Source organism: Arachis hypogaea, chromosome 19, assembly GCF_003086295.3.
Source record: "Arachis hypogaea cultivar Tifrunner chromosome 19, arahy.Tifrunner.gnm2.J5K5, whole genome shotgun sequence".
NCBI lineage: Eukaryota > Viridiplantae > Streptophyta > Magnoliopsida > Fabales > Fabaceae > Arachis > Arachis hypogaea.
Window position 1 is genome coordinate 152,156,253 of NC_092054.1, and position 143,161 is coordinate 152,299,413.

At 36.0% G+C, this 143,161-nt stretch overlaps 9 protein-coding genes and 1 pseudogene across 16 annotated transcripts; 3 read left to right on the forward strand and 7 right to left on the reverse strand.

Moving 5' to 3' along the window:
- Positions 1-14,336: 14,336 nt before the first annotated feature.
- LOC112779102 (inositol transporter 1-like) lies at positions 14,337-15,424 on the reverse strand (annotated as a pseudogene).
- A 2,416-nt stretch (positions 15,425-17,840) lies between these two features.
- On the forward strand, positions 17,841-20,944 carry LOC112780094 (inositol transporter 1). The gene is made up of 4 exons (XM_025824433.3): positions 17,841-18,957; positions 19,124-19,638; positions 19,711-19,896; positions 20,111-20,944. The coding sequence occupies exons 1-4, from the start codon at positions 18,816-18,818 to the stop codon at positions 20,744-20,746; spliced, it is 1,479 nt and encodes a 492-aa protein (XP_025680218.1). The 5' UTR covers positions 17,841-18,815; the 3' UTR covers positions 20,747-20,944.
- Positions 20,945-22,007: 1,063 nt separating this feature from the next.
- LOC112776855 (inositol transporter 1) lies at positions 22,008-24,760 on the forward strand. Its single transcript, XM_025821123.3, has 4 exons — positions 22,008-22,891; positions 22,971-23,078; positions 23,172-23,360; positions 23,832-24,760. Exons 1-4 carry the CDS (start codon positions 22,334-22,336, stop codon positions 24,462-24,464), a joined length of 1,488 nt encoding a protein of 495 aa, XP_025676908.1. The 5' UTR covers positions 22,008-22,333; the 3' UTR covers positions 24,465-24,760.
- Positions 24,761-46,961: 22,201 nt separating this feature from the next.
- LOC112775837 (uncharacterized) lies at positions 46,962-48,462 on the forward strand. 5 transcript variants are annotated; one of them, XR_003189717.3, is made up of 4 exons: positions 47,072-47,582; positions 47,672-47,976; positions 48,117-48,183; positions 48,277-48,462. XR_003189717.3 is itself a non-coding variant. In XM_025819732.3 (2 exons), exons 1-2 carry the CDS (start codon positions 47,180-47,182, stop codon positions 47,749-47,751), a joined length of 483 nt encoding a protein of 160 aa, XP_025675517.1. In that variant the 5' UTR covers positions 46,962-47,179; the 3' UTR covers positions 47,752-48,462. The 5 variants fall into 5 exon arrangements, 1 of the variants encoding a protein (XP_025675517.1); XR_003189715.3 differs by having other exon boundaries at positions 48,123-48,183; XR_003189714.3 differs by having other exon boundaries at positions 46,962-47,582; positions 47,672-48,183.
- A 2,080-nt stretch (positions 48,463-50,542) lies between these two features.
- On the reverse strand, positions 50,543-57,651 carry LOC112776064 (CMP-sialic acid transporter 3). 2 transcript variants are annotated; one of them, XM_025820031.3, is made up of 16 exons: positions 57,164-57,651; positions 56,687-56,893; positions 56,167-56,283; positions 55,871-55,927; positions 55,440-55,517; positions 54,188-54,232; positions 53,965-54,024; positions 53,687-53,809; positions 53,150-53,227; positions 52,586-52,655; positions 52,112-52,219; positions 51,883-52,016; positions 51,675-51,751; positions 51,423-51,468; positions 51,274-51,336; positions 50,543-51,031 (listed from the first exon to the last, which is right to left on the reverse strand). In XM_025820031.3, exons 2-15 carry the CDS (start codon positions 56,852-56,854, stop codon positions 51,286-51,288), a joined length of 1,212 nt encoding a protein of 403 aa, XP_025675816.1. In that variant the 5' UTR covers positions 56,855-56,893; positions 57,164-57,651; the 3' UTR covers positions 50,543-51,031; positions 51,274-51,285. The 2 variants fall into 2 exon arrangements, with proteins under 2 accessions (XP_025675816.1, XP_025675817.1); XM_025820032.3 differs by having other exon boundaries at positions 50,543-50,914; positions 57,164-57,554.
- A 1,042-nt stretch (positions 57,652-58,693) lies between these two features.
- On the reverse strand, positions 58,694-62,535 carry LOC112775295 (uncharacterized). The gene is made up of 7 exons (XM_025818846.3): positions 61,295-62,535; positions 60,828-60,883; positions 60,406-60,515; positions 60,130-60,289; positions 59,676-59,768; positions 59,395-59,526; positions 58,694-59,048 (listed from the first exon to the last, which is right to left on the reverse strand). The coding sequence occupies exons 1-7, from the start codon at positions 62,070-62,072 to the stop codon at positions 59,001-59,003; spliced, it is 1,377 nt and encodes a 458-aa protein (XP_025674631.1). The 5' UTR covers positions 62,073-62,535; the 3' UTR covers positions 58,694-59,000.
- Positions 62,536-62,804: 269 nt separating this feature from the next.
- Positions 62,805-66,790, reverse strand: LOC112775294 (uncharacterized). 2 transcript variants are annotated; one of them, XM_025818844.3, is made up of 4 exons: positions 65,847-66,790; positions 64,262-64,487; positions 63,731-63,908; positions 62,805-63,567 (listed from the first exon to the last, which is right to left on the reverse strand). In XM_025818844.3, the coding sequence occupies exons 1-4, from the start codon at positions 66,613-66,615 to the stop codon at positions 63,001-63,003; spliced, it is 1,740 nt and encodes a 579-aa protein (XP_025674629.1). In that variant the 5' UTR covers positions 66,616-66,790; the 3' UTR covers positions 62,805-63,000. The 2 variants fall into 2 exon arrangements, with proteins under 2 accessions (XP_025674629.1, XP_025674630.1); XM_025818845.3 differs by having other exon boundaries at positions 62,805-63,526; positions 65,847-66,750.
- Positions 66,791-72,876: 6,086 nt separating this feature from the next.
- On the reverse strand, positions 72,877-77,470 carry LOC112775865 (PTI1-like tyrosine-protein kinase 3). Of its 2 annotated transcripts, XM_025819764.3 has the most exons (9): positions 77,223-77,470; positions 76,924-76,957; positions 76,071-76,254; positions 75,374-75,627; positions 75,144-75,270; positions 74,793-75,066; positions 73,649-73,781; positions 73,452-73,538; positions 72,877-73,356 (listed from the first exon to the last, which is right to left on the reverse strand). In XM_025819764.3, exons 3-9 carry the CDS (start codon positions 76,162-76,164, stop codon positions 73,234-73,236), a joined length of 1,092 nt encoding a protein of 363 aa, XP_025675549.1. In that variant the 5' UTR covers positions 76,165-76,254; positions 76,924-76,957; positions 77,223-77,470; the 3' UTR covers positions 72,877-73,233. The 2 variants fall into 2 exon arrangements, with proteins under 2 accessions (XP_025675549.1, XP_072083532.1); XM_072227431.1 differs by lacking the exon at positions 76,924-76,957 and having other exon boundaries at positions 77,223-77,465.
- A 2,551-nt stretch (positions 77,471-80,021) lies between these two features.
- Positions 80,022-84,773, reverse strand: LOC112775864 (uncharacterized). Its single transcript, XM_025819763.3, has 10 exons — positions 84,084-84,773; positions 83,905-83,983; positions 83,668-83,762; positions 83,252-83,356; positions 83,060-83,139; positions 81,948-82,038; positions 81,748-81,855; positions 81,386-81,472; positions 80,782-80,850; positions 80,022-80,632 (listed from the first exon to the last, which is right to left on the reverse strand). The coding sequence occupies exons 1-10, from the start codon at positions 84,330-84,332 to the stop codon at positions 80,501-80,503; spliced, it is 1,095 nt and encodes a 364-aa protein (XP_025675548.1). The 5' UTR covers positions 84,333-84,773; the 3' UTR covers positions 80,022-80,500.
- A 975-nt stretch (positions 84,774-85,748) lies between these two features.
- Positions 85,749-93,736, reverse strand: LOC112775296 (2-isopropylmalate synthase 2, chloroplastic). Its single transcript, XM_025818848.3, has 13 exons — positions 92,800-93,736; positions 92,340-92,553; positions 92,175-92,255; positions 91,912-92,001; positions 91,727-91,813; positions 90,973-91,073; positions 90,069-90,102; positions 89,911-89,985; positions 89,546-89,629; positions 87,903-88,037; positions 87,362-87,507; positions 87,004-87,127; positions 85,749-86,428 (listed from the first exon to the last, which is right to left on the reverse strand). The coding sequence occupies exons 1-13, from the start codon at positions 93,480-93,482 to the stop codon at positions 86,411-86,413; spliced, it is 1,872 nt and encodes a 623-aa protein (XP_025674633.1). The 5' UTR covers positions 93,483-93,736; the 3' UTR covers positions 85,749-86,410.
- Between the last annotated feature and the right edge of the window lie 49,425 nt (positions 93,737-143,161).

Here is a 143,161-nt window from a genome sequence, read left to right on the forward strand (position 1 = left end):
AGTTGTGTGTTTTTCTGTAATTTCAGGTATTTTTCTGGCTGAAATTGAAGGAGTTGAGCAAAAATCTGATTCAGGCTGAAAAAGGACTGCTGATGCTGTTGGATTCTGACCTCCCTGCACTCAAAGTGGATTTTCTGGAGCTACAAAACTCGAAATGGCATGATTCCAATTGCGTTGGAAAGTAGACATCCAGGACTTTCCAGCAATATATAATAGTCCATACTTTGCACAAGGATAGACGACGTAAACTGGTGTTCAACGCCAGTTCTCTGCCCAATTCTGGCGTCCAGCGCCAGAAAAGGATCAAAAGCTGGAGTTGAACGCCCAAACTGGCATAAAAACTGACGTTCAACTCCACAAATGGCCTCTGCACGTGAATTGCTTAAGTCTCAGCCCAGCACACACCAAGTGGGCCCCAGAAGTGGATCTCTGCATCATCCATCATAGTCTACTCATATTTTGTAACCCTAGGCTACTAGTTTAGTATTTAAACAACTTTTAGAGACTTATTTTGGACCTCATGACATTTTAGATCTAAACTTTGTATTCTCTGACGGCATGAGTCTCTAAACCCCATTGTTGGGGGTGAGGAGCTCTGCTGTGTCTCGATGAATTAATGCAAGTATTTCTGTTTTCCATTCAAACACATTTGTTCCTATCTAAGATGTTCATTCGCGCTTAATTGTGATGGAGGTGATGATCTGTGACACTCATCACCTTCCTCAAATCATGAACGAGTGCCTGACAACCACCTCCGTTCTATATACGATTGAATGAGTATCTCTTAGATTCTTTAATCAGAATCTCCGTGGTATAAGCTAGAACTGATGGCGGCATTCATGAGAATCTGGAAAGTCTAAACCTTGTCTGTGGTATTCCGAGTAGGATTCGAGGATTGAATGACTGTGACGAGCTTCAAACTCCTGAAGGCTAGGCGTTAGTGACTGTAGAACCTATGCACAATTACTCAAGAGGGGGGTGAATTGAGTATTGCAACAACAATGAATCTTTTTGCAAAAGTTAAAGACAATATACAAAAGTGTTATTGTACTAGTATTTTTCCAAGAGCTTAACTCAATTGCTAAGCATTTATAAGGAGCTTTTACTTTTCAATAGACACCAACTCAAATAAATTGATCAAGCTTTTCACCAATCGGACTTAAGCTATTCCTTAAGTACTTACGAAGCTACTTTTCGATCACAATTTATTTGCTCAAAGGTAAAAGACAATAATATTGAAGAGATGAGTTTGGAGAGATGCAAACGCTGTTTAGAGTGGTTCGGCACAATCCTTGTCCTACGTCCACTTTCTTTCTCAATCGCTATTGAGAAGTTCCACTATTGCCAAGCTTCAAGGTGCTTGCGCAAAACCTTTTACAATCCGAGTCCTTAGTTTCTAACACCTCACGGTATATGATCACCACTCGTAGACTAACCCACTCCACTTAGAGATACCTTCTCTAAGATTTGCCTTGAGTACTTAGTATACTTCTTTGGTATCCTCACCGACTATAGTGTTTATAACTCTTGACTCAACCTTGGAGATCACACTCCAATTTACAAAGTGTTACAAGAAAACAATTCTCAAAGAATTGTTGAGATGAAATGAGTACTCTCTAGAAGAGTGTATGATTACAAGTTTAGCACTATTGAACCAATTGATATTGCTCTCTCAAATTGTGTATTATAACACCTTAAAAATGTGTAGAATGAAAGAATATGAACAAGATAGTTTGCAAATACTCACATGTATGAAATAAGGCTTCAATCCATCTATTTATAGATTCCCCAAACCTTAGAAACGTTGGGGAGTTAATGGGATGGAGCCGTTTTGTCAAAACTAGCCGTTTTTTATGTTTTTGAATCATTTGCATCGATGCATAACACTTTGCATCGATGCAAATGTGTCTTTGAAGCTGAAATTTGAATTTTCAGCTAGGTTGCATCGATGCAAACATCTTTGCATCGATGCAACAAGTCGTCGCATGCTTTGCATCGATGCAAGATGAGTGTGCATCGATGCAAACCTTAAAGAATGGCTTAAAATCACTTCAAAATGCTTAGGATTGATCTCAAACTTGTTGGAGTCAATTCCTATGCTTTTGTACCTTTGAAAACAAGTTTTAAACCATTTGGCTAGCATCGAATTGCAAGATGTGCATCAAAACATTTTGTGAGTGTGTGTTGAGAGATTTAGCAATTGGTTCTTAACAAGAAGTTACCTAAGTCCTAAGACACTATACTTGTCTTCAAATGTTGTGGACTTGAGTTTCTTGTTGTTGTTGTGTTGCTTTCAACTCTTCATTCCTCAACGTTGAATGTTGGTTGATCTTTCAACATGCTTGTTCATTCAAGTTGTTTGTTGGTTTGTCTTTCATGTCGTTTGTTGGTTTGTCATTCATCAAAACCTACGAATACAAACTTCGCATACAAGCAACATGATTTACAGTGACAGACGCAAAAGGATAGTAAATCCTATTCCAACCGGATCGAGAACCAACCGGTGATTGGCCGTGCTGTGACAGAGCGCGTGAGCGTAGTTTTCACTGGAAGGATGGAAGGTAGCCATTGACAACGGTGATCCACCAACATACAGCTTGCCATAGGAGGACGTGCGTGCGTGAACAAGAAGACAGAGGAAAGCAGAGATTCAGAAGACAAAGCATCTCCAAAACTCCAACATATTCTCCATTACTGCATAACAAGTAACCTTTAATCCATGCTCTATTGTTTATTTGAAATTCAACTGATAAACATAATTGACTTCCTGACTAAGATTTACAAGATAACCATAGATTGCTTCAAACCAATAATCTCCGTGGGATTCGACCCTTACTCACGTGAGGTATTACTTGGACGACCCAGTGCACTTGCTGGTTAGTTGTACGAGTCGTGAAAAGTGTGATTCACAATTTGTGCACCAAGTTTTTGGCGCCATTGCCGGGGATTGTTCGTGTTTGGACAACTAACGGTTTATTTTGTTGCTTAGATTAGGAAAAATTTCTCTTTTTTTTTTGGTTTAGAGTCTTTTATTATTCATCCCTTGTTAAAACACTTTAAATTTATAGCTCAGTTAGTTAGAACGTGGTGTTTATGTTCATGGTAATTGGCTATCATATTTTTTAAAACCTTTTTCAAAAATAATTTTTCTATTAAATCCTCTGCCAAACTTTAAGTTTGGTGTTTTCTTGTTGATTTTTCTTTGGTTTTCGAAAATTTCCATAACTCATTTGGCTAGAGCGTTAATCTGTGTTCTTGGTAATTGGGTTAGAGTCTTTTATATTCTTTTCAAAACCTTCTTTTTCATAAATAATATTTTCTCTATAAAATTTTGTGCCAAACTTTAAGTTTGGTGTTTTCTTGTTGATTTCCCTTTGGTTTTCGAAAATTTTGGTGGTTTTCTAAAAATTTTAAGTTTGGACACCTTGGTGTTTTCCCTCCAAAATTTTCAAAAACAAGGAGCATTAGATCTAAAAATTTTAAATCTTGTGCTATCTTATTGTTTTTCTCTTTCCTCACTAAATTCAAAATTATCTTTTCTCTCTATTTTTAAAACAAATTTTCGAAAATTATAAAAAAAAAATTCAGATTTTTTTTTTAAAAAAAAAATTTTAAAATCTTTTCCAAATCATATCTTTTTCAAAATCTCCTAACCACTTTTTCGAAAATCTTTTACTCATTTTTATTTATTTTATTTTGATTTATTTTATTTTCGAAATAAATTAATAAATAAATAAATAAATAATATTTTTTTTATTTTACATCATCTCCCTTTCTCCATCATGGACCTAAGCGGAAATGAACAGTCCAGGAGGACTCTGGGGTCATATTCTAACCCCTCTACTACTTCATATGGGAGTAGTATCTGCATACCCTCCATTGGAGTCAGTAGCTTTGAGTTGAATCCTCAGCTCATTATCATGGTGCAGCAAAGTTGCCAGTATTCCGGTCTTCCACAGGAAGAACCTACAGAGTTTCTGGCACAGTTTCTACAGATTGCTGATACAGTACATGATAAAGAAATAGATCAGGATGTCTACAGACTATTGCTGTTTCCATTTGCTGTAAAAGATCAAGCTAAGAGGTGGTTGAATAACCAACCTAAGGCCAGCATAAGGACATGGAAACAGCTGACAGAAAAATTCCTGAATCAATATTTCCCTCCAAAAAGGATGACACAGCTAAGGTTGGACATCCAAGGCTTTAAACAGGGAGATAATGAATCCCTTTATGATGCCTGGGAGAGATACAGAGAGATGCTACGAAAATGCCCCTCTGAAATGTTTTCAGAGTGGGTTCAGTTAGACATCTTCTACTATGGGCTTGCAGAAGGAGCTCAGATGTCTCTAGATTACTCAGCTGGTGGATCTATCCACATGAGAAAGACAATTGAAGAGGCTCAAGAGCTCATTGATACAGTTGCCAGGAATCAGCATCTGTATCTAAGCAGCAACCCTTCCATGAATGAAGAGGTTAAAACAGCAACTGCTGAACTCAGTCCTGTAGAACAAGCTGCTGAATTCAATCAGCAATTGGACTTCCTAACAAGGCAGTTAGCCGAATTCAAAGATAGATTACAAGAGACAAGGATGGCTAATATACATATGGAAGAACAGTTTAAGCAAACAAAGCAGCAGCTGTCAAGGCAAATAACAGAAGAATGCCAAGCAGTTCAATTAAGAAGTGGGAAAAAATTTAATACCCCACCTCAAGGCATCAAAAAGTCAAGAAATGAGCAACCCACCAAAGATTCACCTGAGGACAGTAAGAGCCCAGGGAAAAATAAGTCTGGCGCTAAAATGACAGAGAATTGGTGGAAGGCTGGCGCTGAACGCCCAGACCATGCCCAAAACTGGCGTTCAACGCCAGAAACAAAGCAGGATTGGCGTTCAACGCCAGAAATGGGCAAGAATCTGGCGTTGAATGCCCAAATAGGGCAGAATCCAGCGTTGAACGCCCAAAATGGGCACAGTTCTGGAGTTCAGACGCCAGAAGCAGACAAGGAGCTGGCGTCCAGTTTCACTCCAGCTTCTGACTCTGGCACTCAATTGTCAGTGAGGGATCAGACACACACAAGTGCTGATAACAACCCCTCTAAAAAGGCTTCTTTAACCACTAAGGTTGAAGAATATAAAGCCAAGATACCTTATCCTCAAAAACTCCGGAAAGAGGAGCAGGATAAGCAATTTGCTCGCTTTGCAGATTACCTCAGGAATCTTGAAATAAAGATTCCATTTGCAGAGGCATTTGAGCAAATACCTTCTTATGCCAAGTTCATGAAAGAGATCTTGAGTCATAAAAAGGATTGGAGAGAAATAGAAAGAGTTCTCCTCACTGAAGAATGCAGTGCAGTCATTCTAGAGAGCTTTCCTGAAAAGCTTAAAGACCCTGGGAGTTTTCTGATACCATGCATATTAGAAGGTAATTGCACCAAGACAGCTTTATGCGATCTTGGGGCAAGCATCAACCTAATACCTGCATCCACTATTAGGAAGCTTGGCTTAACTGAAGAAGTTAAACCAACCCGGATATGTCTCCAACTTGCTGATGGTTCCACTAAATACCCATCAGGCGTGATTGAGGACATGATTGTCAGAGTTGGGCCATTCGCCTTTCCCACTGACTTTGTTGTGCTGGAGATGGAGGAGCACAAGAGTGCTACTCTCATTCTAGGAAGACCCTTCCTAGCAACTGGACGATCCCTCATTGACGTCCAACAGGGGGAAATAACCCTGAGAGTCAACGATGATGAGTTCAAGTTGAACGCTGTCAAAGCCATGCAGCATCCAGACACATCAACAGACTGCATGAAAGTTGATCTCATTGACTCTTTGGTAGAAGAGATCAACATGGCTGAGAGTCTCGAATCAGAGTTGGAAGACATCTTTAAAGATGTTCAGCCTGATTTGGAGGATTCAGGGGACATGAAAGAGCCTCTGAACTTTCTTCTGAAAGAGGAAAAACCCCCTAAACCCGAGCTCAAGCCACTACCACCATCCTTGAAATATGCATTTCTGGGAGAAGGTGACACTTTTCCAGTGATCATAAGCTCTGCTTTAAATTCACAGGAAGAGGAAGCACTTATTCAAGTGCTAAGGACACACAAGACAGCTCTTGGGTGGTCCATAGGTGACCTTAAGGGCATAAGCCCAGCTAGATGCATGCACAAAATCCTATTGGAGGACAATGCCAAACCAGTGGTTCAACCACAGAGGCGGCTAAATCTAGCCATGAAGGAAGTGGTGCAGAAAGAGGTCACCAAGTTACTAGAGGCTGGGATTATTTATCCTATTTCTGATAGCCCCTGGGTGAGCCCTGTTCAAGTCGTCCCAAAAAAGGGAGGCATGACAGTGATTCATAATGAAAAAAATGAACTGGTTCCTACAAGAACAGTTACAGGGTGGCGCATGTGTATTGACTACAGAAGGCTCAATACAGCCACCAGAAAGGATCATTTTCCTTTACCATTCATAGACCAGATGCTAGAAAGACTAGCAGGTCATGATTATTACTGCTTTCTGGATGGCTACTCAGGCTACAACCAGATTGCAGTGGATCCCCAGGATCAAGAGAAAACAGCATTCACATGTCCATCTGGAGTGTTTGCTTATAGAAGGATGCCATTTGGGCTATGTAATGCGCCTGCAACCTTCCAGAGATGCATGCTCTCTATTTTCTCTGACATGGTGGAAAAATTTCTGGAAGTCTTCATGGATGACTTCTCAGTATATGGAGACTCATTCAGCTCCTGTCTTGATCACCTGAAACTTGTTCTGAAAAGATGCCAAGAGACCAACCTAGTTTTAAACTGGGAAAAGTGTCACTTCATGGTGACTGAAGGAATTGTTCTTGGGCATAAAATCTCAAACAAGGGAATAGAGGTGGATCAAGCAAAAATAGAGGTAATTGAAAAATTACCACCACCTGCCAATGTTAAGGCAATCAGAAGCTTTCTGGGGCATGCAGGATTCTATAGGAGGTTTATAAAGGATTTTTCAAAAATCGCAAAACCTCTAAGCAATCTGCTAGCTGCTGACACGCCATTTGTGTTTGACACAAAGTGCCTGCAGGCGTTTGAAACGCTGAAAGCCAAGCTGGTCACAGCACCAGTCATTTCTGCACCAGACTGGACATTACCATTTGAGCTAATGTGTGATGCCAGTGATCATGCCATTGGTGCAGTATTGGGACAGAGGCATGACAAGCTTCTGCATGTCATTTATTATGCCAGTCGCGTTCTAAATGATGCCCAGAAAAATTACACAACCACATAAAAAGAACTACTTGCAGTGGTTTACGCCATTGACAAGTTCAGATCATACTTAGTAGGATCAAAAGTGATTGTGTATACTGACCATGCTGCTCTTAAATATCTACTCACAAAGCAGGATTCAAAACCCAGGCTCATCAGATGGGTATTGCTTCTGCAAGAGTTTGATATAGAAATAAGAGACAGAAAAGGGACAGAGAACCAAGTGGCTGATCATCTGTCCTGGATAGAGCCAGTGGAAGGGACGCCCCTCCCTTCTCTTGAGATCTCTGAAACGTTTCCTAATGAGCATTTATTCGCCATTCAGGAAGCACCATGGTTTGCCGATATTGCAAACTATAAAGCTGCAAGGTTCATACCCAAGGAGTACAACAGGACACAAAAGAAGAAATTAATTACTGATGCAAAGTACTACTTGTGGGATGAACCTTATCTCTTTAAGAGATGTGCAGACGGAATTATCCGTAGGTGTGTGCCTAGAGAAGAAGCACAGAGGATCCTGTGGCATTGCCACGGATCTCAATATGGAGGCCATTTCAGAGGTGAGCGAACAGCCACCAAGGTCCTCCAATGTGGCTTCTATTGGCCCACACTCTATAAAGATTCCCGAGAGTTTGTACGTAATTGTGACAGTTGCCAAAGAGCTGGTAATCTGCCTCATGGTTACGCCATGCCTCAACAAGGAATCTTGGAAATTGAGTTGTTTGACGTATGGGGAATTGACTTCATGGGACCTTTCCCACCATCATACTCAAACACTTATATTCTGGTGGCAGTTGACTATGTATCAAAATGGGTTGAGGCTATTGCCACACCCACCAATGATACTAAAACAGTGCTGAAGTTCCTTCAGAAACATATTTTTAGCAGGTTTGGTGTCCCTAGAGTACTAATCAGTGATGGGGGCACTCACTTCTGCAATAAACAGCTTTACTCTGCCATGGTTCGGTATGGAATTCGCCACAAGGTGGCCACTCCATATCATCCACAAACCAATGGGCAGGCTGAAGTCTCTAACAGAGAATTAAAGAGAATCCTGGAACGGACAGTAAATACCCGTAGAAAGGATTGGGCAAGGAGCTTGGATGATGCTCTGTGGGCTTACAGAACAGCATTCAAGACCCCCTATAGGGACCTCTCCATACCAACTGGTGTATGGTAAGGCATGTCACCTGCCCGTGGAACTGGAACATAAGGCCTACTGGGCAACCAGATTCCTAAACTTTGATGCCAAATTAGCAGGAGAAAAAAGATTGCTCTAGCTAAATGAGCTAGAGGAGTTCAGATTCACAGCTTTCGAAAATGCCAAGCTATATAAAGAAAAATAAAAAAAGTGGCATGACAGAAAGCTGTCATCTAGAATCTTTGAACCAGGACAGAAGGTTCTGTTGTTTAACTCTAGACTCAGGCTATTCCCCGGGAAACTGAAATCCCGGTGGAGGGGACCATACGTGATTACAAGTGTATCACCATATGGTTATGTGGAGCTTCAAGATATTGATTCTGATAAGAAGTTCATTGTCAATGGACAGAGAATCAAGCATTATCTAGAAGGCAACATTGAGCAAGAATGCTCAAGGCTGAAGCTAGATTAAAAGCTCAGCAAGGTCCAGCTAAGGACATTAAAGAAGCGCTTGTTGGGAGGCAACCCAATTTTTATTTGCTTTCATGGTTTTTCATGTTTTATTAGGTTCATGATCATGTGGAGTCACAAAATAAAATATTAAAAATTGAAAACGGAATCAAAAACAGCAGAAGAAAAATCACACCCTGGAGGAAGCACCTGTCTGGCGTTCAACGCCAAAACAGAGCATGGTTCTGGCGCTGAACGCCCAAAATGGGCAACATCCTGGCGCTGAATGCCCAGAACAAGCATGGTTCTGGCGTTCAACGCCAGAAATGGCTAGTAAATGGGCGTTGAACGCCCAAAATGGGCACCAACCTGGCGCTGAACGCCCAGAGTTGTGTGCAAGGCCATTTTGCATGCCCAAATTGGTGCAGGGATGTAAATGCCTTGACACCTCAAGATCTGTGGACCTCACAGGATCATTTCAAGATCTGTGGACCCCACAGGATCCCCACCTTCCCTCCTCATAATCCTAGTTTTTTCTTTCCACATCTTCTTCTTCATCCATTCCCTCTTCTTTGCTCGAGGGCGAGCAACATTCTAAGTTTGGTGTGGTAAAACAATTATGTGAAGGATCTATAGCTCAGTGGTAGAACATGTGGCTGCAAATCAAGAGATACCTCAGGGGATGCACTTCCCTCCACATAATTATTGGAAGCAACTGAGGATAGAAATACCAAAAATCACTAGGAATCAAGCCACAAAGGCAAGGAAGAGACATAAAAGAGCTCAAGAACATCATTGGTGCCTCAAGAAGGAAATGCCATCATCACTAAGGTGGACTCGTTCCTTGTTCTTACTTTCTCTGTTTTTCGTTTTCTCTATGTTAAGTGCTTATCTATGTTTGTGTCTTCATTACATGATCATTAGTAGTAATAAGTGTCTAGTTTGATTTTATCCCCAATTAAGTTATAGTCTATTTTTCCCATCATCAGCAAACATGAATAAAATAGTAGATCTTTTGAATAAGAGGCAATAAAATTTCGAGTTTTTAATAAGAAAAATTCTAATTAGTAACATGTGGTGGCAACGCTTTCTGTCTTCTGAATGAATGCTTGAACAGTGCATATGCCTTTTGAATTTGTTGTTTAAGACTGTTAAATATGTTGGCTCTTGAAAGAATGATGAACATGAGACATGTTATTGATAATCTGAAAAATCATAAAAATGATTCTTGAAGCAAGAAAAAGCAGCAAAGAACAAAGCTTGCAGAAAAAAAAAATAGAAAGAAAAAGAAAAAGCAAGCAGAAAAAGCCAAAAGCTCTTAAAACCAAGAGGCAAGAGCAAACAGCCAATAACCCTTAAAACCAAAAGGCAAGGGCAAATAAAAAGGATCCCAAGGCTTTGAGCATCAGTGGATAGGAGGGCCTAAAGGAATAAAATCCTGGTCTAAGCGGCTAAACCAAGCTGTCCCTAACCATGTGCTTGTGGCGTGAAGGTGTCAAGTGAAAACTTGAGACTGAGCGGTTAAAGTCAAGGTCCAAAGCAAAAAGAAGAGTGTGCTTAAGAACTCTGGACACCTCTAATTGGGGACTTTAGCAAAGCTGAGTCACAATCTGAAAAGGTTCACCAGTTATGTGTTTGTGGCATTTATGTATCCGGTGGTAATACTGGAAAACAAAGTGCTTAGGGCCACAGCCAAGACTCATAAAGAAGTTGTGTTCAAGAATCATCACACTGAACTAGAAGAATCAATAGCACTATCTGAATTCTGAGTTCCTATAGATGCCAATCACTCTGAGCTTCAATGGATAAAGTGAGATGCCAAAACTGTTCGGAAGCAAAAAGCTACTAGCCCCGCTCATCTAATTAGAATCTGAGCTTCATGCAAAAAACTCTGAGATATTATTGCTTCTCAACCTATTAGTCTTCTATTTTATTTGTCTAGTTGCTTGAGGACAAGCAACAGTTTAAGTTTGGTGTTGTGATGAGCGGATATTTTATACGCTTTTTGGGGATAATTTCATATAGTTTTGAGTATGTTTTAGTTAGTTTTTAGTCTATTTTTATTAGTTTTTAGGAAAAATTCATATTTCTGGACTTTACTATGAGTTGTGTGTTTTTCTGTAATTTCAGGTATTTTTCTGGCTGAAATTGAAGGAGCTGAGCAAAAATCTGATTCAGGCTGAAAAAGGACTGCTGATGCTGTTGGATTCTGACCTCCCTGCACTCAAAGTGGATTTTCTGGAGCTACAGAACTCGAAATGGCATGCTTCCAATTGCGTTGGAAAGTAGACATCCAGGGCTTTCCAGCAATATATAATAGTTCATACTTTGCACAAGGATAGATGACGTAAACTGGCATTCAACGCCAGTTCTCTGCCCAATTCTGGCGTCCAGCGCCAGAAAAGGATCAAAAGCTGGAGTTGAACGCCCAACTGGCATAAAAACTGGCGTTCAACTCCACAAATGGCCTCTGCACGTGAATTGCTTAAGTCTCAGTCCAGCACACACCAAGTGGACCCCAGAAGTGGATCTCTGCATCATCCATCATAGTCTACTCATATTTTGTAACCCTAGGCTACTAGTTTAGTATTTAAACAACTTTTAGAGACTTATTTTGGACCTCATGACATTTTAGATCTAAACTTTGTATTCTCTGACGGCATGAGTCTCTAAACCCCATTGTTGGGGGTGAGGAGCTCTGCTGTGTCTCGATGAATTAATGCAAGTATTTCTGTTTTCCATTCAAACACGCTTGTTCCTATCTAAGATGTTCATTCGCGCTTAACTGTGATGGAGGTGATGATCTGTGACACTCATCACCTTCCTCAAATCATGAACGAGTGCCTGACAACCACCTCCGTTCTATATACGATTGAATGAGTATATCTTAGATTCTTTAATCAGAATCTCCGTGGTATAAGCTAGAACTGATGGCGGCATTCATGAGAATCTGGAAAGTCTAAACCTTGTCTGTGGTATTCCGAGTAGGATTCGAGGATTGAATTACTGTGACGAGCTTCAAACTCCTGAAGGCTGGGCGTTAGTGACAGACGCAAAAGGATAGTAAATCCTATTCCAACCGGATCGAGAACCAACTGGTGATTGGCCGTGCTGTGACAGAGCGCGTGAGCGTAGTTTTCACTGGAAGGATGGAAGGTAGCCATTGACAACGGTGATCCACCAACATACAGCTTGCCATAGGAGGACGTGCGTGCGTGAACAAGAAGACAGAGGAAAGCAGAGATTCAGAAGACAAAGCATCTCCAAAACTCCAACATATTCTCCATTACTGCATAACAAGTAACCTTTAATCCATGCTCTATTGTTTATTTGAAATTCAACTGATAAACATAATTGACTTCCTGACTAAGATTTACAAGATAACCATAGATTGCTTCAAACCAATAATCTCCGTGGGATTCGACCCTTACTCACGTGAGGTATTACTTGGACGACCCAGTGCACTTGCTGGTTAGTTGTACGAGTTGTGAAAAGTGTGATTCACAATTTGTGCACCAGATATCCCACCACCTCCATCACCAACCCCACCCCTCCTCCTTTTCCTCTTGCCATATGCATACCGCTGCCACCTTTCTTAGCGTCTCTCTCATCGCTGCCGCTTTTTCTTGTCACCACTTGCCGTCATCATCATCCTATCACTATCACTGGTGAAGCAGAGAAGATTTCACACTACATATGTGTCGCACTGTCGCACCTTTTTCCATCGTCTCTACCTTTACTCAGCTTTCCTCTGTCACCGTCGCTACCTCCTTTCACTCTCCGGCCCTCGTCCTCCCTTCTGTCGTCGCCTTTGGTTCACCCTCTCTCAATGACCTTGCCTCATCCTTCCACTCTTTATCTTTCTCCCTGTTAAGCTTGTTTATTTTTTAAAATAAAAAAATATTTTTGCTGTTATGGGTGAAGGTGAAAATTTGGGTTGGTAGGTTATTGTTATTGTTGATTAATGGAAGGGGGTGGAGATTTGGGTAGTTTCTACTGTTATGGAGGTAAGTCTGGTGGTGAAGATTAGGGTGGGATGAATTGTTATTGTTGATTAATGGATTGAGGGTGGAGATTTGGGCAGAAAGCTTTTGTGATGGACTGATAGTGGTGAGTCTAGTAGTGAGCAAAGAATGGTGATATGATGGCAGTGCTACGTGCGACGATAATGGCGGCAATGGTGGTAGTGAGACGAAGGATTGGAAAGGTTGGATTTTGGATGATTTGAAATTAGGTAGGATTGAAATTAAAGATGAGTTAGGAATTTAGTGTATTAATTAGGATTAGAGTTAGATAAAAAAAATCGGATAAATTTGGAAACAGAAAATTTGACTAACTATTGACCATAAAAATTTAATAGTAGGGATAAAATTGAAACAATTTCAAACGTCGTTAGGGATTAAATTGAATCAAATTAAACTTTAAGGATCATTTTGAAAAATTTTGAAAATGTTAAGGACAAAAAATATATTTTACCCTAATAACAATAACAATAACAACAATAACAACCAAGGTGAGACTTACTATAACCAAGGTGGGCGTGGCCGTGGCCGGGGCCGTGGTGCAAGAGGTGGTTATGCTGCTGGCTATGAAAGAGCTCTCCAGCCATTGGAGATCCTGGCCAATTTTCTATTTTAAGTGCCAATAATGTGAGATACTACTAGCGTCTGATATTTTTATATGTACCTTTTTCCTCTTAATTTTGGTTTTCTACTTTGAAGCAGGAAAAAGAACTAATAATTGGATTTCCTATAATAGTAGGCACATTTAATTTTTATGCTTTCAAGATGTAAATTTAGATTGTCCCTTTAAATTTATTCCTTGTTCCTTCTATAGCTTAACTCCAAATGCTTTTACTTCTAGATGCATTTTCAGGAGAATACCACAGGGTATATTGAGATTTTTGGTTCACACTTGATTATCGTAACTTAAAAATTAAAAGCTATGATTCATCGCAGCGTCATCTTCCATTTTGTTGTTCTTTCCAAGTCACCTTCACTTTCGAATTCATCCATAAAATTATATGTTAAGTTTTTGTGCAAACGGGGCTGGCAATTTTTTTTAATCCAAATTTTAGAAATCTCAACCTTAGTTTTTAAAAATTAGTGTGTATTTTCTAATTAATTCAACCTTCTCCCTTTTTATATATAAAATTCTGTTTAGAATTAAGAAAATTTTTATTTTGCGAGTCACACACTTAAAATTGCAATTGAAAAAGGTATCAAAACTAAAATTTAATGCATCCATTATACTTTGATCATGTTGACTGTTTTTAATATATAACTCACATGTTGAATGGTAAATATCACATTTGACAAAACAATTAAAAAAAATAATTAAGAGGATTTATTCCCTGTATAAACAATTTTTGAAAAAAATTCCAAGGCTCAAGAAAAATTTTGGAGACTTGGAGCATGCATCACAACATTGGCCTCTAGAAGTTAGAAGATCCCGCAAATAATCTTTACCTAATGATTTGTGCATTTTAAAAAATCATGCACTTGCTTTCTCAACGATGCTTTCTATATTTTTATCCTTTTCGTAGGCTCTTTAGTTCCAAATGTCTGCCACTTCTTCAAAAGTTAATCCTTTTATTTCTGGCATATAAATGATTACGAATACTATTGCAAGAACAGCTACTCCCAGAAGAATCAAGAAACTTTGGCCAAGTCCAATTCCTTCCGCCATTGAAAGGAAGCTAGTTGACATTATCACACTGCTAATCCAGTTTACTGTAACTGACATGCCAGCACATAACCCTCTATACTCTTCAGGGTATATCTCTGAGTTCATAGTCCAAGGAACAGGTCCCATTCCAAGTGCAAATAATAAAATATACACACCCAAACCTACAATAGCAAGCCATCCAAAACTTTTCCTCCTAGCAATGTCAATTAGGTAAATGCCCAAAATTGTGCCAGCGGCATTTAAGGCTGAAACAACAAGTGACAAGAACAATGATGATTCATTGGACTTGAAGCCCGCCATCTAGATTATTATTGGACTATAGTACATTATAACGCTAATTCCAACAAATTGTTGGAATGCTTGAAGTCCAGCTCCACAGATGAATGCTAATCTGATTTCTTTTAATTTGAACACATCACACTAAATTTAACCTTGACCTTGTTCTTGCTTTCTTGCTCCAAGTGATCTTCAAGAATTGCTATTTCGTCCTCCAACCGAGGTGATGGGTAAATTTTGAAAAGCACAGTGGTAGCTTTCTCTTTCCTATTCTGCAAGTTCAAATGAATCAAAGTGTTATATACACACATATACATATGAGTTTAATATTTATATATTGATAGTATAAAATATTTTATATAATTTTCTAATCAAATATGTTTTTTTGGATAAACATTCATGTTATCAATGTAAAGAATAATTATTTTTGCTAACGTAATATTTATGTATAAAATTATTTTACACCGATAATATTTTGAATTAAAAGAAACCAATAACTGTTATATATAATAGACCTTATGGTAGAGCCATCTAGGAGACTCAGAGAGAAACATCATGAGAACCAATTGAACAAGAGCCGGTGTAACTGCAAGTCCAAGCATCCAACGCCAAGTCCCTAGAACCTGCATATGCATACATAAGTCGATGTTTATAAATTATAATTGAATATATATATATGATGACATAAGAAATAAATTGGCCACCAGTAATCATAAGATAATTGTCACTAACTAATCCTCTTCAGATGGTGATACTTCCGCAATATATGAAGGAGTAGTAATGGAGGCAAAACCAACACCCAAGCCAACTAAAAAACGGCCCACTATGATAAGCATAGAATTTGGTGCCAGAGCCATTATCACTGATCCAATAATAAAACTAATATCTGCTATGATTGTAGCAATCCTATGTCCGAATACATCGTTAATGTAACCACCTATAGCGGCGCCAAAAATTGCTCCACCAAGGCCATGTTAATAATTATCTTTTGTGAGACAGAATATACAAAATAATACAATATGATAACCATGTATTATATTAATTCAAAAATGCTGCTTAGACACAAAAAGTAAGCCCCATTTATTGATTTTTTTCAGCTAAAAAAAATTTTAAATTACGCTACTAGTCTTTATAATTTTTTTAAAATTTGTAATTAAGTTCCTCCGATATTTTAAAAGTTTTCAATTAGGTCCCGCACCAATTTTAAACTTGTAATCAGATAATTATTAATCGTAAATGTTAAAAAGATATTTTTATCCATCTTACTAGTGGTGAATATACTTGATTATATTCTGTTAAGTTAAACATTTTTAGAATAGTAAGAATGTGATTACAAATTTAAAATTAGTATAAGGACCTAGTTAAAATTTTTTAAATATAGAAATTTAATTACAAATTCAATCAAATTATATGGACTAATAGAATAATTTAACATAAAATTAATTATCAAACATTAAATATTTTTAGAATAGGATAATATTGTTTTTTAAATACTAAGCACTCTCTATATAATAGCTTGGTAATTGATTTGAGTATACACATACTAAAATTGATAGTAATTAAATTAAAGATATTCTGTTTCTATATGTTACTTGAAGTAAATAGCTCTTCTTGACATATTCAAACTCTTCATTTATATACTAGAGAGCTCCAGATATTACATCTACAAATTAAATCAATTTGGATATTTATTATCAAATATTATTAATTAAATGTTTGCATTTATAATATATACACATCTGGGTATGTATATACCAATATCATAACCAAAGAGAAGACCACCAATGCAAATCGTAAAAGAAACTCTAAGAATGTAACAGCTTTGAAAAAATGATATTTTACGTTCTGGATACTTCAGAAGTTCCTGCATTTATGGATATATCCATATCAGCCACCATTGTTGCATTACTTGCTTAATCATGTAATTGCAAGTGTTCTATTTGTGCAGTTTGAGATAATAAACGAAAAAACAATTGAGTATTGATTAGCACTTTATAATTTATATGAGAATTGATAGTTATTAAATTTAGTGATTATGGAAACTTTTTGTTTATTGTATTTAGAACAACTTAACAAACATTTTCAGCTTTTATGAGAAAATTTGTTTTCATGTTGCCACAAAATTACACCTGAATTATTTGGCATTTTTATTTTTGGTTCACCTCTGACCAACCCCTTTCCCTCCTCTCTCCAACTCAACACAGGTGTATTCAAAATTTCAAACACATATGCTCTTACCTTGTTTTTTCATTCCCTTACCTTAATTTAAGATTGTTTTACATTTGTATTTTAGTTATTATATACTAAAAAAGAAAGTATTTAAATAAATAATAAGAATGCACGAGCTTTCGTTTCATCAGTTTTTGACTTCTTTTTCTCTCACTTGAAGTATCACACTCGTATTGGTGCTAGTGCTAGTTGTATTGCAGCTCAGCCAAAAATCAAAATCAACTGTGTCTTCTCATTTTCATGCTTAAATGATATACTGTATTATTTTTAATAATTTATAATATGTACAAAAAATAATTATTGACAAATAGTATAAACACATTAAATGTACAAAAAGTAATTATTGATTATTATTATTATTCTCTTTTATTCCTTAAAATTTCCACGTATACTAATTTATTATAATTAATATTTGATGTGTACAACTGGATATATTTTTTTTGGTGTTAAATATTTTTTTTATTTAAAAATTCAGAGAACAATGATTTTTAAATTTACGATCATATTGTAAATTACTCATTTAATTTCACAATAATGGCAAAAAAATTAAAAAATAAAAAGTGTATAGAAAAATATATTTTATGATGAACTTGAAGTGAAAGGAGCAAATCCCAAGCAACCATTTTTTTTTTTTTTTTTTGAGAAAACGACCACCAAATAATTATGTAGTATTCCTTATCATTGCCTCCTCTGGATGCGGACAAGGTGTTCCATAAAGTACAGTCAAATCTTCGAGTTTGCGGTTCCTGTTTGAAAGAATCTAAATTCATTCTAATTTCTTTCATTCACATTGAATGAATCCATACAATAGGGTTCCTGTATTCATAATGTGATTTTTTTTTTTTTTCTTAAAATTAGGAGTGAGATTCGAACACTTCTAAATGAAGATGGAAAGACTATGTTATTTAAATTACATTATAAATTTATCTAAAATATAAAAAGTGATAAATATTATAAAACAAAGTATGTATTATAAAATAGGACTGAATATAGATAATCTTTTTTTTATTTTTCTTATCTGATAACAGTACTATATTTATTTTTTTAATACACAAAATACAGTTCAACACTTAGTTGAACATAACTAATTTTTCAATTCTTGTGAACTAATATTATTTTAGTAATTTAGTTAATTAACAGATGGCTGGCGAACACCATATTGGGTGTTTAACAAAGACGATTAGTGATTTCATTTTTAAGGTATATAATTATACGTGATCTATGCAATTATTAGGACGGAGGATCTGTTTTATTGGGATGGATGGCTGGTAATTAGGAGGGAAAATAAGAAATTGCAACTGAAAAAACAAAATAAAAAAAAAAGAAAAAAAGAAAAGAAAATAAAATAAAATTGCATGCAGGAGGAAAAATAATGAAGATGGGGAGTTTGAAGAGGTACATACATACATACATATATACAACCTCTCTTTAAATTAATGGTTATGATATATTGTCCAAATTATTGTACCCAATTTGCATCTCCCTTTCTTAGCCAAACGAAAATACAACAAGGAAGTAACAAAATCCGATCTGGCCTCGCTCCTAAGCTAGCCTTTTTGAAATTTAAAATTTCCCAATTCTGTTAATTAGGCTATTATCCCAGCAAATCAATTTAGTTCTCTCCATTATATATTGTACTATTTATAATTCATGGCTCCATGCATGGTTTAAGCAAATGATCCTTAATCCCATCAGAATCGTCATATTGTCGATTGCCTAAATTCATTAAGTGATTTCATATATTAGATTTGGATTGGTGGTTAGGTTGCATTTTCTAAGATGACTATGCAATCAACCCCAGGAAGCTCAGGGTACCTGGATTTGTATCCTGATAGGAAGATGTCATTTTTCAAGAATCCTTATATTCTCGGACTCACCGCCGTTGCTGGCATTGGTGGCATGCTCTTTGGCTACGACACAGGTACCAATTTCAGTTCTAACTTGCGTGTTGATTCTCTAGCTACAAATTTTATTGTTGTATTTCTCTATCTTTTCTCTAGTCCCATTGTTCAATATATATATATATATATATATATATATATATATATATAATTAAATACTGAAATTAAACAAATAATTAAATGCAGGAGTGATATCAGGAGCACTTCTATACATAAAAGATGATTTTGAGGAAGTTAGGAATAGCAATTTTCTGCAGGAGACAATAGTGAGCATGGCCATTGCCGGAGCCATTCTTGGAGCGGCGGCGGGAGGTTGGATCAACGACGCATACGGGAGGAAGAAGGCCACGCTCATTGCTGACGTCATATTCGGGTCGGGTGCCATCGGGATGGCAGCCGCCCCCAATCACTACGTTCTGATATTGGGGCGGTTTCTTGTTGGCTTGGGAGTGGGCGTGGCCTCTGTCACGGCCCCCGTCTACATCGCGGAGGCATCCCCCTCCGAAATCAGGGGCTCTTTGGTCAGCACCAACGTCCTCATGATTACCGGTGGCCAGTTTCTTTCCTACATCGTCAACCTTGCTTTTACCAGGGTTCCCGGCACGTGGCGGTGGATGCTTGGCGTTTCTGCTGTCCCTGCACTTGTTCAGTTCACCCTCATGCTCTTTCTACCTGAATCCCCTAGATGGCTCTTCACCAAGGTATCTATCTATATCTTCATTCATTCATTCATTCATTCAACTAACTCAATACTCCCTTGATCTTGCTTGCAGAATAGGAAAAACGAAGCTGTTGATGTTCTTTCCAAGATCTACGACTTTGCTCGCCTAGAAGATGAAGTTGACTTCCTTACTGCTCAGTCAGAGCAAGAGCGCCAGAGGAGGAAGAATATCAGATTCACTGATGTCTTCAAATCAAAGGAAATCAAACTCGCCTTCCTTGTCGGAGCTGGACTCCAGGTAAATACATTTTCAACATGCAAAGTTCATAATTAAAAATTTTTAAATAAATAAATAAATATACGTAATATTTAACTTATTTTTAATATATTATTTATATTAACGATTGATTTTAGTATATATTTAACATGTATGTTACGAGTCTCACATGAAGAATGAGTAGTATACAAAAGAAATGCATATAACATTTATGGAGTTCTGAATTTGGGTGCAGGCTTTCCAGCAATTTACGGGCATCAACACAGTGATGTACTACAGCCCAACGATCGTACAAATGGCAGGATTCGAGTCGAATGAGTTGGCTCTAACGATCTCACTGCTTGTTGCGGGCATGAATGCGGCAGGCACCATTCTCGGCATATATCTGATTGACCACGCCGGAAGGAAGATACTGGCACTCTCCAGCTTAGGAGGAGTCTTCACCTCCCTCCTCATCCTGGCCTTCGCCTTCACGAACCAATCATCCGACAACCAGTTGTACGGATGGCTCGCAGTCTTGGGCTTAACCCTCTACATCGCCTTCTTTTCGCCCGGGATGGGGCCCGTCCCGTGGACCGTGAACTCAGAGATATACCCGGAAGAATACAGAGGCATTTGTGGGGGAATGTCCGCCACCGTCTGCTGGGTTTCAAACTTGATAGTTTCTCAGAGCTTTCTCTCCATCGCTGAAGTCTTGGGAACTGGTCCCACCTTCTTGATCCTTGCAGGTATATGCGTGCTTGCCTTTGTGTTTGTGGCTACGTGTGTTCCCGAGACTAAAGGGTTGACTTTTGACGAAGTGGAAGTCATATGGAAGGAGAGAGCTTGGGGCAAGAATCAAGATACAAGAAACCTTCTTAGTAGTACTTAGTACTTAATTTCATCATGTACTAATGCAACCGGGTGTATCTTATTATATATCTTCACTATTACTGTATTTACATATACATGCGTTTTTTTTTTTTATATATCATTAGGTTCTATTGGTATATGGTGTATTGTATTTATGTGTGTAAATTTGCATGTCGAAAATAATGAAGTGTCCGAGTAAAATTTTCTTGTTTGAGTATATAGATGGATGAAAATATAATAATGTAGTTTACTTCCCCTGCAATAGTGTACCAGGCTTGCATTGCTTTTGCTAGAGGTAGCTAGCTAGGTGCTATAGATTTTCACTACATGCACACCTGATTATGTATGATTACTGAATGTCCAGTCCAAATTGCATGCAAAACACAATTTAACTCCGGGATTAATAACTACTCATTTTGTGAATCCACTAAATCTATTATGATAGACAAAGTCTAGTAAAAGAGGAAAAGGATAAAGGATAATGTCACTCCAATTTGATATAATTTTAATATTTTATTATAATATAATTTGTATTAAGAGTAATATATTCAATTTAAGGCCAACCAATTGGTATAGTCTTTTCATCTTTACTTACAGGTCTTAAATTTGAATCACACTCTTAAATTTAGAAAAAAAAATCTAATTTAAGAATATTATTAATTCAGAAATAACAAAACCCACTTTTCTAATAATAAACAACTAAACATGTTGAAACATTCAAATTACACATGAAAAATTATAAACAATAAACATGTTTATGGCATTTTCAGTTTCATGTAACAATAACTTAATACAAAATATTGTATTGAAAACAAACAGATGACGCTATTATGAGAATGAGTAAACCCATTCAAAACCACTAAACATATCTTTGTTACTTTATTTTATCAAGAATATTATTTACAAATTAAATCAGTTATTATGTATTTATGTATAAATAATTAAATATATATATAAAAATATATATATATAATTTAATTTATTTGTAGTATATATTTTATATTTTAATTTATATTAATAATTAATTTTAATATACACTTAATATAATTATTATTTTATTTTGATATACTTTTTGCCATATTTATATATGGAGTAATTTTGATTGGAAATGAGGACATTCAATTTAATTAATTTTCATGAGTTTGACCAGTTGGTTAATTGTTACAAGAAAATAAAGAAAACTTAGAGACTGAAATGTAGTGTTTCGATCATTCTTATTCATTAACTTATAAATCACACATGATCTAGATTATTCTAAATTGAGTCGTGGCCTAAATATTTGTTGTTTCTCATATTGTGTGGCAAAAAGTAAGCATAGAAGGAGAAATTCTTTCACTCTTATCCAGTTTGAAGGTTCCAGTCATAGACTCATAGTCGCAGTCCCACCACTTTTTTATTGTAAGCGGTGAAATGTTGAATGGTTAGTTATAGTGACAAAATCAAGTTGACGGTTATGATAATATAATTGAGATTAGAACGAAAGGAAGGAAGGATGGCGCTGAGTCAGCATTTTAGTTGTTCCCATCGTACACATACACTAGTGTCAGTGTGTCACCTCTGGTATGCGCTAAACATTCATTTCTGTTTTCCTTTCTAACCAAACACCATGACCATATCCATCTCCACTCCCGGACCGGGAAGCTCCGGTTATCTAGATATGTACCCTGAAAGGAAGGTCTCCGCCTTCAAGAATCCATATATTCTCGGCCTCACCGCCGTCGCCAGCATTGGCGGCCTCCTCTTCGGCTACGACACCGGCGTCATTTCCGGCGCCCTTCTGTACATCAAAGACGATTTTGAACAGGTCAAACAAAGTAACTTCCTACAAGAAACAATCGTCAGCATGGCAGTTGCAGGTGCGATTCTTGGCGCAGCAGCAGGCGGTTGGATCAACGATGCGTACGGACGAAAGAGAGCAACTCTGACAGCAGATGTTATCTTTACAGTTGGAGCAGTTGTCATGGCCTTCGCACCAGATCCTTACATTCTCATAATCGGACGCCTTCTCGTCGGTCTCGGCGTCGGCGTCGCCTCTGTAACCGCTCCCGTTTACATCGCAGAATTGTCGCCTTCGGAAATAAGAGGAAGTCTTGTAAGCACAAATGTGCTTATGATAACTGGTGGACAGTTCCTTTCTTACCTCATAAACCTTGCTTTCACACAGGTACCTACTTTAATTTCATTCTTTATCCTTTCATTTCTTTCTTTGCTCTATTGTTTTCACTGATCAAAATATAGAAAAGGTTCCTGGCACGTGGCGCTGGATGCTCGGAGTTTCAGGTGTGCCAGCTGTGATTCAGTTTTGCCTCATGCTCTTCCTGCCTGAATCCCCAAGATGGCTATTTATCAAGGTCTCGGAATAATTTTCTTACATTTTGACTTCATAATAAGCTCTTGGTTGACGTTTTTAAGCTTTTTGAGTTGGTTCTCATGTGTGTGTGCAGAACAGGGAAAAGGAAGCCATTGATGTGCTTGCAAATATCTACGATGTTGCTCGGTTGGAGGACGAAATTGCTTCGCTTTCTGTTCAATCGGAGGAGGAGGACCTTCACAAAAGGAAGGATATCAGATTCTGGGATGTTTTTAAGTCTAAAGAGATCCGATTAGCATTCCTTGCCGGAGGTGGACTTCAGGTAATAAGAGCTGAGCAAGTTAATAAACCTATTCATTTTTCTTCAAATACAAGGCTAATGTTGAGCTTATAGGAAACTATGATCACTGTGAAATATGCTTGAGTTAGGCTTGTAGATATGAAACCATGACAATTCTGATGACATTTAGTTAGAGATATATTCATTCATACCTTCTCCTATCAACTTTTAAGTTTTTAGGAGTAATGGTTTTAATAAAACTTAAACATTTATTTTTTCCTTTTTGATGTAAACACTTCATATTTGCAGTGAATAGAAGTAAGCAAACAAGGTGTATTATTTGAGAACAAAATGCTTAAGGTGCTTATCCTCACACATATTGCAAGTGTGCAGATATATAAAAAGAAAAATGAACAGATCCCTCTTCTTTATTCTATGTACTATTTAAATATATGTGTGTTTCTCAAATAAACTAATTATTCTTAACCAAGCATATGATGGTTGATTGTGCAGGCTTTTCAGCAGTTTACAGGCATTAACACAGTAATGTACTACAGCCCAACGATTGTGCAAATGGCTGGCTTCCGCTCCAATGAGTTAGCTCTTCTTCTATCCCTCATAGTTGCCGGCTTGAATGCTTGCGGCACCATTCTTGGCATTTACCTTATCGACCACGCAGGGCGAAGAAAACTGTCCCTCTATAGCTTAGCAGGAGTAATAGTATCACTGATCATCCTGTCCATTTCATTTTTCAAGCAATCATCTGAAAATGCTTTGTATGGATGGCTTGCGGTTCTAGGATTGGCCCTGTATATTGCATTCTTCTCACCGGGGATGGGGACTGTGCCTTGGACAGTAAACTCAGAGATATATCCGGAACAATATCGAGGAATTTGCGGCGGCATGTCAGCAACTGTCAATTGGGTTTCCAATTTGATTGTAGCAGAGTCATTTCTATCAGTTGCTCAAGGTGCAGGAACTGGTCCTACTTTCTTGATCATTGCAGGCATAGCTGTGCTTGCGTTTCTGTTTGTGCTTGTGTTTGTTCCTGAAACCAAAGGGTTGACGTTTGATGAAGTGGAGATTTTGTGGAAGGATAGAGCTTGGGGCAAGAATCCTCGCACTCAGAGCCTTCTTGAATCTTGAGCATGCAAATGGATCCTAGTTCTACTATGATTAGAATGCATGCAACCTTTTTTGCACAATGCATTAGCAATCAATTTGTTATATGTTGTAATATATTCATGTTCCTTATTCCATTCGTTTTGAATAATGTTCGAGTCAACATTCAATATCAGTAGTAGTATTGAAGCATTCAATTCAGTTCATGAGTTGTTATATATGAAGGGAAATACTCAATCTCAACTTCTGAGAATCTGTGACTGATGAAATATTTGTATAGAAGATAACACATTTTTCAATTATAGATCCGTTTATATTAACCTCATCTATTCATTACTATGGAATTAGTGTGAACAAAGGATTAGTCATGAATTTAGACTAAGTTCGGTTAAATTAACTCAACCTGCTTTAATATCTATCAAAATTTTTTAAAATGAAAAAATTAGTAAAATAATAAAATAAGTAGTTAATCACTCTTTAAATTAGGATACTAAAACTCATATATAATAAAAAATAAAAAATTATATATTTAATAATAATTAATCTCTCATTTTATTATTTTACTAATTTTTTTATATTAGAAGATTTAAATTTCTTTAATATATATCTTGATCAAGTTAATTTTAGAGAAATGTCATTGGATCATTATAAAAGACACCCTAAACCTTTTACCAATAAAATATTAAAAATTGAAAAACTGTTATTGTTCATACTTTTAATAAAACAAAAAATGTTAATAAAATGTACTATTTAACTACATCTCATAACGTCAGCGAATAATATAGGTGTATTTATCCGATTTTCCAAGATAGAGGATTGCATTGCCTTTGTGTATTGGTCCATAGTCCAAAGTTTAATGTTTGGGTTACTCTTTCATTTGTGCATCATCCATGATGTAATGAAGTGAATTATTTTGCAATTGAAAGACTGAAATTAAAGCACGTGGTGCTCTCCTGCTGTGTGTATTGGTAGGGAATAAAACACGTTGCCCACTCTATTGTGACTTGTCTCTACCATGCCGTTGGTGCCTTTAATTTGCTCTCAAAACATTTTTCTTTTCTATCCTTTTCAATAACAGCTAGGAACCTCAATTTTTTGTCATTCAAATCCTTATAAAATTCACTAAAAAGGTTGTATTAAGATTCATATTTAGGGCTTGCTGTGAGTTTGAGTTGAGATGAGTCAGTTAAAGTTTGATTCACAAAAATTGAATTGGATCATAATGTGATTCAATAACAATCAAATTTATTTATAATATTTTTTTATCATAATTATATTTATATTTAAAATTTATATGTGTATAAAATTATGTTATATATGTTTATTTAAAATGATATATTATTATACAACAAACAACAACAAAGTCTTGTCCCACTAAATGGAGTCGGCTACATGAATCAAACGACGCCATTGTGCTCTGTCATGTATCATGTCTACAGAGAGACCGTTTACATGTAGGTCTCGTTTAACCACCTCATGGATGGTCTTCTTAGATCTTCCTCTGCCTTTCGCCCTTTGTTCATCTTCCATCTCATCCACCCTCCTAACTGGATGTTCTATCGGTCTTCTTCTCACATGTCCAAACCACCTGAGACACGATTCAACCATCTTTTCTACAATTGGTGCAACTCCAACTTTCTCCCTTATATCTTCATTCCTTATTTTATCCAATCGCGTATGACCACTCATCCATCTCAACATTTTCATCTCTGCCACACTCAGCTTATGTTCGTGCTCCCCTTTAGCCGCCCAACACTCCGTACCATACAGCATAGCCGGTCTTATAGCGGTGCGATAGAATTTACCTTTAAGTTTTAAAGGCACTTTTTTGTCGCATATAAAACCAGATGCACTCCGCCATTTTGACCAACCTGCTTGGATCCTATGATTTACATCCTATTCAATCTCTCCATTGTCCTGTATGATGCACCCAAGATACTTAAAACTTTTAACTTTTCGTAGAGTGTTTTCTCCAATCTTCACCTCTATATTGGGATTTTCCCTTCTCAGACTGAACTTATATTCCATATATTCCGTCTTGCTACGGCTTATGCGCAGACCATACACTTCTAAAGCTTCTCTCCATAACTCCAACTTCTTATTTAGGTCTTCCCTTGACTCTCCCATAAGGACGATATCATCGGCAAAAAGCATGCACCATGGCACAGGCTCTTGGATGTGCTCTGTGAGTACTTCCAAGACTAATGTGAAAAGGTATGGACTTAAGGATGATCCCTGGTGTAATCCTATACCAATAGGAAATTCCTCTGTCAGACCACCTTGAGTCTTCACACTAGTTGTGGCCCCATCATACATATCTTTAATTGTCCGAATATATGCGATCCTTACTCTCCTCTTTTCTAAAACCTTCCATAAGACATCCCTTGGTACTCTATCGTACGCTTTTTCCAAATCAATAAACACCATATGTAGATCCCTTTTATTACTACGATACCTCTCCATCATCCTTCTTAATAGGTATATCGCTTCAGTGGTAGATCTGCCTGGCATAAATCCAAATTGGTTCTCTGTTACTTGTGTCTCTTTTCTCAACCTCCGTTCTATCACCCTTTCCCACAACTTCATAGTATGACTCATAAGCTTAATCCCTCTATAGTTTCCGCAGCTTTGTATATCCCCCTTATTCTTGTAGATAGGTACCAAGGTGCTCTTTCTCCACTCATCAGGCATCTTCTTAGACCTTAAAATCTCATTAAAAAGCATGGTTAACCAGTTGATGCCTTTTTCTCCAAGACCCTTCCAAACCTCAATCGGGATATTATCAGGTCCTACTGCCCTGCCATTTTTCATCTGCTTTAGAGCCTCTTTTACCTCGAAGTCTCGAATCCTTCGATAGTAGTCAAAGTTTTGATCTTCTTCCCTTGTGCATAAACGACCAAGGCTCGGAAGAGTCTTCTGTCCCTCATTAAATAACTCGTAGAAGTAGCTCTTCCACCTTTCATTAATCTTCTCCTCTTAAGCCAACACCTCTCCATCCTTATCCTTTATGCACTTAACCTAATCCAAATCTCTCGTTCTTCTTTCCCGACTCTTTGCGATTCTATATATACCTTTTTCTCCTTCTTTCATAACCTCCTTTATGATATATTATTATAAATAATTAAAATAAATAAAATATCCAGTATAATTTTACATCTAATTTGGTTCACAAAACTCATAAATTTAGTTTATCAAACTATTAACAACTCCAATTTAAACTGACTCAAGAGTTATCTTGATTTACTTCTGGCCTTATATGATGGATTCACTAAAGTTTTTTGTTTATCTATCGTATGATGAAATAAAATCATTTATAATCTGATGTAGATTAATTGGCTGGAGATACATAATAAACTTCGTTGTATCATATATGCATGTATATTTCTGCTGTAAGCAATCTTGATCTTTGATTATTTATCATAGGGGTGTACATGGGGCCGGGTGAAGTCGGATTTGTTGTGACCCAGACTTGATTCGAAATATACATTATGTCTATTTATTAGACTCGAATCTGGTCTTAGACCCGATGAAACTAATACACTTTCGGGTCACAATTATACCGGGTAAAAATCGAGTCGTTAACATTACATTACGTTGATACTTTCTTGTAAACTAACATGTAAAAATATCCAATTTTTTTAGACTCCAACCATTATTTAACATGGTAAAATTCACTTAGAAAAATATAACAAGAACCAACCCTTCTTCAAAATTAAAGCATAACCACAATCAATACTAAAGCATAACCATAATCAATACTAATATTGTCTAATAATACCAAATATTTAAATCAATACAAATAACATAATATTATGCATTAGTCTAAAGTCTTATGCATTCTAAACATAAAACATTAACTTATAGTTTTATAATGACTAATAACACAAAATATTAAGGTTTACAATACTTAAATTCCACATAAGAATAGTCATGATCCATCACTAATAACACAGAATATTAATTGTGTATGATGACCGGGCCACCGGGCCAACTTCGGGTGACCCAAGCTATGGCCCGGACCCGATCCAAAATAATGACCGGGTTTATTTTTAAGACACTTATCCAACCCTAAACCTGATAAAATCATACCAAATTAACCCCTAAAATATTCGAAACCGGACCGGACCGGATCATATGCACCCCTAATTTATCGATCAATAAAATTGTTATACTTGCACAACTTAAAGAAGTCGTACCCATCTTGTGCCATGCATGTATAAGAATAAATTTCAGTATAATATAGCCATCAAAATATGTAAATAACACATGCAGTCTTCTTAACTACGTCCACTGATGAAATGACAGTTTAATTGAATTATTTTTCTTTGTAACAACGTGCAGAAATCCTCCTGTAGTTGCAAAATTAGATTCTTGCGTTGAAAAATTATATTAGTTGTCATAAATTATTACACCTAATAAGTAGTAAATATATATTTGAGTTTTTCCTAATATATGATAAATAATAGCAAAACTTTTATGGTTACATTAATTCAAACTTCAATGATCAGTTAGTCTCTATACTTCTCAAAGAGAAAGATTATTTCATGTAATAAATACTTTTCAAATAGAATGGAATTTCTAGTGTGTTTTTTAAAAAGGATGAGACCTTAACGTGATATTTATAGTGTGTTTTTTTCATGGAATTTCTTTTGGAAAAAGTTTTAGATTTAGTCGAAGAATAAAAAAGAATATCTCATATTATTGTAACACTTTTTATGTAGATAGAAAAACTACTAAAGAGATTCATCGGACTATTTTTGTTTCTATGTTTTAAGATTTATTGTTATCGAAATGTGTATCTATTTTTAGTATATAGTTTAACATAAAGATTATTTCTTTTTTTTTTTTTAGATTTAGATTTAATTTACTATAATTGAAATGTATATTTATTTTTGAAATGTATAATGCCGCTACTAAAAACTCCATAATAAAAGTGGTTCTGCTTGAATTTTTGAAGTTATTCTGATTTCTCTATTATTAATTTATTATTATTATCTGTTACTTTTTTTGTAATTCTTTTTAGCATATGTAATTTTTTGAGTTTAAAGTTATTTTTTATTGAATTTTTGGATTTGAATTTTAAAATCCTGCTATCTACTATTTTTGTTGATTTTTTTGTTGTTTTTTTTTTTTTGAAAAGCAGATAGCTCAACACAATAGAGTGGAGCAATCAGAACCACACAAATTAAAAAACTAATGTAACAAGAACCACAACAACACTAAACGGTTCTCTTGTTATCTCCGGCATAGCCATCAATAACTAAAGGGATCTCCACCACTCCACTCGTTAACACTATTCGAAGACATGATGATTTCTTCTCCTTTGCTTGTGTGCTGGAAAATTCTCCTATTCCTTTCCAACCAAAGGTTCCAGACGATCGCACAGAAGCACCTCAACCGTTGATTACGCTCCTCCATCCTCCTCGGTTCTTCTGTCTAGCTAAGAAAATGCTCTTTCATCGATCCCGGGTAAAACCATCGTTGGCCAAACGCTGAAATCCAAGCACTCCACACCTGCCAAGCAAATACACATCCTAGAAACAAATGATGTACATGTTTCACATCATTATTACAAGGAACACAATTGATATCTTCCTGACTGATGATTCCAAACCAGCTCAACCTGTCCTTTGTATTCACTCTTCCTATCAGAACAAATCAGACAAACAGCTCCACTCTAGGAGGGACCAACCCTTTCCACACAGACCTGGTGAAGCTGTAACTATTTACCTCCTCTGGGGTCAGTTCCTCCTGCATCACCTGCACAAATGAGTTAGTGGTAAAAACACATCGCCTATCATATTTTCACACCACTCTGTCTTCTCTGTTATGTTCTAATTTCACAGGTCTCAAAGTCACATGCAACTCACTCAGAAGTTCCAACTCCCATTGGAATAACTCTCGCCTCCATTGGAAGTTCCAAATCCACTCAAACCCATCCCAAAAACCGCACTCCCCTATAACAGATTCACATTAGTTTGAAACAGAGAAAAGCCTCGGGAAGCGATCCTTCGGAGATCTACCGAGCAACCATACATCCTCCCAAAATCGAGTTCGACGCCCATCACCAACCTCCATGGACAAGCCAGCAATCATCTTATCCTTCAGAAGTTGATTCATAATTTATAGTTGACAAATATCCTTCTATGGTTCTCCTCTAGTAGGCAGCTCTTAAGTTGACAGTAACTCATTGAGATTCAGATTTTCTTGTTGTTGTTATTATGGTTGAAATTTAAAATTTAATTCTTCTTCTTCATCAATTTCATATTCTGGACTTGTTAATTTGTGAACTGATCTTATAAATTTAAATTTGTAATCTATTGTTAAATTTATTGCTGAATTGCTTATTGAATCTGAATTTGCTTCTATTTCTGCCTTTTTTTTTTGAATTTCGCTAAAATAGATCATCCGTAACTTTTGATTCCATCGAATATAGAGAGAATATCTCCAATGACTTGAGTTTTTTCTACCATAAAAGATTTTCAATTAAAACACCAATATTATAACTTTATTCAAGAATAATGATCAAACTTTAAAAAATTTTAAAAAATTCACCACTTCAATAATTCTTTTAGACTCAATACAATGATTTAATATTTTTATTTATATTTATAATAAATTTTAATATGCTAACCAACTAATTAAGCAGCTCAATTTTAAATTGAGCCGTAACTTTTCTATAAAAGATTATCATACTTACCCAATCAATCAAGTTAGCTACTTGCTGTATGTAGACCAGCCACATGAGTTATAAGAATGATCATAATATAATTTTAGAATTAGTTTAGTTAAATTATTAGATTGAAAACAGCTAAAATGATGCAAGAATAAGAATTAAAAGTTCACTTTTGTAATTAAAATTAGATGTCTGAAGAAGCTGGCATGCCTGCCCAATCAATCAAAAGAAGAATCCAGAGGTAGACAAGATAAAAAAATAAGAAAACACAATGTTGATAATTATTTTGGTTTTATCAAGTGTTAAGATGACTCAAAATAAACTATGAAATATTATTTTATAAGTAGTCAATAATGTATATTCAATCGAGTGTTCTAGAATCATGAACAACTCTAAATTATTTATCGTCAAATAAAATTGAAGAATAGAGGGTAGAGCCACAAAGACTCCAGAATATGGGACAAACGATAGGGCAGCGCAGTTATCATGATAACTCCACACAGGCCCGGGCCCATTCATCTGTAACCAAATAAAAATATATAAAATAAATTATCACATATTTCTTGTCCAAAAAAAAAGTTACATCTTTATATAAAGTGATTTTAGAAGCTTTTTGTTAAAGTTCAAATTTTACACATCTGGTGTATATTTTAGGATTTGTTAATTATATCCGTTTTAAACTTTTAATTGTTACTACATCATCATATCGTCCCTAAAATAGTATAGTTTGAGAATATGAGAAAGAAAAGTAGAAAAAGAAAACTAGAAAAGTATTGATTACCAATCATTAAGATATAATATATTAATAAAATAATAAAAAGGAGTACTCGCTTTTTCCATGGTGTTATTGAGTGATAAGGACTGGCCACGTGGGTTGTTGGCCAATTCTTGTCCTATTGATTGCCACCAATAATACAATTCCACATCCACTTGCTAATTACCATTGCATGCATCCATGCATGATCCCCATGCCATCCATCACATGCTAGTCTCATGCATGATATTATTCTAGTTATTTATAAGAGTTACCCAAATAAAATAATTAAAATTTAAATTTATCATATTGTAACTTTTTAAAATTATAGATATTTTTATAATTTTTTTATTTTATGTAAATCGCTATAAAGTGTAGTAATTTTTAAGTTGAACATAATCTACTAAAAGATAGTATAAATTATATAAAAAAAGTGCAAATAAAAAATTGCTAGAGGATGTTGTAGTGATTTTTTGAAAGAATGAGACAACGCATAAACAGTTATAAACTCTGGTAATTTATGAAAAATCAACGGGCACCTTAATCTGTTAGAGGGTGGATTAGGGTGGCCGTTGATTTTTCATAAACCGCTAGAGCCTACAGCAGTTTATGCATTATCTCTTTCATTTAAAAACTGCTACACCCTCTAACAATTTTTTATTTGCACTTTTTTTTACGTAATATGTATTACTTTATAGCAAATTACGTTCAACTTAAAAACCGCTATACCTACATAGAATAAAGAAGTTACAAAAATGTTTGCAATTTTAGAAAATTGCAATATGGTAAATTTGAGTTCACTACAAGAAAATAGAGTTATTTTAACACTTTATTTTTTAACACCATAATTAAATGTCAAAATTAATATATATTTTTGACAAATATCACAAATATCAAATTTTCTATGTTTTCTTGATGAATAATTTGACCGTAGAAAATTACTTCTCAATTTTGATATTCATTTGTTTTCAATTTACTCCACTATTTTTCTTCTTCTTTGGGCTCTGTTAATTTTGACATCACACTGCTCTCAGTTTAGAATTATACTACTCATTCTTTATCTTCAAAATCTCAATTTATTCTTTAGTTTCAAGATCTCATTTTATTCTTTGTTAAAATTTTTTGTTGAAAATATTTTATAGTCAATAAGTGTCAAAATAAATAGTATTTTTGACAATTAATAAGTATTACTGAAAATATGTTCTCAAAATTTTCTGACAAATTATTTTTGACAGCCAATATTTATCAAAATAAGATTTAAATTTTTTTCACAATCACTTATATATTAAAAATACTATTTTTGACAAAATTTTTATTAACATATTTTCATAGTTAAAATAATGTCAAAATTTATTTTTTTGACAAATTTTAATTTTCTTTTACACATTATAACCCTAAAAAATAATCTATATTATTGTAGTGGTTCTAATCGTTTTATTTGAGTAACTTGCCTTTATTTTTACCCTCATTATCATTATTAATAGTGTTTTAGGATAAATCACATAAATAAAATGACTTCAGCTCAAAATTATTCAGATATATTAAATCATAATTAGTTACATATTATGTTATAAATATCTTTATATAAATCGAATCAAATATTATTCACATGTAAATTGAATAAAAGAATGTGCTGTAATGATTTGATTTTATTTATATAAAAGTGTTCAGGATATAATGTATTATAATTTAAGATATCTATATAATTTTGAGTTGAAATGATTTTATTTGTGTAATTTATCCTAGTGTTTTAATAAGTAATCTATTTATGTGTCGTTTTTTATTTAATTATTAAATACAAACCTGTTATACATATAAGCCTTTTTGTCTTACAAGTTATACAGATTGGGCCAAATTCAACAAAAAAACGCTCACCTATACGAGCGTGTTAACACACGTGCTACTCAACGGTTTCTATAGCGCGCTCACTCACCATTATGAAAGAGGCTTCTTCTTCTTCCTCGATTAAAATCATAACCGTTGTTTTTTCTTCGCGTTCCTCCTCCTCTTCCTTCTTCTTCTCCTTCCTTTTTGCGTTTCTCCTCATTTTTCTTCGCATTTTTCATCTTCGTCGTCTTTTTTTTATTACTGTTTTTGTTGCTGCATTTTTTTTCTCCTTCTCTTTCTATTAATTTTACAACATGATGTATTTTTTTTCTTTATTTGTTTTTTCCTCCCAAGAAGAATTATGAGAATATGAAATAAGAAGAAGAAGAAGAAGTAGCAGAAGATGAGGTGGAGGAAGTGGAAGAGTTTTGAATTATGTAGAACTTATCAGCACACATATACCAAAAATTTTTAAAGAATACACCCAAATATCTTTGTGTTACACCCGAATTTGCTATAAATACAGAAAAATATTTCCTCTAATACTATATTTTTTTCTTCTTTTTTTCTTATTTCTTTCTTTCTTTTAGTTGAATGAATGTAAGTTCATTCTCTTCCAAGTAATTTTGTACCATTACGTATTTCTTCTTCTTTTTCTTTGTCTGATTTTTTTTACTTTTATTCTTGTTAAAAGAGTAAAACAAGAAGAAACTTGAGAAGATAAAATAAGAAAAAAAAAAGATGAATAAAAAAAAAAAGATGATGATGATGATGATGATGATGAAAAAGAAGAATAAGAAGCATTAGAAGATGAAGAAGAGGGAGAAGAAGAGTTTTGAATTATGCAGAACTTATCAGCACACATACACCGAAAATTCTTAAACAATACACCCAAATATTTTCGTGCTATACCCAAATATTTTCGTGTTTCACTCAAATACAGAAAAATATTTTCTTTAATACAGAAGTTTTATATTACATTCAATTCAAACCATCAACGATGAACAACAATTTTCACAGACAAAAACAACATTATTCACCTATAGAATCATTAAACTACTAACGAAAACATTAACTAGAATCGAACCACACCTTAGTCACTTGATTTGATTCAAAATAATCAATTTTGTTCTAGTTCAATTGACAATCTAAACTTGAATTATTCATTATCTTCAACAACGAGATAACTGATGATGGAGGAAAAGGAGAAAAAGGAAGGAGGAGAAAGAATTTCAATGAAAAAAAAAGGAGGAAGAAGAGGAGGAGGAGGAGGATGTGGTGTTGAGAGAGTAAAATAAGAAGAAACTTGAGAATGTAAAATAAAAAGGAAAAGATGAATAAGAAAAAAAGAAGAAGAAGATGGTGATGATGATGAAAGAAGAAGAAGAAGCAGCAAAAGATGACAATAAGGAAGAGAAAAATTTTTGAATTATGCAGAACTTATTAGCACACACATACACCGAAAATTCTTAAATAATACACCCAAATATCTTCGTGTTACATCCAAATTTTCTACAAATACATAAAAGTGTTTTCTTTAATGATACATTTTTTTCTTCTTATTTTTTTCCTTATTTCTTTCTTTCTTTTAGTTGAATAAGTTCATCATCTTTCAAGTAATTTTGTACCATTATGTGTTTCTTCTTCTTCTTTGTTTGATTTTTTTATTTTTATTCTTGTTAAAAGAGTAAAACAAGAAGAAACTTGAGAAGATAAAACAAGAAAAAAAGATGAATAAGAAAAAAAGAAGAAAAAGAAGAAGAAGAAGAAGATGATGATGATGAAAAAGAAGAAGAAAAAGAAGAAGAAGCAGCAGAAGATGAGGAGGAGGGAGAAGAAGAGTTTTGAATTACACAGAACTTATCAGCACACATACACCGAAAATTCTTAAACAATACACTCAAATATCTTTGTGTTACACTTAAATATCTTCGTGTTACACCTAAATTTGCTGCAAATACAAAAACATATTTTCTTTAATGCAGAACTTTTATATTACATTCAATTCAAACAATTAACTATGAAACATTATTCACCTACAAAATCATAAACTACTAACGAAACAATTAGCTAGAATCGAACTATACCTCAGCCACTTCATTGAATAATTCAAAACAATAATTAATTTTGTTCGTTCTGGTTCAATTGACAATCTAAACTTGAATTATTTATTATCTTCAACAATGAGATAAGAAAGAGAAGGAGGAAAAGAAAAGAGAAGAAGAAATTCCAATAAAAAAAAAAGGAAGAAGAGGAGGAAGAGGTGTTGATGACGACGATAACGAAAGAGAAGAACATGCACACGTTGATTGAAATCTGTTAAATTAAGAGGCGCGTGAAATGTGCGTGCGTAAGACGCGGCGTGAGGGTGACTTAAGAAAAAATGACTTGTATGGTAAAATAGTTTGTATGTGGAGAATAATTATATTAAATATGTATAATAATATTAAATACAAAATTAGTCAAGATAGTAAATATTTTTATATTTTAATTGAAAGTTTATGATTTTAGAAACATAAATAAAATAATACAACTTTTTGTTCGGAAAATATGAATGGTAGAAAATATTTTAACAGTAAGAATTTATATATCAAATCGATCTCAATGTCTATTATAAATATTAGATAAGAGAAATATTTGGAGATCAATATTTTTTAATAATATTTATCAATATTTTAGGTCAATAATTTATTTTTGTATTATTAGAATTTAAAATTCAATTTATAAGCTATAAAGATAAATTTCATTGATTATATAATATTTTTTATTAAATAATTTGAAATAAATCTAGATTATCTATCAGAAATTGAGAATATAATTTGTTACTACCAGTCTACCACCAACTATTAATTCTATTGATTGATTTATTGTTCAAATGGAACTATTGAATACAAATAATATAATATCCAATTATTTAATTCCATATTTGATAATTTTTTTTAGGATAATTTTTTTATTTACGAGTAAGTTTAAATGATACATACAAATGCATAAAATATAATATATTAATAATGATTGTAAATTAAAATTATTTAACTTTTATGATCAATTTGATCATTATTTGAAAACACATATAGTAATATATATACTATTGGTAATAACATAAAATTAATTTTATTAATAGAAAATATATTTTTAGTCACCATGCATTATTGTTATTTTAAAACATTATTATGAGTTCTAAATTTTTTTATATATTATTTTATTATTATTATTATTATTGAAAGTTAAAGATAACTTGCTTTATGATCTCCAAAATAAAAGTCCTTAGCTTTCTCACCAACCTAACCTGAGGAAATAAGTAATTATAGACACGTAATTAAAGTTAGATGCGAATATAATTAACTAAAATAATGTAAAGTAGCCAGCGCACTGCTCGTTGCTCACGCTAATCAGTTGTTATTGCCAGCCAGCTCAGTTTTCTACTTAACGCCAATCATTGCATTTTTATTAGTTACATCAAATCTAATATTGTCAATATTTAATTCAATGTTTCTCCTATGCTCGTTTTAAGAGATATACTTTACATTGACTATAAATATACATGCGCTTTGTTGGTGAGTAGTTTACCTTCTAAATGTATCTAAACAAATATACACGACAGTGCGAGGCCAGCTATTATTAATTTGGGTAATGTTAGGTACATAATAATTTAAAATTATTTTATTTAGTTTAATTTTTATAATTTTAGTTATATAATATATATTTATTACATTTAATATTATCTAATTATTTCAGTAGTAATTAATAAATATAAAATAAATAAATTAATGTTGACAAGAATAAACAAATGAAGGAAAACTTAATACAGGATCTATTATATATTTATATGGATTAATAATTAAAATAAAAAAATTATATGTTCATTATTTTAGCTTTTAAATTAAAAGATCAAATACTTTAAATTAATTTTTTATTAATTAAATGATGATATATTATAAAATAATTACGTTACATTATGTTATCATCTAATCGACGAAAAAATTAATGTAATTTATAATTATATCTTTCAAAAAATATCAAGTTAAAACATATGATCCGGACTTACACTTATTTTTCAGAAACTATTTTAATTATTAACTCATCTCTACACCTTTTAATTAATTTCTCCCATTGAGAAGTAAACTGCATTTCACATGTATAGTTATTGAAATTGAAAAAGTGATGATATATTTCCATTAGCCATCACATGCTAAATAATACAAAGATATGTATGATGAATAATTTGATGTGCGCATTTTACGGTATCCGATTCAGATTAGGGGAGCCTTATCCGTGGCTCTTGAATTTGGTGGATGAAGATCTTAGCCATATCTCAATCTCATTTATCATCGTATAATGCATGCATGTTTGTGAAAAGTGGAAGTGGTGCCTCATGGAACCAAAAAGAGAACAAATAATCTTCACTTCATTTAAGTTTGATTTGATTCTTGCACAAATTGTCTTGTTGGTGTTATCATTATTATTATGAATTTGAAACATTAGAAGACCCCACATGCCAATAAGACATAGAAAGGGTGATTATATTTGATTCTCCCTCTCATCAGGAATATGAAACACAATGCAAATTGCAAAAGCTTTTGTTGCTTTCCAATAAATATACGATATATGCTGTTGCCTATTCTTCAAGGTTTGGTCGTGAATGTGTACACACAATCTGTTACATATTACTATAGCCATAGCCACTCATCACTCTATATTATTTAATTTTTATGCACACCACCCGTTTTCTGTTACAATAATTATTCAATATAATATATATTATGTGCTCTCTTTCTAAGAACTATATATGTGTATGTAGATTCCTGTGGTGCCATGGGTTACCTCTGGTTATGAAAAGAAGAAAAAGACATTATTATTATTAGGTGGTTTAATTTATTTCTTGGTTTTTTTTGTTTTCATTTGATGGGTGCTTGAGTTGAATATTGTGTAATAATGTCATGAAATCTTTTATTTCAAAAATTTTAATTAATAGAAGGAGATAATATAAATGATTATATTGACTTTTTTAAAACAATAGCTCTTTTTTAGTTTGTTTGATTTTTACATAAATTTTTTTAATTTATTTTATGCTATTTTTTATTTTAAAGTTTATGAAATCAAATTTTAAATTTTTTTAATATAAAAATGATATTATAAAATTATTCATTTTAAAAGTTTAAACCGATAAAATTAGATAAATATAAATAATTATATTTTTAATATATAATATGTAATAGATTAAATGGGTAGAAAAAAAAAGATGGCAGATGCATTGAATCAGGGAAGAGAATTGGTAGTTTAATTTTAAATTATTTTCACTAAAAGTGATACATAAATTAGATTAAGCATATACCTAGTCCTGTCAACTGTATTTGTCGCAAAAATTTAAACTACTATTTACTACTATATTGGAAAAAGTTCAATTGTAATTTATTGTTAATTTGTTATCCTTTTCTTTTTCATTAACTTTTGAGCTATATATAGATCTACTGATGGGCATCCATTAAATAATATTTATGGTATAAAAAATAAATAAAATCGAAGAGGCGTAATCTTGTTCATATGTAACCAAGATCCGAAGGAAGAGCAAACTAAGAATAAGATTAAGCTAGATTATATAATTTTATTAAAGTAAGTTTTATATGGATGGATCTATCACAATAATTTAGGGTTTCTTGGACGCAAATAAACACATACATGTGACATGACATACGCATTCTCCAACCTTGAATCATGCAACCATCAAATCCAGCATCCAGCAGCCAGCATGCACAACAAACAAATTTTGTAGGACCCACCCTCATCTCCTCTTGTCTTTCGTGACCATGTCCACCACCACGTGTCCATTTTCTCAAAATAGAACCTTTTTTTTTTCTTTCCCATATATTTTGGGAATTACAAAAACAGAACACATAAGAAAACGACTTTTCTTTTTTCAATTGAGTTTCGGTCGATTATTAATAATACAAATTTTGGTTATTTTTTAAAAAAGTTTGGTACATTTATAATTTACTGTGATAAAATACATTAATTTTAAAAATAAGAAATATTTTAACCTAGATAGAAGATTACAAGAATTTAAAAGATTTCGATAAATTTCATTAAATCCGATTAAGTATATTGACACAAGAAATTAAATTATACAATTTGAGGCGGAGTTTATAATAGATAATTGGGTGTATCTCTCTAATTTTTTTTTATAAAAAAAGTTAGTAATATTTTTATCAAAAAAAAAAATTATAGTTCGATTGGCTTAACATCTTAATTTTAACGTGAAGTATCTCAATTCAAATTTTACCTATAAACATTTTTCTTAAAGGATTATCCTGATACTTATTATATTTACTGTTTTGTTCATCGATTATAACTTGTATTAGTTGCAGCATCTAGAGAAATTATTTTTGTGCATCAGTTTTTTTTTTTTTAAATTGACTTTCACTGTCAACATCATTTATTCTTCTAATAAACGACATGATGAGTTACATAATGCCAAGACATATGAAATTGCCCATTTATTAGAGATTTATGAACTTGAAACTGGTAAAGAGGCAAATCAAATTGGTACTTTAAAATGAGTAGGTGATACTCGATGGAGTTCTCATTTCTCTTTTATTTGCATTTTGATAAATATGTATGGTGCAACATTGACTGCTTTACAAAAGGTTATTGTTAATGGATCAACTTATTCTCAGCGTGATAATGCAGATAGTGCTTACAATACCCTAATCTTATTTGAGTTTGTATTGATCTTTCATTTGATGAAAGATATTATGGGAATAATTGATGTTCTTTGTCAAGCTTTACAAAAGCAATCTCAAGACATAGTTAATGTTGTGCAACTAGCTCACGTCACCAAAAGATCATATTATAATTGAGCATTATTTAGAGTGGAGATATTTTTAGTCACATTTGATAAGCAATTACATGAGTTGAATAGCAGATTAAATGATCAAGCAATAGATCTACTAAATCTGAGCTCTACTCTTATGTTTAAAGATGCTTACAAAAATTTTGACATTGCTAAGATTTCTACTCTTGTTGATAATTGTTATCCCGAAGACTTTATTGAATAAGAGAAGATTAATTTACCTTTTCAGCTTCAACATTTTATTCTTGATGCTTGTCAACATTCAGAAATGAAGAATCTATCAATTATTCATGAATTGTGGAGATGTTTAGTAGAAACAAAAAAGTCAAAAATATATTACTTGATTGATAGATTGATTCGTCTTATATTAACTCTTTCAGTTTTTATAGCTACTACGGAGCGATCATTTTCAGTAATGAAAATAATGAAGACAATGTTAAGAAACAAGATGGAGGATGATTTTCTGGTAGATAGTTTGGTTATTTATATTGAGAAAGAAATTGCTGAAAGGTTTAGTTCTGATTCAATTATTGAAGATTTCAAATCACTCAAGACTCGAGGCATATAACTTGCTTGAAAAATAATATATATATATATATGTTTCATAAAGAAAAATGTGAATGTAATAAAAGAAAGGAAAGGAAAAGGCGAGTACGGTTACCATTAGGGAGTCAGTGGAAGCCTGGGAAGCTGCAGTCGATGGTGTAGGTTGAATTAAACATAAAAATGGAAGGAAAACAGTAACCATCGGAGGAGGTTGGGTAACCTCAGCCTCGACACCTGATGGGTCGACGTCTGACTCGAGGTAGCTTTGCATTGTAGTTTGAGATTTAGATCTACACTTGGCAGGTTTCGACTAAAAGAAAAACAGATCATAAAATATGTATAAAGTATAAGTCGACCATTATAGGAGAAGTGTTCGAAAGATACCTTGACAGGAGGGACTGGATTAGATTTTTGTACCTTCTTGGGTTTATCCTCCATGAGGATGTCGACAGCTCTGCGCTTCTTTGAAGGAAGGGTAGCCTCGCTCGACCGTCCTCTACCTCGACCCCTCTTTGATTTTGTTTTCTTAGGAGCGGCTTCTTCGTTTGACTCCCAGTTTTCTTTGACCGTTTTAGGGTCAGGAGCAACGCCCGCCAGAGTCATTAGTCGAACAGCTGGAACATAAAGAAAGTATAAGGGGAGTGAGGACTTAAAAGAATTTTGAGCATCTAGGAAAACATGGTACCTGGAGGATATCCAGCAATCTTCGTCCGACCATGAATTTTATCCCTGCCGCCTGGGTAATAGATGACACCAGTCGTGTTTATGCCTAAGGTACAAGGATCCTTCTTGCAGAGTCAATAATCTACATCCAAGGCTCCTTAAGGAGGGTTAGGTAGTCGATCAGCAAGACCAAAAGAGGCATTGGAAAAAAAAGCAATAAAACGTTTTCATAAAATGTTCTTTTTGAACAAAAGGGTCTTGAGATAAAGTTTTAAAGTAACAATCAGGATATCTATGAAAATGTGTTTTTTTTTTCTTTTTTCCACACCTCTAAGACATCGATGAAGACGTAACTTACATTCTTGAAGTGCCATTTTATCTTATAACATTTTTCAAAGAAATTAATTCCATTGATGTGCTCACCTTTGGTTTTCTTCAACGCAAGAGAGTGCTCGCTTTGTCGAATGGCAATGAAATTGGTAGTAAGTCGACCACCATTTGTGAGATGAAAGTGTCAAAAGAAAACAAAATTTGATATCATATATATGGTACTGGGAAGTCATTTGTTGATGGTTCAAATCAAGGATTTGGTCAAATTCCTTCAAATTCAACACTTTGTAATGGATCATTTGGCCCAGCTTCAAATAAAAGAGGTGAAGGTAATGCTTGTACAAGGATAAATTGCCTTGACACATATTGTGGAGAATAGGAGACGAGTTTCTTTTTTAGAGCCATGGTCGACTCATGAGAAAGCCATACAGGAAGGATCTGGGGAGTGGGGAGGTAACGTTTCGACTACAGTTGATCAAGAGACTCTTGATTTTCAAGTTTGAGGCTTGTTAGGGAATGTAGGTATCCCACATTACTTTTTCGACATGCCAAAGGATTTGGGTAGTAAGCAGAATCATCATTGTTTTTTATCGTAAGAAAAAGTTTGATGAAATGACAAAAAGTATCGATGGATGACATTCCTTTTGGTTTCGACCAAGAAAGAGAAGACAGTCGAATACCTTGAAGAGGAGTTTCTGAAAATTCAGAAGGGGTAGTAAATTGATGTACGAACACAGACTTCAACCATAGGTTAACAATCCAAAGTGGACCAAAAGGGTTTATTGACGGTTATCCCCATTGAATTTCACTAACTACCTAAGAAAGAATCTCATATAATTAACCAAAGATAAGTGAGGGAAGATTGGTGTAATTATTCTGATGAAGCATGATAGCTAATGGAAGGTACTTGCTTTTCTGGATTTGGATCGACTTTGGACAAAAAACAAAAGCATTGAGCCATAAGAGAAGGAAAGCTACAAGCTTACTATTATTAACAGGGTCACTTTCAGAACCCATGTTATTTTGAATAAAATTTGATACAGAAGTCGAATCAAAGTTGATGCCGAAAACATCATAAGGACATGTGGTCGTCCAGCAATAAACATCTTCCCATCAGGAGAAAGTCCAGTCAAAGCTGAGATCTCCATTAAGTTCAGACCCGTTATTCCATATGGGAAATGAAAGTTATTGGTAGCCGAACACCAAAAGTACAGGCTAGCCCTAAAAAGGGGGCAGTATAAGACAGGTCATGAGTGGCTAGTTGAAGAGCCGAAACAATACCTAAGGATCTTCACACCGACTTGTAGGTCGGAGATAACCTCGACATCCAGGTCAAAAATCGAGAGTTAGATTCTTTTAGGGGTGCTATCCTATAGACTCGACTAGCAAAATAAGTAGCTTTGACATGGTTACAAAAAATCAAAGGAAGATGTTCAGGAGGGGAAGAAAAAAATGAAGAGCTCGACTCAACTTGTTCTAAGGTAGAAATCGGCCCTAGTAATGAATATAGGAGATTGGAAACTTTAAATGGAAGTAGTACTTGGTTACGCCATAAAACAGTGATTTCTACATCAGGATTGGAGACTCTTAAGGTCCCATCATCATTATAAAACTGTGACACATTGGTCACCAGTAGTGGAGGAGCCACGACATGAACGTCATCATCTTCCTCCTAAGTAGGAGAAGCAGGAGCAATAGAAGTTACACCCGAAGCAGAAGGAGCAGCTACAATGGCGGAGACAGAGGTGGGTAAAGAAGATGAAATGGCGGCTCCAGCAGTAGCGACAGGAGTAGAAGTAGTGATGGTTGCAGCAATGGTGGTGGATGATGATGATACAGCAGTAATAGCTGGTGTGCTGCTTGAATGAAGACCAAATTGAGAGTCCACAGAGGTCATGTGGGAGTAATTTGCAAGAAAGTGAGAAGAGTTTTGCAAAGAATATGAAGGATTTTCTAGAAAAGGATTCTCTGAAAATAGAAAATAATGAAATTTGGAGAATACAAAAGGGTTTTGAATCAATAAAGGCCCATTAAAGACCACTGGAAACGTTACACATTCCCATAAATGCGCAAATCGTTTTAATATTTCTTGTAACCATTTTTTGAAATTAAAAACCCTAAAATTACACGTGAAGAGCAAGGGATTAGATAAAACCTATCATTTCATACTTTGAAACAATAAGTTTTAAGGGGTAATCTGTTAGCACAGATTTCGACTCATGAAGAGATTCGACTATAGTGTATAGAAAGTCGAAACATGGAGCAGATGGCCAGAGAAAAAATTTCTTTTGACTATAACAAGAATAAAAGGGTGATCAAGGTCGAAGGCTTAGTGACTTAAGAAAGGTCGAAGAACAAGGTCAAAACCAGAAATGCATCACGTGGTAAATACGGGTGCAATGCGAGAACGTGGAGCTTGAAAAACAAGGCAAGATGGAACGTGGGGGTATCACGATATGCTTCAGGGTCAAAGCAAGGTCGTGGCCTATGAAAAAGGGAGAAACCAAGTCATGGTCAAGATTATTTAGGAGCAAGTCTATCCTTGTGATCTATAAATAGGAAGAATTCAGAAGGATTTGGGGACTTCAATCAACAACACTAGATCATCATTCAAATTCACAAAACTTCTCAGTCTCAGTGATGAAAAAGAAAAATATGAAATGCAATTGCATATGAGTGTTAGAAGTCAGCTGACTTATTTTTCTTTGTTTTATATATAAAACAATTTTCTCTCATTTTTTTTTATATTTTGTTGTTATTCTATTTTCTTTGTAAATCAAGTTTATATTCATCTATTTAAAACTTTATTTATTTATTTATTCATTTTACATTTTTCATTATAAGTTTTGCCACTAGTAATTTTAAGGGTTAAGTATTGAAATCGTCTCTAAGGTAAGGGGCAAAAATCAAATTCGTCCCCGACCTTTTTTTGTTATTAAAATCATCCTCAACGTTATAAAACGTTATAAAATCGTCCTTTTTACCAATTTTATTTTTTTTATTACCAAATTACCCTTTATTCAAAGATTATAAAATAAAATAAAATAAAAAAGAAAAGAAAGGCTAAGGGAGAAAGAGAATCGGGGGAAGGGAGAAAGGGGGGCGAGAAAGAGAGGGGGTGGGGGAAAAAGGAAGAGGGGAAGGGGAAGGGGGGAGGGGGACGGCGCCGGCGAAGGGGGGAAAGGGAAAAGAACGCGGGGTGGGGGTGGGGGGAAGGGGAAAGGACGTGGGGTGGGGTGGGGGAAGGGGTGTGGGGGAGGAGGAGTGGGAAGGGGAAAGGGGGAGGGGATCGCCGCCATCGCGCCAGTCACCACCGCGCCTTCGTTGCCGCCATCGCGCCAGTCACCGTCGCGCCTTCGTCGCCTCGCCGCCTCCGCCTCCGCCATCTTCTCTCCTCGCCGCTGCCATCGGTCTTCATTACCGCTGCCGCTCTTTGTTGTCGCCGCTGCCGCTCTGCTCCTCGGGGAAAGGGGGAAGGGAACGCGAAGGGAGAAGAGGGGAGAGGGGGGTTTCGGGAAGAAGAGGGGGAAGAGAAAGACTACTCGCCGCCGCCACCGGTCTTCACGGACGCCGCCGATCTTCGCTGCCGCCGCCACCGCTGCACCGCCGCCCTGCCGCCTGTGATCCGCCACTCTTCTTCTTCTTCTTTAAATTAGATTTTTGTGGTAGAATTTCTGAATTTTTTGTGAATTGTTGCTGAGTTTTGATTATTGTTTATTGCTGAGTTTTGTTGAGTTTTTATTATTGTTGTTACTGAATTTGTTATTGCTGAGTTTTGCTGAGTTTTGTTGAGTTTTGATTACTGTTGTTGCTGAGTTTTGAGTTTTGATTTTCTGAGTTATGTTGTTGCTGTTGCTTGATGTTTTTGGTGTTGGTGTTGGTTAGTGTTGGTGGTGGTGGTGGTGGTGGTGGTGGTAATGTTGGTGGCAGTGGAAGTGGTGGGGTGAGAAAGGTGAAGAGAAGAATGATGATGATGAGGGTATTTTGGTCCAAGAATTCGGGGAAGGATGATTTTAAAGCGTTTTTGAACGTTGAGGATGATTTTAATAACGAAAAAAGGTCGGGGACGAATTTGATTTTCGCCCCTTACCTTAGGAACGATTTCAGTACTTAACCCTAATTTTAACGCAGGTCATTTCGACATTAATATTAAGTCATTTTCGGATCGAGCTCATTTTTTTTTAAAGGAATCGTATATACTCTCTAAACTTGAGATCTTAATATAAATTTGACTCGATATCTTATCGAAAAGTACCAAAAATCGAGTAAAACACTCCTAAAAGACACTTATGAATAGATCGTGCATTGTTTTTATAAGCATAAGCGTATTATCATATTTGAGATTTGAGAAAACTATATTAAATAATTGAAGGTAGATATGGAAGTAAGGAAGGATATATTTGAAAATGATGAAAAAGTAAAATTATTTTAATAATTATTACCTGTATAATTATTTTTAAAAAATCAATTATCTAATAATTAATTTGTGTTCAAATATTTTAGTTGAAAAATGATTTTAAAATAATTTATTGCATTTAAAATATTTAAAGAGACTATTTTTAAGTGATATAATTATAAAATTAAGCATAAAATAATTATTATATTATTTATTATTTAATACTAGAAATCAAGTTGTTAAAATTATTTACAATTTAATAATAATATTTACTTATAACTATAAATTTCAAAATATTACTTTCACTTATTAATTATTTTTTAACTTAGAATTATTAATTTTGGATTACAATATGACCTGGAATTTTTACTCCAAAATGATTATTCTTCAATTATAAATATTTTTTAAAAAATAATAAAATAAGTCTTATTTTGTAAGTTGGGAAAATAATAAGAGGAAATGAAAATGATGAGATCCACACAGTTGTCAGTTAAGTTGGTAAAAGATAAGGGATGGATGGATGAATGAATGGGTAGATGGCATCATCATGTCATATAATACATACATACATGCATGCATATGATGATGATTGATGAGATGAGTCACGAGAGCAGAGATCAGAGAGCAGGACCCCCAACATAAATAAATACTCCTTCTCCTTCGTCGTTCATCCTTCCAAACAGAAACAAATTTGAGAATGAGACCTGAATCATGGAGTACTGCCACGTCAGCAACCGAAGAAGAGGAGGAGAGGGAAAGTGAAAATGAAACTTGGACGGTGAGAAGGAGCAAGAGCTTCGGCGGAAGGAGTAAGAGCAAGAACAAGAAGAAGAAGAGTCAGGTGTTGTTGGAAGGCTACGTCGACGATCTTCCAAGAACCAAGAGCTTGACGGACGACGATCTCGATGAGCTTAAGGGATGTTTGGATCTCGGATTCGGTTTCAGCTACGACGAGATTCCTGAGCTCTGCAACACCTTGCCTGCACTCGAACTCTGCTATTCCATGTCGCAGAAGTTCACCGATCACTCCTCCTCCGACGCCGATTCCTCACCGGATTCCTTGTCCTCTTCCATCGCCAACTGGAGGATCTCCAGTCCTGGTTAGCACTCCCTCATTCCCTGTTTGATTTTTCCCAATCCTTCATTTTCAACTCGATTTAGGGTTTCTAATGCTCTCGATTTCACGCAGGTGACCATCCCGAAGACGTGAAAGCGAGGCTCAAGTTTTGGGCGCAAGCTGTTGCATGTACGGTTAAACTCTGCAGCTAAGCCGCACCGACGAATCTCAACGTGATTTGAGTGATGACGTGGCAGCAGAATGATGGAGAACCTGGAGATGAATTTTGGAAGTTATTGTTGTTAGTATTAATTAATATTATTATTTAAACCTGGAGATGGGGAATTCAACGTGTCAAGCTACTCTATCAATGATAGGTGGACCTAACTGCACGGAAAAGGGAAGAGGGAATAAGCAGAAGCAGAGGGTGGTTTCAGGTTTGAGAATACCCTCCACATCTGATTCCTGAACCTGGCTTCAGTTTAATCTTCTGGATCCTAATATTGTTAGTGTATTTGTATCATTCTTATAAGCAACTTTATCATTAGAATAAAACCCTTTTTGTTTCCGACCCTAGCTGCAGCTCTGAGGTGAGAGCTTCACCGAATGTTACTACTTTCATCACCTCTGCAAATCTGCTAGAGGTAACTAATCTAACTGCACACACATTTTTGACCTCTTCCAAACATAACCCTTCAGCTCTGGATAATTGTGCTAACTTGTGTGTGCTGACATAGATGATTCCATTCTGCTCAAACTTGGAGGGAGTGGGTCAAGGGCAAGAATGTGAAGATGCTACCCCAAGAAATGTTTGCCTAACTCATTTTTTTGTTCTTATTACTATGCTGTTGTCATTATAGGGTCATGAACTGTGATTCATCCTTGAATGAATTATCCAATCAATACGAATGCTTTTCCTCAAATTTGTCTATGTCATTAGAGGGCCCGTTTGGGATTGTTATCCCGGAGAACATTGAATCCTCTGACTAATAGAGCTTGGAAAGATTTATGTTTAATGTTTGGTTCCAGTTTTGTTTGCATCGTTGGTCTATAACCCTGTATTCTAGGTTATTTGACTTTTGGTTTACAAGGAACATGACTTGCGGTAGTTGCATTAGTTGCTGATGCAGATTGCGTATCACTCTCTAAAACTGAAAAAATTGGAGCTAACAAGCAAAACCGTGCGTGAAAAGATGGAAACTAATGGATACCATCGAAATGATCGAAATCTTTAGGGTAGCAATGCAATGATTATTCTAGGAGCAAGCATTGTTAATATTGAATCGACTTTAACAAAATCTCCTTTCCGAGCGAATCAGAAAAAACTGGTATAGGCAAAGTATTGTCCCCTTCTGATCAGCAAATCACGAGCACATATTGGAGAAGAAAATTAGTGGGATACAGGTAGGTGCAGCCGCATATGCTTGGCCATTATAAGCACAATCCATTGCTATACGACAAAAACTGCGACGCATGTGAACAACAATTTACAAAAGCTAAAGGCCTAGGAAACATTCCAGCCTCGATATTATGGGGCATACTAAGTTTGCACGTTTAAATTCTCGTCTCGTGAACTGATCTCATCAAGGGTAGCCGTCTCTTTGAAGAAGTTTGATGCTAATTTAACACTACCATACATCATTAGGACTATGTGCTGTATACCGAAATTTACATAGATGCAATAAATGATTTATGATTAGAATGATAACATAATATTAAATGAGCACCGAACAGCAAATCCCCAAGACCAGAGAATACATTTACGTGACGGAATAATGCTCTTTGATTTTTAGAAACACATCAATTGAATGATGCCCAGCTCAACTAGTATCATTTCTCTTGTGAACAACATGAGTTCTGTTTAGCGTGAGTTACGTTCTTTGTCTGAGTTGGAATGTGATAACATATTGTGTGGCTACGACATGAATTTTGGAGCCATTTTATATGCCGAACTGCCGAGGGAACACTATTGAGACCGGTACGCTTGAGGGTCCTAGCGGGATGCTTATGAGCATTATGAAAGTGGACAAGGCCGAGTGATGGAACAGTGGATCTCGATTTGGGTTTCCGAATGTTACAGGGAACCTTTTAATGATGTAAGTTCAAGGTTTATGGAGGTGGCCTTGACCAAAAAAAAAAAAGGGTTTATGGAGGTGGCAGAAGGTGGTGAGGGGCATAGGTTTCAATAGAGGCCTTTGTAGCGTTTGGAGAGCAGCTGAGGCCGGCTCAGGTGTGAACACTCGGATGACTTCTTCATGGCTGCCACCCTGCCACTGCCAACTGCCAACTGCGGCGCACACACCCTCATTTTGAAATATTTAACCTGTTCCAAAATATTTCGCTTTAGAATTTTGAAATATTAAAAACTTAAAATACCTCGATAGAAAACGACAAATATTTTGAAACAAAAAAGAGTAAAGATTAATGGTTTCAAACTCGAAGATCTCCATTACGAGATCTACAACCAGATTAGTCAAACAACTTTAATAAGATTAGGTGATTCAACTACCAAGGCAGCACCCGGAAGCACCTTCCAGATGAATGACCCAGCTATGATGGTGCACCAATACCCAATTAATATCCGCCGTGAACGGAAAATTTCTTCCCAATAAGTTTAAGTTCGCTGCACTAATATAATGATTTGAGAATGTCAATTTTTTAACCATTCTGTTAATTGTTAATAGTACACAAAAGAAGTTCTTTATTAGAGTTTAAATAATTAAAAATGTTCAAGTTAAAGACTCATTTTCATACTCTCTTCTTCATAAGAAAGAAAGAAAGAAAGAAAATATAATTAATAAATTAATTTTCTTATGTTAATTATGTAACATGACTTTTTTTTATATAGAAAAAAAAGTAAGTTTTTAAATTTTCAAATGACATTAGAGGCTTAATTTTTTTCCCAAAAACTTTTAATAACTTAATTATTGATCACCGGCCTAACATGAAAAAGAGCAAAGCCTGCTCGATTTGTCGATCTATAGTTCAATCATTTTCTCCATGTAGAAATAATATAAAATGGATTAACAGGCCCTGCAAGCATACATATAAATATCATTTTTCTACAAGGAAAGAGGATGTATTTCATTTTCTATTATTCACCCATTATCTCGTAAAGGTGAAATACCTAAGACATGTAATAAATGTAAAGAATAACATAATAGAGATGAAACGGGCTGAAGTAAATATAGCAAGAAACAAAAATAATAAGGGAAAACAATATCCAAGATGAGAAAAAAGAAAAAAGAAAAAGAAAAATGTATTACAAGTAAAATCCACATTGAAATGCCAGATGCGAAGAGCCCTTTTTCTATTCTCTATCAAAATCTTCAGCTTTCAGCGGCTGAAAGTTGTAGCTTGCTAACATGCAGACTCCTGTAGTAAAGAATTCATGGCCTTATGAACCAAGTAGAAAAATCCCTTCCATGCAAAGCTATCGCAAAAGTCAAAATTAATTCTTATGCTTAGGACTTTATAAAGAGTGCACCACATCTGAAAATTCGCACAACCATATGCAAAAGAATGATTACCAAATAGATAAAATTGTATAAAGCATTATAAACCTTGAGACAGAGAGAGAGAGAGAGATCTGAATAGATAAAATTTAAAGGCATGCTATCTCAACACACAGACATTGCTTAGGTTAGAAATACTATGAAATATACAAGCTGACTAGAAGAAAGCAAAAATCATTCAATAGTTAACCACAATAACAATGGAAATAAAAAACTTACAGGTAGGTCAATCTAGGTTGGAAGAAGAGGCTTTCTCTCATCATGCCCTACACGATGACTAGCCTGGAAATATTCAAAATAAACAAATAAATAAATAAAACTGGTTTAATAAAACTTTATAAAAAGAAAAGGTGATGACATATGAGCACCTCTTCATTTGCTCCGGCTGCCATATTTATGAAGGATTCTTTTGACCTGTAAAGAACACAGACATTTGTTATTGAAGAAGAAGGATGTATTGTCTTTCAAAAAGTTCTTAAAATGACCACATTTGAACTTTCTAGAAGTAGTAATACAGAATGAACATTACTTTTGTTCTGTCTTATCTCCCCTTCCCCCCCCCCCCCCAAAAAAAAAAAACACACCAAAAAACTTAAATTGGCAAAGTTATTAGCAAGAACCTTTGTTTGTCATGAACGTCATGCAGCTCCAGCACACCATTCTGTTCATCTCTGACTTTTGAAAGTGGTGAAAAGAACTGAAGAGGATATGAGCACAAAATGATACAAAACAAAAATGTTATTGGATAATTCATTTTTAAAATTCTTTATAAAAGAAAAAGTGTTGTCTGCTTCCATAGTCTTAATGAACCACCCCAAATAAATTTACCTGGTGCATTGAGATGAATACAATAGAAATGCCTATAATGAAGTTCATTGTTAAAGTATGTCCAAAGAGTGCAGCAGAGGCTATGCCCGTAAAGATTGTTGCAACTGTTGATGAGTACTTCTTCAAAATTGTATCTGTGGTAAATTAAAATGCTATTGAGATAAGGGACAAGTTTTGTGTCCATCTACACAACATAAGGCCAACTTAATGTAATTTTAGAAACATTAACCTGCATATTTGAAGAAGAAAGAGGATAGAATCCCTTGGGCAGCATTGTTTGCTACCAACAGCATAGTGGCTTTTGAATGACCTTGTAGGATATCAAAGCTGCTAGGACCTGGAATATTTACAAACAAAAACAAAAACAATCGATAGTTTGAGAATCAGATAATACTAACAGTATAAGCCACTGGTAAAACGCTTTAATGAATTATTTTACCCTTTTCTATAAAAGAACTGAACCACAATCTATCCATCCATTAAAAAAAACAAACATTTTTATACATGATTTGAACACTAGGGTTATGAACTAGCTCAAATTTAATGAGTTTAGGCAAAAAAATAAAAATAAAAAACCCTCAACTTATATTTATATTACAAGCAATAAAAAAATGCCATAAAATACTTTTCTTTGAGTATGTTTCAATTGCATATGACCATCCTTTAATGTTCACCGGTAACAGAAAAATAAACTATTTCTTACCTTTGATTATAGCAGTACCAATTATCCCAAGAAAATTGAATATAGCTCCGTATCCATACAAAAATAAGTTCTGTAAATCAAAAGTAGATAATCAGTAGCTGCATGATGAAAAGAACTGAAAGTACTGCAGCACCACTAAACAGTCATTCTTCAAACTACCTATTAAATCTTTTCACCTGCCTGTTATATTCCCCAAAGTTGAGATAAAACTGAGTCAGTTTGGAAATTGATTATTTCTGTTAGTTTCTCTATGTTATATTATATTTATGTCACATTAATTTCTTTTCCAAGATCTCAACTTTATTCAACCCTGGCCCAATCACAAAAACTGGAACCGCCAAGTTATACTTTAAATACAGGTGGTCACACACGTAATTTCAGATGAAACATGCTAACATATATATATAAAAAAAACAGCATTCAGTAATACAAGATAACCCGCATATGCAGATACAAATGTAATTCACAGTCCTTGCAGAAATTCAATTCAAACTCATTGAAACATTTCAGGGGCTAATAAAAGGAGGTCCAATTATTAAGAAGTTCCAATTTTCCCTACATCACCTGAAGATAAATGCTTGTATCATATTGGCTCTTCAAAGCATACTCATTATAAACAGAGGCCAATGATGGAACAGTGACCTGAAAAATAATTCCCAGGTTAAAAGTTCAACAATTAAAAGGAATCAGAAATTCAGAATATGATAGAGTGGCACCTAGTAACAGGTTTGGTTTATTTTACGAGAGAAAAGGTAAATAGCTCTATTCTACTGTTTTACTAGCTGATCGTTAGCAAGTTTAGCTTGGATTAGATGGCAGTTGGTTAGTCAGCTTTGCTTCTAACTACCTATAATAGCTGTATTGTAGTTAGTTTTTGGCATTATGCATTCTTCTGTCAGTTCTGTTAGGTTTGGAGAGAAATTCTTTCTGAGTTGGTAGTTCCAACCATGTAAGAACCCTAAGGAATTGTGATTTACAATCCCATGTTCATCAATAAATTCCTAGAGATTCTGCTAGTTCCTGATCTTATCAGAATAAATCAAAACACAGAACATTGAACTTTGAACTTAACTGACTGCATAAGTAGCAAACAAAACTTACAAAGATCAATGTATAAAGATATGCACCCATGGTGACAGGAAGACCCATGGCTGTGGTTCCTTCGGGTAAAGATCGTAATTGATTAACGCTGATACCAATTAGCAATAGAGCAAGAGCTTCCCACTGCATCAAAAGAATACATTAAACACCCAGCTAAATGACTAGACCCGATTGGGATCTACATAAGGAGCACGACTTGCTAGGTTCAAAATCAAAGAGCCAAATAATGGTCATAATGGCTTTCCTAGCCAGTAGGCAAGGCAGGGTAATGCACGAACCTGAATAATGGAAAACCGGCGCTTCATAATCACCTTTAACAAAACTGCTATTACTAAAACCTGAACACACATTCAATAAGCGAACAATCAAGAGAAGAAAAGCTCCAATTTCTCAAGAATAAATGTCAGATGAAGCAAAAAAAGGGGGGAAAGAGAGAGAGAAAGAATTTTTAGAAATAAAGTGAAAACTCGGTCAAGAAAACAGCAGTGATAAAGAAACTACCTTCAAATTGCTTAGCATCTTTACAGTAGCAGGGTTGAAATAAAGCTGCATGAAATGTGATATCAATCTGTGAGTTTCTTAGATGCAATAATTTCTTTAAATGCATAAAATGTGAGAATATGACCAGATAATCATAGGTACATTACATGATGAGTTCTTGATGCAATTCTTTTTACTTTTCCACTTTAAAGAAATGAAAAATGATTCTACGCATAACTCTGGAATAATTGGCAAACATAAGAAACCAACTTATGCAACAACCATTTGACACAGCCTGAAAATAGATAAGATATACGTGATGCAAGAACAGAATACATCAGGAACAGTTGCAATTATAGGGATTAGAAGGAGAAAAAGTGAGTATTAACGTATTATATTTAATCTGATTATTGATGTTCATTAAAGGTGTGAGCAAATTTTGTGGGATAAAATTAGGTATTTGACCTCTATTTGGCATTAAAGAATTACTACTTTAGAGGAATTCTCTCTCAAATATGTGAGATTGGAAAGTTATGCTTCATTGATAGTTTCTTCCCCTTGTTTGATCTTGTTCTTATAAATAGGATCTCTTGCTCCTATACTTGTACACTTATTCTCTTCATCTTAATAAAATTCTTTCGTCAGAAATACCATGTGTGCAGTGTGCCATAATTCAAAGAACTAAAACCTATTTGTTCTAACTTCTTACTATTAAAGATAGTCAAGGTCATGTGTTTGTATGGTACTACTAGTACAATCCCAGCACAATAAAACTATCAACATAGCAAGACTGCTAGCACATGGTAACAAGCAGTGTGATACGTGTTCAGGAGGAATTTCGTCATTTTAGAGACAAGGTGCAGAATGGTAATCTTGCCATGTTCAAGGATTTGAATATTATATTATGCTGGTCCTTGACGTCCAGAATGGCATAATGTAATATTTAGATCCTTGAACACGGCAAGATTACCATTCTATACCTTGTCTCTAAAATGACGAAATTGCTCTCCTGAACACGTATCATAGTGAACAACTGATTACACTTTTATGATAGATTCAAGCTCCTGATATGACAATGAAATTTATACAGCACAGTGGCTGCATATGTATTACCAACATCTGACTCCTTAGGACAAAACTCATAATACTAATAGTACTAATAACTAAAGAAAATTAATTCTTGAAATCACAAATGTATATTAAAGAAGTCTAATTATTAGCATTCTGGCCTGAATCCTTTTACATGTATTTTTTAAGTGCTATTTCTACATACCTGCATGATAAACTTCAGATAGTTGTTTATAGCATACAGAAGAGCAGGAACAGCAAGAAGAACATTGTTACGAGCCGCCTACAAAAATATAAAATAACCACATATAGGATGAATATAAAAAGGTTATCAGAGAAATTTGTCACAATTCACAACTGATGAGGTCACTAAGCAAAATCAGGCATCAAAGATGGAAAGTAGTAATAAATACTATGTCTATATATCCACCAAAGTGATAATGCAGTTATTGTTTCTCTTATCATAAATAAAACATGATAATGTGACTTGAACTAAGTAACCAAGTTCAATCCCAAGAAGCAGGGTACTTTGCAAAAGACAAACACCCAGGAAATCTCATATCAAATCAAGTGATATTGGAAGGAAAAGAGGGTATCTTTCATTTCAAGTAAAATTGATAAGAAACACCATAGTACCTGCATAAATGTAGAAATTGATAGAAGAGGCTTCTCCCCAACCTTCTGATGCTTAGCCTGCAAAACAAACCAAACCTTAGCGAGATGGATACTAAAAGAATTATAAAGTCGGATAAAGAATCAAATCATCTCAATGCACTAAGCTTGATATAGGAGTTAGTAGTAGCACTCCATGCTTTTGCAATATCCTTCTCTTGATAATCATTTCTTTTTTTAGGAAAAAAAAAAAAAAGCTTCTCCCTTGATTCATGCTTTGATTATAAGTAACTGAAAAGACAGCAAAAAGAGAATCTTACCTGGAATAAAAGCATAACAACAGCAAAGAAAACCTTTGCGACCTCTGTCAAAAAATTAACGCTAATTGGGCTAAAATTGAATTTCCCATCCACCTTGGACATATAAACAAGAATAGGCTGCCAAATGAGTAGAATAGTATGTGTCAGTAACTACAATAAGCATAAAGGTCTAGCATGAAAAACTAAGTCAACAAAAATGAACTCTCTAATCTACAGTAAAGCACAGAACAGCTAATCTCACAGAGCAAGCCTTTAGAGCAGCTGCAAGTCAATAAATGGAACATCGCAATGACGAAACTCTTCTAGTTTTCTAGAAATACAAATATGCTGTGTTATGAACTCATAATATCGCAACGAAGAAACTCTTCTAGTATTGTAGAACCATAATTGTGCCCCAATTATAGCATCAATCCAAGAGATTTCCATGGATCATAATTAGCAAGATTTGTTATCATTTAGAACTAACCTTTTTCTATAAGCATCTAACTGTAAAATTTTGGATTAAAAGATGACCACTCACCTGTAATCCAACTAGAATGCAGTCACCAACAACCAAAAACACATTGAGAGCGCGCTGCTTGTGTGATAGCCTACTTTTGTGGCGATCATAAGCCCTTGATATAGTCTTGGTAGAAGGGGAGACCAATTTGGAATGGCAAACATGGCATTCTATCATCCCGTTCTTCATGTAAATCCTCCCACAATATCAGTGTATGAAGAACTCGATCTGCAATCCGTCAATCATGATCAAACGAAAAGGCTAATCGAAAATACAAAAGGAATAAAAATTCTCCAGATCTTGCACCTCCAGAACCAGCTAAACGCAACATACAAATGCGAATTTCGAAACACAACACAGATCAGCAAGGATCACGAAATAGGAATATGCGGAGCTGAGATCTTGCGAAAGCATGAAAATAGAACATGAACAATAGCACCACCGACAAATAGAAACACGAAGCATGGAAAATTGGGAATGAAGGAAGCAAAGACAAACCTAGATCGAGTCCAAACCGAGCATTTACGAGAGAAGGAGTTTGATCTAGGCAGCTGGCGGGCACCGAATTTGAAGTGACTCGATTCGGATACGAGCTAAGAGTTTTCGAAAAATATAAACTGATTTCGAATTCACTCCGTTTCTGTTTATTCTTCTGCTTCGTTTTATTCCTGTCCTAATGGAAACTGAAATTGAATTCTGAGTTTAAAGATATGCTACGAATATGTTGAGTGAGAGAGATCAGAGAGAGAGAGAGAGAGAGAGAGAGAGAAAAGCGTAGTGTGTAATATTTGAGATAGTAGTAATTATGATGTGAATGTTAATGGAAATGGAATAGGCGTTTTATGCTTATTTTTCTTATTATTATTATTATTATTATTATTATTATGAAAGAGATTAACTGTTTTTGCTTTCAATTCACACAAAGAGAGGAAGAAAAGAAAAGAAAATGAAAAACAGAGACACACGATATTTGTGTGGTGAGTCACAGGGCGCAGCGTGACGGACCAATCAGGTTTGAGCGTTATGGCGAAAATGAGTGGAGTCAAAGCGGGATTTGTAAGTTTGGTGAGTCACTCTCACCGGTTAAGTTGGGTGGAATCATCACTTCCCTGTTCCCTCTCCATATTGGCATATTCTATTAATCTATTGTATTATTAGTTTATTATTAAACACACCAAAATTTATAAATGGAAAAAAAAAAATGTACCTATATTTTTCGGGTTGGATGTTTCTTTCGCTTCAATTTGCAGTGTTCTCTTGCGCTGCGTGTTTTCTTGTCTGCGTGTACCAGATTAATCATAAATTGTTGGTCATTATTAAATCCATAATTACGGATTTAGATCCTCTAAAGTTTGAATTTCACTCTAGAGAGCAAAGTGTGATCTTCTCCCCTTGAATAGTTTTTCTTTCATATTTATTATTGGATCCCATAATTACTATTTAATACACATTAATAGTTGGCAGTGATATTATGTAATTGTGCTTCTCTAAAATTTTTGTATCTAAGAACTTCGTGGTTTTATAGTACTTTTGAAATTTGTAGTTCATTTTAATTCGTGAATATTTCTGTAATCAACCTATTCTTATTTTAATTATTACTGAAAGTTATCTATTTAATATTTAAAATTTGAGTATATACTTAAATACTTAAACAAATAGGTCTTCAAAAATATATTTTACTTTTATAACATTTAGAAATCTTAATGTAATAAAATTTTCTTAAAAACAAAAATGCACAACGCGAAATGCGAAATTTTTTAAGTTCCTATTTGAGTATATACTATATACTCTTAAACTTTTATTACAATTTTTTAACTACAAGATAAACTGTAGAGTAGTTAGTTAAAGAACCTCAGATTGTTTGCTATCATTGGAGAAAATATTGCTGGTTCTTAGATCTTATCTAGTTTAGTAATTTGAATTCTTAGATACATTAATTTGAGGAATGTACCATTTTCCCCCTGTCAACAGTAAATAATTAAATATGCAATTCTTGACATAAAAAGGAAAAAAGAAAAGGGAAAGCAGTTGATGTCAAAGGGTCATCCCCTCGATGAAGATTGGTGCACCACACAACACCAGTTCCATTTTATATATAGACAAGTGAAAAACGATGATAAGCTCTTTATTTTTCAATAGTATTAAACGACGTTTATATTGATACATCACTATACTTAACTATCCAAAGCTTCAAATAAATATCACTGAATAAGCAGACGCTAGCTAAACAATCACCTATGTATGTGTACCACTAAAAAGAATGGATGCAGTCTGCAGGCACTTATTTGTTTATTTATTCATGTTGAACAGGTCTGCAGGTACATTAGTATATCTATCACGCCATGTTGTCAACTTGATCGCTCTGTAAGTTTTGAGAATGCATCTACACAGCGGAGAAAAATTGATTAGATGAGAACACTGTAAAATCAACAAAAGTGCAGACCCATAGAATCAGTTGAGTAGCATTATTTTTGCTTTTAGAACTACGCATTTTACCCACTGGCTTATTAACTATCATAGACAAGCAGAACATAAATTTTACATTTATAATACAGATTAAAAAGGGCTAAGCATGCAAAGAACAAAATCATTGGGATTGAAAACATTCTCATCATTAACACCCAATTCAGGAAAACTACTTCAGAACGTTGACTTATAGTTGCATAAGCAATAACTTGATTCAACTTTTAAATTTCACTAAGAATTAGTATACTACGATGGGATCGCACCAAACCAAGGGCTTCTCTTGCAATCCTGTGGTTGTTGTCACCGGAAACTTTGCCAAAGAGAAACATGAGGTGTTTTCTTTGCTCCAGCTTCAAGTGTTTTGTTAGGCCTCGACCAACCATCTCCATTTCAGGCTGCAGTAAATATCCATGAGAAGTGCTAGAAAGCAGCTAGTAAATCACATGGTATAGCAGATGGGGTTACAAAAATATTGATCCTTCTCTCTCAGAGGCCCTAAATGGACATAAAGAGAAAAGTAGCAACTTTCATTGATGATACATACTGATGATTCCTCGGGAGGAAATATCTGCAGAAGATGGCATATTTTTGACAGTTCTGCCATAGATTCAACATGCTTGCCTTGCATTTCCAGAGCCTATAAACCAAGAGTGCCAAAATAAGCATCAATTGAACAGAGATTTAATTATTGCAGTAAGCTATCCAGAAAACTGAAACCAAATGTTAAGCTCTCATTCTTAAGTCCCATAATCAAATTTACATAATTGTCAGACTTAAACCAGCAAATGAATCTTTCATTCCTGTAACCATCAAATGGATCCAATGGCCATATTTAATGCTATGGTGTCATAGATCTTTGCAGGAAGGAATTTTGGAATTTGTGCCTTATTACAAGTAGCACAACAAACTGCCTTCACCAATACAAAATCATGATCTCATGTAATAAATTTTAAAAACGAAACTATTACTAGATTATAAGAGTCAGGGAGAACAAATACCCAAGCTTGTAGAAGACAAGAGCGTGTACGTGCAGCAACAGCAGCAGAGACAATTGTTGCAGCACGAATATTTTCAAGGCCTATGTTTTCAGCAAATCCAGCAAGGAATTGCCGAGCATCCTCACCATTAATATCAATTGAAGTAGAGTAAGTTGGTACCCTGAATGATACCAAAGTAACCAGTAACTACATGAGAATTAGAACATGGGTAGACAGTAGACTGTATCACTAAAAGTTGCTAACTAGCACAAGAATGTTGGCCTAAGAAAAACCAACCTGCTGCAAACATTTAAAACATAATTAACAGATGCTCGATACAAGGAATCCCGAATATTTGTTGTTTCAAAAGATACTTGCACGCCAGAAGTTCTGCATAGTTGACGTAACTGTTCATTTGTACGCGCAGTACACAATCAAATGTCATGAGAAGAGAAAAACCAATTACTTTCCTTATAAACATGCTCACACCGATAACATAAATAGAAACCATTACTATGTTATTCTCCTTGTTCAAAGCTTATCAGTTAGACAGATGCTCAGATTCAACATGTTACAAAACCGCAAAACCAAATTTAGTTAAGTAACTTAATTCAATATCACATAATGTTATCATACACCATTTGACAATGAAGTAAATCACCATTAGGGAATAAAAACACAAACAAAAGAAAAAAATAAAAACAAAAATAAAAACTGACTTGTATTATATCATCCTCCATGATGTCGTTTCCCGCCATTCTACTGTCAGTAATTGCTGGAAATCAAGTGGATGAGTTGCAACTTGAATTAAAGGATTGCAAAACACTATGGAAACTATGAAATATGTAAGTTTTACCTACAAAAAGAGTGCACAAACAGAACCATAACTCAACCAGACACTGTAAACAGTAAACACCGACAACAACCATAATGGTTAATAAGCCACATCAATGATATGAAAACCATGCATTTCAATTAACAAGAACACAAGCTACTTATGAAATGGCCAACACTCTCTTTCCCCCAATGATATGAACTACTATTTTTCATCAACAACATAACCTACTAAGAGAGAAAATCCTCAGCTACTAACAAATCTTACTTCATTTTATCTCCAACTCAAATGACCATCTCATCTAAAACATATATAAACAAAGAAAACAAAATAAGAAAAGAGAAATCAAACCTCGAACCACTCTGTAAGCCTGCCTCTTGAATTCGTCCTGCTCGTCGAGGTCGAAAACAGCACCGTTGATGACAGCTGGCCACCATTTCGGCAGTTTCCTTTCTAACCGAATCTTGTTCTTCTTAGCGCCTCGCTTCAAAGTACCACCGTCCGCCGGCGACAACGGATTCGCCGGCCCCTTGGAAACGGCACTCTCCCCCCAACCAACGACGACCTCTTTTCCGCCAAGGCTTCGGTCCCTCCGCACCATAGGCCTATAGGCAGAGGCGTTACGGCGCCAAGACAAAAACCTAGAAACCGAGTTGACCAGAAACCTGAGGATAGAGAAGGCGACGAAGCTGAAAAGCGCGGAGGTGCCGAGGAAATGCAACGTGGAAGGGCGACAGGAGACGACGAGCCTGCGGTCATGGTCGAGTGTGACGAGGGTTTGCAAATCGGTGTAGGCGTCAGCGGCGGAGGAAACGAACTTGCGGAGTGTAGAAGGGAAAAGAGAGCGGAAAGTGGAGGAGGCTTGGGAGGTTAGTTTGTTGATGTCGATAACGGTTTCGAGCTTAGGTTCGGAAGAGATGAAGGAGGTAGAGGTGGTGATGGTGGTGGTGGTGAAGGTGGGGGCGGAAGGGGAGGAGAGTTTGTTGCGGCGCCTGCGGGTGCGGGTGCGAGGGCGAGTGCGAGTTTGGCGGCGGAAAGAGGCGGAGATGAAGAGGCATCGTGAGGAAAGGGGGAGTGAGAATTGGGAACAGGAAGAAGGAAGCGCGCAAGTGTTGACGGAGGACAACATCAGAGAGAGTGGTCAGAGTCAGAGGAGTGAGCCACTCACTTACTCTGTCAGTCACACAGCCACTCAAGACAAAAAGATTGCACACATGACCCACCCTGCGGCAAGTTTTAGTCCTTTACCCTCTTTCTCCTAAACCGATTCTTCTCATTTTTTTCTTTTTTATTCATAGAATTAGCTAATTAGCTAATGATATTACTATTCTTAAGATATTACTATTAGTCCTCCATTAATATTCTAAAATAAGTTATCATTATTTTGCTGTATTAAATTTTGATGGTATTTATTTTGTTACCTTGATGGAATGGAATTTCGACAATCATGAGCTGTTTAATCATATGCTTTTTATTTGGTCCTCTACCTATTTTGGGGGCAACTATAAGACTTTCCCCTTACTTGGGATTTGGGAAGCACCACGTCATAGACCAAAAAAGACGTACTCTTCCAGAATAAACATTTTAAGGATTGTGTTGCAAGAGCTTTGCATTCTCTACATGATTAATTGATTGTTCCATTTGGAAAAGTTTTGAAGTGGCAACCGGTAGATTCGTTTCCCCTTTTGCTTTGTCAGTTTGTCTAAGAAAAAAAAAAAAAAACTGTTTTCTCTTAATGGTATAGTTGAAACTTGAAACAGGACGCAGAGGTGAGACATTTGTCCTTTAGCAGGTACACTGGCCTCCAAAGCGAGCATAAAGTAAGAAGCTCAAGAAAAACTGTAGGTATGTTAGCCATCACTTTCTTTAGTCAACTAGCACCTCTCAATATAAGGAATTTCCTTTCAGTAATAATAACAAACGCGTCAAGTATTATTCAAGCTTAAGTACCATCATTACAATTTTCAACAGTTCTCGTGCATTCATTTTACATCCAAATTAGGCCATAAAGGGCAGAGCAAAAGATGTCAAAAACCAATAAGTTAACAAGCAAGAATTCAACCTTCGGATTGTCCAAAATACTTCCCCGAAATTGTAGCCAGGATGTTCAACATTACAACCTCCTCATCCAATTCAGCCTTTCCAGCACGTATGCTAGCACACTTCCGCAGCAGACTCCTGAGACCGGCGGAAGTATCAGCATGTAGTGGAGTATCAACTGAGGCACAGAGAGCAAAAAGCCATATGCAATCATTTCTTGAGATAGTGCTTGCAGACTCTAGCAAGCTAATCCGTTTGAGCAACATTGAAACCCTAGCTACAGGGTCCATTCGTAAGACTGAAGAAAGCATAGGAGGACTGAGAGAGCTACTCCTAGTTCCATCAACAGAAGTTTTTGATCCAGGATTTTCCAGAGGCATTGTGGCATCCTTATCCTCAGAGGTCAGTTCAAGGGGTGGATCAATTGTCTTACTATCACTTAAATTACTCTGAAGTGGGACATCCTTGTCCTTGTTCATTACACTAGCAGATTCTCCAGAATTGTTCTCAAGTAGCTGGGATGTCTGAACGGTTTGCATATTACTGGAATTCATGGCATTCAAACATTCATGAGCTGAGATACTCTGGAATAAGTCATTGGGAAAAAAAAAAGCACAAGCTCAGACCAATGCTTTGTTAGCAAGGACATTGACTATCATATTAAATTGAAAATAAATAAATAACAGAATCTGTTGTGTGTGTCCATTTACATTGAAGAACTTTAGAGACGGAGAGGGAAGAACATACCGCCCTCAGAGCAGAAAAATCAGCAAGAAATACATCCTCCCACTGTTTAGATGGCAACAGATGCTCTGGACACTTGGCAATATCAGGGATCTTGGGCATGTAAGCACTTTGTTCCTTGTTGAGTTTACTTCTATCTAGTTTGGCTACCTTCACTTTTGGTATTTGATCTGCCTCCCACCTAAGCAAGAAATAAAAATTAAGAAACTTACTATTCTGTCAAGTGTCTTGCAGGTAAGCTATAATGCCACATTAAAATTTCTCATGCTTAGCAGAAAATCTTAAGTATATATTGTCATATATATGCTATAGTCTCCTAAGTTTCCTAACCTATTGCCCTAGTAATCTACTAGTCTCCATTCTCCAATTTCATCCTTTGAAGAAACTTGCCCCATGATTATTCCACAGAGCTCACAGATGTACATAAATTTTGGAACTATAGCAGAACAGAAATAAATTATCACAAAGAAATAAAATTTCATAGCATAAGCCCATCACAGGATTAGAATCAACTGCTGATAAATAAAATAATACCTGACACGCCTAAGATATTCCCACCCATCTTCTGGTGGACCAGAATCAAAATCAGGTTCCCCGTCGACAAAAAAGGCAGGCCTCTGTATGCTAGCATAATCATCGTCAGTATCATCCTCCTCACTGTGTTCTTCTAGATTTGAGCACCCATCCTCACTGATAACACTATGACTGCAAGAAGAGTCAACAGCACTCCAATTTTCAGCATCAGTGTTCTCACAAGAACCTGAAAGCAATTTCAAAAATTTCAGCACCAAAACAATCAATCTGCTAATACTTACAGAGGGTTAGAATAAATATATAATTTAGCCTTTGTTAACACGGCAACAATCAGGAAGCACACGTCCTTCCATCCAAACACAATGTAGACAAGAAACAGAACTATGGAAAATCAACAATATATCTTTCAATAGAAATGTCAAGTATGAATGTAACAACAGAGCATCCCCATTAGTTTATGAGGAGAAGTAGTTTTACAAATTTACAAACAAGCCTACTGCACAAAACTTTTCATGTACAATGACTTTATACAAGTAGCAATCAACTGTAGTCAGTGCCTAAGTATACAAAATCAGATCATAGTCAACTAATGTTGCGGGTTAGATCTTTCCAGGTTCCTTTTCGCTCATTCTTCAATGGACAAAGACATTCATATATCTCCACCTTCCATTAGCAGCACCCAAACCTGCCCAACACAGAAATTGAAAACATCAAATTGACACAAAATGTGCTGACAACCGGTAGAGTGTAGACACTTTGATAAACCAAAAAAAATTAGAGGAATAAAACTCAGTTTCATCAAATAGAATTATTTTCTCAGAGAGGAGAACAGTTTAGACACCCCCCAAAACCCACCCAAAACACACAAAAGGTGCTAATCGACCAGAATAAAAGATCGGATGATGATAGTAACCTCCATGAGAATGGAATAAATTATTTTTGTGAAAAGAGAAACATCTGTTAACACAATCAACAACAGTCAGGCTTTGCCCACTAGATTGAATTATTTATGTAACTCAAGATATAATATTTTCAAACTAATACATGTTTAAGTTTATACAAGGGTAGTAGAACAGCAAGATGATCCTTTTTTTTTCTTTTCTACTTTTCAGAAAGAAAAGTGCAGATGGAGAAGTAAATTTTTTTACCGTGGATGAACAGATTACTTAGTAATGAAGGTTATAATCAAACTCAATGCCCCAAAACAAGAACAAAAATTTGACAGAGTAGTGCTTGAGCAACAATATTCTAGAGAAACTAATAACAATATTCAAGATTCCGGGGCAAAAGGGAAGCAAACAAGGGATTAAAATGTAAATGTCAATATCAAAAGAATTTTGTGTCTTCTCCGCTGCATGTTCAGTTTCATAGAAAAGCCAGTCAGTGCGATATTCCGGAGTTCACAAGGAACAAGGTTAGTTGGTGATCGCGCAAAAGATAATTTAGCAGAACGGTTTTACAGCTGCTACATGTGTTAGCAGTTAGCACAAGATTGCATAAAGACAAGTCAAAGAAAATAATGCATGAAAAATGGCATAAACAGATAAGATAGGTAAATAGGCAGAATGGAAATGAAGAAACTCACTGAGAATCGGTGGAGTTGGTTTCTTGTTTGGAAAGTATGGCACAGAAGCCACAGCAAACAAGGTATCATATTCATTGGCGACGTGAGGTTGAAGGCCTCTGTATATCTCGTTCCAGAAGAAGCGCTGTTTGTCCTCATTCACAAACCTCAGGGCCTCCATCTCCTTCCTTGAGTACCGTCTCTTCTTCCCAGTTCCATTTGCAATTGCAGCCCCCGTGGCATTCTTCCTCCCATTCATGTTGTTGTGCTGCTTCAATGCTGCAGCATTCTTCTTGGCCTTTCTTCTTGAATTCGATTTCTTGTTTCCGTCCTTCTTAAGTGCTACATCCGCATTCGCTTTCGCTTTCGCTTTCGTTCCTTTTGCCGTTCCTGAAGAAGCTGAGGAAGCAGAAGGAAGGGCAAAGGTTTCGAACACTGCGGTTTCATCGATTACCTGAATCCCTAACCCTAACCCTATGGATGTGGCGACGGGAACTGCAAAAGAAGAAGAAGACGAAGAGAGAGGTAAGTCTTGGAGGTTGTTGGAGTTCATGGAATCTCTAAGCTTGGTTTTGGGGAGCAAAGCGGATTCCAGCTCCTCCAAGAGGCGTTGCTTCTTCGCTTCCAATTCGGATCCAGGTGGAGCAAGAGCCTGCTCCGAATCGAGAACGGAGCGTTCTTCTTCTTCTTCTTGCTGTGAAAGAGGCATATCCTTTTCCTCTTTCTTTTCAGTTCCGTTCTTGCGTGTGGCTGCTGGGTTGAAACCGTCGCAATCTGAAGCGTCGGCCATGAAAACTGAACCCAAGTGCAGAGAGAGAGAGAGAGAGAGGTGTTTGTGTTGGTGACTGTGATTGAGTGTGTTATGAGTTAGCTTAGCTGAGTTGAGGTTCAAATTCTGCACTTGACTTAATGCTCTTCAATCATCATTTTATATAGCAGGGTTAGGGCGGGGTTATTTATTATTTACTAATTTATAATATATTCGATTAATTATATATATTTTTCTTTTTTCATTTCACTTACGTATATTACAGTTCAATAGTTCAGGCCCGGCGACGGGAAGTAAAAGCCCACTGTTATAAAAAAAATCAAACTATTTTTGTACCCTTCGGCCCAAAGGCAAAAACTTAAATTAGCTTGTGGAAAGAAATGAAGAGAAAAAGACAGTTGCAAAAATGAATCTTCTCTCTCTCTTATTATTTGAGAAGATAAAGTGGAGTTAAGCCCCACTTTGGTCCCTGAGATTGGGGAGTTGCACTGATTTAGTCCTCGAGATCCCAATTGCACTAAATTAGTCCCCTCAGATTCGAAAAAGTGCACCACGTTAGTCCTTCTCCCAATTTCAGTCACCGGAGCACTAACGCCGTCAGTGACGTGGCCATTTCTTGCCACGCTGGATCCAATGAAACGACGTCGTTTCTAATTTGGCGTTAAACATCCCTTTGAACGACGTCGTTTGTATGTAATGGAAAATAAAATGTTAGGCACCCCTTTTTGTTTCTACTCTTCGTCTTCTCCTTCTCCACGAGTGACGCAGAGAAAAAAAATTCTCTTCCACGAGTGACCCAAAATAGCAATTAGTGGTTGCAAAAGGATTTGTCGAGACCATTGGAACATAACGTTCGCTGTGCAACTATCGGAAGAGTTCGTTTGCCACTTCAGAGATCTTCTGTGTCGTCACTGAGGTTAGTGAGGATCAGAATTTTTTTTTTCAAATTTAATGAAATGCTGTGATGGTTGTTGATCATGATTAAATGTTTTATATATTATCAGTTCACAAGTTTTAAATCTGATTTTGTGTTGGGGTTTTGTTTTGTTGTTTTGTGGAACTATGTTTGGGGGTTTCTTTTTATGCTCTGTTCCAATGGTGGAAGCATCAGCACCTTCGCATGAGTGATCATGTGTTTTTAATATTGAATTTTGTGTAAGTTTTGTTCCTTTTTCAACTTGTTGCTGATTTGAGTATGATTCGATTCATATAGATTTTTCTGCATATATTCTGATTGCCACGTAAGCATATATATGTGACGGACAATTCACTACTGATGTGTACCTTGCAATTTTCTTTGATATTGTGGGGTTTTGGAAAAAGAATTTCTAGGCAAGTTTTTGAGATTTAAGCTGCAGCAGTTTAGAATTTTGTATTTCTCTTAAGCTTTACGGGAAAAGTGATTGATGTGGAGGTTTTGGTCTAATAAGATCTTGATGTGCAGGTTCTGGTGTTAGTACCGACATTTGGACCAGTTACGTAGCAAGGATTATGATTATATCTGTACTTCTGTTTTTGATTGTTCAGTTACCACAACTTCTCCATTCATCATCAGGAAGGCACTTGGCTGTTTTGATTGCTCTTATTGTCTCTTTGTTGTTACTAGCTTCTTATTGCTTTTAGACAAACAAACCATACCACCTTTTTCCACTGGCATTGTAATTAGGACACCCAAAGAATGGCTTGTTAGGGTTAGCCTCTATTGTGGACCACCGGAGAACAGGGCGGCATCCACACCCACACCACTCTGGAACACTCGATGCTCTATTGGTTCTTCTGGAGATCCTTCTGTTTGACCGCATGGAAGTGTGGCTCCCACTTGCACTTATGATCCTAAACCCGGAAAGCTGCACAGCGAGGAAGAAGACGAAGAACTAGGAAAAGTGGGTAGAAGAAGAAGAGGAAGAAATTAGAGCAGAAACTTGGTTATAAAAGGGGACAAGGACTAAATTGGAGCTAATCAAATTTGAGTGCCATGTCATCTAACCGTTGCTGGGTCCAGCGTGGCAAGAAATGGCCACGTCACTGACGGCGTTAGTGCTCCGGTGACGGAAATTGGGAGAAGGACTAACGTGGTGCACTTTTTTGAATCTGGGGGACTAATTTAGTGCAATTGGGATCTCGAGGACTAAATCAGTGCAACTCGCCAATCTTAAGGACCAAAGTGGGGCTTAACTCAGATAAAGTGTGTATTTCATTATTACTTTTATAAGTAAAAATAAAAAAATATGAAACTGAAAAAAAAATTTAAAAGATTAGAAATCACACTTTACTCTCTCAATTGAAATAAAAAATTGAGAAGATTTATTTTTTTTAAACACGAGAGAATTGAATTTGAATGAAAGAAATAGGGAATAAAAAAAAGAATTATCGTTTCAATTTTGTTATTTATACATAAAATTTCAACTATCGATATAAAATATATATATTAAAATATAAAATATACATTAAAAATAAACTAAATAATATATATTTATATGCAAATACATAATTAATGGCTAATTTGATGATTATTTTTTAAGTACATATATAACATTTTTGTTATCATTTATTGCTTTTGTTTGCTTGGATAAAAAAGATGGAATAAATTAAAAAGATAATAATAGAAACTGACAGTTTTGCTCTTGAATTATGTAAAATTATATATAAAATAATTATAACAAAAAACCAAATACAACTTATTCTATCTTTAAATATAAAATTATGTAAAATTATTATAACAGAAAGAAAACTAAATACAATTTTATCATTTTCTAATAGAATTTAATATTTCTAATTGAAATTAAAAATGAATTTATTATCAATTTAAGGTTATATAAAATAAAGGTAAATACTAAATCAGTATCCGAAAGATTTTGACGCTAACATTTTGGTACTTTACTATTGTTATTGATAAAATGGTACTTAAATTATTTTAAAATTTGACAAATGTGTCCGGTAAGGACGATGCTGAGCTAGCCACCAATTTTTGCTGACGAGATAAATTTTATTTTAGTTGAAATTTTCAATTAAATAAATCATAAACCTAGCTGAAAAATTCTTAAAATTGAAATTGATTTTGCTGCCCTAAGTCCTAAATTAGCTCTTTTCGTTCACGCGTACTCCAGATTCCAAAATTGGAATATGCATACAGGTAGGGCTCGTGGAAAAGCTGCAATCAGGAAAAAGCAGTCATCGATGGAAGCCTTCGACGTGAATGGTAGTTCAGGTATTGTGAACAAAACCTACGACGAAATATGCTTTTGTCCCCTTCCAGTGGTTCCATTGAAGTTGAAGACAAGTAGCAACCCTGATAGATGGTTTCTACGATGCCCTATGTGAAAAGTAAGTTTGGAATGTTGATGGATATGTAACGAAGTAATCCAATAGACCTCTTTGTTTCATCGTCTCTCGTTAATCAATTTAAGTTTTCAATCATTCTCTGATCCCTGAATTTTTTGTTTCATGCTAGAACACGCAAATGCGGTGCGGATATTTTCAATGGTTAGATAAAATACAAGAGCAATGTGTGGAAGGAGAAGTTTTTTCGAAAAATAGTAACATGGTGGGAAAATCAGAACCAAAACAGAAAAGCAAAATCAATGTCAAATGTAAGGATGGCCTGATAATTGATAGGATGATGATGGTGCTATCGGTGGTGAATGAAATGAAGGAGCATTTGAAGAGAGTTGAATTATTTCTGATTTTTATTTGTATACTGATTGGATTAAATCTGACTTTGAGCATGTTATATTTGGTTAAGTAGGTAAAAAGTGGACAATTTAAGAGTTTAATAATGAAACTTTTTTGCTTTGTAATGTTGAAATCATTGTAATTGAGATGAATCAATAGATGCTGTTTTATTCTTGTTCTTTGATTGAATTATTGTTGTTGTGATGTGAGCAAGCCATATAGAAGATAGATAAGCATATAAAAATAGTTGTCTCAACAGCAGCTAAATTTAGCCAAATTCTATCCAAAATCCATCCTAGTTCTATCCTTGGTACTTCATCATCCTTTTCAGATACAATTCTCTATCCAAATGGTCGAGACCTTGGATGATTTCTTCTTGTATTTGTCTTCTTATTTGTTTGTGTATCATTATCTGTTACAAAATCAGTAAAGATAGGCAAGTCATGATACAACATTTATTGAGATATGCTCTAAGTAAATAGGACTAAAAGGTTTACCTGTTGCATTTTCTATAACCACTTCCTCTAGCATCAAGTCATCCACAATTGGAGTTCCAAGATTAGCACTTTCATTAGCATCGTTAGCATTAGCATCATGTGTGGCTTCATTTACTATCTCAGCTTTTCCAGAATCACCCTCACCTTATCTAAAATCACCCTCAGTTTGTAGTTTCACCAGCTCTTCTTTCTTGGGTTAAACCATTTGGTGGTGGTCTTGGATGCCTCCTTCTAACCTTTTTACCACCCTTCTCTGAAATTGATGCTACTTCAGTGTCTTTATCCCCATTCCCTTCATTCACATCTTCATTCATAACACCACTCACACTTTTATTCAACTCATTAACCTCAACAGTGGCCTCATTCACAACTTCATTCACAGTTTCGTTCACAACAACAATCACAGCCTTATTTAACTCATTAACGTCAATAGTGCCCTCTTTCACAACTTCACTCTCCCTCTCATTAGTCTCACCAACAGGTGGATTGATTTCACACACACTCTCACTACTGCCATCAGACACCACATCTTCGTTAACAATTTCAGGGTTGCATCAATAGAGTGATCAAAATAAAGATGAACAGTATTGTCATTCTTCATTGCACTCTCACATATCCTCATCACTTTAGCATCCGTCCTAAACACTCTTAGACCCTTAGCTAAGTCTAAACCAGGTTCTAGCCAATACACTTCATTATATCCAAGATAACCCATGTCTAGAAATAAGTCCTCAACAAAAAATAAATTGCATGTCTCCACATTCACCCTATGTATCTCAGTTACTAAATTTCCGTCGTATATCACATTACCGTCTCCACCCCTTTTCAAGGAACCCATGTGATGATACACAAATGTAACTAGATGATCTATCTAAAAATAGTAGAGGGAAGATACAATGAATAAACAAGAAGTGATAAGCGCAGAAAACAAACAACAAAAATGGCCCACTACTAAAACAATCAAAATGATCATAAGGTTTTCAGACAAGCAACGTACATTAAACCATGGAATGAAGCAAAACCTACCTCTTCGTAGGGTTGTACCAAGCGAAGAATGGAGACGCGATGATGCTACTTGCAAACCCTTACACTTGAAGCTCCAAATTCAACGTCTCTCACGTCGTTTCGTTCTTCTTTGCGCCAAGCTTCCACAGCAACATCTCTCACTCTCTCACTCTCTACGTGACCTTTCGGTCTTAATCGTAGTGAAACAATGGAGAGATACACTTAGTCACAGTAAGTCAATAACTAGTAACAATGCTAGCTAATTTAGGACTAAGGGCAAATCAATTTGATTTGGGACAAAATCAATTTCAATTTTAAAGATTTTTCAGCTAGGTTTATGATTTATTTAATCAAAAATTCCAACTAAAATAAAACTTATCTGGTCAGCAAAAATCAGTAGCCAGCTCAGCATCGTCCTCACCGGAGCTATGGTCCGGTGAGCACAAGAACACGCTTGTCAATTTTTAAAATTATTTTAAGTATCATGAGGTACCAAAATGTCAACGCCAAAATCTTTCGGGTATTGAGTTAGTATTTACCTTTATAAAATATAATAAAAATCTACTGTGATGCATTTATGCGAAGTATTTATGTGAATTTTGAGAAAGTATATTTTTTTGGTGGCTACTCCAATGAAAATTTTATGATTGTCATCATATGAAGATATTTTATTTTGACCATTGGATGATAGATTGTAGGGCTTGATTTTTATTTGAAGTAAAAGTATTACCTTTATTCAAAGTGTTGCTAAACAAATAAGTTACACTTTTTAAACAAGGATAATCATGAGAGGATGTTTTTGGCATCTTCATGGGAGTAGTTACCTATTTTTTTATGGAACGCTTATTGGGCTTACATGGACTTCTCCCTTCAAATTTTCATTAACATCTAAACTCCAAATAAGAGACCGAAAATAAACCATTTCAATCTTTTGATCTTGTAAAGTGTATATCTTATACCATACAAGACTTTCTGTAACAATTTATTTTAGTCTCCCTTAAATCTTATATAGTGTGAAATCACATTTACAAGATCCCATCGTCGCATTTTATTAAGAGTTCCTAACCCAATAGTATATAGGCATGCATGTATCCTATAACCGAATAAATAAGGCATTAAAATCAGTCACACATTTTAATTACATAGGCCATTTTCAGAAGGAATATGAGAGGTCTATGGTTACGCAACGAAGTTTAGCCACACTACACAAACCCAAACCCAAACCCATCGTAACCAAGCTTATGGCTCTATATAGCAGTCAGCAGCAACAAGTGCGATGCCAGAAATACACGGAGTTTAACAATGAAAAGGAAACAAGCAAATCCAATCCTACACATCCAATCTCATACAAAAATTAAAAGTGTATATATATATAAATAATATTTATATATTTGCAGCATTCGATGAAATCTGAGGATAATTGAATCAAACTTCAAAGAGTTAAAAAAACTTGTGTTCGTTTGGTTCAACTTTCAGGCGCAGCAGGAGCAGGAGTCTTGAGAAGTGGTTGGAGTGCTTTAACAACAATGCTCATATTTGGCCTAAACTCGGCTTCATATTGCACGCACAGGGCCGCAACGGCTGCAAGCTGTATCGACAAAGATACACATTGTCATCCTCAAATTAAAACCCACAAATTGTGCAATTACAATTTACTAGTTTCTGATTTTGAGAGAGGGATACCTTGGCAACTCCTTTAGGGGGATAATCTCCTTTCAGTTTTGGGTCAACACATTGTTTAACTTTATCTTCACTTAATCTTGGGGTAGCCTATTCGCCCCAAAAAAATGAGATCACAGATAAATAAATAAGCTTTACACAAACATAAATAAATAAATGGAACCGGAAGAAGGTGGAGTATTTAAAATTGTGACACTGACCCATGTAACAAGACTTTGCTGTCCGCGGGGCATGGTATGATCAACAGGTTTTCTTCCAGTAAGAAGTTCTAGAAGAACAACGCCAAAACTGTAGACATCACTTTTTTGAGTCAACTGGCCAGTCATTGCATACCTGCATATGTTTGGCAAGGTAACAGAAAAGCTAAGAACCAATAAGACACCATAAAAATTTTAAGACGAGGGATAAAGAATCGAAATGAGCATTGGCAACTATTAAGCAGGCCAAAAATGATGTATTGCTAATTTTGTTTGTGAATATACTTACCTCAGTAACTGGACCAGAAAGCATATTACCTAGACAAATTCAAGAATAACAAGTAGAAACATAACACTTATTGACCTCTTGTTCAGGCAAATGTTGAGTTAGGTTGCTGGAACATTTATTAAATTTCAACACAATGACACATACCACTCTAGATTATTGTATGCAGACATACAAACTAAAATACTTGAGTGAATTAAAGGACGTTCTTGAACTGAGAAAGCTAGATAAAAGAGGAACTGTTCAGTGTTTTCAGCTTATCACGTTAGCTTCAAGTATATTCAAAGTCAGTCTCTCAGGGATGGGGGTTTACTAGATCTTTCTGCTTTATCATTCAGTAACACTGAAAGATCACATTCAGAACTGAACTTACAATTTTACATGCATTCAATCAAGGAGAAATTGAGAAGGAAAACATAGTTATACAACATACACAGAGCACGCCTAAAGATAAAAATGCAGAGGTAACACACCAACAAAAATAGTTAATACTCCTTGCTAAGAAGGGATCAAACAACAAAAGTACAAGATAGCATACTTGTCTTTGGTTGGTAAGGAATACTAAAATTTTAATAGAATTGCTTTTTTACTACATTATAGACTTTAATTTGGGATAGTACTTCCTTTTGGCTTACTACTCATCAATTTTCGAGAACTATTGTTATCTGACTTACAAAAAGGAATCACGTCTTCTTGTCTGATTTATCTCTTTAGGATGTATCTTTATTCTTTATTTTATTGTTTATTTGTAGGATGTCTCAACGTCTATTTCACTCTTTCCTTCTCTTCTAATAAAATTTCTTTTTCTACAAAGCAAACGTAGACATATAATTAAAAAGTTGGCATGTTCTGGAAGCTTACTCTGGAGCATGATAACCAAAAGTTCCCAACACTCGAGTAGAATGAAGGCGTGCAGCCATGTCAGGGGCCTGATTTGAAAGGTTAAAATCAGCTATCTTAGCCTTAAAATCTTCAAAGATGAGCACATTGCTTGATCTGATATCTCTGTGTATAATAGCGGGTTGAACTTTCTCATGCAAATATTCTAATCCCCTTGCTGCGTCAACTGCAATTCTAACTCGCTGTATCCAATCAAGAGTTGGCCCTGGTTGTGCCCCTTGAACTCCCTTTCTACCTGTATTTTGAAAGACAAAATTCATAAATGGAAGTTCTTGGATGTGAAATATAAGACAAGAATATGAGATTGCATACCGTGCAATATGTCATGAAGAGAGCCCATAGTAGCATACTCATACGCAAGTAACCGAAGATTTCCTTCAACACAATACCCTTGCAGCTCAACAAAATTATCGTTCTTCAGCCTTGAAACCATAGAAACCTGAATAGAAAAATATTGAAGGAGAAGCTAATAAATTGACGATGACCATACACTGACCAACTTGCTTGCAGCATATAAACTATTATGGGTTGCAGAAACATGCCTGGGTCAAAAACTCATTATTTGTTTCAGGTTCAGATGAAACATCAAGCTTTTTCACAGCCACTGTTTTCCCATCATTTAAGGTTGCATAATACACTCTTCCATATGATCCTTCACCAATCAATGCCTTTGATCCAAAATTCTCAGTCTTCTCCTTCAGCTCCTCTAAAGATAATGCCGGAACCTCAATAGGCGGTGGTGCCTTATGTGGTTCTGATTTGACGGGAGCTGACGCCTTTGAACCTTTTTGGTTGCCTAAAACAAACGAAAAATGATAAATGAAGAGTGTTCCTTTTCCATTCATTGTTACTAGCATCTTTCTCAAGCAGTAAATACTAATTAGTAGCTGGAAGAAATAGCAAAATGGATTAAGGGCTCGTTTGGGAAGGTTCAAAAGTAACTTTTTTTAGCTTTTGACTTATGAAAAGTAGTAGTATTAATGTCTGGTGCAATTTTCAAAACCAAATTGCAGCTTTCTAAGAAACTATTTAGGAGCTTATAGAGAAGTTAAAAAAAAAACTTCTTTCATAATACTACTACTTTTTATCACATTTCTATAAAATAAGCACTTTTAGAACTAAAAACCCAAATACAAAATAACTTATTTATAAGCTACTTTTAATATGGTAATTTATTGTTTAAGCTATTTTTTTAAAAGGAGCTTAATTAAGCTGTTTACCCAAAATTAAGAAACTTACCATCTCCATAATTCCTTGGGCTTTTCAGGTGCTCACTTTCATGCGATGGGTAAGACTCTTCTACCTGACACGTGCAACACAGCCACCGACGCATCCCTGTCCCTGTCTTCTTCCTCAAATATGAATCGTCTTTGGAATTTGAATTCTCAAAGCGGACAAAGTAACCAGGAGGAGAAGCATGTGCCTATATAATGATACAGGAAGCTTTAATTTCCAGCAAATTCAAAGAAACCAATGCAGAAACATTTCAAACAGATAAACTGAACATACATCCATCCGCTATAAGGATGGTCGCGTTCAGTGTAACAAAAGTAACCCTATCTAGTAGTTGGCATTTATTGGATCATAATAATTAATAAAGTCAAATTCTAAATACACATTAACACATGTAAATATGTGGGTGATTTGGTGTGCACATAGTATTTTTGAATTCCGAGGGAAACAATGCTTCAAGAACTTGATGCTTGACATGTTGACAAAAAGAAATATCATGTCATATTCATACCTAGCGCTTTCCCTAACACCTCAACCACATAAACATCAAATTTTTGAAAATGTCATAAAGTGGTAGATCATCTCTGAATCCAAAATGTCATGAATCACATATTTGCATCAACTGTATAAATTGCAGAATTTGGGACACTAAGAGGGAATTTCCCCTAAAATGATAATGGATCACACCACTTAACAACGGTCAAAAATCCTTCATTGACCCAATTAATTAAGCAATCTAAGAACTCCAACAAGAGACATCGGATTGTATTAATTATGTTTGAAGAACCACGAAATCGGACTATGAATCCAAACCCGCATGCAAATTTCACTAATTATGAAGAAACATAAGAATCCTTACCAAATGACCAGGACGCCTGTGAGGATTAAAATCTCTGCGGTCCATCAAAAGAGAAAAAAAAAATTAAAAATTAATTAAAGAGGAATGCAGAGAAAGGTTGGAGCAGAACCCAAATCGGAACTAAAAAAATGCAGAACACCCGAATTGCCCAAAGAATTGAAGAGAGTGAAAGGTGGGAAAAACAAATAAGGAACGAAATAAAAATAAAAAAAAAGGGGAATAACAGATTGGGGTAGCCAAAATTAGGAGAAAGCAAAAATAGAGGGAATAAGAAAAAGAGAAAAAGGAATTAACCTCACCTCAACTAAACTGAATAGATGGTTGCAAATGGTTGTGAGAGTAAGATTGATAATGTTGTTGCTAGGGTTTGTTGGCTTGTTTAGTGTGTAATGGTTTCGATTGTTGCAAAGAACGAAAGGAAGGGATGAATCATGAATGGATGGATAATAATGAAAAGCGATGGAGACAGATGGTTTTGTTGTGATGAGAGAGAGAGAGAGAGTGAGAAGAGCCACCCAGCCAAGCAACGCGTATATACCCAATGTCCTCTTCTCACGTTCATGTTAACATAATATTAATTAATTACTAATTATTCCTATTAATTTTTATTTATTTTTTTGGTAAGTATTTTGGATGAAAATGCATTAATGATAATCATAAGACAAGACTTACGTGCAGTTGTGAAATTGATGTGAAGTTAATAATTATTAGATAATGATTTACTCAAATTTATTAAATTATTTAATAATTTTTAAATATTAATTTTATATATAATTTATATGTACATTTTTATTTAATAGTAATTAAAAATAGTTAAATAATTTAATATATTTAATTAAATTATTTAATATAATATATGTTTATATTTTAAATTATTATTTTAATATGAATTTATCTTTATAAATAGTTATTATATTAATTTTTCTCCGAATTTAAAGAATGTGTGTAATAGTAATAAATGAAAAAGTTAGTTAAAATAGTTGTAATTATTTATTATTTTTAAATAAGACATCATGAGTTTAATTTTTAGCTAGAATATATAATTATCCTTTAAATTTAAGTAAAAAAAATCTTTCTAATTCTTGTACTTTTATTACTTTAAGAACGTAAAAAGATTAATAAATGTTTTTTATTTGAAAATCAAGAGGATATTTAGAATGATAATTTAGGAACATATATTAATATTTTTAAAGGAAAGGAGTATTATCAAATTAGTGAAAAATAAATAAACATGGTCATATAATTATATCTATTTTATTAAGGTTGTGTTTGTAAGACAAGACACTGAGAATAAGATATAAAAGATAGAGACACAAAATTTTATGTTTTGTTTGGTGATTAACTAAAATAAATTATAAAAATATAATTTATTCTCATTTTTTTATTTAAAAAATTTGAGACGAAAAATATAATAATAAAAAATTAACAAGAATAATGAAAGAAAAAATGAAAAATAAGTTGTGTCCCTTGTTAGTGTCTCCGTATTCTTCCTGTAGAATGGACATAAAATATACTATTTCAGTATCCCTGAACACATTGTTTATGTTCATGTCTTATCTGTCAAATACGATTTTGTGTCTCTGTATAAGAGAACAATAGAAAGTAGCCATAAAATTCACACATTTAAAATTAAAAAAAAAAAATCACATATTAAAAGTTCAAAAAATTACATATCTAGACTTTATGATGACTAGTTATTTATTGAGTATTCTTTTATTGTTTCTCACATTTATTGCAATTATATAATTTATCAAATTGTAAATGTTATTTAAATATTACATTATTGCTTAAAAAATGATATATAATTTTATACTACAACTTTAAACAAATCATCTTCTGAGTTCTCACCCTCACTTTATTCTTTTCACATTATTATATATTAACATGAATAATGTAATAACTATAATGTTTTTAAAAAAATATCATAATCAAGCATTACAATTTATCTAAAATAAAGATGCAACAAAGATAAAAGATAAAGTGAAAATAAAATCAATCAAACTATCAAATTATATTTTATGAGGTACTTTTGATTTCTTTACTTGATAGGAAAGGAAGGAGGAGGCGGTGTTATGATGGGAGAAGGTATCTTAAGGCCAACTGTGTTACTCATTCTTTGGGACCCTTTCCTTTCTGCGTTGGCCAATTTTCTTTTGCAAACTGCTTCTAATCCAATATTATTTTATGGCCATAATACCAAATATGAGGCCCCTGTGGGTTTATTAGTACTTTCTAAAAGTAAACTAATTTTATTTGATGATAGTGCCAACCGTTAAGGCATAATAGATAAAGAATTCGTAGCACATGTCCATGACTATATATAAATATAATGGAACGGGAATCAAACGGCTAGAATTGTATCCTTAAGCTAACGTAGAAAGAAGTGGAATTGACCTTTCCTTTTGGATATATATGAGTAGGAACTAGGAAAATGGGTGAAGTACTAAAGCCAATTCCCCCATATAGTAAAAGAATTCAGGTAAGAAGCAAGTTGCGGCATCCAACCATATATACCACATCGTTCACAATTTCAAGTTCTTCTAAACTTTGATGATACGTTTAATCAATTTAAGTCCTGAAAAAAACAAAAATTGCAACTTGCGCACCTTCTCATGAAGATAACTGCATTTTTACCGTAGAAAAATAAATTGATGTCTAATTTTCCTATCTGGCAAAACAGTACGCATAAAATTCAACTGGAATAGTTTTCATTATTTGAGTTTAGTACAGCACAATCCTAGTTACTCGTTTCTCAAAAAAATTCATATTAATTTAACATTATACTTCTTTTATTCCAAATTATCTTCACTTCGAAAATTTGTATTTTTTTTTTTTTTTTTTTTTTTGTGAACAAAATTTGGTGTGTTTCTAACATTTACAACTTAGCTATTTAACGTACTAAATTTTCAGAGAGATAAGTAGTTTTAGACACAGCAAGACCGATTGAGCCATTACAAACGATGAGAATATCCATTCAATAATGTAATAACACTTTTATTTCCTCCTTACATGGTGTTTTAACCGTTTCTATCTATGTTTTAATCTCTAATTCTCTATCATAGTAAAGCCATATATATATTTGATAATATGTAGAACTATTTTTGCTTTTAATATAGGTATAATTATACTAGATAAAACAATGAATATTATTAGTTTTTCACATAATTTGCAATTGCGTAGCCCTACCAGTAAACATACAAAAGCATTTCAATTAAAATAAACTAAAGCCCCAGAGAAGAAAAAGAGAAATACGGAAACAAACTGAAGAGGACCCTAACTTGCCATCTGTCAAAATCCTGGACTACTCTCACATGAGTTATGACATGGTATTACATCACTGAATTTTCCCAACTCTAAATAGATTATATTGTGACCAAAAGATTCAGTTATCACATCCGCGGTGACAAGTATGCAGGACATTGTGATTTTAACCCAAATTTATGCTTTATGCTTGGACACGCTAGATGATTGATGCTAAAACACAGCCAAAAACTATCACTAGCTTGAATTGTGGTCAAAACTGAAACGACTGCAAAAAATCCTGATCGTATGAATGCACAAGAAATTCACAACTGCGCTAATTCAATGCCTGCTTGCTCTTGCTTCTTCTCATCTTTGCCTTAAATCTTGATTTTGTCATAAGAATCTGTACCGTATTTGTAAAGTTCCCAATGGCCATCAAGACCAACAGGATACCACAAAATATTACCTGATCCAAGAGTACATTGTTATACAGCCAAATCCATGCAACAGATTGTAACTGGAGTATTTTTATTTATTTATATTATCTATCCTGTTCAATCAATTGATATACAAAATGAACAATAAATAACATTGGAAGCACAAGCATAGTATTACCTGCCACTCAGAAATAACCCCAACAAATGCAGTCTGGAGCAACAATAGTCCAACATATGCCTCAAATCCCTAAACAATGAAGGAATATCAAAAAGCCATACTCTCAAGTATGTTCAAGCCAATGATTTCTAAAACATGAATACAGCAGATAATTTCAGAGAGAGAGAGAGTGTGTGTGTGTGTGTGTGTGTGTGTGTGTGAGAGAGAGAGAGAGAGAGAGAGAGAGAGAGAGAGGAGGAGGAGCATACTGCATACAAAACCAGCAAAATAAATTCAAGGGCAAGCCTATTTAAAAGGGTAACACTTATCCTTCACCTATATTTGCCTCCATAAAAGAGAGTGCCTAAGCATAAAACAGCTTCAGTTATATTTGCTACCCAGTTTAATACAATATGTACTTCTGAATTAATCCATTATCACACCTGACCCAAAACATGCTAAATAAAAAATCATCATCATCATTATCATCAACAGCAAATCTTTATCCCACTAGATGGAGTAACTGACAAATCATCAATAAGATTATATACATCTCACAAGAATTAAAAAACCAGCTCATAATCACATCTATGAACTTGAAAAATAAGTCATAAGAAAAATTTACCTGCAATATGAAAAGTATAGGACACAACAGCCACAGTTGGCCATCCACACCAGCTGTTTCTCCCCAAACAACATCCATCCTCTTAGCCTAAAATTCAGAGAAAAACAAGTATCAAAACTGTATATGTATATTTCTATTCAGTCAACATGCCTTGAGATATATCAGTCATTTCACCATAAAAATAATGCTATAGATCAGATGATTGCACTTCACCACAAAAAAACTAATGCTATAGATCAGATGATTGCACACAAGTTTGTAGACTTATATGGCTTCACTGAGCATCAAATACAAATATAATGAGCCAAACACTAAAGGAACTAGGCTGGATGAAAGATTGTGTGACTATTTAAAAGTGGCACCTTTCCTAATGCAATTCGAGTATAAAGTCTCTGACGCTGATATCTGTTTTGTAGAAGCATTGCAACTCCCTGCATCATAGCCCACTGCAGGAAAAGTTGCACACCTCTCTGCAAGCAAGCATTAACGAGACTTAACGAGTGAAACAGGTAAATATCACAAGGGAAAAGAAAAACTTCAGACAGAACAATGGAAGAGAAACCTGTGTTTTTGCACAATCTGGTTGTCCTTTAATTTCCCAAGTGAGACTCACGAGAGCCATTAGCATAGCAATATAATGATGATATATCCACCTGTATGACAAAGTAAGTTTATTTGCAAAAGATTTGTCCCATGCAAACCAATATCTGCCCACCCCCAAACCCAATGTGCTATGCAAAGATGAAATGTTACCAGGCCAACTAAATAAAATACTTGCCCCATCCTTTCTTGTTCTCAATCTAATGCATGGCAAAGTTGTCAATTAAATACTGTTGATACAGCTAGATAATGTCCATCATAAGGAGAGTAAACATGAAAGAAAGAACATAAACTAGGAGTGAACTACTCGCTTTGCAAAACTTACAAAGGAAACCACTTAATACCCATGAGCAGAAAGCCTGATACCCACAAAAGGCTAGGAAACAAGCCCCGTCAAGAAAGACATATTGAAAGTTGCCTTTTGAAGGTGACATTATCAGAGAAGGGTATTTCTCCTGATGTGTAATGGTGCAATGTATGGTACAAGCTCAGAATCAAGTCTGCATCTGTTTATTCATTCTTCAATGACTGACTCTTTTATGGAATATTTTGATATATCCTTGGTGAGTGTGAGGCATGTCCAAGATCTCAGATCATATTGACTGGTTCGACTGGTTATGGGAAGAGGAAAATGGTCAAGTTGTTGCAGCAATACCCAGTTTGCCATTGTTTGGTGTTTGCCCTTTTTATCCAAAGTACATATCTCATGCAACTCAAGTAAGTAGAAGAAATAAAAGTAAAGCAACACTAGCTTTTGATCACCCCAAATACTTTGCCACTCATGTCATGTTTAGACAGACATTACTTAAGTGCAATCCTCCCTCTGCCATATGAATAAACCTAAGAATCTTACGCAGATTCAAACTACACTAAAGGATCTTTCCTAGCAGTATCCCCCTTCCTAACTCTCTCCCTTCCCTTCAAGAATAAAAGGGAAAAAAATGAATAAATAATGCAATTAAAGAACAACAAAAGCACATAACGAAGAAACTCTTTTCTTATTTGACGAGGATCATTACAAAAACATAAAATAAAATTCCAGTCACAAAAATGGCAAAGGATTAATGTCTGTACCATGGACGAATATCACTTCCATTAACCCTCAAAATGTTTTCTCGTAATGCCAAGCCAGTGTACAGGAATAGCAGCCAGGCCTGAAAAATGATCAAACTACATAATAGACTGTATACAAATGTTTCATCATGTAATCAAACGTCTCCCAATAGGAGTATAGGACATCAACATAAGGGGTTTAAGTACAAATACCTGATAAACCTGAACCGGGAAAGCTGGCAAGCATCCATCCCAGATCCAAGATCTTAAAACAAGAAGCATTGCCGGAAAAAGCAGGAATAGCAATGCAGTTCTATCCTGAACAAAAAAAGATTTCAATGTTATACAGTTTTACAAAATTTTCTTTACTTTGTGTTTTTGTGTGTAAAGGTTCACAAGCTTCTCAATTTCATATTGCGTATAAACTATGAACTATGTTTATTTGAAGGCAACATCTTTCCCTTCTTTTTCTAACAGGCGTTTCAACATGATACTGTGCAAGGACATGCATACTGATTAAGTCCGAATTTTGAAACCCTTAATGGTTACCTATTGATTAAGTCCGAATTTTCACAATTAAAATGGGATTAACACACGGTATAAGAATAGATAGAGCAGAAGAAGTATACTCTGTAACTGTTGTATTCCTCTTTGACCTTGAGCTGCACATCCTTCCTAGAAGCACGAACATTGATAGGACCCAAAAACATCCTCAAAAAGCGTCCTAATTGACCAACAGGTATAAATTAGCATAGCCACACTCACAGCGATTGAATTCAAATTCAGATCCATTTCAATCACTTAAAGAAAACTAAAAAATGATCGCAACGAAATTGTACGGGAATCGATTGGAATTGGATTGCAACCTTGAGCATGGCCAGGAAGGAGCGAAGAGGCATCACCATCAACGAGGATGCACCTGGCTCGCTGCAAATCTTCATCGAGCTGCAGGAGGAAAGAACAGAACACAGAAAGTAAGGGGCATGCATGCAGATACAGATGCAATTGAGAATTAGGGGAAAGAAAGGAAGAGAAGCGAAGGAACCTTGTCGGCGAGGTTGGGATTGAGATGCTTGTGGGAGAGAAGGGAATAGAGAGAGGAACGAAGGGAATGGATTTTAGAGTCGAGGGCGAGGACGCGCTGGCGAAGGGGCTGCTCATCGCTAAGATTCCGTGAGATGTGAGCCGAAACGGCGTCGGATATCTCCTTGGCTTCTTCAACGACGGCGGCAACCTCTTCTTCAATCTTGTCCGCAGAAGCTGAAGAAGAGTTTTCCATGGCTCCTCTTGCCATCACACTTTCTCTGCTCTTCTTTCACTTGGCTTGGCTTCAGTTGGTTTTGTTTGTTGTGTTTGCGTCTCTGCGAGCTGCGAGCGAGGCCCACCCACTACTACCGATATGATATCATACACTCATGACTCACTCAACAACACAAACAACAAACCACAAACTACAAGCAACGCCCCCCGTACTAATCTTAATTTTAGTCTCATCTAATATCATATTTCCTTATTTATATCCTATCATTATTTTGTTATTAATTATTTGTGCTCACTGCTTTTTACTATTTACTTATTTAGGCGAATAAAAGTGTAAAACTTCGTTACCTTCGTCATTTTTTTTTGTTGTTTGCCTTTTCCGGTTCGGTCTTTCTACCGGTAACTAGAGCTGTCAAGGATACACAAAAGTCACACCCACTTAAGTTGGTGCAGAACAGCGCATCTGACTAAGGATGGATATGTTTGGAAAGTTCATGTATATAAGGTAAAATTCCTTTTTCTGAGTTTACACGTCAGTTTCAACAATAATTATAAATAATTTAATTTAAATTAATTTTATAAAAATATTATTATTATTATTATCGTTTGTTTATTTTATTTTCCTCGTATCTCCAGTATAATAGGTCAAAAATTAAACTATTACGAATCTAATTTTTATTTAATAATTTTTTATTAATTAATAGGTTGCTATATAAAAAAAATAAAATTTAAATTCAATACTTATTTAACCGAACCAGTTAACTAATCACTCCATCAATCCAAATGGATAATTATCATTTGTTTATTGTCTCCCCTTCATTTGATCATGTTATTAGTGAAAAAATGTTTTCATATTATCTACAAGTTTTTTTTTCATATTTATATAGACATTTATTTAGGATGAATTAACTTTAAAAAAAAAACACTTATTTAAAACAAAGAAATTAGTTACTATGCACAAAATTTTGTAATAAAAAATGTAAAAATGTATTTATAGTTGAGAAATGACCGATGTATTTAACATATTTTTAAGACATTTTAATAATAATTTAAAAAATATATACAAAAATATTTTATTTTATTTATCTTAAATTCTAAATTTTAAATTATAAATTTTTAATTCTAAATTATAAACTTCAACACTAAATATGACTAACGTTGGTTAACTAAATATTGATTTTCTATACATTTTTTTTAAATATATGGAGAATTGCTAAAAGAATTCACTTGCCATAAGTCATAAAATAACCGAATCTAAGAAATGAAAAGATCTCTCTCTTCTTCATTTTTAAGTTAAATTCGAAAAAAAAAAAGTGTCAAAATTTAATTTCTAGAATCTTTTTAGAGCATATCTCTCTTTGTTTGATTATCGCTCGTCGCCAATATAGTATTTCTTTATTTTGAATCTATTTTGTTGAATATTGAATCTTTTGGTGATCTTAGTAGTATGTACTTGAAAATTCCCCTTATTCAAAATCAACCACAAAGACATCCTTAACATGATTCAACATATTTATTCACATTAAGAAATGCTAGTAAAGAGAGATACCTTCAATACCAGCAAACAGAGCCCCATCTACTAACTTAGAGATCCAGCCAACAAATACTGAGAACACGTGATCCCATCTTGGGTTCACAGTCATAACACAAAGATAGGTTTCCCTGACAAAATTTGAACGTCTCTGGTAATCTGGTATCATCCTAATTGCTGGCCAACTATAGAAAATTACTAGATGTAAAAAAGAGTAGCATGCCCAATCAAAAACAACTACCGTAATAAATTCCTTTCAATACAGATTTTATGCTGGTAGAAGCCACACTAGCTCGTATAATTGCGTACTAGGTAGTAGGTACTGATATTCTTCTCACAGGACATAAGATATGTTGATAAAGAATGGCCGTTGGCATTGAATAAATTTATTACTACCACCACTACGACAAAAGATAAGTTACTACTTGTATTACCTTGACTTGGCCCTTAAAAATATGACTCACCCAGTCAACTCGGGCATCAAAATTGAAAATAAAGAATGACGCAGGAGAAAATTTTTAATTAGCGGTGAAGTTATGCTATTCACGCTGGCTTAAATCATCACTTACCATGTATTTCGGCTAGACTTGGCAATTGTCCTGCAATAAAATGCCTCGAGTTAAATTGCATTACGACAGTTTATGCACAAATGCTGAGCAAAAAATCTCTTTCCATTTTGTATCTAATAAGCAAAATACAACTGCCAAGATTTTGACCTTCATAATATCAGCTGATCTGCTTCTAAGTTATTTTTTGTTCTTATCATATGTTACAATGATCCAGTAACATGACAGCGAAATTGCAAGTTAACGACTAAGCCCTGGAGATTAAATGATAAATTATAAATAGTTCTTTTTTCTTTTTAAATAAAAGTATCAGTATAGCACACTTTTATCTTCCAACTAAACAATGAAACGGGGAAAAATATTCCGAAGTCTAACTTTTTTTTCAGGGGAGGGGAGTGCATATTTGTATAATTACACTGCTTGCTAAAAGGCTACTTGGGTATTGATTAACGATATTGCAAATAAAGTCATTAAGTACAGCTACAATACTTGACAAAGATAGATTGCTGCACTAGATTTCTCTTGTTCTCTGCCAAGTTAACAAGAAATCACAAGAAATTATGGCGAAGCAGTAATCCAAAATCTCATATCTACGCAGAAATTGAGACCTTTTCAGCAGATGCAGATGCAGATGCAGGTGCAGCTATATCCTTAAAACCCAGCATCTTGTTTACTGCAGCAATATAGGCTTTCACACTGGACACAACAACATCCATTCCAGCTCCACTACCACTATTAAAGAGATAAAGCATTGTGTCCATGGATAATTAGAAAGAATTAGATGAATTAAATCAATCAACTTTAGGATTTACCAGAGAAAGCATAAGGCTGAGATTAGATTTATCTTTGAGATTGAAATGGAGAGACAGAGACAGATATTTATGATCTCTGTATTTCTGTATCAAAGACAGTGTCCAGATACAGTCTAAATGTTTGATTTACACATAGAAAGAAGAATAACAATACCTAAATGTTCGATGGACAGTTTCCCCAGTTAAAGCATGAGTAGATGTACGACTCTTGTCCCCTATAATTACAACTCTAGTAGTGGCAATTGCATCAATGCCTTCTGTGACTGCATTCATTGAGTACTCAAGAAGTGTTACTGGTTCCTGCATTATTTTAGAAAAAGAAAAAGGATGTAAGCGCTTCCATTATAAAGTACTTCTTTCAAATATAAAAACCACATCCCAGGGACATCCCAGGGACAAGGTAAAAAAAAAAAACAGGTGACCAGTTTGGAATTTAAGAAATGAGCTTTAATTAAATTTATTATCCTTTTAATATGAAAACCACTTTCCAGGGACAACGTAAAAGACCATAAGTTTATTAAACATTCTTTGGCATGAAAGGTGATCTTCAAATTACCATAAGGTACCTTAAACTAGATCACACAAGCAAGAAAAAATGCATATATTACTTATAATAGTCCAATAAACTTCTAAAATTAAAAGGATCTGATAGACTGGTAGTATGAAAGAATCAACAAATATATACAACTTTGAACCTTCACAATCAGATCAACAGCCTTGTAAGCTGAATCAACAGGTCCTGTACCCACAGAACAAGCAACATGTGTTGTACCATCAAGACCAATAAGTTTTACGGTTGCTGTTGAAAGACCAAGAGTGCCACAAGTCACCTGTACCGGATAGACATTGGTTAGCTTATATTTGTCCTGTTATTATAAGATAATTTGTATTTGTACATAAAATGGCCAGATATATTGAGGAAGCTGGGGAAGAAACAAACAAAAATGTGAGTGCTTAAAGAGTGTATATTGGAAGACTGATACAATGTGATATCGAGATTTGTTAAATATATATATATATAAGAAATAATATGTGTGTGTGTCGTGATGATAAAGCAGAAAATAGTATGTGAAACTTTATTCTATATTTCCTACATTTGTAGTGCTTTATTCATCAAATAATAACAACAACAACAACAAAGCCTTGTCCCACTAAGTGGGGTCGGCTACATGAATCAAACGACGCCATTATGCTCTGTCATGTATCATGTCTACAGAGAGACCGTTTACATGTAAATCTCGTTTGACCACCTCATGGATGGTCTTCTTAGGTCTTCCTCTGCCTTTCACCCCTTGTTCATCTTCCATCTCATCCACTCTCCTGACTGGATGTTCTATCGATCTTCTTCTCACATGTCCAAACCACATGAGACGCGATTCAACCATCTTTTCCACAATGGGTGCTACTCCAACTCTCTCCCTTATATCTCCGTTCCTTATTTTATCCAATCACGTATGACCACTCATTCATCTCAACATCTTCATCTCTGTCACACTCACCTTATGTTCGTGCTCTCCTTTAGCCGCTCAACACTCCGTACCATAAAGCATAGCCGGTCTTATAGCGGTGCGATAGAATTTACTTTTAAGTTTTAAAGGCACTTTTTTGTCGCATATAAAACCAGATGCACTCCGCCATTTTGACCAACCTGCTTGGATCCTATGATTTACATCCTGTTCAATCTCTCCATCATCAAAATAATAACAAAAATAGTAAAATCTAAATAGCTCTATTTTATTTTTCTCCCAAAAAAATAAGGGTATGGCAATGTTATCCATTATTTGCAGTGCATACTTACAAGTTTTTTTTACCAACTTGGAAAAATGACAAACAATCACAGCATTAAAATAGCATCATTTAGTTCTAAAAACATACGTTCCTCTTGCAACAGCCTACATAAAACTTTGTCTTATGCATGGCCACAACGCAATGACATCTTTGGACCCAAGTAGCCAACCCCACAAAAGGCTATGTTCAGGTTCAGGAAGGATAAACTCTAGCTGTCTACCAGTCGGTATACAGAACAATGGTAATGATGTTTCATCGTAGACAGAAAGACGAAAGAAAAGGAACTCATTTAAGAAAACACAAAAATGTTGGGTTTTCAAATACAGCTTCTTCTACTCTCTGTTCTATGTATCAGTCCAGTATACCCATCACATCTTAATATGTCAATCCCTTTAATTTAGATTGTATTTCAACAAAGAAAAATAAATTAATCCAGGAAGAGGACACAGATGTTACATCCTGGAAATGGGAGAAGAAAGGAGGTCGTTGTATCAGTGATCATGGTAAACACATCTCCATAAAGCAGCTGCATTAAAATTTGAAAGTATACCTGCAAATCACCAAGCTTCCAGATAGGCTCTGCCTGAAAAACTTCATCGGATACCAATGCTCGGAGGTCAGCATCAGTAACTCTCTGATACAGAAAGGTTAAAAAGCAAAAGGATGTTAACCAGCACTCATCCAACAGATATAGAATAGCTGCTGTTCACTATAAAACAATCAAACATCGACTACATAAAAGACACAAGCTTCATTTATTACCGACCATATTAATTGTTTGACAGAACAATCAACCATCACAAGACAATTAGACCCAACTTGTTGACTCTGCCAATTCTAGGCAGACCCAGTGAATTTCATTACCAGTAGCACTTGCAGAGTAAGATGAGGAAGAAAATCACTAGCTTTTGTTACCTTCTTTTGCTCGGCCACTGCTTTGAATCGCCAAAATAAACTCTCAACTTGCTCGTCTTTAAGCTCATAACCAAGCTGAAGTGAAAAAAAAATAATAATTCATAAAACAGAAGAAAACTTCAAATAACCATTTACTTTCAACTCAAATATCGGTATACCTCTTCAAGTCGCCTTCTCAAAGCATGGCGTCCACTGCATTAATTGAAGTATGTAAGTGCTTGTTAGAAAGAGAAAATAAGAAATCATGTTTTTTGTTGCTGACAAAACAAGAGAACATAAGAACATGAAACAGAACTCGGTGAGACATCAAAGAAAGAACAAAGGGGCATGTCAGCGAATACAATTGAAAAGATCAACTTACAAATGACACAATTACCAGGTTGCATCTTATACCTTATATGTTGGCTAGCCTATGCATGGAGCATCAAATCCTATGTTCGATCTTAAATTACTTAATAAATTAAATCTTACATTGGCACTGGCAGACAGTAAATGGAAAATATAATACTTTAACATTACTACAATCAACCTCACGCATGGAGGCAATTCAGTGGACATGAAGAAAGCTTCCCAGCAATAAAGCTAGAATCATAATTGAGTGTGGTCCCAAAATATCCCCCTGTCAAAGTCAAACTACAACTCAAGGCAATAACCAGTATGTTGAGAAATAGGACTGACCTTGCTAAGGTCTAGAAAGCTAAAACTGAAAAGTGGATTCTCATGCTCAGAATCTTCAGATAAATGATGCAGAAAAATTGATAAACTTAAAAGAATAATGGTAAACAAAATATGCTCAAGTTACCATCACTGTGCCTAAGATTTGATAAACTCAATCAAGCTAGCTTAACATCCTTATTAAAGTAAAGCATGATGCTGCTATTCTGCTCAGAAAACTATCAGCACAACTCATTTCATTTTGCCATCCAGACAGTAATTACTGAGGCGGAATATTTGATTCGGGAGAAGATAAATTCAAAAAAATACGTACAAAATACATATGCTGATATTACGGTGTGAAAACCCATGCAGAAATAAGAGTTATGGAAAAGGTAAAAAAAATACCTAAGCTTGCCAAGTACAATACCAGCTTCATTGGCCCTTTCAAACCCAATATCCTCAGGAGATATTATTTCATATGTTCCTTTATGTTTTAACATCCCATCCTACAAATAATTTAAAAGTAATAATAGAAATGAGAAGGGCTGAAATCAAAGGGCAGCGCAGAGGTGGCATAAAGTTCTAGTTAATCTGGCAAAACAGATAAATAGAGGTACAATTTCAAATAAGGAGCTCGGGTAGAAAAAAAAAATACCAAGAAGGGGGGAAAAAACCACTCCAAGTGATAAATAGAAGAGGTTGTATATCAACTTTAGCTTGTGCAACCATTCTTAAGGAATTATTGTTCTCATAGCAAAATTAGTTATGTTTTTGGAATTCTCCATAAAATAAATTAAAATACACTACCTCCTAAAACAGGTAAAAGAAGTGTGCTGCAACCAGGGCTAGAAAAAAAATGAAAAAGAAAGAATAGAATGTTGGCTGTTTTATGGGAAGGAAATCGATAAAATTCTCATTCATAAAGTGTTCACCCCTTGACAGAACTAATTCTAAATTTTGGCCAATATGGTACATGCTTCAGCTAACAGCCAAACAGGCAATATCATTAACTTGCGAATACTTATTATGTTAGAAGTGAAATTAAATTCAGCAATAACATGGATTTTGTGCCAAGTTGTAAACTTCACAAAAGTAAATGCTTGAGTTCAAGTCCAATTATGTAGGTATATACATGCATATATGTAATTAACAAACCAACCTGGTGTATGCCACTTTCATGAGCAAAGGCATTAGCTCCCACAAGAGCTTTGTGAGGTTGTAACTGCAAACCAGTGTACTCTTCAACCTATAAAAAATATATATTATTATTAAAAAAAATCATCAATTGGTAATTGCCTTAAAAATGAAAAAGAAATAATAAAAGATTGGTTTCAGATATATGACCATCCTGCTTGTCATATAGATGTGTTTTGCATTGATCCCAGTATAAAGACCACCAAAGACATGTTCTCCACATTTCAAGGCCATCACAACCTTCAAAGAAAAAAAAAAGAGCAAGTTACCAAATACTCCAAAATATAAGTTCTTCCAAACATTATTATTCAGGTCCATAGAAAGACAAAAACTGCGGCTATCAAAAGGAACCATGCATGACTCTGCTCCCATAATGGTTATGCATCAAGTACACAATAGAATATTATCCTCACCTCTTCAAGTGAGGCATTACCAGCCCTTTCACCGATCCCGTTAATAGTTACTTCCAATTGCCTTGCACCAGCATGTGCACCCTGAAAGCATCTGAATGCAGGTAAAATCTAGATTCTATTTTTACTGTGTGCTCGCTCTAAATAGTAAAGACGTCATCAGTATACCTGAATGGTGTTTGCAGTAGAGAGTCCAAGATCATTTTGGCAGTGGGTCGAAATAATAACGTTTTCAATTCCAGGAGTATTAGCTTTTATATCAGCAATCAACTTTCCAAATTCGCTCGGCATATTTATGCCCACAGTATCAGGTATGTTTAGGGTTGTTGCCCCGGCCTTGATAACTTCACCTAAAATTTCATAAAGAAACTCCCTATCCGACCTGGTAGCATATAGACAAAACATAAAAAATATAGCTAATACGAAAGACAACAAATAAATAAATAGCTATTCTATACTCTCCGATTCCAAAAGTACGAGACACCGTAATTACCCTTAACTTTATCAGTAAGATTAATGGCAACACTATGGCACGGAAAAACCTAAGAATGCGAATAATTAACTAACTTATGAAACAAGCAAAAGGTTCATGTCCTATTCATTATATTCAAATGTAACAGTATATGACCTTCCAGCATCTTCGGGACTGAACTCGACGTCTTCGCATCCTAAGCTGCGAGCGAACTTGACCATATTGCGAGCAATGTCAACTACCTGTTCTTTGGTTTTTCTGAGCTTGAACTCCATGTGAATGGCGCTGGTGGCGATGAACGTGTGGATCCTGGGCCTCTTGGCGTACTTCACGGCCTCCCAGGCAGTCCGGATGTCCTTCTCGTTGCACCTGGAGAGGCCGCAAATGACAGGAACGTAGCCGTCGGCGTCGACGGCGTTACCGACCTCCTTGGCGATCATCTTGACGGCCTCGAAGTCCTCGTTGGAGGCGGCGGGGAAGCCAGCCTCGATGATGTCTACGCCGAGCTTCGCGAGCTGGCGCGCAATGTCGAGCTTCTCCTTGGAGGTCATGGAGGCACCGGGGGACTGCTCGCCGTCGCGGAGGGTGGTGTCGAAAATCCGAACATAGTTTGGGTCCGGGATGTGGTTCGGAATGTACGGAGGGCGGCGGCGAGGAGCGGGAAATTCGGATTGGGCGGAGCAAGAAATAGCGAAGGTGGGAGAATGTTGTGGTGTGTGTGAGGTGAAGCTGAATCGGAAGCGTTGAGGAAAATGGAGGAAGATGCGGTGGTGGGGTTGGGAAGTGGAAATGGAGGTGCAGGGGGAGACAATAGGGGAGCGGAAGACAGTGGTGGCCATGGAAGTGAAACCCTAACTGAGAGTAGAAGATAGAGTAGTGGAGAGTATAGTGAGGGAGGGTTTGTGTGTTTGTTTGAAGAGCGGAGAAGGTGGCTGTGGTTCGCTGTGGATCGCTGTGGATATGCTCTTCTTCTTGACGACTAGCAGAGTGAAATGGCGGCGATTGCTTTGTTGGCCGTGACTAGACACTTAACTATTTGAGTGTATATCCACTTTAATGTAATAAAATCTTTTTGAGAACTAAAATGTTCGACAAAAATGTTATTAATGATCTATTTGAATATATATTTTAATTATTTTTTAAAATAACCAATTATTAGATTTATAATTTATTATATTTGAAATATATAAAGGAAGGAGTTAAAAAGTCAATGGATTATAGTTCAAATGGCATAATTTTTTTATATTTATCTAAAGATTACGGGTTCGAGTCTCATTATTAATTTTAAAAAAGAATTAAGTTTGAGAGATATAATTATAAGAGTGGATATAGTGTAATAGATTATATTGTTTAATATTTAATATTTAAAATTAAATTAGTAAAATCATTATAATTTAAAAATAATATTTTTATAATAATTGTAAGTTTTTAAAATATTGTTTTTACTTATAAACGATTTGTTATTTAAATATTATTATTTTATTGCAAAATACTTTTTCCTAATGCTTCCTGTTCCGTTCTAGGTGAACCGAGGTATACGACGCCAAAGTTAGCTGCTTGCGTCCTGGGAAGAGCTTATATGTCGTCTAGGGAGTAGCGTTGTAGGAGAACCTCGGCACCTTGAAACACGGCGGCGGGAGCACCTGCAATAAGCACTCCGACGCTCAAGTAAGAACAGGGATTATCAGAGAATAAGAAAAATAAACTAGAGCGAGTAAATGTAACCTGACTGTTCATGGGCTATTTGGCTTGGTTTTATAGGCGAGTAAGGTGTTAGTTGAGATTTGTGTGTTCCGATATGTCTGGTGGGTGCCGTTGCTGGTATCTTTGACTGTTGCAGAGTTGTGATCGTGTTTGGGTAGTGGGCTCCGTTATTGTAGGTAATGGTTGGAAGGTAGCGCAGACTTGTTGATGACTCAGTCAGAGGTTTCCGTTGTTGCTTTGTTTGTTTCCGAGCTTTATGTTCGGTTTCGTCAGTTATGATCCTATTATCGAGTATAACGGGGTACACATCATAGCCCCCAAGCTCGGCTGGTGTTTTGTGTGGAAAAGAGCAGACGAGCTTTAATGGGCTTGCGGTTGATTCTTACTGTACGTAGGTCTTTAGCGTTTGGGCCTACTTTGTTTGTTGATGGACTTTGAAAAGACTTTTGGGAGACTCTTTCTTTGCGTTCTCACGAAACGTGTCGCTTTTAATGCACTTCTTTGCCGGTTGGGTTTTTCACGTTTTTTAGTGGTCATTAGTCAAGTCATCTACTAGGTTAGTGGGCTTGCAATAATTTTTCTCTTGTCTCAGAACTCTGCTGTTTCAACTTCTCACAGTTTTACTTTCATTATGTCCTCCAAAGGTTAGTACTTCTGCCCTTATTCTTCACTGTTACTGTAGTTGTTTATTCATGGCGGGAGAAAAAGGAAAAGAGAAATCGAAAGCTGTTGAGGTTAAAGAAGATGACCCATATCATTGGGTTCATGATGATGTGAGGACTCGTTCCTCATCGTTTACCAGTGTTAAGTCCATGGCTGATTTGAGAGGTCTGAATGTTGTGAAGAGTGGTTCCAACGTCGCCGTTGAATTTCTTCCTTGTTCTGGCAGCGATAGGGTGTGCGAGAGGAGAGGTGATTGGGGGTATTTCTACATGTATACTCCCTGTATGATTGAACTTGGCGTTAAGTTTCCCTTTTCCTCATTCGAATGTGATGTTCTTACTCAACTTAACTGTGCGCCCTCGCAGTTACACCCGAATTCTTGGGCGTTTCTTCACGCTTTTCAATATTTAATGGATTTTCTTTCGTTCCCCTGCTCGTTGTCGTTGTTCTTTTCACTGTTTCAAGCCAAAGGAGTTCGAAAGGGTTTGTGGGTTTGACTTAGTAGTTTTCTGGGTCGTTCTCTCTTTCTTCTGTATAAATCTTCTTTTAAAAACTTCAAGTCTCTTTTTATTAAAGTTCGATCGGTTGAGGCTGAGTATCCATTTTATTTAGACGATGAGCTTTTCGAAAGGTTTCCTCTTTACTGGTGTTCTGAGCCGAGTCAAATTCTTGAGGTTGCTGAGCGAAGTGAGGAGGAGGATTCCCCTTTTAGATTTTCTTGTTGAAAGTTTTGCTGACGGGGTGTGTTTATCGATTTCTGAGCTTTTGCGTTTGTATGATTCTGGTGACAGTGAGGGCTTGAAAGTGTATATAGGTAACATTTTGCTTTGTTATTTGTTTGTGTTGATGTTGTAATATCTTCTAATTGTTGGTTTGCTCTTGTAGGTGGGCGGGTTCCCCTCTTGGATCCTTATCGGCTTCAGTCCTTTATGACAAAGAAAAAGGAGAAGGATACTAGTGGTGTAGGAGTTCAGAAGGATGATGGTGGACAAGTAGCTTATTCTACTGCTCAGTCAGCATCTTCATATAAGAGGAAGAGAGGTGATATTGATAAGTCTGTGGAAGTTATCTCAGAGAGTGATCAAGAGGTCGTTGTTGGTGATATGGCCGCCTTTCATCGTCAAAAAAGGCTTCATGGCTTTATCTCGGGATCTAGCTCCCACTCGTTGTGGAGCGATCAGTTTAATTTTGCCGAGTTAGTAGACAGGGCGTCCTAGTATCCTGGGGATATGCTGATGACTCGTCGGGTTGGTATGGAGGCGCTTGGAAAGTTTGTTCAGGTTATGTTCGGCTTCCTCTATGTTCTTTTATGTTTCCTTTTGCTGTTCTGTTCTTATATGGTGTTAATTTTGCAGATCGTTGCTTCTCATCTGATGTGTGTCGGCCGCACCACCAAGCTCATAGGTGCTGAGCAGCAGGAGGCTATTGATAAGGTCTCTGACTTGGAGAGGTCATATAAGGCGAGAATTGTTGAACTGGAGAAGTTATCAAAGGAAAAAGATGATATTGCTATTAGTGCTGTGGCTAAGGCAAAGGAATCTGAAGAGGAGGTGGCTCGTTTGAGGGACCAAGTTCGGTTGCTGCAGGCTGATATAAAAGAGAGTGACGTTTCTAAGGGGAAGTTGACTGCAAGGGTTCATGAACTGGAAGAAGCGGGAATGGAGATGTTTGTCTCCGGCTTTGATCGTGCCGTTAGCCAAATTTCCTTATTGGCCCCTGATTTTGATTGTAATCATTTGGATGCGACTAAGATCGTGATTGATGGGAAGCTAATCGTAGATGGCACTGTGGAGGAGCATGATGAGAATGCTCCCCCCTCTTAGTTTGTTTTGCCTTATGTATTTTGGATATGTATTGTTAACTCTTAACTATTGTTTGACTTTAGTTTTGTTTGACCGAGGTTTGGTCATGTTCGCTGTTTTGTTGCTATTTTGAACTCGGATAGTGTTTGTTTTGGCCGAGCTAAGGCCAAGTTGACTATATCACTTTCTTGTGATTTTTGTGGCGTACGTTTTATTTGTTTTTGCATTTTGTTTGTTAGGATTGGGTTTGTTTGAAAGAACCAATCACGTTCATTTGAATATATTGGGCGTCCGGCCTCATTAAAACCCTTCCTTAGGCAAAACCCTCTTTATTTTGGGAGAAAAGCTCTAAGGGGGGAAAAAGAGTACCTTCATCCGCTGATTGTACAAGTCGTGATCTATACATTTTTAATGATGAAACGTTCCAGTTTCCTGACACTGGGTTGCCTTGTAATGTTTGGAGTTGGTAAGCCCCCATTTCCGAGTACTTTTGCTATTCGGAAAGGTCCTTCCCAGTTTGCGGCGAGCTTCCCATGCGAAGGAGGTCGTCTCGCATCTTCGGTTCGTCTGAGGACTAGGTTGTCCTTAGTGAATGTTCTTGGAACGACTTTTCTATTGTGTTTTCTTTCTGCCAATTGTTTCATGGCTCTCTGTTTGATTGCCGTGATATCTCTGTCTTCTTCGACGAGGTCAAGCTCGGCGTTCCTTATGTATGTGTTGTGTTGCTCATCGTATAGCTCGGTTCTGATTGTGGGAGTTCCGACCTCTACTAGAATTAGCGCTTCTGACCCGTACACTAGTTTGAAGGGTGTTTCTCCCGTGGTGGTTTGTATTGTTGTGTTGTAGCTCCATAATATTTTTGGGATTAGCTCGGCCCACTCACCCTTCGCGTTGTCGAGCTTTCTTTTTATTGCCTGCAATATAACTTGGTTAGTAGCCTCGGCCTGCCCATTGGTTTGTGGGTGTTCGACCGAGCTAAAATGGTGTTGTATATTAAATTTTTTTAGAAATGAGCTGAGCTTGTTATCTGTAAATTGTCTACCATTGTCTGATATTATTTCCTTTGGTATTCCAAATCGGCATATTATGTTTTTCCATATGAAAGATCTTACCTTGTTGGCTGTTATTCTTGCTAAGGGTTGTGCTTCTATCCATTTTGAGAAGTAGTCTATTGATACTAAAAGAAATTTTACCTGACCTGGCGCTATTGGAAATGGGCCAAGGATATCAAGCCCCCATCTGTGGAAAGGCCAGCTTACCTCCATGCTGTGTAATACCTCGGCTGGCTTTGTAGAGATGGCTTCGTGCTTTTGACATTTGTCACATGTCTTGACTTTTGTTATGCAATCTCTTTTCATTGTCGGCCAATAGTATCCCGTTCGGACGATCTTTGCGGCGAGAGCTCGTCTGCCGATGTGATTCCCACATACGCCCTCATGCACTTCGTCCATCACCTCCCTTGCCTCATCAGTACCTAGGCATTTTAGCAATGGTGTTGAGAAATCGCGTCTGTATAGCTCTCCCGCTATGTTTGTGTAAAGACTTGCTTTTCGTCTGAATTGTTGTGGGTTGAGCTCGTCCCTAGGTATGGTACCCGTGTTAACGTACTCAAGAACAGGTGTTCTCCAGTCATGGAGGTGGTTAATCCTTGTTATAGATAGTAATTCAATGCTGGGCTTTTTAAGTGTAAGCTGTGATAATGCCGATATTTGTGTGTCTGCCCTAGTGGCGGCAAGTTTGGATAAAATGTCTGCTCTAACATTCCTTTCTCTATGCACATGTAGAATAATGAATGAACTGAACTTTGAGATGAGATTGATAAACTCATATTTTATGATATATTTTGTACTTAATCTGAGTGATTTATTCAATCCTTCACCCACTTATTCATATTAATTGCATGGTTTTACTTTCCCTTCCTTATTATGTGATGTATGTGAAAAACATGTTTCCTATGCTTAAAAATAATTATTTTAATTACCCTTTATTTCCATTCAATGCCATGATTAGTATGTTGAGTAATTTCAGATCTTCTAAGACAGGAATGACTTAAAGGATGGAAATGAAACATACAAAATTGGAAGGAAAGCTTAAAACGGAGTTTTTGAAGAAACTGGCAGCCACGCGATCGCATGGGCGACGCGGCCGCATGCCAGCGCGAAGAGACATTAACGCGGCCGCATGACTGACGCGACCGCGCGCCTTGAGCGAAACGCATATGACGCGGACGCATGACTGACGCGACCGCGTGACAAGGAAAAAAACTCCCAATGACGGGACCGTGTGACCCATGCGGACGCGTGACAGAGGCCACGCACCAGAAATTGTAGAAAACACTCATAGCGAATTCTGAAGCCCTTTTTGGCCCAAATCCAAGTCCAGAAGGCATAGACCAGAGGTTATGAAGTGGGGGAATGCATCCATTCAAAGGAGAGTCGCCAATTAGTTACTATTCATGATTTAGATTTAGTTTTGAGGGAGGTTCTCTCCTCTCTCTTTAGGATTAGGATTTAGATTTAGGACTTTATTCGCTTTCAGGATTATCTTTTTATCAGGTTCAATATTCCTTTTTATTATTTTCTCAATTTAGTTTATGAATTCTTCTATGTTACAGATTACTCTTTGAATTAATGTTATTTGAGGTATTTCAGTTTACAATTGCTCTCTTTTGATTATGTTACTTTTATCCCCAATCTGAAGACATTTTTATTCCGGTAGATTTACTTTTTCCCTTTTGGTCTTGGTTAAGAAATCAGTAACTCGGGAGTTGTCAAACTCAAACATGATTGATAATTGTTATCTTTGCTAATTGAATTGAACTTCAACAATCCCAATCTTTCCTTAGGGATTAACTAGGATTTGAGGATCTAACTAATTAGTCACTTGACTTTTCTTTACTTTAAGTAAAGACTAACTGAGTGGAATTAAGATTCAATCTTCATCATCATTGATAAGGATAACTAGGATAGGACTTCTAATTTCTCATACCTTGCCAAAAGTTTATTTTACGGTTATTTAATTATTTTACAGTCATTTACTTATTCTAATTGCAATTTAAATTACTTGTTCCTCATCTTAAAAACCCCAATTTACAATCTTCATAACCAATAATAAGAACATACTTCCCTGCAGTTCCTTGAGAAGACGACCCGAGGTTTAAATACTTCGGTTATCAATTTATTTAGGGGTTTGTTACTTGTGACAACCAAAACGTTTGTACGAAGGAATTTCTGTTGGTTTAGAAACTATAGCTACAACGCGACTATTTTTATAAAGTTCTTTACTGGCAAAAATTCTAACGTCAGAGATCCTTTGCTACAAGCCAATATCGCTCTAGCAAGGGATCTTTTACCTGATATTTTCCTCGGATTTGTTGAACAACCAAGAGGGAGTCACAGTGTGCTGTTAGGCTTTGTACTTGGTGGTTGAGGGTGAGCTTGAGTCCGGCTATGAAGGCCTCATATTCGGCCTGATTGTTACTTGTTGGGAAGTGGAATTGGAGGGATTGTTCGGCCACCACGTTGTCTCCTTCTTTTAGGATTATCCCAGCTTCGCTTCCTCCTCAGCTGGATGCTCCGTCGACGTGTAGCTCCCAGAGTCTGTTGTGTTCGTCCGAGGTTAGTTCTAATATAAAGTCGGCGAGGATCTGCGCTTTTAATGCCGACCTTGGTTGAAATTGGATATCAAATTCTGAGAGCTCGATGGACCATTTGGTCAGTCGTCTGGCCAGTTCTGGTTTTGTCGGTATTTGTCTTAATGGTTGGTTTGTCCTTACTATTATTGTGTAGCTCTAAAAGTAGTGTCTGAGTCTTCTTGCTGTTATTACAAGTGTTAAAGCTAGTTGTTCTATCTTCGGATACCTTTGTTCTGTTGATTGCATTACTCTACTGACGAAGTATACCGGTTGTTGTGTTTTTCCTGTCTCAATGACTAAAGCCGAGCTTATTGAATGATTAGAAACGGATAAATATAAGTATAAAGATTTACCGACTTCTGGTTTTTGCAGCACGGGTGGTGATGACAAAATGGTTTTGAGCTCGGCGAACGCTTTCTCACATTCTTCTGTCCATTAAAACTTCTTATTCTTTGTTATTGTTTGGAAGAAATGATATGATCGGCTTGAGGCTGATGGTAGAAACCGAGATAGTGCTGCTATATTTTTTGCTAATTGTTGTACCTCTTTTATTGTTTTAGGGCTCGCCATGTTAAGTACTGCTTCGCATTTTTCAGGGTTTGCTTCAATTCCTCGTGAAGTTAGCATGAATCCGAGAAATTTGCCTCCTTACACCCCAAAGGCACATTTTTCTGGGTTGAGTCTCATCTTGTATGCTCGGATCTGTTCAAATATCTCTTTGAAGTCGTCGCAGTGTGACCTTTCCTGAGTGATCTTGGTGACCATATCGTTCACATAGATTTCCATGTTCCGACCTATTTGGTGATGGAACACTTTGTCCATTAGTCGTTGGTAAGTTGCACCTGCATTCTTTAGACCAAATGTCATTACTTTATAACAAAAATTTCCATGTTCAGTTATAAATGTTGTTTTGCTTTGGTCTTCTGGATGCATGAGTATCTGGTTGTAGCCAGAGTATGCATCCATGAAGCTCAAGCTTTTGAAACCTGATGCATTGTCTACGAGCTTATCAATACAAGGTAAAGGATAGGCATCTTTAGGGCATGCCTTATTTAAATCCGTGAAGTCGACGCACATGTTCCATTTATCTAAGTTTTTCCTTACCATTACCACATTCGAGAGCCATGTGGTGAATCTGATTTCTTTGATGAAGTTAGCTTTAAGAAGCTTTTCGGTTTCTTTGAGTGCTGCCTTTGATTTTTCTGCTTCGAGATTTCTCTTCTTATGAGCTATAGGTCGGCTTGTTTTGTTGGTGGCAAGCTTATGGCAGATAATGTTTGGGTCTATTCCTGGCATGTCTGCTGGGGTCCAGGCAAATAAGTCGGCGTTGTCTTGTAATACTTTTATGAGCTCCGATCTTTCTTTCCCTTGTAGTGCTTGACCGATGTATGTGACTTGTTCTGGTTTCGTCGTCAGCGGGACTTCCTGGAGCTCGTCTGCTGGTTGAGGCCTTTCTTGGGTGTCCCCATGAGGGTCAAGCTCTGCTAGAGACAGCACCTCGCTTGTGTTATGAATTGCTTTGACCTCTTGTTGGAATTCTTTTCCTAGAGCCGACCTCTTTAGGCTTGCATTGTAGCATTGCCGAGCTTGTTGACGATCTGAATGGAGTGTCGCTATCTTTTCGTCTTGTGCCTGGAATTTGACACATAGATGAAAAGTTGAAACTACTGCCCTGAACATGTTCAGAGCAGGTCTTCCGAGGATAATATTATAAGGACTAGGGCAATCAACTATAAGATATTGTATGTCGATGATCCGAGATAGTGGGGGGTCTCCCATTATCCTTTTTAACCATATATAACCCTTAATTGGAACTCTTTCTCCGGAGAATCTGACTAATTCTCCGGCTGAGGGTTGTATGAGTCTTTCCGATATTTTCATTTTTAGAAAAGTAGTGTAAAAAAGAACGTCGGCACTACTACCTGGGTCCATAAGGACTTTTCTTACCAATAGCTTGCCTGTTTGGATGGAAATTACCACTGGGTCGTCTGAGTGTGGTGCGGCCGAGCATATGTCATCCTGGTTGAAAGTGATTTCTAGGTCGGTTGCATATTTGTTGTTAGGTAGTGTTGTTCCTTCAATTGCCAGCATTACGCGGTAGCTACGCTTCCTTGCCGAAGTTGTTTCGCCTCCCCCGACGAATCCTCCAGACATGCAGTTTATAACCCCTTTAGGTGGGGCATTGTTTGACCATTTATTGGCTTCCTTGCTTCCCGAGGTTTGCTGGCGCTCTTCTTTGCCCTTATCGTCCTCTTTATATTTTCTTCCTTCGATGTACTTATCAAGGAGGCCTTGCCGAGCTAGTCTTTCCAATAGATCTTTGGCTATCACGCATTCATCAGTTGTGTGTCCATACTTCTGGTGGAAGGCACAGTGCTTGCTTTTGTCAACAAACCTCTGGTCTTGATAGCTCCCAGCTCTTGCTGGTGGTTTTATGATTTTAGCGTTGAGTATTTCTTTGATTATCTTTTCCCTCGTTGTGTTGAATCTGGTGTAGTTGTCGAATTTTGGGGTGAGCTTGAATGGTTTGCCGAGCTCTTTGTTGTTCACCGACCTTGGTATCCTATCCTCCTCCTTTCTATGTTTTCTTTCTGTTCTGTTGGCTTCACGGAGTTCTTCGATCTCCATTTGTCCGGCCGCTCTCTCTCAGAATTCCTCTAATGTCTTTGGCTCTGTGACTGCAATCGTCTCTCTGAACTTTCCAAGCTGTAGGCCGGCCTTGAGGGCGTGTAGGTGGACGACGGGGTTCAGGTCTTGTATTTCCATGGTCGCTTTTGTAAATCTGGTCATATAACCTTTCAAACTTTCTTGGGGACCTTGGCGGATGGTGCTGAGGTAATCCGATCCGTGTACGTAAATTTGTACTGCCGCAAAGTAGTCAATGAAGGACCTTGCTAGCTCTTCAAAAGAAGAGATTGACCTTGCAGGTAATTTTGAAAACCAAAGTAGAGCAGCTCCGTCAAGGTAAGTAGGGAAAGCTCTGCAAAGCACAGGTTCGTTATTAGGTCCGTTAAAAAACATCATAGACTGAAATTTCTTAATATGAGCCCAGGGGTCACCAATCACCTTATATGGCTCGAGCAAGGAAGGTAGTGTAAAGTGTTTTGGCATCTGGTAATTTGTGATTTCTTCAGAGAATGGGTTGTCTAAGGTCAGCCTCTCCTTTGGAGGGTTGACACCCAAAAGGTCTACGCCGCCTTGGGTTGAGCCTTTGGAATTATCCTCTTGTTTACTGGCATTGTTCAGGGTTGATAATTCGGTGAGTCTCTTGACTTCTGCTTGTAGCTCGGCCATTTGGGCCATGAGTTCGGCCTAGGTGGGTTGATGAACTCCATTATCGGCCATGTGTGAAGGTTGAGAAACCCTGCGTAGAAAGAAAATACAATGTACTATATGGAAAAAGAGTGGGGTTAGTGTGACTTCCGGGCCCCACGGTGGGCGCCAAATGTTCCGTCCTAGGTGAACTGAGGTATACGACGCCAAAGTTAGCTGCTTGCATCCTGGGAAGAGCTTATATGTCGTCTAGGGAGTAGCGTTGCAGGAGAACCTCGGCACCTTGAAAAACGGCGGCGGGAGCACCTGCAATAAGAACTCCGACGCTCAAGTAAGAACAGGGATTATCAGAGAATAAGAAAAATAAACTAGAGCGAGTAAATGTAACCTGACTGTTCATGGGCTATTTGGCTTGGTTTTATAGGCGAGTAAGGTGTTAGTTGAGATTTGTGTGTTCTGATATGTCTGGTGGCCTGGTGGGTGTCGTTGCTGGTATCTTTGACTGTTGCAAAGTTGTGATCGTGTTTGGATAGTGGGCTCCGTTATTGTAGGTAATGGTTGGAAGGTAGCGCAGACTTGTTGATGACTCAGTCAGAGGTTTCTGTTGTTGCTTTGTTCGTTTTCGGGCTTTATGTTCGGTTTCGTCAGTTATGATCCTATTACCGAGTATAACGGGGTACACATCACTTTCCAAACATTCTTAAATGTGCCAAATTCTAGTTCATGGCCATGTTGACTCACGACAATTTTAATAATTTGCTACGGAGTTGTTGAGATGGTGATCAATCGCTAAAGGTAAATATTTCTATTTTCATGGAGGCTATTATAATTTGGAATCAAAAAGTTTTTGGTGATCTAGATAAAAAAATTGGCTACTGACAAAATTAAATGGTATATTTACTCACTGCAGTTTTATGCCGAATTCTTTTCTTAAAAATCTTTCAAGCTAACTGTGGAAGAAATTGAAAACTTTGCTTATTCAAAAAACAATCTACTGAAAACAATGTTTTAAGTGTAAGTAGATTAATTATGAAGATAAAAATACCGTTTACTTCCATAACACAACATCTGCCAGGAGGAGAAGGAATAGAGTAACTATAATTAAAAATACAGAATGTCAACGAGTCGATGATGTGCAACAAGCTCAAAATATTAGAGCACAACATTTTCTCACTTTGTATTCTCATGATGAAAATTGTGAGAAACTAAATGTTCCATACATTTTTTTACTCTAACAACTGTGGAACAAAACCAGATAGAAAGAATGGTGACGGTTGAAGAAATTCAATCTTCTATGTTCTCTATGGGAATCTGGAAGGTGCTGAGAGTGGGACTAAACGGCCTGTCCCCGATGTTTTATCAGAACAACTGGAAATTTGTAAAGAATTCAGTGGTAAATTAGATTTTTAGAGTTTTCAATAATCACGAAGAAATTAAAGTGGCGAATAACACTTATATCTCGTTTATCTCAAAAACTGATGTTCCAGAAACCTTTAGCCACTTTCGTCCTATTGGGCTTTGTAATGTTTCTTATAATCTCATTATGAATATTATTTCTTATTGGTTGAAAGAGGTAATGCCCAAATTAATTGGCCCCTCCCAATCAAATTTTGTCTCTGGCAGGCAGAGTGCAGACAATATTATTATAGCTCAAGAGGCCATCCATTCCATGAGGAATAAAAAAGGTGCCAAAAAATCTGATTAACCTGATCTCTCATTGCTATTCGTCTGTTGAGATGAAAGTCTTGTGGAATGGTATTCCCTCCAATTCCTTCATTCCTTCTAGAGGTATTCGACAGGATGATCTCATGTCACTGTATCTTTTCGTTTTATGCATGGAACGACTGTCTCAGATTATCTCTGTTACTGTTAATCATAATTTTTGGGAGCTAATGATGTTAAATAGAGGTGGGGCAAAACTCTCTCATCTATGTTTTGCTAACGATATTGTTTTCTTTGAAAAGGCTTCCATGGAGCAAGTTGAGGTGGTACGGGGCATTCTGGATTTGTTTTGTAAGTGTTCTGATCAAAAGGTGAACTATGATAAATCATGTGTTTTCTTCTCTGAGAATATGTGCTTCACTAGGAAAAGATAACTGAGTGATGTTTTGGGAATGAGGCTAACAAACAATTTGGAAAAGTACTTTGGAGTCCCTCTCCTTCATGGTCGTTCCTAGAAGGAGGACTTTCAGTTCATTTTAGATAGAATGGCTAATGGACTAAGCTTGTGGAAGGCTAAAAATCTTTTTTCTTGCGAGTAGAGTTACTCTCACCCAATCAGCACTGGCGTCTATTCCTTCCTATGTCATGCAGACCATGAAACTTCCTTTGAGTGTTTGCGATAGTATTGATAAAATTTGCAAGAACTTCTTATGAAAAAATGCTACTTCGGGGAGGAAACCCACCTCATGAGCTCGGAGAAAGTTTGTCTTCCCAAAACCCAGGGCGATTTGGGCTTCAGACTAGCTAGGGTGTTGAACAATACGAATCTTATGAAGCTGGCCGGAAAACTAATCCATAATAAGGATGCGCTATAGGTAAAGATAGTCCGCAGTAAGTATAGATGTGGAGATGACTCTCTGTCACTTATCACAAAACATCTATCTTTATCTAATGCCTGAAAAGGTATCTTTCAAGTTTGGAAGAAGTTTGCTAATAGTCTAGTTTAGAGACTTGGTTCCGGAGAAAGTGTTAGTTTCTGGAAAGATCATTGGATACCAGGAGTACACCACCTGATGGATTTTGCTCAGCCTGAGGTGTTTTCTGATATGTTGGAGGAACGGGTGTGTGACTATATGTCAAACGAAAGGTGGGATCTCAGTCAAATTGTAGAGGTTCTAGGCGAAGACTGGATTCCAGCTTTTAGTTCGATGAAAACACCTAAACCAACGATGGGAGAGGATATATTAGCTTGGCTGTTGACATCAGATGGTGCGTTTACTATCAAGTCAGCTTGCTCCCTCTACTTAAGTCCTTTGGATAACTCTAAGGCTAAGCTTTTTTCGAAGATCTGGAAGCTTGAAGCTCCCCAAAGGCTGCGTACTTTTTGCTGGCTTGTTGCAAATGAGGTCCTATTAACTAATGAGATTAGAGTCAAAAGACATATGGCCCAAGATGGGTCTTGTGTAATTTGTGGTGAGGCAACCGATTCGATGTTCCATGTGATCCGAGGCTGCAGAGTTGCGCGACAAACATGGATGAGCATTGATGCTAGATTGTAAATTGGTAATTTTTTCAACACCCCTCCCTTGGTTATTAGAGAACTTATCATCCCAATTCCTCTTCAAAGGGGTTCACTGGCCCCTCCTTTTTGTGTGCACAATAAATGCTCTCTGGCATCGTTGGAATAAGGTGGTCTTTGATAGCAATGAGGTCGTAGCAGAGAATAGCATTCAGTCTTTGGCCTTTCACTTAGCGAAGGACTATTCTTTGGCGCAGTCCAGACTAGCTTAGAGATGGAAGAAGGTTGGCAACTTTATTAAAAGACAGATCAGATGGAAGCCACTGGATCACTCTTTTATTAAGCTCAACTCGGATGGCTTCGTGTTAGATGGAGAAAGAGCAGCTTGTGGTGGGATCCTAAAAGACTCTGATGGAAGATTTCTGGCTTGCTTTAGTGCTAATTTGGATTGCGGAACAATGACAATAGCGGGGCTTTGGAGAATTTTGCTAGGCTTGGATCTAGCTGTGAATATTGGTTGTTCTCATTTGATTATTGAAGCTAATTCTGTTGTTGCAGTGCAGCTTTGCCTCCAGGAGGGAATCAACTTACATGCTACTCAATCTTTAGTTTTAGCTATCAAAAACAGATGCAGCAGATTTACTAGTTGGAGTATTCATCATCAGTTTTGAGAAGCAAATATTTGTGCTTATAGGTTAGCTCACTTTGGCCATAGTCTTCAGTTTGATTGTCATATTTTTTTTAATTTGCCTTCTTGTATTTCTTTAAGTTTCATGCTGATTCTATAAGTATTGCTCTCCCTAGAGTAGTTTCTGTTTAGTTTTCTTATTTTTTTGGACGTCTTTGCTCAGATGTTTATCAAAAAATAGTTTATGACCATGCATTGTCAAGTCCAACTTTACAAAAAAAAAATTATAGACATCATTATTTTTTAATATAGGTTAGTTTATACTTTATAGGATTATCACATTTTAAGAGTGCATTTGGTTTGCGTTTTTATTTTTTATTTTTATTTTTGGTATTTTTTTATTTTTAGATTTTATAAAGGGTAAAGTAAAAACAATGAAAATAATAAAATCTTATTTTTTGTTTTCACTTCTTATTTTTACTTTTTTCTTCACAAAATTTAAAAAATAAAAAATATTAAAAATAAAAATAAAAATACAAACTAAATACGCTTTAAATTGGCGAAATATAATTTAAAGAACTATTACTCATTAGTGTCAAATTCTAACTCAACTTTTCTTCCTCCATCTTATGAGTTATGATCACCATTGCATCCTACTCCTAAATAGGACGGATGGGGTGGGGTGGGGTGATGTGCTTTTTATTTTCTCGGACGGACTCTGTTTTTGGTAAGGTAGGACATAATTTTAATCCATGAGGATTAATTTTTTTTTTAAATGAATTGGATAACTTTTAATTTTACGTATTATAAATTTATTTATATTATATTTACATATAATATTTAAAGATTTCATCCGCTATTTAATTTAGTCAAATTTTAAATAGTGAATTATAGGGTACAGAGCAAAAGTCATACAAATTTAAAGATTTGCTTACTAAATTACACTTTCCAAAGCCACACTTTTCACTTAAAACCGTAGCTCTTCACAAAGAAAAGCGTCACCTAATGGAAAAAAGTAAATTAGAAGATTTAAGAGAAGAAATAATTAAGTTATCAAAATTAATAGATCAAAAATTAATGATTTTAACTAATGTTAACTATAATGACACCGAATTCTTAAAATCAATACAAAATGATTTTTCTCAAAATCTTTATTTTACTATAAGTTTTATTGAAGGACTTCAAAAACCTGAAAAAACTTATTTTTCAGATGAAATTTCTAAAAAATGTTACCATGGAAATGATTCCCCACATCTTTACCATACTTTTAACCCACAATTAAATTCTATAGTAGATATGCTTGAAGAAATATTAGTATCCATAAAATTTCAAAGAAATAAGGAAAAAGAGAATCCCAAAGAAGAAAAATTTCAAAATATAATCAACATAACAGATTTAAAAGTAAAACCACCACTAAAATTATGAATATTGAGGAAAAATTAGAAGAAGTTACAATGCTTTTTAAACAATTAAAAATTGGCTCAAGAAAATAATATTATGGAACAGGGTTTTCAAATAGAAGAAGAATTAGTAAATTCTGAAAATATAGAAAATGAAGAACACATCCTAGATTATTCAAGTGACGAAGAACCAGCAATTCCAATACAAGTAAAAAATGAAGCTGGAACATCTAAGGATAATCAATCTCAATTTAAATGGGAAACAGGTTTTGATAATTATGCTTTTAAAAAAGGTTTTATAAATAAAGATTCAAAATATACAAAAATACTATCAAAATATGTTCCTAAAATCCAGGAAATGGAAGGAGAAAGAATGCTCGATTTAGACTGTAAAAAGAACGAAAAAGAAATTTTCGAAAATTGGTTGAATTCCTTTTTATTAGAAGCCTTTACTAATCCAAAACTTAGTGAATTGTCTGGAAGAGATATTTGGAATTACATAGGGTTTTATACTAAAGGAACTATAAGAGATTATATGACATCAATAGAAAACCAAATAATAGAAGAATTAGCAACAAAAACTACAGCTTATGATAAGATATTATATATAATGATGATTCTATATAAAGAATTTTTTGGAAAAAATATTATAGATCATAGACAAGAAGTTTATAATAAAGAATATCAAGAAGCAAAAAACCATTTAGCTAATATTCAGATATATGATCTATGTAATGTGGAGTCTTATATATGTGAATATAGAATACATTATTACAAATTAAAAGAAGAAGATAAAAATCATTATCTTAGTATGTATATAACAAAACTTCCATATCCTGCTAATGAATTTATAATGGGAAGATTTATAAGAGAAATAAATAGAGGAACAATTGAAAATAACTTTGGTGGAGCAACCTCTGTAATAAGAGAGGAAATAAAAGAGCGTTGTATGCAAGAAGCAACTCAAAAAAGATTTGCAAATATAATTAGAATTTGCTGTCAAGATAATGAAGAGATACCTCAAAAATATGGTCTTAATAAAAATTTTCAAAGAAAAAGAAAATATCAATTTAGAAAAAGAAAATACTATCCAAACTGGAGAAAAAAGAGATATTTTAGAAAGGAAAATAATAATAAAAACAAAAGACAAAGAAATAACTATTGCCCGAATAAAAAAGAAAATTGTAAATGTTGGTATTGCCAAAAAGAAGGACACTATGCAAATGAATGTCCGAAAAAGAAGGATAAAAAGGATCTTACTAAACAAATAGAAATTGCTAAGTCTTGTTTCATGGAACCTTTAGAGGAATCTGATGATAACTTAGACTATATTTTTGAATATGTCTCGGAAACAGACTCAGAGACTGAGTAATAATGCTACATTTATTACTATAAAAATAACAGAAAAGTTTATAAATGCTTTCATAGATTCTGGAGCAACACAATGCTTTGCTAGTTCAAATATAAAACTTGATTGGAAAAAATTAAAGAAACCATTAAGAGTTAGAATAGCTGACAAATCAATACATAAAATTGACCAAAAAGCAGAGATGGTTGAAATTTTTATTCAAAATTATAGGTTCGTTGTTCCATCTATATATATGTTAGATTCTGGAATGGATTTTATCATAGGAAATAATTTTTTAAAGCTATATCATCCATTCATTCAAGAATTAACATATATAGTTTTAAAAGCTCTACACGATTCTTCAATAAATCAAAAATCAAAACGTATAAAAATACCGACTACTACTATAGATAAGATCTTAAAATTTAAAATATTTTCTATATTAGAGACATGTTATTTAAATTTATACTTTCAGATAAATATCCCAAAAAATAATCTTGAAATAAAGATAGAAGAACTTTTGGATGAAATTTGTGCTGAAAATCCTTTAGATATTAAAAATACAAATAACGAATTAGTAAGTATTAAATTAAAAGATCCTACAAAAGAGATAAATGTTCCAAATAAAATTTCTTATTCCGCAAGAGATAGAGAAGAGTTTTCACTAAAATGTAGAGATCTTTTGGAAAAAGGAATTATAAGATTAAGTAAAAGTCCTCATGTGGCTCCAGCCTTTTACGTCGAAAACAATAATGAAATTAAAAGGGGAAAACGAAGAATGGTTATTAACTATAAGAAGATGAATGAAGCAACTATTGGTGATACTCATAAACTTCCAAGAAAAGATTCTATTTTATAAAAAATCAAAGGAGCAACTTGGTTTTCATCTCTTGATGCAAAATCAGGATATTGGCAACTTCGTTTAGACGAAGAAACAAAGAAATTAACTGCTTTTACTTGCCCAACAAAAGAATCAACAAGTGTGTTGCTCTATGAATGGAATGTATTGCCATTCGGATTAAAACAAGCCACAGGTATTTATCAAAGATTTATGGAAGAAAATCTAAAAGAGTTAAATGAATTTGTTTTAGTGTACATTGATGATATACTAATTTTTACAAAACAGGATAGAGAAGATCATCTTCAAAAATTATTAATAGTTTTAGAAAGATGTAAAGAAAAAGGATTAGTTCTTAGCAGAAAGAAAGCAAGAATAGCAAAACAAGAAATAGAGTTTCTTGGATTAATTCTATCCACTCAAGGAAAGCTAAAACTTCAACCAAATGTCTTAGAAAAGGTAAATTTATTTCTTAATAAAATAGAAGATAGAAAATAATTACAAAGATTTTTAGAGTGTATAAATTATATTTCTGATCAAAGATTTTTAAAGAATATAACAGAATACACTAAAAGCTTATTTCCAAAAATAAGTACTAAAAAAGAATGAAAATAGGATGAAAAAGATAGTATGCAAATTCAAAGGATTAAAGAATTATGTGAAAAACTTCCAGAACTTTATATTCCAGAAGAAAATGACTACTTAATAGTAGAAATAGATGCTTCAGACATAACCTGGTCAGGATGTTTAAAAGCTAAGAAAGCTATAAAAAGTTTGGAACAAGAAAAAGAATCACTAGATTCTAAAGATTCCCCAAAGGAATTACTTTGTAGGTATATTTCAGGGACTTTTACTCCAACAGAACAGAGATATACCACTCATGAAAAGAAAACTCTAGCAGCAATTAAATCTCTTAAGAAATGGAAAATTGATTTACTTCCCAGAGAATTTACATTAAGGACAGATTCAAGTTACCTAACAGGTTTCATACGATATAATTTAAAAGTTGATTATAATCATGGACGATTGGTAAGATGGCAATTATTTTTGTTACAATATCTAATAAAAATTGAATATATTAAGGGTGACAAAAATGTTATTGCAGATACATTAACAAGAGAATGGAGTTCGTCTACAACGCATTAGATCAAGAAATTCAAAAATATGAGCAAGAACTCAAAAAATGCAAGCATTGTCAGTAAATAAGGACACAGATCCAATCTCTCAAGAAGGCCATCGAAACAATGAAATCAACACAACAAGCAAAACCATCAGGGTTCAGCCAGCTAAGCATGGTGGACAAATTAGGTGAAGAAAAAATTTCAGAAAATAAAACAATTGCTGAAATCATTAAAAAATCCACCCAAGATAAAAAATATTATGTAATTTATAATGGCCCCATGAAAGGAGTATATGATGCCTGGGAAAAAGCAGCACCATTCACACATCAATCAAGGATAATTCATAAAGGAGGGTTTTTAACACTGGAAGAGGCAAAGGAATCCTTCAGGGAATATGAGCCTCTCCATCCAGAGCAAACCTTAAAAAGAGCAGATAAAGCTCCAATTCAAACCCAGAGAATAGGGATAATAAGAAACATTCCTACAAGGGCTGAAATCAAGGAAAAGAAAAGGGTCTGTAGATCAAATCTCAGAGAAACCCTTAACATAGTCCTGAATTGGACTGAAGAAAAAAGGGCAATTTTGGGATATTATCCTATTGCCAAAGAACAACTAACAAAGCTGGTTATATTCCCAGATGCTTCCCCATCTGACACCTATCAGTTTTTTCAATATGGATTAATTGATACAATTTTAATTTTTAATGATCTAAAAATTATTAGTGAGTTTCCTGCAGGATTCATTGATGCAGTAAAGAGATTTAAAAATATGATTGACAATGTAAATCCAAGGGATATATCCCTAAAATTTACAAACAGTCAACCTATTTTTAATGAAGAAGGAGAATGCTTGGTTCCAGCACACCAAGTAATATTCATGTCCGTCTTCCCAGGAAATTTTCAACCAATTAATCAGATTCAAGATTTAACGATTTACATGAAGGAAGGTTAGCCAGCACATTAGCAAGGGTCTTTGAAAGAACTCAAAAAATAACGAAGGAATCTCACACAAGGATTAATTATAAAAGTAGAAATACTCTGCTTGTGTCCAGTAAAAGAAATGAAATTGAAGAAAGAGAAATGAGACTCTTGGTGGAATTTGAATCAGCATTCTACAACTTATCTGGACTTTTAGAAAAGCTCCCTGAAGGGATAAAGAGGAATCTCTGCTATTTGATAAAAGACAGAGAAGACCACAAGTGCCAGCTATGCGCCTCAGAGATATCTGAAGAAAGCAATAATGAAACGGAATCAACTCACATGATGAAAGAAGGAGACAATGCATCTGAGGGTCACATGATAAAAGAGGAGGACAGTGCATCTGAAGCATCTCTCAACATTATTGCATAGTGACGTAAGCACTTAGGTCATAGAGCACCAACAATGTAGCTGGTGCAAAAGAACAAACAATGACGTAAGTAATGCCGTCATAAGAAGGGTAAGGATGGGAATTGTCCATCAAACCCAACTATTATAAATAGGTTGCTTAGGCAATTGTAGAAGCATCAGACAATAGGAAGCAGGAGGCTAAGAGTACTCATATGCTAGGAGAGCAAGGAGGAAGCTGCCGAGGCGATTCTATAGTTTGAGGAAGAATTCTCTTAGGGAAAAATAGTTCTAAACTCCCCTCTGGAGTTAGTATCTACAATCTTCCCCCTGGAGATAAAAATCCCTTATGTAAAATATACTAAATAAAGGAAGTTGTTCTCCAGAAAGGTACATCTTCATTCTAGTCTTTCAATTATGAATTATTTAGAAAGTTTAGAATTAAAAGAAAAAAACTGATTATTATAGATTAACTGCTTTATTAGATAATGAAAAGCAGGCTGTTCTAAAAACAGAATTAAATCTCAAATCAAATGAAAATTTTAATAAACAAAATCTTTTAAAAGAAGTTTTTAATAGAAAAAATATAATATACTATGGAAAAATTCAACTTGAAGCTCCTATAAAGATAAAATCTGCCAATGGAGAACTTGAAATAGCTTTGATAAATAATGAAGAATTAAGTAAACAGATTGAGAAAATTAAGGATCAACAAAAAAGATCTAAAATTGGATGGATTCATATTAGTACTATACAAGTCTTAATCAAATCTACATATATGAAAGGAATTAATTCACCAATAAGTTTAGCAATCTGTGACAAAAGAATTACTGATGACCCAATAGATCAAATAATTGGAATTGTTCATGGAAATTTGGCAAACGTAAATGTTAAATTTAATGCCCATCTTGGATATGCTATACCTTTATCAACTGAAAATCTTGGAAGATCTATAAGTTTGGCTTATAAATTTCATAGAAAGAATCTAATGGAACAAGATGATGAACCATTTTCAATTACATATGCAATAAATTATGCTTTAACAAATAGCCATCATAGTATAATATTTAAAAACAGAGAAAGAATTTATGTCGATGAATTATTTCAGAAAATTGTAAAAACAGAAATACCAAAATATAAAGCTATTGAAAACTCACTTCTATTATTAAAAAAACCATCAAGAAAATTGGTTTCATCAAATTTTCAAATAAGAGAATCTAAAATTAATAGCCCTTTAAGTTTATCTAAGCTAAAGATTAAAGAAGAAAATTCTGAAATAAAAGAATTAACAACAAAAGGTCAAAAAATTAAATGAAACCCTAAATACTAAATTATGACAATAAATAAAGAAGAAATATATGTAACTTATCAAGATAAGAAACAAGAGCTCTTTGAAAGAGAAAATCGTTTGAATTATTTGCAGTTTTCTGAAATAAATCAAAGAGCATTTGAAGCTCTAAAAATAATCTATGACAAGTTAAAAAGAGAAGTTGAAGAGCTAGAAAAATTAATAGAATCTCTAGAAAATAGTGATGAAGCGATGATAGAATTTGCAGAAATTCTAAAATAAATAATGAAGCATACAAAGATTGAAAGACCAGAAAATAAAATAAAAAGAAAAAGAGCGAAAAAATTAAAAAGTAAAATAAAGGAGTATAAAAGGGAATTAAATAATCTTCAGATCGAAATTGATGACCTTATAATAAAAAGGATAGAAATAAGAATAAATATAAACAAGTTGGAGTTAAACTTAAAAAATTTATAAATACCTGAAAAATCATATTATGACTTAAAAGAATTAAAGCTGTTGAAAGAAAAAATTGAGAATGAGGTTGAAAAATTAAAAAGATATTTAGAAACAACAAAAAGTGTAGAAATAAAAGAAGTTTTTGAAGATTTGAGAAATTATATTAAAGAAAAAGACAAACAGATAAAAGATTTTATATACAGTAATCCTTGCAAAAAAGAATATTATAAAGTAAAACAATATTGAAAAACTATAAAAATGAAATCAGAATTATAAATACTAGTAATAGCAGAAATGGTCAACATTTTTTATGAATTTGCAAATTATACAAATTATAAACTTATTCGAAGTAAAATATGAAGAGTAAAATTGGTATCAGAGCCAAGTTAACGATTAAGGGTAACATTTTCTCTTTAAGCAACACTTTTAGTGATACGCTATTAAATCAATAAACAACCAAATAAAAACAAAAATTATCAAAACACATCTGTACACTAGATGGACCCATTTTAAATATAGGTGCATTTGTGGTAAGGCATACATGATGATAGTCGTTTCGTTAGACCAAGGGTTGTATACTAAGGGTCAGTCTTTGAAGAGTAGTATGGGCTTTTGGGCTTGATAGTTTCTGTAAATTTGTGGTGCCCTTTATTTTCAGTGGTGCTCTTGTGTAGTGCAATAATGGGTCATGATGAAGTGGGCTAGACCAACCCATCAAACCGAACAAAAGGACCACTCGACCAGAACTAAATATTATATTCAACACAACCAAGCCTCAATATGTTAGTCCAACCCATTATAGTTAGTTAGCGGGCATGCATGTGTTTAGGGGTCTATATAGAATGCTTAAAAGCCATAATCATCCAAGTCCAAAAAAAAAAGCCATAATCATATTGGCCGAAAGAAAAATCCAAAAGTCCACCAGGATTTCATTTTATAGCCACACCCACCAGAGAGCTAGGCAAATATGGATTGAAGATTATCAAGGGGTCCCCTTATGCTGTAATATTGTAGAGTTGTCATTTTTTCGGAGGTTAGCTCCGTCTTCTTAAAAAAAAAAAAAAATTTCTGAGTCATAATTTCTGGCTTTTTTTTTTTAATATGGAAATAAAAGTAGTGATATACCTTAACATTGTAATTTTTGGTGTTTTTTAAAAGTGTGAAAGATACACAAATCGGAGGGTCCGATTTCTATACTTCAAATTTTTTAATTTTTTTTAACAAAAATTCCACAGTCCGATTTTTGTTCTCTCACAAATCTCTCGATCCGATTTCTGTACTTCTCACAAATCGAACGGTTCAATTTTTGTTTATCTAATTAAACGATTTCACATTTGAGAATAACACTCTATTAACCCACATTTTGAAGAATTCAAGGATACATGAAAGTATGTGATTGGTATATATTGAGAAGAATATTATGGGTTATCTGAATTTATTATTTTAAATTATTAATTAGTTATTAATATTTAAAAATATAAAATAAAATATATTATTAGATTGTTAAACTAAAAAAAATAGACTAAAAGAATTGAGTCGATGACTAAGTGATGACAAAAAATAATAAATTCTAATAATATTCTAGTATTTCTCATATATATATAACTCAATATGTGATTATAATTTAATTTGATTAAGATCTTCTAAAACAAAAAAAATTAGTAAAATAATAAAATAAAAAATTAATTACTCTTAAATTAAGATAGTGTGATATACATTTCATAAAAATTATAAAACCAATCGTGATTAACCATTCATTTTATCATTTTACTAATTTTCTGATTTTAGAGAATTTAAATTCAATTTATTTTATTTAAACTAGAGTTAAAATCAAACTAATAATTTCTCTAGTAGTTTATTCTTCTCATGTGGTTGTTCTTCTTATTATTATTATTATTTTCTTTATATAGTTGAGTTAAATTTTTAAATTTAAGTTGGCAATTTAAAATAAATTTTTAAATTTATACCATATAAAATAGGATAATTTTTAATGTGTATTTTGTATTTTAATATATCTCTTTTATACATAATTAATTTTATGACTTATTTTTGGTATATAAATAGTATAATTAAATATTTTTAATTAAAAAAAAATTAGTTAATATTGATTCAAATACAAAATCAAGACTAAAAAAAATATTAGTTACATAACATTTCTCATAAAATTATATGAATTTAAAATCTCCACAATGTGTAGCAATTTACATAAATTACATTTAGAATCGAGATATATAAAATCATTTTGCAAATATTGTAAATAAATAATTTTAAATTCTATTTTATTTCAATATGTAAATTGTTCTAATTAAAATATTGTTACTTATTGAACTATAAGTCATCTAATGGCACACTACCATATCAACAAGCGTAATTTATCCTCTATAACAAGAAGTTTCAGAACAACTGCCTTACAAAATTATTTAAAAGAAAAAAATAAATATTAAATCTAGTTTTTACTATTTGTTCCGTGAGAGAGAACGTATTTTAATCATTTTTAAACTTCAATTAAGATCCCATTATTACAAAAAAATGGATAGATCAATTCTTGTTATGGAATGACAAACAATTACCTGCTGCCATGTAAAAAAATATTGTCAAGTGTCACATCCAAATGAATTTAAATTCTCTAAATTTTAAATTTTTACTTTAAAAAATAAAGTATGATATCTCATCTTTAAATAGTTTCTCTTTTATATTTTCTCTTGATCTTACTTATGAAATAAATTGTAAAAGATCACACTTTATCTTTTAAAATAAAATTTAAAATTTAAAAGATTCAAATCCTATCCAAATAGATACAAGAACTAAAATCTTTCTCCTCAAAAATTAAAAAACTTTTATGATGTGAAAAAGAAGAACCAACACAAAAAGAGATGGCGTAAAAAGAGGAACAAACACAAAGATAAGAGAAAATATATATAAATGTGTTTGTCTCATAAATTAGTGAATTAAGACAACTTTTATAGTGCTTAAAAGAGGAACCAACATAAAGAGAGACGACATGAAAAGAACAACGAATACAAGAAGATACAAATGTGAAAAAATATACATATATATAAATGTGGCTATCTCGCATGCTTAAAAAAAATTTATTTATGTGAGATAAATAATTATATTATGAAATATTAATACAATAATAAAAATATATTGTGTATATAAATTTGATTTATTGAGATTGGAGAAAAAACAAATATACTAAAAAAACAAACAAATTGTTCAGTTGTTCGTCACAGTAAAAGATCAGTTGGGTGCCAGGTCAAGAGCAATGGGTTGAAGGAGGGGGGAATTAGGACATGGCGCGAGCTCTATGATAAGTGGTGTTATCCCAATCGTCGGTGGATCTACGGGCAGGGCCACCTGCAAGGAGATTCCGATATTAAAGTAAGTGTCCGTAAAATAAGGTAGCTAATTAGGATAAAAATGACATACCTTTAAAGAGGAATAGGTCCCTCCTCTTTTATATCTCGTGTTTGGGTGGGCCCTCTATCTTGGACTCGTCCGCCTGAAAGCTTCTGCCAGCCGTCTTGGTCTTTGTTGAGAGGAGGAATAACGCGTGCATCACTTTACGAATATGAGTCATAGAGCTGTGAGGTCGGTAGTCCATAACTTAGATCTCTGATCCTTATTGAACTGGACTAAAACACAAATAATAATAATAATAATAATAATAATAATAATAATAATAATCCAAAGCCAAATTTTGTCTCAAATATAAACATACGTACTATTAGTATTTAATATTTTTTAAAATAAAAAATACTAAAAGTGAAAATACAACCAAATGTACCCTAAATTACTCGTTCACTATCCTAGTAAACTGCAACCTACAGCTTGGGGAGGCAGTGAGGCACCGCTATTAGTACTATAATCTATGGAGGCTCCCTCTTCCTCTCCATCATCGTCTTGTTTGTTTCCATCATCATCACCTTATGAAGTTCTCTCTTTGACATCTTTCCTTTTGTTAGTGTATATATATGTATGTCATTAGTATCTCTTTTTTACAGCTTTTATTTGGATCCACTAAAAACATTTCCAGTTATCCCCAAGCAAGTCTAGGAGCAGCTGATGTGGTGAGTCATGGGATAAAGATCATGATCAAAATATTAATATATGAGAGAAAGGTAAGTCAAGAATCAAGTTGGAAATCAGGTTTTTTTCAAAAAAGATTGAAGCCATGACGGTGTAATCTCTAATTGGGCTGAAGTAGAAAAAAAAAAACAATTTAAAATATTATTCTATTTCTAATGAACAGCTAATAAAGTTGATAAAATTTTCTAGAAGTTTTATTATCTGATTATCAATTTTTTTCAATACCAATTAATTCATATAATTTTGATATTTAATAATTTAATGTTATTAATGAATTTTCCGTAGATCATTTTGATGTAGTAAAAAAATTTAAAAAAGAGAAAGTATGGTAAGACAATGCTCATATTGAACAAGTAAATAATGAAATAAAAAGTTAATTTTAAATTAAATGTAAAAATTAGATTTTACATTAATTAAGAATAATTAGGGTTTAACTTTAAATTATTAAGATTACCTACAACGTAACCTCCACTACATACTCTCTCATATTGAGTAACAAAAAAAAAAAACTCCCTCACATTTTCATTCTCTGTCATCAACTCAACCTTTCGCAGTTGTTGCTGCCGGTGAGAGCTCTGACACGAAGTGCACGTCCTTTCCTTCTCGACATGACAACATCCACGTCGCGAGTGCTGGAGCAAGCCAAGGGAGTGATGCCATCGCTGTCAATTCCTGTGACAACGCTGCTGTTGTACCGTGATTCCGTAGAGAAGAAACATCCACTCAAAATAAAAAAAAAATCAATATAACTCAAAAGAAACATCTATTCAAAACAAAGAAACAGCCATCAAACTAAAAGAAACATCCTTTAACCATTATTAAACATCATTCAAAGAAAATCCTACATTTCTTTTTCCTTTAATATATGGTTTGAAAAAAGAAACAGATACAATCGCGATAAAAAGGGACTCGCGATGGGGAGGATATCGGCGCAGTGACAGACCATGTCGGGCTTGGTCATTGAAGACGCGTGGTAGGGAGGACGATTGGTGTTGGCTCGAGGCCGCGACAACGACCACGCTGGGCAAGGACGTTGCTCAGAACTCTCATCGAGGCACCGACAACGACTGTAAACTCCGAGTAATTAGTAAATAATTAACCAATAAAATAAATATTATTTAAAGAAATTAAGAAAATTAAATTTTATAGTTTAATGAAGTAGAAATAATTAAAATATGAATTTTGATATTAATTTTAAAGATTTTGAAAAAAAATTGAGCCAAATAAATCGGACCGAACAAACCGGACTCGAACCGTGCCAAGGACCAACCTATAAAACCACTATATGAGCCTTCTTCACCTTCATTGCTGAGCATACATTGAAGGAGAGGGAGTGAATGCCGAAAAATTCCCAAACTCTCGTTAAACATTTCAATTCCACATAACTTTCAATCCGGAGCTCCGATTGACAAGCTGTCAGCGGCCACGCGATCACTGCATCTAGATCAACAAAGCCCACTATTCAATTTGGTATGTAACTCACTATTTTTTCTCATCCACTATCCCTTAATTTCGAAAATTTGAGGGTTAATTTTGAAGAATTATGTGATTTTGGTGTTTAAGATCAAATTAGCCTTATGGACTTGCCGGGTCTTTTTTCGAATTTCTGTTGGTAAGGTGAAAAATCACTAACTCTTGTGAACCATTAATGATTATGAACCTTAGTTTGATTTCTGTGGTATTTATGTGAAATTATAGTGAGATATATATTTCAGAGACAAATTTGGTGATATCGGTGACTAGAAAGTGAACCGTGGAGTTTGGGTTTTGTTTGATGAGGATTCAGGGCTTTGGACATTTGAGGAACGGAGATAATTGAGGTGCTTTGACATTAGGAAGGAATCGGCGAAGGTATGGTTTTGGTTTCTTGTAGTTAATGTTTAATGTCACGTGAAAACTTAGGCTAGAAGGCTTTAAGATATGAATGAACTAAATGAATTATTGATGGATTGTATATATGGTATGTGATGTATGATTCAATTTTGTAAACAGTTTGCTATTGGAGTTGGTTAGTTTTTGGAAAATTTTTAATATTGGAATTGGTTTGATTTTGAAATAATTTGATACTGGAAATTATTTCCAGGGTTGCGGCGTTGTCCTACTTGCTCCGTGTTTGGTGTTCTGTCCAATGGTTAACTACCAAGACATGTTGGGTTGGCTATATAACCGATAGATGAGACTCATCAGCTATAGGATAGGTAAATATCATGTGCATTTGCATGTTTTGCTTGAGTATGTACTGTTTTGGTTTGTTTAATTGCTTAACTCTGCTTATTTGCTACTTGTTCTACTTGCTCTAATTGCACTTTTATCTATGTTTTCCTTGTTTGAATTGAATGCGTATGCTTCTGAGAGAATTTCTCTTGGCGGAGGAGTGAAGGAGGGTTGTTCCACTGGTGATTTGAAAGTTTAGAGTTGACAAAAGATGCAGATTTAGAATAGGGTTGGAATCCTTTAGTTAGATTACCGATATTGTTGGTTTAGAATAAATTTTAAGATTAATTTGAGTGTCGAAGTTCTAAGAATGCCTCTGGCTTTCTCGGAACCTTTTATATTAACTATGCTGGTACCTTTACCATGCTGAGAACCCCCGGTTCTCATTCCATATATATTTCTGTTGTTTTTCAGATCCAGGTCGAAAGTCACCTCATTGAGCATCTGGAGACCATACTTACAAGCAAAAAACTGTCTTTTGAGCTGTTATATTTTGTTTTTGGTTATGTGTATATGTTTATAGAATCTCCGCATATATATTTTGTATTTTATCCTTTCTAGAGGTTGACTTGGAGAAACAGGTGTTTATTCTGTAGTTTGAGTTATATTTTGGGTTGTGTGTGTGTGTGTGTGTGTGTGTGTGTGTGTGTGTGTGTGTGTGTGTGTAATTACATACTCTGGCTTACCTTAGCTTTGCAGGTCGAGTTTGGAGCTTGATATTTGTATTTTGGAACTCCGATCTATATATTATGTTTTTAGCCTTCTTTTGATCTTACCTATCCGTTTTACGATTATCCATGCGAGTGTGATACGATTTTCTGTTTTTGCTTTTGTTTAGCTTATTCTCCAAGGCTCCTAGATATGAATTCTTTCAACTATATTTATGTACATATTTTATTTTTAGAGGTCGCAATACTTCGCCACCTCTGCTTTATGACTTACGCGTAAGGCTTTGTGTGAAAAGGTGTTACATTATGGTATCAGAGCAGTTCGTTTCAGTAGAGCCTGAGGGACGGACTGACTATGCTTCTAGACATACTATATGTTCTTTATATGTGCTACTTAGGATGTCTGACTGATATGTGTAGCATACTTGTTCGTGAGCATGCATTTGGGACTCTAAAGCACTAAACTTGAGATATTGAGACTGATCACCTTAATATCAATTGTTTGGTGTGAACAGGGACCTAAGGACGTCTCACGGATCCGGCTGAGGTACTCAAAGAAAAAATTATGTGGTTGAACCGGCGCAAGGACGTCAAGATGGAAACTCTAGTGCTGGTATAAGTAACGTCAGTAAACATTATAGATCTTTGACCTTTACTGACTTCCTTAAGAGTGGTCCTTTTCAGTTTAACAGAAATGTCCACGCTTTGGAGGCTGATTAGTAGTTTCGAGATGTGGTGAGGTTTTTGCACACTCAGTGTGTTCCTGAAGTACAGTCGGTGGATATAGTGACTTATATGTTGGAAGGAGATGCTCGGCATTGGTGGCAGGAGCTGTGTCGTACCTTGCAGGTGAAATTAATGGATATCCCTTGGAATAGGTTCAAGATGGAGTTTTACGGAAAACATTTATCGCAACCAATTCGCGCTGCAAAGGAGTTAGAGTTAACACAGCTGAAGCAGAAAGATATGTCTGTTCCTGAGTATACCTGTGAGTTTAACAACTTTTGCCGTTTCTCAAAGATTTGTCAAGAAAATTCAGCCGATTATGAAGAGTGGATTTGTGCTTAGTATGAGAGAGTACGCATATCCACAAAGAGTAAGAAGTTTTACTGAGATAGTTAACAAGAGCCAGTTCGCGAAAGATTGCTCCATGAAGTGGGCGCTGCTACAGGAAGGCTGTTGTGAGACTGCACCAGATGAGCCGCATAGGGCCGGACTAGGTTTATGCTTTCAATATGGGACACGGGGCACATGTCCGGGGGTTGTCCATGAGGGAGAGCCACAGGTACGGGTTGGCTGCAATAGGATCAAAGTAAGTGTGACACCAGACACGTAGATCAGATTTGTTCTGTTTGAGCTGGAACCTCGCATTCGTTTAGGTTGCATGATAGAGTGGAGAAGTTTAGGATTGAAAAGATCAGACATAATATTGAACTTGGAATCAAACTAGGAGTTGAGGCCAAGTAGTGTGCTTCCACCCGTTTTCTTTAGCAACCGAAATTTTCGAGGGCGAAAATTTTTGTTAGGGAGATAGGATGTAAACCCTGAGTAATTAGTAAATAATTAACTAATAAATTAATTTTTATTTAAAGAAATTAAAAGAATTAAATTTTATAATTTAATGAAGTAGAATAATTAAAATATGAATTTTGACACTAATTTTAAAAGTTTTCGCCCAAAATTAGGCCAAACGGACCAAACTGAGCGAATCGAGCCCGAACCTGGCCCAAGGCCCAACCTATAAAACCACTATATGAGCCTTCTTCACCTTCATTGCTGAGGATACGTTGAAGGAGAGGGAGTGAAAGCCGAAAAATCCCCAAACCCTCGTTAAACATTTAATTTCTATGCAAGTTTCAATCCGAAGTTTCGATTGACAAGTCGTCAGTGGCCACAAGACCACTAGTCTGTAAGATCCAAAACTTTTGAAAAGTCCTATTTTGAACTAATCTCAAATCATATATTTATTTACATTTTTAATTTCAAAAAATCTTTTTATTGAAAATAATTTGAGGCAATTTTGATTAATTGGATTGAAATAAATTAAGGTTTTTATCCAAACTCTATACTTATGGATTATTTTTCTATTTATTATTTAAAGTTTTAGAAATTCAAAAATAATGAGGTTTGGCTATTTAAATCAGAATGTCATCTAATTTTATGATTATTGAATTAATTTCTATAATTAAGTTATAAAGTTGGTAGTTATGAAGTAATACGAATTTTATATGATTTGGTTTTAGGTCAATTATATTTATATCATTCAATACTTTAAGTTTTAAAGATAAAGAAAATTAATTATATTACTATGTATTTTCAATTAGATAAATTAATTAGGAATCAATTAGTATTTTTATACCACAAATAATATTCTAAAGTAATTTTTAAAAATTTAATTTAGATTTCAAATTAATACTCTATGAACTAATTTTATTAAAATTATCTTACCCAAATTAATCCCAAGATCCCCAATTCCATACACAAACCCTAACCCTAACTTTTATCAAATTGAACCCTAACCCCAAAACACCAACAACAGCCGCAACCCCCTCCCTTCTAACACCAAGCACACAGAAAAGGAAAGAAACAGAAAGGGGATTGGGGAAGGGAGCTCGAGGGGGATGAGGGATCCGCGGAAGAGGGGAAGGGGAGAAAGAGGATGGCGCCGGCGGGCGCCACTGCCGCCGCGCCGTCGTGTCACCACCAGGAGGGAAGAGAGAGAAAAAGCCGAGGAAGGAGAGGAGAAGAAGCCGCCACTGGCGTGCGTCCGTCGTTGTCTTTGCGAGGTCCCTGGCGCCGCCGTCATCCTCGCCGTGAAGCCTGGCGCCGCCGTCGTCCTCGCTGTGAAGCCTGTCCCGCTGTTGCCACCCAACGCCGACGAGAGAGAGAGATCGGGCAGAGAGAGAGAGAGAAATCGTGAGGGAGCCACCGAGGGAAGGAGGTCGCCGCCGCCATCCATCCTCCCTGCTGCCAGACGTCGTCGCCGTTCGCGAAGAAGAGAGGGAGCTCGCATTGCCGTCAGATTCGCCGTTCCTCGCCGTCTCTGTTGCCGTCGTCAGTGCCTTGCTGTTGTCGCCGCCGCCATGACCGAACTTCTGTAGCCGAGAAACGCCACTGCCGCCACTGAGATCCCCTGCCAGTAAGGGTTTTTAAGTTGGCTTTCGTTCCTCTTGAGTTTCCGGAAGCTTTTCATCGCTGCATGTTTGTTACAGTTGTCGTCGCCGGAGTTCTGGTCGCCGCTGCCGCTCGAGGTGGTTGTAAACGCCGCTATTTCATTTTCTTAGTTCGGTAAGTATTTATATTTCAGAAAACCCCTGCGTTAGTATTCTATCATGTTTGGTTATAAACTATGAGGTTTGGTAACGTAGGTTCGAGTTCTGTATGTTGAATGCCGTTTTTAAGTGATAAAGGGCTGAGTTTGTGGTTGTCGTTGGTTCCGGGCTGAGAGGAAAGAGTTCGGTTGATGCATTTGGGTTATGATTTCGACGAGTCGAGGTAGGGGCTTTTTATACAAACTAATTTATTTTAAATGGGAATTGTTATAAATAGATATGCTGTGCGAAATGTATTTCTGGTGATTGTGTGAGTCTTATGAATTGTCTGATTTTGTCTTGAATGAATATGGTTGCCTGTTTGATTGAAACAATGTCTGATTTTGATAAATTGGAGATTTCTGGATTGGTTAATTTGAAATGATTTTTGATAATCTGAAAGTTGAGTTTTTGTTTTATTGGAAACTGATTTGGTCTTGAACCTGTTGGAAAGAGTTGAAGATTGGTTTGGTTGGAACCCAGAAAGGATGGCAAAGTCAAAGTTTTAGGGGAGATGCTGTCGAAATTTCTATAAAATCTGAGATTTTATTTGAAATGGTATTTTAAAAAGGAATGGATTATGCCTTGAACTATATTACTGATAAATGGATTATGTTTGAATCCTTTTATTAAGGAAATTATTATATTTTGAATGTAAACTATTTCAGAAAAGAATCATGTTTTAAAGTCGATTTAAAGATAAAAATATTTAAGTTTTTGAAATTGATTAAGTAAGTAATTTGAAGGAGGTTTAATGGAGTTCGATTAACTAATTTCACTTAACAACATTTTAGGAAAAGTTTGAAGTATTTTCTGAAACTTTGACTTAGTAAAACTGAAACAATTCCGAGCTTTTGGAAACAGATTTAAGAATGAAACTGAAATTGGTTTTCGGCTTAAATGATTTGGTTTTGGTTTAAGTAAGTTGGTTTTGAAATTGGTTTAGAATATTTGGATACATGACTTGATTTTGGTTTAAATTCAATTTAATTATTCAAATCAAGAAGTTAAGGTTTCGGAGGTTTTCAAGGAATTTAAGAAATGAGTTAGGTTATTCTCCCCTGAAGTCTTGAGACTCCGCTGATAAATTTTATGACCAAATCTTGATTTAGAAATGAATGATTCTGAGTCTTTCAAAAGAGATTTTGAATTTGGCATAGTTTTATGATTGTTTGGAAGTGTTGGAAAGATGTGGAATGTGGCTCCGTTTTGAAAAGTGATTCTTGGCAAGATGTGAATTGAATACATTTGTTATTTAAAAGAAAATGGGCCAAGAATGAATTTGAAATAAGTTATTGAGCCTGATTGATTGTGGATATCATAAAGATTGATGAGTTATTACTTGGTAGGCATAAGGGCCGGGTTCGTCCCGCTTATGCTGAGATGAGATTGTTGATAAGTCGCTTGCGCCTAGCAAGGACGATGGTTTAATCCTGCTTATCGAGGGTGCAGCACCCGCGTAAGAACGATGGTTTAATCCCCCTTACGGTGGAGGCAAGGATGGTGGTTTGATCCCGCTTGCGTGTTCCGGGCAATGACGGCGGTTTAATCCCGCTTGTCTATGGGACCTACGGATAAGGACGGTGGTTGGATCTCGCTTATCCTTGTCGGGTTTGGCAACATAACCGACAATGTGATATCACAGCCAGTAGGACAGACATTCATCATTTGCATTTATGTGATATTATTTGGATGTGTATATTGTAATTGGTTTTCCTATGTGAATACTTATGTTAACTGCTAACTGCTATATTTGTTGTAATTGCTATTGATTGGTTTGACTACATTATTTGTGATTGTGTTTGATTGGTGGTTTGTGATGAATTGGTTGATGATTGAGTTGTTTTGGCCGGGGGGCGTGTTGGATTGGATGGGCTTGAGGCCGTGATTGGTATATTGAGTTCTAGTTCTATATAAAGTATCTGACTGGTTCAGCATAGACTTAATGAACCTATGCTTGGAACGGGATGATCATTTATACCGCGTAGGTAACTGCTTTCATGGTTGTGGTCTAGAAAAGTATGGAAAATCAAACTCTTACAGCATAGACTTAATTGAACCTATGCTTGGGACATGTTGCTCATTCATACTGTCTAGGAAAAACTTTTCAGATTTTACAAGAAAGGAAAAAGATTTTGTTTTAAAATAATAGAGAAATTTACCAAGTCTTCGAAAAGGATGTTCTGGATTTCGAATGTGGACCCATAGTTTTTGGAAAGACTCATAAGACGAGCAATGATCACTGTACTCTAAGAATAATTTTATTTTACGTATCTTGTTATAGCAATTTCTGTAATCCTATAGTGAGAACAAGCGAGGACAACGTTCTCACTCCCCTACAGGTTATTCCTTTTCAGGATATGGACGTCGAAGCTTTAGAAGAGTTATGTTTATTTTTCTATTTATTCAGTATTTTGTATTATCTTAGCTATTATTTTTTTTGGCCTTTATCTTTATTAAGTTTGTAAGAGGGATAGAAAATTATAATATGTATGTTTGTAAGCTACTGTTATTGTTACGGTGGGTAACCGGAGATTGTTGGGCTGGACTTGCTGGGTTGGTCCAATCGTCTGAGGAAGGAAGCCTTCGTGCGGGTCAGCGTCTTGAGGGCCTCCGTCCGACTTGTGAGTATGAATGAATGGGGGTGGTACCTGCAAAGACACTCCGATGCCTAATTCAGCAAGGGTGTGAGCAGGCCTAGAGAGTATTGGGACTTAGAGATACCTGATAGGTGTCAGTGTATTTATAGTGGTGAGCCAATAACCACCGTTGATGTAGTGCCACTTTTTTAGGTGGATAACCGTCCCTTTTATCTAGGGGAAGTTGAGATATGATACCTGGAAGTGGGTAGAGAGATTTTAGGGGCAGTTACTCATTTGAATAAGTGTTTATCTGCCAGCTAATCCTCGTCCCCGACTTCTTTAGGGTAAGTCGTGGTAAGAACCGACTTCCCAGGAGGAAGGTCGGTGTTGGGTGAGGCTCAACCCTTCAGATTGGGCCTTTTATTTGTACCTGGGCCTTATCGTTGGGCCAGGGTATGAACAGTGCCCCTATTCGAGCCCAATCTCTTTTAAGATTTTGGGTTCGAGTATTCTACTCGGGGACGTAGCCGACTTGGGAGGGAACCGGCGTGTTTGTCTGGAACCGACGTGACTTTCGTGACTTTTGATTTTTCACAGTTACGTCTAATCAAACGTCGCGTCTGTTAGAGGTTCGCGTAGGTATTGATTACCTTGGTAACGGTGCACCCATTAATGACTGCTCCGTTTTTACTATTATGCCCCTAACGTGTTTATAAATACTTTCCCTCTCTTTCATTGTTTCGTTTCTGCGATTTTTCAAATTTCCTCTTCACCTGTTCATGCTATACTCTTGCGCTTGAAGGCTTTCATTTCCTCCAACCTTTTTCGGATAAAGGTTAGATTTTTCTTCTTCTCCGTTTGCAACATGCTTTCGGTTTGCATGCTTTTATTTTTCGGATGGATAGGTTGATTCGTAGGTTTATGTTTGATTCCGTACTTCTCCCTTAGAGACCATGTTTTTTATTTTCTTTTCTTTTTCCTTTGTAGGTTTTACCAAAACCCTTTTTAAAAGAAAGAAAAATGTCTTCTGTTGAAAGTCTTGCTCAATGGGTCGATGTTACGGTCCTGGGGGAGGAACCTTTGGTTGCCACTGACTTTCTTACTGATCTTCGCACTCGCCACCGGCTCTGCACCTCTGATAAGGATGAGCCGAAGTATGAACTACTTATCCCGGGTCCAGAAGACCGGGTCTGTTTTGGGAGGGCTTTGGAGGCAGCCCCTCATTTCTTTTTTATGTATGAGAGCATGCTTACCCGCTTGGGCGTTTTCCTTCCTTTTTCTGATTTTGAGATGGATGTTTTACGCCACTGCCGTGTTGCACCTACCCAGCTTCATCCCAATTCATGGGGTTTTATGAAAATTTATCAATTTGTCAGCCATGCTTTGGACTTTCCGACTTCCTTGAGAATTTTCTTTTTTCTTTTCCATATGACTAAGCCCTTCAGTGGGCAAAATAATAAACAACAATGGGTGTCCTTCCGAGCTATACAAGGTCGGAGGGTATTCATCCTTTTTTATGAATCTTTCCATGACTTCAAAAATTATTTTTTCAAAGTGCAAGCTGTAGAGGGTCACCACCCCTTTTTCCTGGATGAGAATTCTTCCCCTCGCTTCCCTCTGTATTGGTTGGAGGCTTCCCCTTGTGAGAAATATGGTCTGGATGACCTGGATGAGGTGGAGGCTGCCATTGTGGGGTTCCTTCGAGAAGTATGGGGGAGGGCCCCATATCTGGATACTAAAAAATTTCTCCAAGGGTCTCCGACCTTTGTTCAGACACAATTAGGTAGCTTTTATTTGTTTTATTGGATTTCCGACTTGTCTGAATATCTTTTTCCGACTTGTCTAACCTTTTGGTTACTACTTGTTTTTACAGAGATGGCGAGGAGGAATTCGAATGAGTCTTACCAGAGGGTCCAGGAGGCTAGGGCGAGGTCTCGGGCCAAGACTGGTGGTGCCAGGGTAGTTATCTCTCCCCCTCCTCCTCCTCGAAATTTGGAGACTTCTTCTGAACCTATTGTTATCTCCTCTTCTGCTCCTTCTCAGCCGTCCCCTCCCCCCCGATCCTCCCTTGAGCATGAAAGGAAGAAGCGCAAGGCTTTAGAGCCTATTTCTTCTTTCGAGGGTGAAGCCAAGGTGGATGCCCCTGAATTTATCCGGAAGTACATATATCCTCATGCCCGTATAGGCTTGGATGATGTTTCTATCCAGAACCACCTCACTATTCTGGCTCAGGAGAGTATCCGGGCGGCGGCGGTGTGCACCAAGTTTCTTGATATTTTCGAGAAGACTCCTCTTAGCTCTCTTGGTTCGTCCTCGAGGGCTAAAGAGTTGGAGGAGAGACTTCTTTTATATCAAGAACATGAGAAGAAGTTGAAGGAGGAGGTCGCCAAACTAGAGGAGGAGAGGAAGGGTCTCCAGGAGAGGGATAGCAAGTTGCAGGCCCAGTGCAACATGGAGGTCGGTTTAAGGCTGAAGGCGCAGGAGAGCTATTCGAGCCTTTTTGAGGACCTTGTGGTTGTGAAAAAAGATCTGTTGAATGCTCGGACTGCCTATGCCGAGTTTGAGGACTCTATTGCCGAGGGATCTGAAGAGGCTTGGAGGATTTTCAAGGAGCAAGTCGGAGTCATTGCTCCTGGCTTGGATCTTTCTCCTTTAGATCCTGACAAGGTCGTCATTGATGGTGCTATAGTGTTTCCTCCTGCCCCCTAAGTTGTTTCCAAGTCAGACTTGAAGACTCGGGGGCAGAGGATTATTGAGTCCCCTCCTCGCTCAAAGGATGCTCCGAGCTCTTCAAAGGTTCCTCCGACTTCCTCTCCATCTCCTATGGATGCCTCTCTCCCTGGTCCTGACGTTGCTCCAACTACTCTTCCTGGCTCTGGTGGTGATCCGTCTACTCCTATTCCGAAAAAATAACTTTATTAGCTATATGGGGACCCGGCTTGTGGGTCTCCCCTTTTTTAAACTCTTTCTTTGTTTGTGTTGATGGTATTTGAACAATTTCTTCTGGCCTTTTAAGGCCGTAAACAAAATATTTATAAGTACCCTTTTTTGGATAAGGGTTTTGAGTTTCGAAGAATACCCCTTTTTTGGATAAGGGTCTTAGTTACCTTTTGCGTGTATGCTTTTCTGTCTTCAGTTTTTTTTTTTTTTTTTTGAAAAAACCCCCTTTTTGATCTTTTCAGTTTTGAAAACCTTTTTCCTGGCTGTCTGTCCTTTTAGGTTCCTTGTCTCTAAGGACTTTAGGACAGTACTTACGCTTTAATACGTTTTTTTTATCTCTTTTGCTATTCCTTATACTCAACTTTGTCTTATTGAGTTTTATGACTTAGGTTATTTTTGCGATGCGTTTTCTTTTCTACTCGGTTTTTTATTTTGACTTATAAGTCGGAATATCTCCGAGTTTTCACGATCAACTTTTATAACCTCTTTACACCGACTTGTACCTTGTCGTTTTATCCTGATGACCATCTAGGTTGGTTCATGGGATTTTCACGTTTTGTCGAGCTTAAGTCGGCGCGTTTCGTAGAAAGAGAAAACTAGAAGGAATTTATAAGAAATATTTGTAAAATGAAAAAAGATCTTTATTTATTGGGGAGGTACCTTATTGCTACTAAGGGTTTTTGACAGCCTATTTTCTCTTAGCCTCTACTATGATGCCTCGTTAAAAACCATTCTCCAGAAAAAACGCTTTAACTTTCGGGAAAAAATCGTGAAGTTGGGAAAAGAGTACATCAGGGAGTAGAGTTCGCTTTTAACTGTAGTACCTTTTCACATTACAAGCATGCCACGACGTTGGTAACTCGGTGCCATTCAGGTCGGTCACTTTATAATAACCTTTTCCTAAGACCTCGCTAACTTTGTAGGGTCCCTTCCAATTGGCGGCGAGCTTTCCTTCTCCCGATTTATTGACTCCAATGTCGTTTCTGATCAAGACCAAGTCGTTTGGGGTGAAGGTTCTTTGAATGACTTTTTTGTTGTATCTTGTAGTCATCCTTTGCTTCAGCGCTGCTTCTCTTATCTGGGCTTCTTCTCGGACCTCAGGGAGCAAATCAAGCTCTTCTTTGTGCCCCTGTATGTTTCCGATTTCATCATGGAGAATCACCCTTGGGCTTTGCTCACTGATTTCTACTGGTATCATAGCTTCTACCCCATAGACAAGTCGGAAGTTTCTCCAGTGGCGGATTGGGGAGTTGTCCTGTAAGCCCATAACACTTGTGGGAGCTCCTTAGCCCAGGCTCCTTTTGCATATTGTAGCCTTTTCTTCAACCCTGTCAGTATGACTTTGTTGGCTGTCTCGGCTTGTCCATTTGCTTGCGGATGTTCCACCGAGGTGAACTGGTGTTTAATCTTCATACTGGCCACCAGGCTTCTGAAGGTAGAGTCGGTGAACTGGGTTCCATTATCTGTAGTGATGGAATATGGTATCCCATATCTTGTGATGATATTCTTGTAGAGGAACCTCCGACTTCTTTGGGCTGTGATGGTAGCCAATGGTTCTGCTTCTATCCATTTTGTGAAATAGTCTATTCCCACGATCAGATATTTGACTTGTCCTGGCGCTTGGGGAAAGGGACCTAACAAATCCATTCCCCACTTTGCGAAGGGCCATGGAGAAGTTATACTGATGAGTTCCTCGGGGGAGCCACGTGGAAGTTTGCATGCATTTGGCATGGTTGACATTTTTTCACAAATTCTGTGGCATCTTTCTGCAAGGTCGGCCAATAGAATCCAGCTCGGATTACTTTCCTGGCAAGCGACCTGGCTCCGAGATGATTTCCGCAAATCCCACTGTGAACCTCTTCTAATACCTCGGTGGTTCTCGTGGTCGGTACGCACTTTAACAATGGTGTTGATATCCCTCTTCTATAGAGAATATTTTTCACCAGAGTGTGGTGTTGTGCTTCCCTCCGGATTTTCTTAGCCTCTTTTTCCTCCTTTGGGAGGATGTCGAATTTCATATATTCGACCAAGGGGTTCATCCATCCGAGGTTTAATTCGGTTACCTCAAGGACCACTTGCTTTTCTACTGTTTTTTCCACGGAAGGTTCCTGGAGAGTTTCCTGGATCAGGCTTCTGTTATTCCCTCCTGGCTTGGTACTTGCTAACTTGGATAGGGCGTCTGCTCTGCTATTTAGACCCCGAGTTATATGTTTGATCTCGCTTTCCGCAAAGCGCCCAAGATGCTCCAGAGTTTTTTCCAAGTACCTCTTCATATTTAGGTCTTTTGCCTGATACTCTCCACTTATCTGGGAGGTCACCACTTGGGAGTCGCTATATACCATCACTTTTGTAGCACCGACTTCTTCTGCCAGCTTCAACCCGGTAATTAGGGCTTTATACTCTGCCTGATTATTTGAGGCTGGGAATTCAAATTTGAGGGAAACCTCTATTTGGGTTCCCCTTTCGTCCACTAATATTATGCCTGTACCGCTCCCTGTCTTATTTGAGGATCCATCTACATAGAGTTCCTATGTCGTTGGTTTTTCCTCTTGATCTCCTACGTATTCTACTACGAAGTCGGTAAGGCATTGGGCTTTAATTGCCGTCCGAGTTTCATACCTCAAGTCGAACTCGGAGAGCTCTATTGCCCATTGAACCATTCTCCCTGCAACATCTGTCTTTTGGAGAATTTGCTTCATGGGTTGGTTCGTGCGGACTCTTATTGTATGAGCTTGAAAGTAAGGCCGTAGCCTTCGTGAGGCTACCACTAAGGAGTAGGCAAACTTCTCTAGTTTGTGGTACCTTAGCTCGGGGCCTTGTAGAATTTTGTTGATGAAATACACCGGATGTAGACCGACCTCGTCTTCTCTTATCAGGGCTGACGCGACAGCCTTGTCTGCTACAGATAAGTATAGGACGAGGTCTTCTCCAACTGTAGGTCAGGTCAGAATCGGAGGTTGACTCAAGAATCTTTTGAACTCCTGGAACGCCTCTTCGCATTCAGGAGTCCATTCGAACTGACATCCATTTCTCAGTAAGGAGAACAATGGAAGGGATTTTAGTGCTGATCCTGCCAAGAATCTGGAGAGGGCAGCAAGTCGGCCGTTTAGCTGCTGGACCTCTCTTAAGCAAGTCGGGCTTTTCATTTCCAGGATGGCTCTACACTTATAGGGATTTGCTTCGATCCCCCTTTGTGTCAGCATGAACCCTAAAAATTTTTCAGCTTCCACCGCGAAGGTACACTTTGCGGGATTTAGCCTCATCCCGTGTGACCTTATGGTGTCAAATACTTGCGAGAGGTCTGATAAGAGGTCGACTTCTTCCTTGGTTTTTACTAGCATGTCGTCGACGTAGACTTCCATTAAGCTTCCAAGGTGGGGAGCGAACACCTTATTCATCAGCCTCTGATATGTGGCTTCTGCATTTTTCAATCCAAATGGCATGACCACATAGCAGAAGTTGGCTCTGGGTGTGATGAATGATGTCTTCTCCTGGTCTGGCTCGTACATCGGGATTTGGTTATAGCCCGAGTAGGCATCCATGAACGACAAGTATTGATATCCCGAGCTGGAGTCTACTAGGGTATCGATACTTGGTAGTGGATAAGGGTCCTTGGGACATGCCTTATTTAAATCGGTATAGTTGACACACATTCTCCATTTGCCATTTTGTTTTTTGACTAGCACTACATTAGCTAGCCATGTTGGGTATTTGACTTCTCTGATGAAGCCGGCTTCTAGGAGTGCTTATACTTGTTCTTCTACTACTAGGGCTCGTTCTGGGCTGAGCTTGCGTCTTCTCTGTTGTACAGGTCGGGACCCTGGGTATACCGAGAGCTTGTGGGACATAAGCTCGGGGTCTATCCCGGGCATGTCGGAGGCTTTCCAGGCAAAGAGGTCGGAATTGTCTCTTAGGAGCTTAATCAACCCTTACTTTAGGGTTTCCCCTAGGTTGGCTCCTATGTTGGTGTTTTTTCCTTCCTCTTTGCCGACCTGTATTTCCTCAGTTTTTCCTCCCGGCTGTGGTCGCAGCTCTTCTCGGGCCCTTGCACCGCCGAGCTCTATGGTGTGGACTTCTCTGCCTTTTCCTTTCAGGTTCAGGCTTTCATTGTAGCATTTCCTTGCCAATTTCTGATCTCCCCTCACCGTTGCTATTCCCGCTGAGGTTGGGAATTTCATGCAAAGGTGGGGAGTAGATACCACCGCTCCGAGTCGATTAAGGGTAGCTCTGTCGATTAAAGCATTATATGCTGACCCTACGTCGATGACTATGAAGTCTACACTCAGAGTCTTGGATTTTTCCCCTTTTCCAAAAGTGGTGTGGAGGGGCAGAAATCCCAGTAGTTTTATCGGCGTGTCGCCTAGTCCATACAAGGTGTCGGGGTAGGCTCTTAATTCTTTCTCATCCAACCCTAGTTTGTCAAAAACGGGCTTAAAAAGGATGTCCGCTGAGCTTCCTTGGTCTACTAGGATTCTATGGAGATGGGCATTGGCTAGGATCATAGTAATTACCACTGGGTCATCATGCCCAGGGATTATTCCTTGTCCATCTTCTTTTGTGAATGAAATGGTAGGAAGGTCGGATGATTCTCCTCCGACCTGGTAGACTCGCTTGAGATGCCTTTTGCGAGAGGATTTGGTGAGTCCCCCTCCCGTGAACCCTCCTGAGATCGTATGGATGTGTCTCTCCGGGGTCTGCGGTGGTGGGTCTCTTCTATCCACATCGTCTCGCTTTCTCTTCCCATGACTGTCCGACCTTTCTATGAGATATCTGTCAAGCCGACCTTCTCTAACCAGCTTTTCTATCACATTTTTAAGGTCGTAACAGTCATTTGTCGAGTGACCATATATTTTATGGTACTCACAGTAGTCGCTGCGACTCCCCCCTTTTTTATTTTTAATAGGTCTGGGAGGAGGTAGCCTTTCAGTATTACAAATCTCTCTGTATACATCCACTATGGAAACCTTTAGAGGAGTATAAGAGTGATATTTTCTTGGTCTATCGAGACCGAGTTCTTCCTTCTTCTTGGGTTCCCTCTCCCTCTCTTTTGTTGAGGGCAGATGCCCAGGTCGCCAACTCGAATCTCTCAGCCTAGCATTCTCCTCCATGTTGATGTACTTTTCAGCTCTTTCCTGTACATCACTTAAGGAGGTGGGGTGTCTTTTTGATATGGACTATGAGAAGGGACCTTCTCTAAGCCCATTGACTAACCCCATTATGACTGCCTCGGTGGACAGGTCTTGGATTTCTAAACATGCTTTGTTGAACCTTTTCATATAGGCTCGTAAGGATTCTCCGACCTCCTGCTTTATCCCCAGGAGGCTTGGCACATGTTTTACTTTGTCTTTCTGGATAGAGAACCTCATCAAGAATTTCCTTGAGAGGTCTTCAAAACTGGTGACAGATCTTAGGGAGGCTGTCGAACCACTTCATTGCCGCTTTCGACAAGGTTGTCGGGAAAGCTTTGCATCGCATAGCATCAGAAGCATCAGCCAGGTACATTCGACTTTTGAAGTTGCTTAAGTGATGCTTTGGATCCGTGGTTCCGTCATAGAGGTCCATATCGGGGATTTTGAAGTTCCTTGGAACCTTCGCCCTCATTATGTCCTCGCTGAAGGGATCCTCCCCTCCTAAGAGCGACTCTTCTCGCTCGTCGCGGGAGTTCCGACTTTTGAGGGAGGATTCCAACTTCAAGAGTTTTCTTTCTAACTCCTTTCGTCGTTCCATCTCCTCTTTTAGGTTCTTTTCCGTCTCCCTTTGTCGCTCCCGCTCCTGTTCCAATTGTTCCAGGCGGCTTTGGTGGACATGGACTAGTCTCATAAGTTCAGTTGCATGGGACTGTCCGTCCTTTTCCGATTTGCGCCCTTCTGAGGAATTCACCTTCGGATTTTTGAATCCGGAGGTACCTTCTCTATGCTGATCATTGGTTCCCTGGTGGAGGGTCAGGTCTGCGTCATTGTTTCCGGTATCTAGATTCTCTTGTTTGGAATCTGATTCCACATGACCCTCTTCGGGGGATCTGTCCGCCATCACTGGTTGATCTCTCGGGTCCTCGGCAACGGTGCCAATGTTACGGTGAGTAACCGGAGATTGTTGGGCTGGACTTGCTGGGTTGGCCCAATCGTCTGAGGAAGGAAGCCTTCGTGCGGGTCAGCGTCTTGAGGGCCTCCGTCCGACTTGTGAGTATGAACGAATGGGGGTGGTACCTGCAAAGACACTCCGATGCTTAAGTCAGCAAGGGTGTGAGCAGGCCTAGAGAGTATTGGGACTTAGAAATACCTGAGAGGTGTCAGTGTATTTATAGTGGTGAGCCAATAACCACCATTGATGTAGTGCCACTTTTTTAGGTGGATAACCGTCCCTTTTATCTAGGGGAAGTTGAGATATGATACCTGGAAGTGGGTAGAGAGATTTTAGGGGCAGTTACTCATTTGAATAAGTGTTTATCTGCCAGCTAATTCTCGTCCCCGACTTCTTTAGGGTAAGTCGTGGTAAGAACCGACTTCCCAGGAGGAAGGTCGGTGTTGGGTGAGGCTCAACCCTTCAGATTGGGCCTTTTATTTGTACCTGGGCCTTATCGTTGGGTCAGGGTATGAACAGTTATGTATGTATGTATATATATATATATATATCTTAAGGTATTGTATCTGGTTTGTATGTACATGTATGTTTATGTTTTCAACGAAAAAGTGTTTTTGGAAGGTTATACGGTTTTAAGTTTTAAACAGACTCCTATTTTAGTATTAAATATGTTTAGAGTTGTCGTAACGCCCAAGCTATCAAAGTGGCGCAGCCGGAAGCGTGACATTCGGATAGTGAGGGTGTTACATAGTCGAGCTCTACAAATCCTACAACTCAATTTGATATGTATCTCACTATTTCTTTCTTAGCCACTCTCCTCTAATTTCAAAAATTTGAGGGTTAATTTTGAAGAATTATGTTATTTTAGTGTTTAGGCTCAAATTAGTCTTTTAGACTTGCCGAGTCTTGTCCCAAATTTTCGGTGAGAAGTCACTAACTCTTGTGAACCATTAATGATTATGAATCTTAGTTTGATTTATGTGGTATTTATGTGGAATTAGAGTGAGATATATGTCTCAGAGACAAATTCGGTGATATCAGTGACTAGAAAGTGAACCGTGGAGGTTGGATATTCCGGGCTTTGGACACTTGAGGAACAGAGATAATTGAGGTGCTTCGACATTAGGGAGGAATCAGTGAAGGTATGGTTTTGGTATATGGTGTTTTGAGTATAAATTATTGATGGATTGTGTATATGGTATGTGATGTGTGACTCAATTTCATAAACGATTTGCTATTGGAGTAGGTTAGTTTTTGGAAAATATTTAATATTGGAATTGGTTTTATTTTAAAATAATTTGATATTGGAAATGATTTGAATGATCGAGAGGTGTTTGGTTTGGTGGTTGGGACCCTTGAGGGGTGAAAAAACTCCAAGATTTAAAGGAGATGATGCCAAAATTTTTATGAAAATAGAAGGCTTCGTTTGAAGTGGTTATTTAGAAAGATTTGGATTTTTAAGGATTTTATAATTTTATTTTGAGTTATTAAAAAAGGATTACGTTTTGAGTTTGCTTTATTTAGAAAAGAATGAATTGTGTTTTGAGTATGAATTATTGATGAATGAAACGGGAGGTGTGATAATAAGGAATGAAGGTGGATGAGAATCGATTTTTAAGTCTAATTGTTGAATGAATATGAATGAATTATAATGATAATGAGATATGTGTGACCAGGTAAGAGGCGATAGTGTTGTGCACTCGCTCCGGGTATATATTGAGAAAGCCAGGTAAGAGGCAGTGGCGTTGGTCACTTGCTTCAGATAAGAGTTCGGGACTCCATGTAAGATGCAAGGGTTGAGTTTCATTGCCATTTGCTCCGGGTTGAGAATTGTAACACCACCTAGGTAAGAGGCAAGGGTGAAGTTGTCCCCTGCTCTGGATACGTGGGTAAGATGCAAGGATTGCAACATTGTCTCACTTGCTTCGTGTTTGGTGTTCTGTCCAGTGGTTAACTACCAGGACATGTCGTGTTGGTTATATAACCGACAGATAAGACACATTAGCCATAGGACAGGCATACATCATGTGCATTTGTATGTGTTTTCTTTAGTGTGTATTGTTTTGGTTTGTTTAATTGGTTAACTCTGCTTATCTGCTACTTGTTCTACTTGCTGTAATTACACCTCTATTTGTATTTTTCTTTTTTGAATTGTATGTGTATGATTTTGAGAGATCCTCTTTTGGCAGAGGAGTGAAGGAGAGTTGTCCCACTGATGATTTGGAAGTTTAGAGTTTATAGAATATGCAGAGTTAAAATAGGGTTGGAATCCTTTAGTTAGATTACTGATATTGTTGGTTTAGAATAAATTTTAAGATTAATCTGAGTGTCAAAGTTCTAGGAATGCCTCTGGCTTTTCCACGACCTTTTATATTAACTATGCGAGCACCTTTACCATGATGAGAACCCCCGATTCTCATTCCATATATATTTCTGTTATTTTTCGGATGCAGGTCGAAAGGCACCTCGTTGAGCATCTGGAGACAATCCTTACAAGCGAAGAATTGTCTTTTGAACTGTTATATTTTTTTAAGGTTATGTATATATGTATATAGAATCTCCGCATGTATATTTTGTATTTTGTCCCTCCTAGAGGTTGACTTAGAGAAACAGGTATTTATTCTGTAGTTTGAGTTATATTTTGGGTTGTATATATATGTGTGTGTGTGTGTGTGTGTAGCATACTTGTTCGTGAGCATGCATTTGGGACTCTAAAGCACTAAACTTGAGATATTGAGATTGATCACCTTAATATCAATTGTTTGGTGTGAACAGGGATCAAATGGCGTCTCACGGATCCGGGCAAGGTACTCAGAGAGAAAATTCTGTAGTTGAACTGGAGCAAGGACGTTAAGACGGAAACTCTGGTGCTGGTACAGTAACATCGGTCGGCATTATAGGTTTATGACCTTTACTGACTCCCTTAAGAGTGGTCCTCCTCAGTTTAACGGAAATGTCCACGCTTTGGAAGCTAATCAGTGATTTCGAGACATGGAGAGATTTTCTAACACTCAGTGTGTTCTTGAAGTATAGTCGGTGGAGATAGTGACTTATATGTTGGAGGAAGATGCTCGGCATTGGTGGCAGGAGCTGTGTCGTACCTTGCAGGTAGAATTAATGGATATCCCTTGGAATAGGGTCAAGACGGAGTTTTACGAAAAATATTTCTCGCAAGCTATTTGCACTGCAAAGGAGTTGGAGCTAACGCAGCTGAAGTTGAAAGATATGTCCGTTCCTGAGTATACCTGTGAATTTAAGTGTGACACCAGACACGTAGATCATATTTGTTATGTTTGAGCTGGAATCTCGCATTCGTTTAGGTCACATGACAGAGTGAAGAAGTTTAGGATTGGAAAGATCAGATGTAGTATTGAACTTGGAATCGAACTAGGAGTTGAGGCCAAGGAGAGTGCTTCCACATGTTTTCTTTAGCAACCGAAATTTTTTAGGGCAAAAATTTTTGTTAGGGGGTAGGATGTAAACCCCGAGTAATTAGTAAATAATTAACTAATAAACTAATTGTTATTTAAAGAAATTAAGAAAATTAAATTTAATAGTTTAATAAAGTAGAAATAATTATAATACGAATTTTGACTCTAATTTTAAAAGTTTTCTCCCAAAATTAGACTAAACTGAGCGAATCGGGCCCAAAGCCCAACCTATAAAACCACTATATGAGCTTTCTTCACCTTCATTGCTGAGCATATGTTGAAGGAGAGGGAGTGATCGCCGAAAAAAACAAACCCTCATTAAACATTTCAATTCCACGTAAGTTTCAATCCAGAGCTCCAATGGACGAGTCGCTAGCGGCCACACGACCACTGCGTCGAGCTCTACAAAACCCACTACTCAATTTGGTATGTAACTTAATATTTCTTTCTCAGCCACTCTCCTCTAATTTCAAAAATTTGAGGGTTAATTTTGAAGAATTATGTGATTTTGGTGTTTAGAATCAAATTAGCCTTGTGGACTTGTCGGTTCTTGTCCTGAATTTCCGTTGGTAAGGCGAGAAACTACTAACACTTGTGAATCATTAATGATTATGAACCTTAGTTTGATTTCTATGGTATTTATGTGGAATTAGAGTGAGATATATGTTTCAGAGACAAATTCAGTGATATCGATGACTAGAAAGCGAACTGTGGAGGTTGGATTTTAGTCCGGTGAGGATTCAGGGTTTTGGACACTTGAGGAACAAAGATAATTGAGGTGCTTTGACATTAGGGAGGAATCAGCGAAGGTATAATTTTGGTTTCTCGTAGTTAATATTTAATGTCACGTGAAAATTTAGGCTAGAAGGTTTTAAGATAGGAATGAACTGAATGAATTATTGATGGATTGTGTATATGGTATGTGATGTGTGATTCAATTTTATAAACAGTTTACTATTGGAGTTAGTTGGTTTTTTGAAAAGATTTAATATCGGAATTAGTTTGATTTTAAAATAATTTTATACTGGAAATGATTTGAATGAGCGAGAGGTGTTTGGTTTGGTGGTTGGGACCCTTGATGCATGGAAAAAATCTAAGTTTTAAAGGAGATGCTACCGAAATTTTTATAAAAATAGGAGGCTTCGTTTGAAATCGTTATTTAGTAAAATTTGGATTTTTAAGGATTTTATAATTTGATTTTAAGTTATTAAGAAAAGAATTACATTTTGAGTTTGCTTTATTTAGAAAAGAATGAATTGTGTTTTGAGTATGAATTGTTGATGAACAAAATGAGAGGTGTGATGATAAGGAATGAAGGTTGATGAGAATTGATTTTTAAGACTAATTGTTGAATGAATATGAATGAATTATAATGAATTGTGTTTTAAGACTAACAGAGTAAGAGGCGGTGGCATTGTCCACTCATTCCGGTATATGTTGAAAAAGCCGGGTAAAATGCAGTGGCATTCGTCACTTGCTCCAGATAAGAGTTCGAGACTTCGGGTAAGATGCAAGGGTTGAGTTCTATCGCCGCTTGCTCCGGGTTGAGAACTGTAATACCACCTGGGTAAGAGGCAAGGGTGAAGTTATCCCTTGTTCCGGTTACGCGGGTAAGATACAAGGGTTGCGGCATTGTCTCACTTGCTTCGTATTTGGTATTCTGTCCAATGGTTAACTACCAGGACATATCATGTTGGCTATATAACCGACAGATGAGACTCCTCAGGCATAGGATAGGCATACATCATGTGCATTTCTATGTTTTACTTGAGTGTGTATTGTTTTGGTTTGTTTAATTGCTTAACTTTGCTTATCTGCTACTTGTTCTTGTTGGTGTAATTACACTTCTATATGTGTTTTTCTTATTTGAATTGTATGTGTATACTTCTGAGAGATCCTCTCTTGGCGGAGGAGTGAAAGAGGGTTGTTCCACCGATGATTTGGAAGTTTAGAGTTGACAGAAGATGCAGAGTTAGAATAGGGTTGGAATCCTTTAGTTAGATTACCAATATTGTTGGTTTAGAATAAATTTTAAGATTAATTTGAGTGTTAAAGTTCTAGGAATGCCTCTGCCTTTTCCGGGACCTTTTATATTAACTATATAGGCACCTTTACCATGCTGAGAACCCCCAATTCTCATTCTATACATATTTCTGTTGTTTTTCATATGCAGGTTGAGAGACACATCGTTGAGCATCTGGAGACCCTCCTTACAAGTGAAGAACTGTCTTTTGGGTTATTATATTTTGTTTTAGGTTATGTATATATGTATATAAGATCTCCACATGTATATTTTGTATTTTGTCCCTCCTAGAGGTTGACTTAGAAAAACAGATGTTTATTCTATAGTTTGAGTTATATTTTGGGTTATGTGTGTGTGTGTGTGGCCTTAGCTTTGCAGGTCGAGTTTGGAGCTTGATATTTGTATTTTAGAACTCCGATATGTATATTATGTTTTTAGCCTTCTTTTGATTTTACCTATCCGTTTTACGATTATCCATGCGAGTGTGATACGATTTTCTGTTTTCGCTTTTGTTT

Excerpts from the sequence above, each read along its gene's own strand:
- LOC112780094 (XM_025824433.3), top strand. The coding sequence starts at position 18,816 with ATGACTATGCAATCAACCCCAGGAAGCTCAGGGTACCTGGATTTGTAT. Across the intron at positions 19,639-19,710 it reads CTAGATGGCTCTTCACCAAG|AATAGGAAAAACGAAGCTGT; the intron begins GTATCTATCTAT and ends TCTTGCTTGCAG. Across the intron at positions 19,897-20,110 it reads TTGTCGGAGCTGGACTCCAG|GCTTTCCAGCAATTTACGGG; the intron begins GTAAATACATTT and ends ATTTGGGTGCAG.
- LOC112776855 (XM_025821123.3), top strand. The coding sequence starts at position 22,334 with ATGACCATATCCATCTCCACTCCCGGACCGGGAAGCTCCGGTTATCTA. Across the intron at positions 23,079-23,171 it reads CAAGATGGCTATTTATCAAG|AACAGGGAAAAGGAAGCCAT; the intron begins GTCTCGGAATAA and ends GTGTGTGTGCAG. Across the intron at positions 23,361-23,831 it reads TTGCCGGAGGTGGACTTCAG|GCTTTTCAGCAGTTTACAGG; the intron begins GTAATAAGAGCT and ends TTGATTGTGCAG.
- LOC112775837 (XM_025819732.3), top strand. The coding sequence starts at position 47,180 with ATGAGACCTGAATCATGGAGTACTGCCACGTCAGCAACCGAAGAAGAG. Across the intron at positions 47,583-47,671 it reads CTGGAGGATCTCCAGTCCTG|GTGACCATCCCGAAGACGTG; the intron begins GTTAGCACTCCC and ends GATTTCACGCAG.
- LOC112776064 (XM_025820031.3), bottom strand. The coding sequence starts at position 56,854 with ATGAAGAACGGGATGATAGAATGCCATGTTTGCCATTCCAAATTGGTC. Across the intron at positions 54,233-55,439 it reads ATCTGAAGTTTATCATGCAG|CTTTATTTCAACCCTGCTAC; the intron begins GTATGTAGAAAT and ends CATTTCATGCAG. Across the intron at positions 53,228-53,686 it reads ATCTTTATACATTGATCTTT|GTCACTGTTCCATCATTGGC; the intron begins GTAAGTTTTGTT and ends ATTATTTTTCAG.
- LOC112775295 (XM_025818846.3), bottom strand. The coding sequence starts at position 62,072 with ATGTTGTCCTCCGTCAACACTTGCGCGCTTCCTTCTTCCTGTTCCCAA. Across the intron at positions 60,884-61,294 it reads GGCTTACAGAGTGGTTCGAG|CAATTACTGACAGTAGAATG; the intron begins GTTTGATTTCTC and ends CTTGATTTCCAG. Across the intron at positions 60,516-60,827 it reads TGGAGGATGATATAATACAA|TTACGTCAACTATGCAGAAC; the intron begins GTCAGTTTTTAT and ends ACAAATGAACAG.
- LOC112775294 (XM_025818844.3), bottom strand. The coding sequence starts at position 66,615 with ATGGCCGACGCTTCAGATTGCGACGGTTTCAACCCAGCAGCCACACGC. Across the intron at positions 64,488-65,846 it reads ACCAACTCCACCGATTCTCA|GTTCTTGTGAGAACACTGAT; the intron begins GTGAGTTTCTTC and ends AATTGCTTTCAG. Across the intron at positions 63,909-64,261 it reads GAATATCTTAGGCGTGTCAG|GTGGGAGGCAGATCAAATAC; the intron begins GTATTATTTTAT and ends TTTCTTGCTTAG.
- LOC112775865 (XM_025819764.3), bottom strand. The coding sequence starts at position 76,164 with ATGCGTCGGTGGCTGTGTTGCACGTGTCAGGTAGAAGAGTCTTACCCA. Across the intron at positions 75,628-76,070 it reads CCCAAGGAATTATGGAGATG|GCAACCAAAAAGGTTCAAAG; the intron begins GTAAGTTTCTTA and ends CGTTTGTTTTAG. Across the intron at positions 73,357-73,451 it reads CCCCTAAAGGAGTTGCCAAG|CTTGCAGCCGTTGCGGCCCT; the intron begins GTATCCCTCTCT and ends TTGTCGATACAG.
- LOC112775864 (XM_025819763.3), bottom strand. The coding sequence starts at position 84,332 with ATGGCAAGAGGAGCCATGGAAAACTCTTCTTCAGCTTCTGCGGACAAG. Across the intron at positions 82,039-83,059 it reads GGAAGTGATATTCGTCCATG|GTGGATATATCATCATTATA; the intron begins GTACAGACATTA and ends TTTGTCATACAG. Across the intron at positions 80,851-81,385 it reads CTATACTTTTCATATTGCAG|GGATTTGAGGCATATGTTGG; the intron begins GTAAATTTTTCT and ends TTCATTGTTTAG.
- LOC112775296 (XM_025818848.3), bottom strand. The coding sequence starts at position 93,482 with ATGGCCACCACTGTCTTCCGCTCCCCTATTGTCTCCCCCTGCACCTCC. Across the intron at positions 92,002-92,174 it reads GTAATGCCTCACTTGAAGAG|GTTGTGATGGCCTTGAAATG; the intron begins GTGAGGATAATA and ends TTTTCTTTGAAG. Across the intron at positions 89,630-89,910 it reads CAGTGGCCGAGCAAAAGAAG|AGAGTTACTGATGCTGACCT; the intron begins GTAACAAAAGCT and ends TTTCTGTATCAG.